Here is a 144,179-nt window from a genome sequence, read left to right on the forward strand (position 1 = left end):
GGGAGAAGTTATTTTAGTGGGAGATTTCAATGCTAGAACAACAAATCAACAAGCTAGTTTTTTTGTTGCAAAGAAGATCACAATCCTATCTGGCTCATTGAAGAGGAGAATCCCCAATGGCTGAGACGTTCAGAAGATGACAAAGTTAGCAATCATTTTGGAGAGGAGTTGCTCATGTTGTGTGGTGCTTTCAACTTAATCATCTGCAATGGTCTTGATAAATGGAAAAGGTCTGAGAAGTTCACTTGCAACACATACAATGGGGCAAGTGTTGTTGATTATGTTATTTGTTCACAAAGCTTGATAGAAAGGATAGATGAAGTTAAGATTGGAGAACATACACGGGACTTAAAATTAGACCATAACCCAATTTATATAAAGCTGTCTTGGTTAGAAGAGAGACAACATAGGAAGAAAATCCAATGTTCTCGGCAATCGATATCAAGGGGCAAAATTCTTCTAACACATGAAAACTGCACTATCTTCAAAACAATGTTAGAGAGATCAATTCAGAAGGGGAAGAGTGGTTCCCAAAGCCTCAATAGTCATGAGTTAACAAATATAATTTAGAGCGCACTTGAAAAGTGCAAAAGAGCAGGAAATAGGAAATTTGAATCAAATTGTTTTCCTGTAAATGCTTGGTTTGATGAGGAATGTAAAATGGCAAGAAAAACCTTGAAAAAGGGAGGCGAGGAGAAGATGAATGTAAAGTTATATAAGCATATTTTAAAAAAGAAAAAAGATGAGTTCATGCAGACAAGGCGAGAAGAGTTGATATATCTAGGCAAGAATCACCCAAAGCGTTTTTGGGAGGAACTTCAGCCAAGGAAGAAGCAAATTGAAAATAATATTACAACCAACCAATGGTTTGACTATGCAAGGGAACTCTATGAGAAAGAATCAAAGGAGGAGCCTCCTTCTAAGATTAACACAACTACAAAGCTTTTCACATTACAGGAAGTAGAGACAGGAATTAAGAAGTTGAAAATAAGAAAGGCAAAGGACTTGGTTGAACTCCAAGCAGAATATCTAAAGTAGGGAATTAACACTCTAGCACCTCACATCATGGAAATATTCAACAATGTCATTCGAGAAGGATTCCCAAGAGATTGAACAACTAGTATGGAAATACCCCTTTTTAAAAGTGCAGACATTAATAATCCTTCCAACTATAGAACCATTGTGATCAATTCTTTGTTTGCAAAGCTCTTCAGCAACATGGTGGAAAATAGAATCAGTAAGTGGGTGGAAGTAAAAAAAAAGAGGGCAAAAGGGCAAGCAGGTTTTAGGCCGAAGCATTCTACAGTAGATCATGGTATCACATTGAGACAGATTATTGAAAAGGTTTGGGAGGGAAAAGAAGAAGTATTTTGCTGCTTTGTTGACTTCAAAAAGGCATTTGACACGATCCCTAGAGATAAGTTGTGTAGTAGAATGGAAGAACTTGAAATTCCTTTGCATTATAGAGTTGTCATCCATATGCTTAATGAAGAGGTGAAAGTCAAAATTAGAACTTCAGCAGACATTTCATAAAGCTTTAGAAGTGACATCAAAGTCAAGTAAGGCTCCCCTTTATTCCCTACTCTTTTTGGTTTAGATATTGATAAATTGGAAGAATGGCTAAATCTGCAAGGTGGGGATGGTGTTCGGTTAGGCAAGTTTGTGATAAAGCTTCTTTTATATGTTGATGACCTTGTATTGATTGCTAAATTGGCCCAGGGATTGCAGATGCACCTTTATACCCTTGAACATTTTTGTAAAGCAGTGGGGATGCAAGTCAATATTAGCAAGACCAAAATAATGATTTTCTCAAATAAAAAGAAGCAAAGCCAACATACATTCTTCTTTGAAGGCAACATTCTTGAAGAAGTAAATGAATACAAGTACCTCGGGATTGATTTCAACAACAAGCTTAATTGGGAGCACTGTAGAAAGAAGAGAATTTTAGGAGGGTGGAAAGCATTATATGCTCTTCAAAACAGATGTAGAGAGACAGAGTTATGGGATTGGAAAATAATTAAAGTGCTTTTTGGGCTCCTAGTTTGTCCAGTGATATTATATGGGTGTGAATTGTGGGCTAGCAACATCCCTGTCTCAAAATGGAAGCAAATTGAGAAAATCCAAAAACGTTTGATCATGAGCAAGTTTAAAATAAAAAGTTCAGTGTCTTATGAGATAATGTTGAGTGAAACATATGAGCAACTTCTATCAAAGCAATTGCTATGGTGCGTCTCATAAGGTATCTTCAAAGAATTCAGCGAATGGGAGAAGGTGGATGACCTAAAGTTATCTTCAATGAAGGACTGAGTGAAAAAAAGGAATCATGGATGAGACAAAACAACAAATGGATGCAAAATGGAATATTCACCTCAATGCATGTCCCACACATAGCAAGGATTTAAAGAGTTATGTTATGGAGAAGTTTTGTAACCATATATGGGGAAAGAGTTGGGTAGAAAGAAGTACTATATTCAAGAATTCAACCCAATGTGTGATCTCCAACAAAAAGAGTACATTGGAGTTAGCATTCCATGGAAAGCAAAGATTCTTATTGCTCAATTAAGAACTAACTCGCATCAATTACGGTGCGAAACAGGTGGGTGGAAAATGCCTAAAAAAACGTGGGAAGAGTGGGTATGTATTTTTTGCACTTCTAGGTTAGTGGAATTGGAAAAATATTTCAGACAGTTACAACTGTATGTTAACAGCGGTTCCTTGGCATTGTCTTTTCAATGGAAGCACTGTTAGAAAGTTGGATCAGCTCATCATTAATTTGAATAATAAGAAGATTGAATTGCAAAAAGCAAACAACAAGAAAACTAGTGGTCTCATAGACTATATCTAATCGAGTGGACTTTAAAAATTTCGTTTATTCATTCATATCGCTCCCTTTCATGTTATTTTTTCTCTCAAACTTAACTAAAATCTGATGTAAAACAACAATTTCAATGCCTGCAAATTAAGTTCCTGGTTAAATCATGTAAAACTCCAATTACAATTTCAGCACCTGCAAATTACGTTCCTGGTATAATTCCCATAATTCCAGCCGAATACACGAAATCCGAATTTGAACATTGCAACATGGTATTTCTACATTTTTTTGTCAACTGGATTTGGGCGGATATGGGGCGATTTGAGCGCCAGGTATCAAATGACCGGCCATAGTCACAGCCCTGCCGACACAGTTCCACGTTATTTTGGTTTTGACAAATACAAACCGCAAGAGAATTTCAACGACCCTTCATAGGCTGACTGGACCGATTGACTTCCTGGAAGGTAAGCGTATGTCAGAACAGTATTATGTGCGAGTCAATATTTTCTCTAACGCGTAAAGTTCAAACAAAAAACGTTATTGCCACGCAATGAGGAGGAGGACGAGGACGAGAGTGAACTTTGGAAATTGGTAGGAAACAGCAATTCTTAGTGTAGTTTCGTACCATTATATCTCTCTTCAGAAGCTCTGATTTAAAAAATTTCAGCTTCAATTATCAGTGTAGTTTCGTACTATTATCGTCCTCAAAAGCTTGAATTTTATAAAATTTCAGGCTTCCTTGCATCACGTTATACTTTGCCACGTTATGGAATGTGGATCATGGTAAACATTTCAATTTGGGGGCGCTAACATATCTGGTACGAGTGTTCTCTCCCTGTTGTTTTTGCTTTTCTTAGATTGGCTGTGGAATTTTTAAATATGTTTTTCAATACTCCACTTCAATTGCTGCTCAAGTCGTGCATTCCACGTCAAGCCAATGGGATAGAAGGTGTCATGAAAGTTTCAGGATGTTTACAGCGCATGTTGCTTCCTGGATCCGTGGATTTTCATTTCTTTTGGAAGGGGAATTCAAAATCTAGGGTTATTCAGGAATATAGGAACTAGTGTTTGATGTGTAGAATTGTTTTGTACAGGTGATTCGGAGTCAGCAAAATTGGACTGTGCTTATGGAAGATTAGATTCAGTGGGTAGCTTTTAATTTGGGGTTTTGAGGGAGGGAGGATAAGGGCTTGTTTAGTCCAGCCTTAGATTAGATTAGGGTTTTGTAGCTCTAAGCTGATCTGAGATGAGCTTTCTGAAAACTTACTTCCATCTCAGCAAGAAAGAGGTAAAATCTTCGAAGGAGACTTCGGCGTCTAATTCTTTGTATGTGGCCCAAAATGGAAACCATGTTCTTATCTCCCCTAGGAATTTACATAATGGGGAGCATGCCAGTAAAGAATCTCATCACTTGCGTCATCGAGATCGAAGGCAGTCAGCGAAGAGCTCACCGCTTCCGATGGGGAATCCTGTAAAGAGTTCTGCTCTTTCGCAGGGGCAGCTCTCGCCGACCAGAATGGGACTGGTCGGGAGTGCAAAGGTTATTCAAACGTTAGGGGCAGATAATTTGGAGGAAGCCATGCAGATTATCAATATTATGCAGAGGCCGATGCCGTCGACTGCGACTGTCGAGTCGTTTCGATTTTCTCACTGCGCAGAAGAGGAAGATTCAACACGGCCATATGGGAAGAATGAATGTTTAAACTCTGAAGCATTGGCCTTGAGAACATCTTCCACTCCAGCCACTTGTGAGGTTTATTTACATGGCCATGCTCGAACTGAGCATGTCATTGCTCATGAAAGCTATCCGGAGTTGGAAATGGATCAGCCACGGTGTTCTTCAGATGGTTTTATTAATAATCACTACCCACGGACAAGGCAGGACGAGTCTGTTTTTAGCGAATTTGCAGAATTTAAAAATACTAGAAGTGGTCCAAGGAACAACCCCGTATCGTTGGACTGTAGCAATGGCTCTGGCCCAGGCTCCTCCGATCGCAGAAACAGCCATGACAGCCCTCAGTTAAGCCCACACAGGACAAGTCATCATCAAGCAGTCCCTCTTCCAACACCTCCAGCATCACCTTCAAAATCAGATAGAGCTAGATTTGATCACTTGGTGCCACAAAAATTGCCCTTGCCACCTATGGCAAATATGTTAGATAAGGAGCTTGAGATCAGTCAAAGATCTCAGCGAATTAATCCCTGGACGTACGCCATTTCTCAATCCCCAAGCTCTACCAGCACATCACCGGGTTCTCATTTATTTCCTGTTTCTTCACCAAAATGTCCAAGAAACTGGACCTTGGGCAAAATTTTAGGGAAGGGTTCTTTCGGAACTGTCTATGAAGGATTAAATATGTGAGTCACTGTACCTCTATACAAACTAATTCAAAAGATACTTCGTTTCTTGTTGTGTTGATTAGTGGATTCCAACAGTGGCAATGGATTTAAATTTCCTCAGTGTCAATTCACTTGTGCAAACACACAAAATGTAGTTTCTGAAGCTCGAGGTGCCATACCTAGCAGTTGGAAACATCCGCTGTTATCACAATGACTTGAGCTTAACGTGGTTACATTCTTTCTTATGATACTCCAGGGATGATGGCAGCTTTTTTGCTGTAAAGGTCAGTGACGAGCAGACTACTGGGCATGAGATACAGCAGGTAGATTGCAGGATCATCTCAATTAATTTACTTGATATGTTTTATTGGATACATAATCTACTATATGGCTGGTTATTGTCTCAATTTCAAAGAGAGACTTGGAAAGAGTTGCAGTGAAAATTTTTGTGACACCTTTGATTAAAGAAGCATGTTTGTGGTCTTTTACAATATTCTCTTTTAGGAGGTAGATGTTCTCAGGAGATTGAATCATCCAAACATTGTGCGTTACCTGGGTAGCTCTGTTGTAAGTAAATCCCTTGCTTTATTGTTCGAATTCATTGCTGTAGGTACATTGTGACCATCTTACACATCCTTGCAAGAAATGTGAGAAAATAATAGTGTACCGGTGTGTTGCAGAAGGATGGTCATTTGTGTATTTTTCTTGAGCTCGGGAAGGACTCATTGCGATCTGTACTGAACAAATACAAACGATTTGAAGAGAACATGATCCGAATTTACACACGTCAGATATTACAGGGCCTTGAATATCTGCACCAGCAAAATACTGTCCACAGGTTGTGAATCTAATTGCTACGTATATGCATGATGTTTCAATAATCATATTTTTGTTGTTAATTGAGATACAAGGCAGTTTTTTTTTCCTCCGTGAATTAAGATTTTACACTGTTCAATGGTCCAGTGGGCTTATCTTTATATTTAGATTGTTGTTAATCACCAATAAATTTCATGTTCAATTCCTGGTTTTTGTGTTTGGAATATTTTGCATTTTAGTCTCCATTCTAGTCCTATTTTCAGAAGCAGTTTTATAAAGATTTTAACACAGCAGAACACATAAAACTTCTGAGTTGCGAATTATTAGCATGATTACAGATTGGAACTCCCTTAGTAGCTTGAAGGATGCAGCATCAAGCTACTTAACAGGCCCCTTTGGCTGCTGTCAGGAATGAATGACAAAGGACCAATCACCGGGCAAGGAGAGAGATATGAAGTCCCTTGGCAGCCAGAAGGATGTATTAGCATCAAGCTATCTAAGAGGTCCTTCTGGTTGCTGTCAAGTGTGAACCACTGAAATACCAAACAGTGAGTGCTTGTCAATTGGGTTAGAGCCTCCCTGCGGTCATCTTTTTTGTTTAATATCCACTCCATCCTAAATAAATTTATATGCAAAACTACAGGCATATTGATCTCCTACACATCCTCTTGACCTTAGATCAGGAACTGAGCTTATTTTTTTAATTTTAAGGTAGGTAGTTTAGTTCTCAAATGACCATTTTTCACATGCTGTGATAAACTTCAGAAAATATAAATAACGTAGTTTACTCTCCTATGACCCATGTTTATAGAATGTTCTTTCAAATTAGATTTTATTAACATCTTAATACTTATTATATTAGTCAGTTTTTTATTATTACTAGATCTACGTCAACATTACAGGCCGGGAAGTGGCCTAACCAATTGTTGGAATCTAAATATCTAGCCTATGCTAATAATTTGGCTCTAAATCTATGGTTCAAAGGTCTTTCTAAACGATTCTAAGTAGTCCAAGTTGCAGTACCATAGGGGTCAATAAGCTCTATTTTAAGTTACCAGGGTGTGGATGTGGCTAGAGGTACATATACAGTTTGGATACAGATCAAAATATTAGAAAATTTTGGATATGGTACCTCTGGATATTGTATGTCTGTGTATAATGTCTGTATATATTAAGTACAGAGTATCAAATTATATACAATGCAATGTTGTAAATATGGTGTGGGTGAATGTATTGCAAAAGTTTCCAGAATATAACTTAATGGTAATATTGGGGAAAATTTTGGAAAATATTGGCCAATAAAAAAAAATAAAAAAAAAATTTATTGGTATATATCGGCAAAATATCATAATTTCATATATATATATATATATGAAAGCAATATTATTGCCGCCTGGAAATCATTGGTGATAATATTGAGATATTTGCAATACTGATGCAATGTGCAATATCATAGGGTATACTGTCTACGCTAGTATATTTACAATAGCTTTGATATATTACTGTTATATAGAATATGCACTATATTATGATATTGTATATATGTTAGTGTACACACACAAACACATATATATTATACACACAAAATTTTTCCAAGGTGGTTCAATTGCAAACCACAATAGCGGTTAGTAGCCTAGCAGGACTCAATTAGACTTGAACTTTAAAATTGAAGGACATGGGTGTGGGCTTTGGTCCAGGTATGTGTGCATGGTTGATCTGAATCAGATCTGGACAAAGACACTTGGCTATTGGCACAGGATCTACAATGATCGACACTAGCAAGGCTTAAAGCTATGGACGAGGAAGGTAATTGGATTGTTGGCATGAAGGACCTCGTGCCATCATGATCGGTGTGCATTCCTGTATTAATATCAAATCATGAGGCAAGTATATGAAACGTAAAGTGCAAGCAAAAGTTTGTGTGTGTGTGTATATATATATATATATAATTTATTTAAAAAATAAAAGCATGAGATTTTTCTTTAAATGTAATAAAAAAAGGGAGTAGAAATGAACTTGGGGAAGCTAAAGAGTAGGGATGGTTGAACTTTCAGCTAACCCTTAGTTGAGCCATCCTCCTATATATCATTTCCCCATAAAGGAAGAGGGGTTCTAACTTCCTTGACTGAGCGTGAAGTGAATGCTACCCAGATTTCCATGTGGAGAATGAAGATGAAACAAAGAGCTTGTAACCTGCACATTGCAGAATAATAAGAGAGTTTGGCTGAAGCGAATTAAATGTTGCTTTCCCATTTGGGTTTTTTAGGTTCAATAATACCTCCATGTGCATTGCTCTGTTTTTGTGTTGTTTATTTTGCCGTGTTAAGTTGCATTTGTGGTCTAATGAAGCTATTGTGTGTTTCCAGTGGCTGCTCTGAAGATTTAATAGTTGTGGTGCTTATTTATTGAGCTGAGATTTCATTCACAGCTGTAGTGTTGGAGGTTTTCTTCATATTTGCATTAGTTTATGAGTAATGGCGTAACATAAGAGCTTTCTATCCTCCGCTATTGGTTTATTTCTGAGATTGGAGATTTGTGGACACCATTATTTGGGTGTTGCAATCAATGTAGGGAGTTTCTAAATCTGTTGCCCTTGTGAATTTGATTGTTAGAAATGAGGGAAGACACCACTGTTTTTACTATGGTTGTCATGAGTTGCCTGTCAAGTTTTAGAGTTTTATTTGGTTACCTGTAGTTTACTGAGGGCCAGCATACACCCCAATAAACCTCAGGAAGCCATCCCACCGCTGGTTAATGCACTGCGCAACATCTACGGGCCATACAACCATCTTTCTCACTAATTGGGAGGCCGTATGGGGCTGTAGGAGCTGTACTCTTTGTGTGAAAATTTGGAAACCCAAATCCTATTGCAGCAATTGGAAATTATTCTCCTAATTGTTAATTAAATTTAACAATTTATTTACTGTTTCCTACAATAAACACTGAATAACTCACACTGTAACCTACACAAATAAAACTGTGGAAGAATAAACGCTGGAAGAAATACTAGCACACACAAATTTACGTAGTTATCTTTGGACCATTGTTCTCGGAAAAACCCAACTTGGGAAAACCAGTGCAGCAGTGAGGGTTTTATTTATTATGCAACAGTGAAATCTGAGTACATCTATGGATGCCCAACTGGCTATCCAAATAGCAAGAAAATTTGAGTAAAATACTGAAGGGAATTACCCTTCTCCCACAAGCAATCTCTCGCTGGACTTTCCCTATCAAAAACTCGGCCTCCTAGAGCACTGCGTCAGCCTCTGCGCTGCTCTGCGTAGCTGGCTGGACGGCTTGCTTCGGACTCGGCTCAAATGAAGTCGTTTTGCCTTTGGAAGCTGAGAAAATCGTCTCTCCTGCCCTTTGGGACTCTTTCCTGGCCTCTAGAAATGAGCACGGTTTTCCTTCTCTCCTAACTAAAGCTATTGCGCCGCCTCTCTGGGATAATTCAGTTCACTTGCTGCTGCCTCTCCGAATCTGGAAAATCTTTCCTCCGGATCACTGTCTTTGCCCCTCTCTCACTGGCTCTGTTTCTGGCAACTCACTGTTGCTACTCTGGAAATCATTCTGCTCATGAAATCGAAACTTTCAAGTGTGCTCTCCAAGTGCCCATCGACTTCTTCTTATAATCCTCTGTTGGGACTTCAACGACCAAGATTAGATCTTAACTGTGTTGCCAGGAAATGTGGGTTCGGGGACTGGTACGGGTGCGGGTACGGGGACGGGTACGTCATTTTTTGAAACAGGGTGCGTGGGTTCGTCGGGGGTATATTATAATTTTTATATATATATATATATATATATATATATATAATATAAATACTATATTTTATAAATTATAATATATATGAATTTGTATATTTTTCAACTTTAAACAAGAAAACTAAAATATTTATGACTTAAACTTTAAATATTTAAACATGCAAATCATTGAACATTCAACATTCACAATGATATTTGAAAATTTCTAGTGTGATGTCAAGTGAAAATTGGAGTTTACATATTAATAAGAATCATGATATATGTCCATTGTCATACTACATTCAAAATTTGTCTTAAGGCATCTCCAAACAAGAACTAGGAAATTTTAAAATACTAAAATAAAAATAGCTAATAGTGAACAATGGCTTCCTCAAGCCATGTCATCAGCATCACTCAGATCTTCAGTTAGCATGCTCTCCAGGTAGGAATCACTCTCATCTTGAGGCTCTTGCTCATCCATAGCAACTGGAGGTAGCTCAATAAGGCCATCTGGTTGTATCTCCTCGTCCACACACATAACATCGTTTGTGTATTGGTCCCATCTCTTGAAAGGACCCTCCTTGTATCCAGTGCCTTTTCGAGATATGATACAAAAGTGTGCTATGAACGTAAACTAAGTTCTCTGCCTTTTTTGAGCCCAACATATTTCTCTTTACTAAATGGATAAAGGCATAAGTACTCCAATTCCTCTCGCAAGATGAAGAACTAGCCACCTAGAATATTAGTGGAAGCCCATTAAATTAATTAAAATTTAAAATGAACTCCAAAGAACCCGATTTTGGGGTTCCAAGTACCCATCAACAGGGTTCTCTGTACGTGTCAATACAAAAGAACCCAATTTTTTTTAATGAAGAACCCAGTTCTTCATAAAAGAACCCGGTTCTTATGGGTTCTTCTCAGAAGCACCTGAACTCGAATCTGGTACTTGGGGACGAGAACCCAGGACAGGTTCGAGAACCCCACCCCTGGGTTCGGGAACCCATGCAACATAGGATCTTAATCAATGGCTAAGATTGACTTGAAGTCGATCCGTGTGAGTTTTTAGAACATTCACACCTTAACTTAACTAATTCTGATTAATTAGTCATATTCCCTAAGTTTAGGCTTGGGAACATTATCAACTAATGTTTATATTCTGTATGTTAATGTGTGGTGGTTGCAATAAATTAGAATCTGGGTTTCCAAGAGAGAACAAAGTGGAATCATAATTGGCCATTGAGCTGGGTTACTTTTGCATTCAAGCCTTGTGTTGCAGAACTATCCAAGAACAAACAACTAGATGTAGTTTACTATTATATCCTGCATCTCTGTCTTGAAATTACTTATAGGAATTGTTCCCAGGTCAGATTTAATCATAGTTTTAAAACTCCGACTCTGACTCCGACTCGACTGAGGATCGACTCCGACTCCGACTCCGAAACGGTAATGACTCAGCCGACTCGATTTCAATGACTCGGTCGTTGTAAAAAATACATTAAATATTTATTTTTTTATAAAAAAACATAATTTTAAAGATTTTAAACATAATTTTAAAGATTTTCATTCATGTTTCCAAACACACAACATTATAATATAGATGGAAGACAACATATGATCAAAGTAGGCTCGTGAACCAATCCATTATATCAAAATGGTACCCAATGGCAATACATAGTCAACTGTCATACATGATCAAAGACTCAAAACAAAAAACACATAATCAAGGAGGCTAGAAATGGCCTCTACAACAAAAGTAAACTGTGACCAGACTCAAGTACTAGTATTACAGCTATTGGCTAGTCGCTACTGCCAGAGGAGCCAAGATCATGTCGATCAATCTCTGGATCATCATCAGAGTCAGACAGGGGGCCCCATGGCTCCTCCTCCTCATCATCATCTCCAACTGCAGCTGTAGAAGTGGTACCACTAGCAGGCTGTGCAACTGCAGCAGATGCAAGCTAAGATAGAGTAGATATGCGGCTGCGCTTCTGTCGTGGCTGAGCAGAGGAAGCACCTACAACTGGAGTCCTTGCTGGCTGTGAGACTGAGGCTGGTGGATTGGGATCTGCATTCAACTGAACAACATGTTCAAGTTCAACTGATGTCTCGATATCTAAATCTAAATCAAGATCCTCATCAGGATCAAACTCTGCTGGACGACTCTTCACTACCCAATCTGATGTTGGATCAATGTCTTCCAACACAATGGGATCTGAATCAGGTCTTTTGTTCAGCAAATGGTTTCGTCTGAGCCAGAGGTTGTATTGGATATAAACTAGATCATTTAACCTCTTTTGATCCAAACGGTTTCTCTTCTTTGTGTTACTTGGGAGCAGGAGCGAAAACGGGAGCGGAGCGACATTTTTTAGAAGCTCCTGGTTTGGGAGCGAATCCCAGAGGAGTTCGACAACCAATGTCACTAACATCAAGGTACATAGAGGGATTGGTGCTCTTGATTAAATACGAGTTACATACCCTAATACATGACAAAATTCAATGGAAACATTCCAATCCTGAAATCCTGAAAAACTGATAAGTCTGCTGGATTTTGAATGAAATCTAAAATTCTGCTTTCTCCATATGAAATCCAATGAGGCCGAAACCACTCTCAAACATCCTGAGTCATTTCATGGTAATGTTAAAAATTTAAGTAAAAGGATGAAAATGAAGATCAAGGAGAATGTCACTTTTACTTTAAGAATTTAATATTACCATGAAATTTGAATAGCATATCAATAGTAGAGAGCATTTGAGTGTGTTAAATAGGGTTTGGGAGGGGGAAATGGACCCCAAATAACATTTAGCTAATTCATAAAACACCTTGAAGTCCAAACCAATCAGCAAACCCCTTAAAATTTCATTAAAATAATGTTAAATCGCTGTTTTAGTGGGTTACGGGCCGCTGTTTGTGACTCGGCCGAATCAGTACGGGAAACGGCCGAGTTGGCTGAGTAAGCCATGACTCAGCCAACCGAGCCGTTTTTTGTACCGAGTCACTCCGGAGGGCAATGGAACGGACCAACTCGGGCTCATGATTTGCCCAGTTGATAGAGATCTATTTTATAACAGAGCTATAACTAGGCCAAAGTCTAGTAAACTTAGCAATCAACCCTTTTTTCTTAAGAGAATTAATGTTCTTCTTCGCAGAGATAGCAAACCTGAAACCCAGAGAAGGAATTGTATACATCCTTTTTAAAAATCTACCACGGGGTAGAGAGCCATGACCATTCACACTAGGGTTGGAAAGACCACCCATTGTAATGTCAACAACGTGCTCTTTGTAATTTCTGGTACAATTTAAAATAAGACATTACAACTAAATAATACAATTTAAAATAAGACATTACAACTAAAATCTGATATAAATTCTGCTGTTTGTTGGGGCTTTCACACCAATGTTTTGGCCCAAATTTTTTATGGACATAAGGAACTGCAATAATAGCCAAATTCATATGTCTATAATAACAGAACTAGTATAGCCAGTTTCCGATGGAAGCAACAACACATTGGGCAAGTCGTTGTGCATCAGTATAATCAGCATTAAATTCAGCAACAGGAGAAGGATAACGGCACTTAAAAACTAGACAATGCTGCATGATAATCTTCAGATTGAACTTGAACTATAGTTTTAATATTTAGCAAGAGCATGACCATCATTGAATCTCAAATAGCTCTATAACATCACATGGGACAAAGAAAACTTCCTTGAGAAGGTATGGACAACCACCCTGGATGTCTTTAAGAATGGTATGGGTGTTGGACTTGACTGGATACAGCCTCAAATAAACTATCCATACAAAAGATTCATCAAGTATATCCTTCTTCAAGGCCTAAGAGCCTATTTATAGGCAATATTTCCACATGTGCTTCTTTATCTTTTACGTATGGGACAAATGATTTTACATCATAAGTTTATTCAAGTAAATTTTGCTTTACTATATTTAAGTTCTCTTCCTAAACTGCTTACGTACATTCTTTAGTGTCTCTAGCCCATATAATACAAAATTAGGTTTCCCTACCTTTCTATTCATTGTTGGCATTTCTTCTCTTTTGGAGATAGTACATTAACTTTATGCATCATGACATTCTTTTGTTTTCTAGATCTTTGTTCCATATTTGCTTGAGTATTTTTGGTTCTAGTATATAATTGGTTATTTTCAAAGAAATTTTGAACGATTATTTGAACATGAATATAGTTTATAACAGCCAATTTGTGTGTCATGAAATTATAGTTAAAAATGTTTTTTGTAAGAAAAGCAAGTTACAGGTTTCTTTATTGGGTGTATCATTGAAAGGGCTTTGGGTTGACATTGTAACTAGGTATAGTAATCAAACTTGCACCATATAAAATTACAAAGGTGACTCTAAATTCAAAGGTTTAGACTGTGCTCTCATGCTTTTTTGTTGTGTGTATATATTTTGAAACGTTGATTACACTTTTGGAGATTCTATCCATACATATTTATCTCGATAGAATGATATTGATTAATTTTTGTTTATTTTGTTGTGCAGAGATATTAAGTGTTCCAATATATTGGTTTATCCTAATGGGCAAGTTAAACTTGCTGACTTTGGTGTTGCTAAACAGGTTAGAGCTTTTTTCTAATAGATGGAATACTGCACTTATTTAATGGTTGCCTTTTTCTTGAATATCTTTTGCAACTTGCTATGAATTTATTTCGAATGCTTGCTTTAAAGTTATATTGTTTTATGTTTCTTGAAATTCGACATGTATGGTGATCCAAAAGTAGAGTCAAGTCATGGAACTATTAACACTCAAAATGGATATTTTCCAAAATCTATTCCTTTTGGTTTAGGGTTGACTGCTCATGGCCACATTATGGGCCAAACTCAACATTTTAGAGTTCACCATTTGGCATTGAAGGTTCATGAGTACTATAATCACACTTAGCACATGGGTTGAGGGTTGGACAGGGTCTAGGCAGGTGGTTCACGACAGGTACATCCAAAGGACATATCACACTCATGGGTTGAGGGTTGGACAGGGTCTAGGCAGGTGGTTCATGACAGGTAAATCCAAAGGACATATCACACTCATATTAGTACACATATGGATAGGTTTTTAGTGTTGCAAAAGGATCCCCATACTTATGTTTCTTGAATCTTGCAACAAATATAACAGGTATAGGATGTTGATGACTCCTAAACGTCATGGTCAGGATTTTAAGATTTTACTTTCTTAAAAAAATATCTTTCTTGAAATTTAATCTCTTATGTGAGGACCCTTTATGGAGATGTGTTTATGGTTTGAATCTAAGGCTAGTCTGTTGATGTGAGTAGCATTGGAAGGTCTTCTAGAATTGCTTGGTGTCTTAGCATGTGGAAGACATTATTTGCCTCTTCTAGTGATTTATGTCTTCTTTCCTAAGTTTAACTTAGGAAAAGTACAATAATTAAAGTCAATTAATTATTGTGGACTATTGGGTTATTTTCTAAGGATAAATAATTTAATTATTTAAGTGACTTAGAAATAATCTCAACTGTTGATCTTCAAGATGTTTCTAGAAGGAAGATTCAAGATGTTTCTAGAGGGGAGATTGGGGTTAGAGATTTGGACTCAATGAAGATTATAAATGGAGGCTAGCAATGGAGGTGAAGACACAACGAAGAGCACAAGTGTGTGAACGAGTCATCACGAGAGAGAGTGATTCTCTCTACAATGCGAGTGGCTCAGTGAGCATTGCTCAGAGGAGGAGGAGTGTGAGTGGGTTTGAGCAAATCTCCTTAAAACAATTTTGATTTGATCAAGTTTGAACACCCAAGTCGACCCCAAAGTGATTAGGTGATTCACGTTTCGTAGCCCTTTCGGCGCCTAATCGATTATAGTCAACTTGTTCAGGATGATTAATGGGTATTGTCACCCACCAAAAGTGGGTGACCCCATAAGAGAAAATTTTCTCCCATCATCTCTTCCAGTTGGCTTGCCAACAACCTCTGATAGCCACTACTAGTTGATGACGATGTGCCATTCATATCTTCTCTACCTGCATCAGTCATATGTTTCCTTGCCCATTCGGCAAGAGCACATGTTGGAAGGTGGGCTTTCCATCGAAATGTTTTATTCATTTTGCAATCTAGTGCTTATGTTTGTTTGTATTTGGGCATTTGACATGGATCATTGGGTAACCTAGAAGGAAGAGGAGTTTTGACCATGATCTTGTTTCCTTACCTTAAATAGGGGGGTTAATCTTTCATCCTAGTCTAGTGGGATCTCCCCTAATGGCCCAATGGGTATATGAGGGACACTACTTGGGAAAACCCAATTGAGATAGCGTAGTCCCATCTCTCCCTATTCCATACATACCACTTTCCATCTTACATTATAAGCCCTCTATTCCACCTCCCATCTTTGGGTTCCACTGACCATTGGTTCTTTGGGATTTGACACCATATATCCTCATACTCGGGTAGGGATCAAAACTTTGCACTAGGAAGTTGATGCAGCTAAAAGAATAAGAAAAAGCATATGATGGCCACAAGTAAAACAAAAGAAGATGAAAATGCAAAAGATGGCTGGGGCATACACATTAGCACATGGGCAAAAGCCTAACATGAGCTTTACCTCACTCATTATGGCCATCACCTAATTCCTGAGCAAATGTTACTTTTCATATTATGCGAAGGAACCCTTGCATGTCCCAATCCATGATGGGAAATGAGCTGCCTCATCGTTAAGGGGGTAATAATTGCTACACATCATACAAAGCAAGCTCTAACCCTTTGGGCTATGGGTAGTAATACAAAATAAAAAATCAAGAAAATGTAAAGGCGCACAAGGGGGGTAGAAAAACAAAGGCCAAGTTGGTATCTCATGCATCCACGATTTCTCCCTCTCCACATCTGTACACTCAAGATGAGGAGCCCATCATTGCTGGTTCCTTGACTATGGAACTTGGCCATGAAGTCTTTCCCCATTCGTCCCATCATTATTCACATGATACCTATCAATTGAAGGGTGGACCAAGGACATGTCACTTCCCCTAGGGGATGGAAACACCTAATAGGTGGTCTATTAACCATCCCTACCTAGGGAGGTAACACCATTGCAAGTGCAAAGCCTTAATTTTGGAAGGGAAGCCTTGTTTGAAGTGTCAAATTGCCCATTACTTTCAAGCTTGGTCCACTTAGACGCAAAAATGATTAATTGTACCTAATGATGTAGTTGATAGCACTAGATATTGAGTGTAATTGTCAGGTGGTTCCACAACCATGGCTTGGGCAACTTAACTGGGGCCCAAGTCTTCCAGAGGAGCATATTGACAGTCGCTGGTGGGGCATTGAGAGCCATGGGACTCCAAGCAGCAACAGAACATCATACATACTCATGGCCACTCCAACTCCCACAATGTTCCAACATTTTTTACCCTACATTGATGACTTTTATGTGAGGATGCACCTAGACCTAGCATGCCCTTAGTTGGCTTAGCACTATTAGAGGGATGGTAGTTGATCAAGGGTCCAAAGGAGGATGGTCTCATACTTTGAGACATGGGAGGGCTAGCACCACCTTGAAGGCCCCCAACATTGGGGCAAAGATAGGCATTTTGACCACCTGGAGACCCATGAGAGCACTTTTGTGGCCCAAAATGAAAATTGGGGTCCACAGAGGAGCATTGACAAAGACTTAAGGGCCAACCCTTAGGAGGTGATTTTAGAAGCCTTCTACTCACATCTTGTCACCAAGAAGCCTCAACAGTAGCCCTAGAAGAGCATACCAAGGTTACTTGGGAGCAGGAGCAAAAATGGGGAGCGGGAGCGACATTTTCAGAAACTCTCGGTTCAGGAGCGAATCGGGGAGCGAATTTTTATATAATATATATTTTTTTATATTTTGATGCATATATGTCAACAAAAGCATTTAGAATGATGAATTACATATAAAAAGCATAAAAACATAGATTGAACCATATAACATCAATCATCAAGAAGTTATAATCTTCATCAAACACGTCTACAAGTTAGTAACATACAACATACTGAGTCTCATGATTCATCAATCTTAAAGTTTCAAGCTTCAAAATTCAATATATAACATTTATCATCATTGATCACCAAAGTTGTACTTGTAAGCTAAGTGTAACCATTATAACAAAGAATATCTAACATGAAATGAAATGTTATAAAATGAAATGAAATGAAACAACTTTCAACTTTCACGAAGCATCATATTCATAATTCATTACCAATGAGTTATAATTGCCAACTTCAAACTTCAAACTTAAATTGTCATATATTGTTTACAAAAAATATCATAATAAATATGAAAGAGTCAACAGTTATAAAAACTACTAGAAACTAGAAAAGACAAGTAAATCTATTATCTTCAACTTCCTCTTACTGCCATGAGAAATGTCTAATTCCTGACTAGGTTGTGGTGGTCTTCTAGGAGTCTCCTCCCGCGTAGCCGCACGACCAGAAGGCACATGCCCTCCACGTGAGGATGTAGATGGAGGCGACGACAACAAAAGAACAATAGCTGGAACTCGAGCAATGACATTGCTACTGAATGGTGGGGGTGGCATGGTTGTTGTTGCTTCATCACCATCTCTCAAAAGTTCTTGCTTCCAATTCTTCTAGATGTATAGTGCCATCCTCCAAATTATCGTCCTTTGGATTGTTGTCCCAAATTTTTTATGTTGGATCCTCATAAGCCCGATCACAATAATGACTCAACAACCTCAAGTTGTAGTGCACATAAATCAAGCTTTTTGCCCGGTTTTCATTGAGTCTGTTTCTTCTCACATTATGTATGAAGCTGTAGGTGCTCCAACACCTCTTTGCAGAAGAAGTATTTACAACCCGTGAGAGAACTTCTTTTGTTAATTTTGGCAAAAGTCCCATGCCGCCATATGCTTCCCACCATGTGAGAGCATCAAATCTATCTCTATCTTCCATTGCATGCAAAGAACCAAACAAACCAGTGCAACTAAAGTATCTGCCTAATTCAAGACGCAGATTAGCACACTCTTTGTCAGGGACCAACTTGTTTACTGCTTCCATATATCGTTTAGATACCTTTGGATCTGTATGGGGTTTGATCCTAACCCCACCCTCAGGTGCAGGTTGGCCCAACCAATATGGAGAGTAGTATTTTGGCATAAGGATATACACCAAGGCATGTAGTGGAACATTAAGTTTATTCCAATGTGCACACACACAATTGTGAATCATTGTATACAAGTTGGGATCATTTTTCTGAACAATATCTTTTATTTGCCCCAACATGCTATCCATCTGCTCATGCACCTCCCCAATCATTGGTTTATTTGTATCTGCAAAACAAATGATGCTATAAATGGGCTTGGTAAATCACAATACTTCCCTCACACGTGCCCAAAACAGACCATCAACAACAGTCTCCTCCACCTGTTCAAAACCTTGCTTGTCAACTGCATTTGGAGCCCTGTCCTTTAATACCTGCCAGTGTTGAATTGCTACCATGCTAGCCAATGACTCTCTTACCTTCAAAAGGCGGTTGAAGGTGAGGTAATAGCTAGCAAATCTAGTCTTTGCAATCTTCAACAACTCCAATCTTGAGTGACTGCGGAAAAGATGGGTATTGCTATGATTTGTAATAAATTTTATCATTTTTTTGCCTCTCTTGTACAAATCACCAATCCATTTGTATTGATGGTTCTTAATAATATCATGCATCAAAAGGTTCATTGTGTGAACCAAACACCTAGACTAAAATATGTTAGGGTATTTATCCTCAATAATTGCTCCCCCTGCAAACAACTTGAGTGGGCCTTGTGAAAATTCTATCGCTGCAACATCTGCTTTACTTTTCCTACTTATTCTTCAATAAGTTATTTATGAAATTCCTTCAATAAACATTAAAATAAATTCTGCTGCAGATATCACATCGTAATACAGAAACAGACACATGTACAAGAATCAACACATTGACACAAATATTTTGGACAATAGTCCGCGGAAAAACCGGTGCAGCAAGGGAGGATTTTATTATTCAGCAATTCTTCAGTATAACAAGGTGCCAAATTGGCTTACCCACAGAGAGAAAGTTCTCCAGCGCTTCTCCTAGTCCCAATGTCAGCTTGGCTGACCTCTGCGTAGCTCCCAGTCACTCCGTATCAACCCCTGCTTGATTGCGTCAGCCCTGGGCCTCTCTGCGTCACCCACGCAGTCCCTCTAGTGATTGCGCAGCTCTTGTTGCCTTTGCGTCTACCTCTCCTGCCTCAACGCTGATCTCCAGTGGCTGATCCCTTCTCTCTGTTCCGTACTCGCTGCCTCCTGACTGCTCACCAGACCACTAGTTCGAATTTCTTAGCAAACCCCGCTCCAGAAATTGAACTGACTGATCTCCCTCAGTGTGTCCTCCAAGTGACCTTCAAGCCTCCTCTTATATTTTTCTCGTTGACAAATCAACGATCGAGATTAAGTCCCTAATTAATGGCTAAGATTAACTCTGGTTTGATCCATGACTTTTGGACCCTTCTAACACAGTTTTATATTAATTCACATTAATATTTTATTTTCCCTAACTTTAGACTTAGGGACTTCATTAAAAATATTAATTATTTTAATATCTCCTAAATTGTTTAGAATCTTCCAAAACAATGTTACTTGGGAGCGGGAGCGACATTTTCAGAAGCTCCCAGTTTGGGAGTGAAAGCGGGGAGTGGGAGCGAAAATGGGAGCGGGAGCGACATTTTCAGAAGCTCTCGATTTGGGAGCGAATCCCGGAGTGATTTTTAAAATATATATATATATATATATATATTTTAATTTTTGATACATATATGTCAACAAAAACATGTAGAATGATGAATTAGATATAAAAAACATAAAAAAACATAAATTGATCATTGAACCATATCACATCAATCATCTAGAAGTTATAATCTTCATTAACCATGTCCACAAGTTATTAAAATACATATTACAATTGCAACATGTTGAGTCTCGTGAATCATGATTCATCAAATTCAATCTTAAAGTTTCAACTTCAAGCTTTCAAAATTGAAAATTCAATATAGAACATTTATCATCATTGATCACCAAAGTTGTACTTGTAAGCTAAGTTTAACCATTACAAGAAATAATATCTTAGATATTTCTAAGTCCTAACTTCTAATTGTTAACATGAAATGAAATGTTATAAAATGAAACATGAATAATGAAATGAAATGAAACAACTTTAGTCTTTCACGAAGCATCATATTCATAATTCACAATCATTACCAATGAGTTATAATTGCCAACTTCAAACTTCAAATTTTCATTGTCACAGTCATATATTGTTTACAAAAAATATCATTATGATATGAAAGAGTCAAGAGTCAAGAGTCAAGGACTCAAGACTCAACAGTTATGAAAACTAATAGAAACTAGAAAAGACAAGTAAACTGTAAATCTACATGTGGCCCTTGCCACGAGAGTCTCCAGGAGTATAAGCAGGTCGTGGTGGTCTTCTAGGAGTCTCCCGCACAGATCGATGACCAAAACTAGAAGGCACATGCCCTCCACGTGAAGGTGTAGATGGAGGTGGCGACAGCAAAGGAACAAGACTTGGACCTTGAGCACTGCTACTGGATGGTGGAGGTGTAGGTGGCATGGTTGCTGCAGCTGCAACTGCTTCATCTTCATCCCTTATAAGTTCCTCTTCCAGTTCTTCAAAATGCACTATACCATCCTCCAAATTGTCATCCTCTGGATGATTGTCCCAAATTTTATATGTGGGATCCTCATAAGCCCGATCACAGTAATGACTCAACAACCTCAAGTTGTAGTGCACATAAACCAAGCTTTCTGCTCGGTTTTCATTGAGTCTGTTTCTTTTCACATTGTGTATGAAGCTGTAAGTGCTCCAACATCTCTCTGCAGAAGAAGTATTCACAACCTGTGATAGAACTTTTTTGCCAATTTTGGCAAAAGTCCATGGCCGCCATATGTTTCCCACCATGTGAGAGCATCAAATCTGTCTCTGTCTTCCATTGCATGGAAGGTACCAAACAAACTAGTGCCACTGAAGTATTTGCCTATTTCAAGGTGCACAGCTGCACATTCCTCCCTGTCAGGTATCAACTTTTCTAATGCTTCCAAATATCCACTAGTTACCTCTGCATCTAAATGGGGTTTGGTCCTAATCCCACCCCCTGGTGCAGGTTGGCCCAACCAAGATGTAGAGTAGTATTTTGGCGTAAGGATATACGCCAAGCAATGTAGTGGAAGATTAAGTCTATTCCACCGTTCACACACATAACCATGAATCAATTTGTACAAGTCGGGATCTCTGCTATGAACAATATCTTTTATTTTCCCCAACATGGTATCCATCTGCTCATACACCTCGCCAATCACTGGTTTGTCTGTATCTGCAAACTGAATCATGTGATAAATGGGCTTGGTGAAATCCAATACTTGCCTGACACTTGTCCAAAACTGACCATCAAGAGCGGCCTCCTTCACCAGTTCAAAACCTCGCCTGTCAGCTGCATTTGTAGCCCTTTCCTTTAATTCGTGCCAATGTGGACTTGATACCATGCTAGCCAATGACTCTCTTACCTTCAAAAGGCGCCTGAAGGTGAGGTAATAGCTACCAAATCTGGTCTTCGCAATCTTCAACAACTCCAATCTCGAGTGACTGCGGAAAAGGCCATGGGTATTGCTATGATTTGTAATAAATTTTATCATCTGTTTGCCTTTCTTGTGCAAATCACCAATCCATTTGTATTGTGCATTTTTGTTCTTGACAACGTCATGCATCAGAAGGTTCAATGTGTGAACCAAACATCTAGACCAAAATATGTTGGGGTATTTATCTTCAATAATTGCTCCCGCTGCCTTACAATTAGGAGCATTATCAGTGATGACTTGGATGACATTGTATGGCCCAATACGGTCAATTGTTTCAAGTAATGCTTCTGCAATGTTGATGGCGGTCCTGAACTTGTCTGAGTAATCATGTGCAGTTAGAAAGATGGCACCACTAATAGACACAACGAGAACACTTATCAATGGCTTGCCTGTTACATTTGTCCATCCATCAGATACAATGGACACCCCATGGTCAGTCCAAGAACTTGTCATTCTATTCAAAGAATGTGATATTTTTACTTTTTCATGATCAAGTCCAACGGTTCTTGCCTTGTCATACCCAAGGCTCTTGTATCCTTTAGGGGCATCATTTATGGCAGAAACCATTTCGTGCCAATAAGGTGAGCGAAGAACATTGAATGGTATCCCACATGCATAGGGAAACCTGTAAACCTTTGAATCCACGTCATTCCTACACCCCTCATCAAGGAAATCTGATATGGTTCTATGCCTTAAAGCTGATGATCCTGTGCCTCCATATCCACTGCCTTGGGAGGATGCTGAAGGAGTTCTTTGCAATGTTGTGAAAATCATGATCGGGATTAAATTGGCACGGGGAACAAATCGGAAAAAATCGGAATTATCGGGAAAAAATCGTTTGGTACAAAATATTCATTTTTTTTCAATTTTTTTTAATATTTAAACCATCTACAACATAAAATAAATACATTGACACATAAATATGTTAAAAAAACTAATATATAAGATGTTTAATATCATTTCTAGCGCTAAAATCACACATAACATTGAATCATGTCCTGAATAGTAAGTCCTGACTCTTGAGTCCCAACTCAGCCTCAAAATATTAACAAAAGATATGATAATGTATCTCATCATGCCATAATGTCATATACAATAAAATGAAAGTCTAATCCTATTGATTTCCTCTGCCCCTCTTGCGAGAAAATGCCACAGCTTTCCCTTTCCCTCTAGATGTAGATGCTGGTGCCTGTGCTGGTGGAGATGGCAGTGGAGTCTGATGTGCTTTAGAAGCTGAAGAACTAGAAGTAGGAGCTATAGGAGGTAGACCACGTCCTCTACTGGTGGCAGTGGTAGCCCGGGTAGGTGGTGTCACCTGGAAACATTACAATCTCCCAATCCTGAAATTCTGAAAAACTGATAATTCTGCTGGATTTTGAATGAAATCTAAAATTCTACTTTCTCCATATGAAATCCAATGAGGCTGGAACCACTCTCAAACATCCTAAGTCATTTCATGGTAATGTTAAAAATTTAAGTAAAAGGATGAAAATGAAGATTAAGGAGAATGTCACTTTTACTTTAAGAATTTAACATTACCATGAATAGCATATCCATACTAGGGCCTAGACTTGATCATTAAGCTGCCCCACTCAAAAATTATTTGTTTCTTTCAAAAAAAATTGCATGAAAAAACCCAAAAAAATGTTATAAAACTATGCTGTCGCGACCCCCGACGATTTTTAAAGTTTTTATTGCGATTTTTTCGTTTTTATCGCAATTTTTTCAATAAAAATCGGCAAAAAAAAAATCCGGCGTTTTTTTCGTTTAATTATTGCGATTTTATCGGCATTTTTTCATTTTATCGCGATTTTCACAACACTGATTCTTTGTGCTTGTGATTGTGAGCTTGGTTCAGAGAAACCCCTTGGTTTTTTTGATTTGTTCGGGCTTCCTCCTCTTCCCTTATGTATTTGGCTCTATCCGCTGCTGACACCGCTGGACAAGTTTTGATTCCTATTTGTTTATCTCCATCTCATGGCCTTTTCTCGCAGAGGTGTTTTCTGGCACGGCTGTATGAACCTGTGTAATCACTATTGCAATGGGGGCAATGAAATTTAGTGGTTCCACCCGCTCTCCCTGCTTCAGGCCTATTAACATATTTCCACAATGGGGTTTGGTCTTGTTTAGTTTTTTGAGTCATGTTCACCCTCCTCCAGCTCCTCCTCATCGGGGTTTTCATCAAATCCACTTTCTCCAGCTTCTTCATCCCCCTCTTCATTTTGGCCCCTCTGTTTCCTACTCTCCAGCACCATAATAACCATAAAAGGGACCAAGAAGAGGAAAATGCCAAGAAATATAGCCAGATCCATGATGTTTGATATTTGTAGGCTTTTGAATTTGCAAATTAATTTAGATTTATGATTTTTTTTACTAAATATAATTAATAAACTAAATAAACTAAATTAAACTAACTAAATTACTACCTAACTAAATTAAACTAACTAAACTAACTAAATTACTAAATTACTTACCTCTTTGCAGGCTCGCTCCTTGCTCCTCGGCACTTGCTCCTCGCTACTTTGCTCTTGCTCTCATTCAAGTGATAATGAATTTTTTTTAACCCATTGTGTTTTTAAAACATAATTTTTTTTTGAAATTTGATTTTTTTTGGCGTCCGCGAATTATTATTATTATTATTACTTTTTGTTTATTTTCTTTGTTCCTTCTGCCAGATCCGCTCCCATCGTCGGCCGAATCGCTCCCAGAGCGATCAGGAGCGATCGCTCCTTGATTGCTCCTGAATTGTAATTTTCGCTCCGGGAGCGACGCTCCCGATTTTGGCAGGGAGCAGAATTTTTTTTATCGGGAGCGCGCTCCCGACCCGCTCCTGCTCGGAGCGCGGATTGGGAGCGGGAGCGAGGGGGGGGAGCGCTCCCCCGCAACTCTGTTCCCAAACCATTTCTGGGTATTGGAAATCTCATGTGTTTTAGCCTCTCCACCAATTTTCGTGGCTAGAACACATCCGATGCTACCCCAAATCAACAGGCCTAATGGTTAAGAGCATGTGTTTCTTCCTAAGAGGTCACATGTTCAAAACCAGAGGGGGGTAGAGTATGTATGCCTTCGTAGACTTAGTTGTAGCTGCGTGGAGGTGGGTCCCTTGTCCCACAAACAAGGGGGTCTCATACACCAATTTGGTGTCTGGCTTGGTGACCTTAACATGGATAATAATAATAATAATAATAATAATAATGACTTACAATTAGTAGCATTATCAGTGATGACTTGGATGACATTGTATGGCCTAATACGTTCAATTGTTTCAAGTAATGGTTCTGCAATGTTGATGGCAGTCTTGAACTTGTCTGAGTAATCATACGCTGAAAGGAAGATGACACCACTGACAGACACAACAAGAACACTTATCAATGGCTTGCCTTTTACATTTGTCTATCCATCAGATAAAATGGACACCCCATGCTCATTCCAAGAATTTGTCATTTTACTCAAAGAATGTGCTATTTTTGCTTTTTTATGATCAATTCCAATGGTTCTAGCCTTGTCATACCCAGGGCTCTTGTATCCTTTGGGGCATCATTTATGGCAGAAACCATTTCATGCCAATAAGGTGAGTGAAGAACACTGAATGGTATCTCACATGCATAGAGAAACCGGTAAATTTTTGAATCCACATCATTCCTACACCCTTTGTTAAGGAAATTTGATATGGTTCTACGCCTTAAAGAGATGTTTGTTCTTGTGCCTCCATATCCACTGCCATAGGAGGATGCTGATGGAGTTCTTTGTGCATGTGATTGTGAGCTATGGTAAAAAAAACCCTTTGATTTTTTAGATCTGTATTGGGCTTCCTCCTCTTCCCTTATGTATTTGGCTCTTTGTGTTGCTGACACACTTACACAAGCTTCGATTCCTATTTGTTTATCTCCATCCCATGGCCTTTTCCCACAGAGGTGCCTTTTGGCACGGGTGTATGAACCTGTTTAAGTGTTTTTGCAATGGGGGCATGTAAATATAGTGGTTCTTCCCCCTTTCCCTGCTTCAGGCCTAGAAACATATTTCCACATTGGGGTTTGGTCTTGTTTAGTTTTTGTGACCTCATCATCTCCACCCTCTTCCTCCTCACCAAGGTATTCCTCTCTAGGGTTTTCATCAAATCTAGTATAACCCACTTTTTCATCCTCTTCAACATGATCAACCCTCCTCCTTCTACTCTCCAACACCATAATAACCAAAAAAGGAACCAACAACAAGAGAATGCCAAGCCATATAGATAGGATGTTTGAAGTTTTGAGTTTGCAAAAAAATGGAGGAATGGGAAATAGAGAAGAGAACTTTTTTATTTAGCAATGAACATATAACAAACAAAAATGCTAGATTAGAGTGCATATCCTACCTCTTTGGCCTTCAATCCCAAGCTCCAACCTTCCTTGCAAGCTCCTCAAGCTCCTTCAATCTCTGTCCTCAACTCAAGTTCCAAGCTCCTCTCTCTTGCTCTCTCCAAGCTCCAAACTCTCTCTTACTCTTTCCAACAAAGACAAATGGTAAATAATGGGAGGGGAGAGGGCCTTTTAACCTTTTCCCCCTCCCCTTCCCTCCCTTTCCTCCCTGTCTGCCACTCGTCCCTCTTTGTCCGCCGACTGATCGACCCGTACGTTGCGCGACCTTTTCGCCGATAGGAGTGAAAGGGAGCAGTCAAGGAGTTCCTAAATCGCTCCCTAAAAACCAGGGAGTGGAAATTTTTCTTAAAGGAGCACGCTCCCGAGGTCGCTCCCTATCCACTCTCGAGCAGAGCACGATTCGAGAGTGGGTTTGAGTGGGGGGGGGTGCTCCCCCGCAACCCTGGAGCCTACACATGGATGATGTCATAAAAAACAAGCCTACGACTCACGTGTGTGGGAAATATTTCATATTTTGCCTTGGCTACTAGGTTGGCTTGTGACCTAGCTTGTGGTTATAGCATTATTTTATTATTTTGAGGGGCATTAGGCTAAGTTAGGCATCTAGATTCCGAACTCCTCATATACGTAGAGGAGAGAGTTTCATTGTAGAAAATCATGATCACAACTTGTGTAATTTAGCCTCTTGATCTAATTCAACTTTCTGTTCTTGTGGAAAATTCAGATTTGTGAATGCATTTTGACAGCTGGAGCTGATTTGCTTATCTTTGTAGCTATTCTTTAGATCAAATGGATGGATTCTCTTTGCATATTATTTTGGAAGTGTACCTATTGTTGAATATCTATATTCTACATGTCTAATGTATGGAATATGTTGAATCTAAGGTGTGCTATTTGTGCCCTAATTTGTTGAAAATTTATTGAATGCTATCTAGAAGTCACTATTGCATGCATTATTCATGAATAACATGTGAATAAATATCCTAGTGGTGATCTTTTACTAGCTCTCCAATGAAAATTTCGTTATGCATTTTATACATAATTGTTTGAGTTTTGATGTTAGGGCATCAAGATTTCAACCTCCTTAGAAACTTTTTGGCTATCCTATCAAATCATAGACTCCATACTCCCAAGGAACAAGGGATTGTTCCATTTTGTTGGTGATCAAACACATCTCTTATCCATAAACTCTTCTCTCTTTATTTCAGCCGCTTCAAGGCCAATCTCACTAACTAGGGTTTGGTGCGAATCTGCAGGCAAGGAATATTTGTGGCACTAAAGAGCCTAAACCAAGGTTACTTGGCAGCGGGACCGAGGAGCGACATTTTCAAAAGCTCTCGGTTCGGGAGCGAATTTCTATATAATATATATTTTTATATATTTTGATGCATATATGTCAACAAAAAGCATGTAGAATGATGAATTAGATATAAAAAGCATAAAAAACATAAATTGAACCATCTAACATCAATCATCTAGAAGTTATAATCTTCATCAACCACATCCACAAGTTAGTAACATACAACATATTCAGTCTCATGATTCATCAATCTTAAAGTTTCAAGTTTTCAAAATTCAATACATGACATTTGTCATCATTGATCACCAAAATTATATAAAAATTCTAACATGAAATGAAATGCAATGCTATAAAATGAAATGAAATGAAACAACTTTCAACTTTCACGAAGCATCATATTCATAATTCATTACCAATGAGTTATAATTGCCAACTTCAAATTAAATTGTCATATATTGTTTACAAAAAATATCATAATAAATATGAAAGAGTCAACAATTATAAAAACTACTAGAAACCAGAAAAGACAAGTAAATCTATTATCTATTGCTAACGCTTGGGCCTCTTGCCGCCACGAGAAATGTATAATTTTTGAGTCTTGTTGGAAAATTAGGATCTTTGTCATTAATATCACCCTCTAAGCATTAATATCCAGAGGTATCTTTGTCATTACCTCTGGATCTGGATGGGGATCTTTGTTATTAATATCACCCTCTAAGCATTAACATAAGATAGAAAAAACATAGCATGTCAAGTCAAGATTTTGTTTGAGTGATGGGTACATTTTTAGTGGAGTCATGATAGGAGTTCGACAACCAATGTCACTAACATCAAGGTACATAGAGGGATTGGTGCTCTTGATTAAATACGAGTTCCATACCCTAATACATGACAAAATCCAATGGAAACATTGCAATCCCCCCAATCTTGAAATCTTGAAAAATTGATAAGTCTACTGGATTTTGAATGAGATCTAAAATTCTACATTCTCCATATGAAATCCAATGAGGTCAAAACCACTCTCAGACATCCTGAGTCATTTCATGGTAGTGTTAAAAAATTAAGTAAAAGGATGAAAATGAAGATTAAGGAGAATGTCACTTTTACTTTAAGAATTTAACATTATCATGAATCACATCTCAATACTAGGGCCATAGGCTTGATTATTAGGCTACACCACTAAAAAATTATTGTTTCTTTGAAAAAATTTGCATTTGGAATGTTTTTGCAAAAAAGGTTAGGGAGCGAAAATTTTGCTCACGGGGTTGCTCCCGATTAATTTATGGTATGTTCTATGCTTAGAGCAATTTACTTCAATTCTTCTTATTAGCCACTGTTTAGCAATCACATAAACATAAAGTAAAGTGCAGATAAAACATTAATAGATCGACAGAAAACAAGCCAAGATAAGAGACACCGGATGTGGCGGCTAGCCAGGGACAAACCCCAATGCGGGGAAACCCTTTGATCAATTCTTCTTTAATCTTCAATAGTTCAGCAGAGAGAGAAATCGTACAATAGTATAGATCCGTAATTTTTATGCCAACAGCAAAAGATGCCCTAACCAACACTTGTAAAGTGGATCAAATGATTCACAAATAGCCTAGAGTCAACCTTAGTCAACTCAGCCTTCAACAAAAATGAAGGACAACCCGAAACAACCCAAAGAATATGGTCAAAACTGGTCAACGTCTAGGTAGCCCTGTGGTCAGCCCTAACCAGTTAGCGCTGGTCACTTCGTGGGTCAAATCAGCTCCACAAACAACAGATCAGATTGCGACTTGCTTGAGGGAGACTCCCCACACTAGGTCGCAGTGAAATAGGCTCCTTCGCTGGTCAACGCAGTCCTCCTTTGCTTGCTGCACCCTAGGTCAACGCAGAACAAACCCGCGTCCTCCTCCTTGTTGTGTCCTTCTCCTTGCTGCGTCCTCCTCCTTGCCTTCTAGCTGCGTCCTTCTTCTCCTACGTTAGCTGCTCCTTTGTTAACCCAAACAAGAAAGGAGAGTGAGAGAGAAGAAGAAAGGATGAGATGAGATGCTATAATGACTCAACCTCTCTTCTATTTATATGAAACACTGGGCATGTGTGCCACACACTTAGCTGCTCGCCGACCTTGACAATTTGTCAAGTAAATAGAAATAAATTCATATCTCCATAAATAGTTGTCAGAATCGGATGATCTTTAGATCAATCCTACACCCCTTGACGAGAGGAATCAAGGAAAAATATCAGCTGCCATAAATAAGATGACCCACATGGAGTTTGTCCCTAGTTGCCAAATTTAACACTCCCGAAATTCGCTCCCTACGGGAGATATTTTAGGAGCGCGCTCCGGGAGCGGGTTCGGGGGGGGGGGGGGGGGGAGCTGCTCCTCCGCAACTTTGGCCTAAACATCAAGAGGAGGGTATTTGCCACAAAATCTCTTCTTTTGGTGGGCATCCACTTCAATCTTGTCCATACTTTTTCTGCCCTAGTTGTTTGCCCTAGGGTAAACCCTAGTCTAGTCTTGCTTCAACTTAGGGGCTTGTTTGAGGGTTTCATGTGCTTTGATCTTGTTCACATACATTGTTGGAAACCCTTTCTCCTTGCCTTGACCTTTCACCATCCAACACTCAACGTACCAATCAAGCACTAGGTCTTGTGCCTCATTTTATAGGTTTCTATAAAGAAAACGAAATTGCCTATTAGAGCCTTGAGCCTAAATTTTGACTTTCTTATAGAATCATTGTGTCACTTTGTACCCTAACCTTAGAATGTCCATTAGGTGACCTTCTCATATATAGAGACTCCTCCCATCGGTGAAAATCCGTAAATGACAGGGGGTTTTGGCTATGGTGACAATGTGCCATCACCCCATTGCTGTCACTTGGTCTAGTGTTAGCCTTGTAGGGTGCCCCTCTCCAAGGCCTACCAGATTTTGCGGCAACAGATCCTATTCAACTAGATGAACTATTTAGTGGAAAAGTGGACCTCTTAGTTGATCTATCAGTTGACATTAAAATGCTAGGTTTGATCACAAATTCCAACATCCCTATTTAAAAATTAACACAACTTCTTGGAGGATTAGGGGCTGACATTATCTCAATGCTGCAGTTTAATGACAACTTACTAGAAGCTTGAGCATAGATTGACATTTAACAATGTGTCTTTGTCAACGACTTCATAAAGATATCAACAATTTATCATTTGTCTTGCAATAAATAAGAGTTACCACATTCTCTTGCACCAAATCCTTGAGGTAGTGTGCATGAAGCTCAACATGCTTCATCTTGTTATGTGCAAATAGGGTTATGAGCTAGCCACTTGTATTACACTTTGATTGCCACAATACATTGTTGTCGATTCCATATGAGGAAACCCAAGTCCCACCATCAAGTTGTGAATTGAAACTGCCTTGCTGCCAACATTTACTGCTCCTTCATGTTCAAAATTTGTGGTTGATAAGGAAACAACTCATTGCTTTTTACATGACCAAACAAACATACCAGATGCTTGATGAAACACATTCAAATGTCAACTATTGATCATCCCCATCACTAGTGCAATAAGAGTTTGAATATTTGACCAATGGATTCAAATTTCTTCTACAATAATTAATGCCAAGCTGATATGTATATTTGATATTTTGAACAATCCTATTTGTGGTCTTCATATGGCTGCCCCTTGGATCTTGCATGAACTTGGAGACCAAACTAACAACATAGGCAATATCAGGTCTACTATTTGTCAAATAAAGAAGGATGGCAACAAGTTGCCTATACATTGTAGCATCCACATTTAGAGAATCACATTCCTTAGTTAGTTTAACTCTTTTTTGAAATGGAGTAGAACATGGCTTGCAATTTTCCATTTGAAATCTCTTCAAGAGATCTAAAGCATACTTCCTTTGAAATATCAAGATACCATCATCCAACTACTTAACTTGTATGCTAGGAAAGGAATGCAATGGACCTAAGTTAAAATTTATCCATCAATTTTGCTTGTAGATCATAAATTGAGGCACCACTATTCCCACCAAATATATTATTTAATAGATCTCCATCTTTCACATGCAAGACATAAATGTTGTGATTTGATTCACGATGCTTGAAACTAAGTTGAAGAAAGAAGCTATCAATCTTCTCATACCATGTCCTAAGTTCTTGTTTCAAGCCAAAAATGGCTTTCTTCACTTTACACACAAGATTTTCATCATTCACAAAACCTAGTTGTTGCTCCATATATATATATATATATATATATCTCATCGAAATCCCCATTTAAGAAGGCACTTCCCACATCCATCTATTGTAGCTCCTCATCAAAATTAGTAGTAAGAGCAAGAACGATTTAGGCAAATTCATCTTCGCTACAAGGGAAAATGTCTTTATGTATTTTATAACTTCATGTTGAGAAAAACCCTTTGTGATCAAGTCCTAGGTTTCGGGGTTTGGAGGAATGGGCACCACAAAAGTGCTTTGTGGGCTTTAGAACCCAAGGTGTGAGCTTTGCCCCCAATTTGGTGGGTGTGGAACCACAAGGAGTTTTGTTGATTTGACCTTTGGAGATTGTAGAGGACCCTAAAAGGAACTAGGGGCTGCAAAGAACACCAAAGGAGGAGCTCTAGAAATGAAGTTATTAATTTTTATATATTTCTGTTGGGCTGGCGGCACATAAGACAAGTTGGCCTGCTTAGATATGTGCCCTCAAGGGATGCGTTGGAGCCCATGTAGGAAGTGTATAAATAGGAGGAGTTTGGGAGCTCATTTCTCACATCCAAGAAGCATAAAATCATAAGATAAGACGTCTGAACTTGGCGCAGGTCTGGAGCATCTCAAGTGAAGGGAATAAGGACTAGTTTTGTCTCCTTTTGTGACTGTCTTGAGGGTCTCAGAGACTAGGTGCAGAGCCAAGTAGGTGGAGGACAATTCTGGGCTGCTGGTGCATGATTTTAGATGGGATCTCTCCCTGTTTTATAGGCTGAGCTCTGTTTGATTGATTGCAGAAGGGCCGAGCCCTGTACCTTGCCTTGGAAAGGTTGCTGTAAGGCCTAAACCAAGGCTGGAACCTCTCCTAGAAGGCAGCGTATGGGAGCAGAATAAAAGGTGAGGAGGCTGCAGATTTTGAGAGGAATATTGCAGCAAAAGGAGGGACAAACAGGTCTGTTGGATGCCCTAACAAGTTAGTGAAGCTACAACAGTGTGCACATGGTCCAGAGGTATGTATTTGATGTCTTGTAGTTGTTTGGATGTGTAATGTCCCTAATTAATAATTTTGCTAAGTGAAATTCTCAATTTTGCAATTTTGACGAATAATAAATATTTTTAGATAAATAAAATTAGGAGAAATAAGTTGTGGAGGTATTAAATAAATTTTGGAGAAAAAGAAATGGTTGGGAGTTAGGAAAAGAAGAAAAATTAAAGTGAACATAAGTTGTGGAGGTTACCAAAAAGGGAAATCGAACCATGGGAAGAATCAAACCATGGTATCAAAGCATAGTGTGAGAGAAATCGAACCATGGTATGATGAAGGGAAATCAACAATAAAAGGAAGGCTAGAGCCTCATTTTGATCATTCTATTTTGGCATTTCTTTTCAGAATTGAAGAGTTTGCTTGAGCTGCTTAGACAAGTCAACCAATGCTGTTTAGCACGAGGAATTTCCAAGCAGAATTCCACCCTCATTTCAGAGAACTTCGAGTGTCTCCCTAGTGAGAAAATTTGGGGACTCCAATTTAGGATTTCCGGAGAGCTTTATTGTAGGTATTCACTTAGTTTGCCACTCCTTGGGCATAGAGGCAGTTTGAGTTGCTCATTGGAGGATCAACTATTGTGGGTTTAATTTCCAGCTTTTTTGCAGGGGTTGAGCAGTAGTGTTTTACTAGGTATTGGAGCTGATTTTGGCCAAAAGTTTGAGGAAGGAATTTTACAAGGATTTGGAGGAATTTTCCTTTAGGGAAATTGTGCATTCTTGCAGCAGTTTGATTTATGTAGCTCACTGGTAGACTGTGAAGGGCTACATGCAGATTTTTGGGTTTCAGTGACTGGTGGATTCAGCCCAAGAATTTTCTGGGTTTTGTGAGAGGAGTTCATGGTTAAAATTTCAGAATTTTCCGGGCAATATTTGGGTCTGAAATTCTCATTCTTATAGCAGGGAAAATTTTTGGTTTAGCTGGGATTTTCGCACTATTTGAGCATTCCGAGTCAGCTGGAATTAGCTCAAAAGATTTCTGGGTTTTATTGGTTGGGGTGTGAGGAGTCTCTTTCTAATTTTTCAGAAATTTTGAAGCAGTTTTGAGGGTTCATTTTGCAGTTTTCCTCTAGCAGCAGCAGTAGCAGCGACAATATTATTTTTTTGGATAATTTGCACATTTTGGGGCTTTCCGGGTCAGCTGGAAATAGCCCAATATTTTTCTGGGTTTGGTAGATTTGGGTGAGAGAAGCTTCCAGTTAATTTTGTGGAATTTTTGGAGCAAATTTGATGGCATAAATCACAGTTCACCTCCAACAGTAGCAACAAAATTTTATGGGCGATATAGTGGGACAGATTGAGCCATTTCAGTTGGCGTTTGCTTAGATTTTCACTTGGGTATTGTATGCTTGCATTAGCAAGCCCAAGATCTATCATTCTACTCTATTGTAGTCAACTCCAGAGAAATCTTAATAAAATAGCTCACATTTGTTGCTACTATTCTATGGTTTATTGATCTATTTTTGCTTGTGTAAAAATTGTGCTTGAATGGTTGTATTTACTTGTAGTAGCATAGAGCATTATTTTGGTATTCATTGTATTTCCTAGTTTGGGATATTTCAATGGTATCAGAGCATGATCTTGGCCAACTGTGGGGAAGCTAGCGGAATCATGGAGGTGTAGGCATGCATGCACAGTGATTGGTGAAATTTATGGGCATTACAATGACACAAAATGGGAGGAGTAGACAAGAAATCATGGAGGAGATCCTTAAAAACAATGAATAGATGATAGAGATGTTAGCCCAATTGTGTATCAGCAAGGGAATAAAACCAAGCTATCCTCATCCTTATAATTGAGGCACTAGAGGTGCGCATGCCACGGGAATGAAGCCACTTACACCATGTGGGAAAAGTTAGCAGAATAAAGGCACCTGACCTCCTCAAGAGGTGTGGACAGGACGAGAGCAGTTAGATGATGGGATTAGGAGGAAATCTTACTTCCTATCATGGGGCCTAAGGCGCAGGTACACTGACAGCGAGCCTGAGGAGGAGGTTGAGCAGGAGATTGAGGGCACGCAGGATTGTGAGGAGCACGTGGATACACCCAGTGTGACACAAGAGCCACCCTTGTTGGAGTTTCCTTTGGTAGCCCCGATTGACACATTGGTGGAGACAGTTGAGCATACATCCATTGATGAGGTGCCAGGGGACACAGAGTTACCCACCATTGATGAGGTGCCAGGAGACATATCCCCAGTTGATGAGGTTCCAGGAGGCACATAGATACCCAGAGTTGTGACTGAGTTTACAGATGTTAGCTGCCCACAACAGTTTCATCATCTCTAGGTCGACCTTCTAGCATTGAAAAAGAAGGCCATGACAGTGTGAGAGACCATTCTGCAGCAGAACAAGGAGTTGGATGGCATGAGAGCAGTTTGTGTCGAGACAACGACCAAGTTGACTCGCGTTGGGGAACGGTTGGATTCCCTAATGGTACAGTTAGAGGAGTACACATTGGAGCGTCAGAGCAACCCTCTTCAGGCATACATAGGTAGGGATGATAACACTGTTAGGTTACCTCTGCACATTGGGGAGAGAGAGGCAGAGCTACCTAGATAGATCTCATGTGTTGACCATGATTGTGAGATGAGGCAACATGAGTTGCACAGGGTGCAACGTTCGCAAGTTGGATGGCGTGAGATTATGAGTTGGTACCCAGTGGAGTGGGCTAGATTTTAGGAGACGGTGGTAGTCGAGAGTAAAACTCAACAAGATCTTCCAGACATTGGGGACACTGGAGACCCAGGATGACATTGAGATACAAAAGGGGCTTCTTACCATATACTTGAGGCTTCCTACCATATCCTTGAGATGAAAAATGACGGTTATTGGGATCTAGGTGGGATTCCCCATCATATCATGGATGTCGCTGGTGAGGTCATTGGCGGTGTGACGGATCTAGTGACTGAGCATCCACACACTTTCGTATCTCCATCAACATTAGTGATGGGTTGGGTTGACAGGGGAGCAGGTAGACTCTGCATGTTGTTTAAGCATGTTGGTTGTGCATGGAGTCACAGGATGATCAACATACTGTGGCAGGAGTTTGTTAGAGGAGGTGGCATTGGCAAGCTGCCAGATAGTGCCTTGTATGGGGCCGAGGGTTCTCCCCAGTTATGTGGGGCACAGTGGTCATGGAGGAGCAACACAGTGGTGTCATTGCCACTAGTACATAGGGGGATTCACCTCTCGTGTCTCTCAGGGAGATTTTGGAGGCAAGGCCCATACATCAGAGGGTATGGTGATGCGACAACGACGGTGGCGATACCAGTAGGGTGTGAGTCAAGACATTATCTCAGCTTTAGATCATGGCATCTAGTGGCGTGTAGGAGCATGCAACATCGAGCAGTGGTTTGCAGGTGAGCACGTAGATGCATGGCGGTGTGTTGTGGTGCGTGGATTTGCACCATGGAGTGGGAGGAGCGACTTACACCACATCGAGTTTGCTAGTGGAGTGGCAGATGCATTGACACATATGGGATGCCATATGGTACAGGGTGGTATGACAGTGAGCGTTGGTATCCAGTGGTGCATGGAGTTGTGCCTCAAAGTTCAGTGCTATGCAAAGGAGTGTAGGGGTGTGTATTTATGTACAACAGAGCATGATGATGCACAACAGGTTGTTGGAGTGTTGCCACCAGAGAGATCTCCTGACAGGGATATCAGACACACCATTAGGTTTGGCACACCTAGATTTGGAGAGCAAGTTGATCACAAGGCTGATCGTGAGCTTCCATTTATCACTCTCCAACATTGCACACTGACACAGGGGACTTGGCTATTGTCTCTTGATGCTCTCATCATGAGAAATAAGACCCAGGAGGTTCATCTAAGACAGTTGGATAGGACACAATGCATCAGGAGAGAGGCTTTCCAGCCATGGCATATGGTTAGGGTGCGAGTTGGCAGGTGCAGGCTTGGGGATGGTCCGATCTACTACAGGGGTAGCACGTGCTCCACCCTTGAGCCCACATTTAGGGGGATGCATGACACATGTTGGGCGAGACATTCTAAGATGTCTCAGGAGCATATACAGTGGTTGGTGGACCCATCTTGCAGGTGGATGTTTAGACTCCAGGCAGTTTTGGGCAACACCTACAAGAGACAAGATAGCAGATCTCACAGTGTGGTATGGCAAGCACAAGGCAATCTTGCACACACTAGACTGATTCAAGATGTATGGAGTACATATACTGATTACATGTAGGGACCCGAGACGTGGTATGAGTTGGTGCCAACAGTTGTTAGGACTTTGTCGCAGCTGATATGGCTTATGGGATCCAGGGATTCGGTTGGATGATTGGTCACTCTATTTTGTGATGAGCGGGATTAGGGCAGAGAGTGACTCAACTCACTCTTGGTTTGACATATGGGGGAGCATCGAGGCCTTTGTCACATGGCAAGGTCGATTTTCCTTGTTACTGCTCCAGACCGAGATTGGCAGTAGATGGCTAGACATTGATATCATGGAGATGCTAGGGTAAGATGAGCTTGGCCTTCACAGATTTTTCGCCATCAGGTTCCAGGAGAGGAGGATACAGTCTGCGCACGATGGGAAGTATGTCATAGTCAGAGTGGTGCAACGTCAACATGGTGGCACCCTTCTGAGATTGGCATGGGATCCGGGCATCATAGGATTTCATGGTTCAGCTACCCTTAGGGGTGATTTGGTTCCTACAGGGGGAAATCATTTAGATCTTCCATTGGGTTTTAGTGGTTTGTTATTGGCGTGGGGGACTTCACCAACATGACAGGTTTGTCATCAAGAGGATACTAGGGGAAGATCATGCGAGAGATACTTCATCCCCACAGGGATTGTGTTGTGTCTTTAGGAGTTTACTCTTGGAGTGCATGAGGTTGACTACTTAGTAGGGCAACTTCATGGGAGGTTGACAAAGTCCTACATTATCATGTTGCTCTACTTATTGATAGTATGCAGAGGGCTTCTGTTACCTATATTTGGTTGGACAATGAGTAGAGCAAGGTGTGCTTCACATTGATTAGGATGGCTTGGGATCCTGGTATCGAGGGATTCCTTCATGTCGAGCCAATGCTGAGATTGGGGATGACTCAATGGTACATTTGGGACCTTGGTATTATTGGTGGTGATCAACTGTCAGGGAGGGCACTTATTCAGCATTGCTTAAGGACAAGCAATTTTTGGCGGGGAGGACTGTAATGTCCCCAATTAATAATTTTGCTAAGGGAAATTCTCAATTTTGCAATTTTGGCGAATAATAAATATTTTTAGATAAATAAAATTAGGAGAAATAAGTTGTGGAGGTATTAAATAAATTTTGGAGAAAAGGAAATGGTTGGGACTTAGGAAAAGAAGAAAAATTAAAGTGAACATAAGTTGTGGAGGTTACCAAAAGGGAAATCGAACCATGGGAAGAATCAAACCATGGTATTAAAGCAGAATGTGAGAGAAATCAAACCATGGTATGAGGAAGGGAAAGCAACAATAAAAGGAAGGCTAGAGCCTCATTTTGATCATTTTATTTTGGCATTTCATTTTAGAATTGGAGTTTGCTTCCGCTGCTTAGCCAAGTCAACCAATGCTATTTAGCACAAGGAATTTCCAAGCAGAATTCCACCCTCATTTCGGAGAATTTCGAGTGTCTCCCTAGTGAGGTTATATGGGGAGTCCAATTTAGGATTTCCTGAGAGCTTTATTGTAGATATTCACTTAGTTTGCCACTCCTTAGGCATAGAGGCAGTTCAAGTCGTTCATTGGAGGATCAACTATTGTGGGTTGAATTTCCAGCTTTTTTGTAGGGGTTGAGTAGTAGTGTTTTACTAGGTATTGGAGCTGATTTTGGCCAAACGTTTGAGGAAGGAATTTTAAATGGATTTGGAGTTTCCCTTTAGGGAAATTGTGCATTCTTGCAGCAATTTGATTTATGTAGGTCATTGGTAGACTGTGAAGGGCTATGTGCAGATTTTGGGGTTTCAGTGATTGGTGGATTCAACCCAAGAATTTCCGGGTTTTCTGGGTTTTTGAGAGGAGTTTATGGTTAAAATTTCAGAAATTTCCAGGCTAATATTTGGGTCTAAAATACTCATTCTTATAGCAGGGCGAATTGTTGGTTTTGCTGGGATTTTCGCACTATTTGAGCATTTCGAGTAAGCTGGAATTAGCTCAAAAGATTTCTGAGTTTTATTGGTTGGGATGTGAGGAGCCTCTTTCTATTTTTTCAGAAATTTTGAAGTAGTTTTGAGGGTTCATTTTGCAGTTTGCCTCTATGTAACAACAACAACATTATTTTTTGGATATTTTGCACATTTTGGGGCTTCTGGGTTAGCTGGAAATAGCCCAAGATTTCTCTGGGTTTGGTAGATTTGGGTGAGAGAAGCCTCCAATTAATTTTGCGGAAATTTTGGAGCTAATTTGATGGCATAAATCATAGTTCACCTTCGACAACAGCAACAAAATTTTTTGGGCAATATATTGGGACAGATTGAGCCATTTCAGTTGGAGTTTTGCTTAGATCTTCACTTGGGTATTGCATGCTTGCATTAGCAAGCCTAGGTTCTATCATTCTACTCTATTGTACTCAACTCTAGAGAAATTTTAATAAAATGGCTCAGATTTGTTGCTACTATTCTATGGTTTATTGATCTATTTTTGCTTGTGTAAAAATTGTGCTTGCATGGTTGTATTTTCTTGCTGTAGCTTAGTGCATGTTTTTGGTATTCATTGTATTTCCTAGTTTGGGATATTACATGATGCTAGAGGATAGAATGTTCAGGTTGGAAATATTGTGTTGGGTAATCTCAAGGTTGTTGGAGGGCAACAAGGAGGTGCTCAAAGGAGCCCTAAGTGCAGTATAGGGAAGGACACTTGGACTGCTAGGAGAGGTAGATTGTTGGACTCTCTAGTGACTGATCTTCGAAGGATGGAAGGAGGCCAAAGTGAGAAGTTGGATCAACCCAAGTTCATTGTTGGAGAAGGACATCTTGAAGTGATAGGTGGCAACCCTCCTGCCCGAAGTTTGTCTTCATTGGAGCAACGCAGGAAGACATTACAGGGAAGAAGTCCCAAAGGAGTTGAGGAGCAACAACGGGCAATTGAGAGTTGTTCACAAACGGAATTGTGAACAACTCGACAGGAGTCTCTATGTGTTGATGCGTTGAAGGTCTAACGATCAGCGAGAGAGTAGTTGGAGAAGCCGTGTTCTGTGACCTAAAGGAGCAAGACAATCGATAGAGGTAGGAGTTGCAAATTGGGAGTAGAAAGACTAGTATTTGTGTTCATGGTACGATCAAGGAAGTTGTGATTGAGCTCTACATTAGCTAGATGGTCAGTGTATCTTGTTCTTGTATTCTTGTATTAGTGGATGTATGAGGGTCATTATCCCTGGTACGAGAGCCCTAGACAGTTGTATTATAGTTTGTTAATATAATGAAGTTGGGTTTTTGAAAATTGTAAAAGAGGTTGTCTATATTTGTGCACATGTTGATTTTTTTCTCTATTTTGTTCCGTTGTGCAAAGTAGTTTGTTGTGATATTTAGATTGGTAGTGTCAATGATTCTAAGACCCTAACCTAGATTCCAGTATCCTGGAAAAACAACACCCCATGTTTCCCATGCTCTTTGGACAGGGGGATTCCTGGGGAATCGTTTCCCCACATTTTCCTTTCGGGGAAACTCGAGGAAATGCAGGGGGAAACGTTTTCCCAGTGTGGGAGATGCATTAATTTTTAACATTACAACTAATTATTTCAGGATATTTGAGAGTGGTTCCAACCTCATTGGATTTCATATTCAGAAAGTAGAATTTTAGATCCTGCTCAAAATCTATCTGACTTAAGAGTTTTTAGGATTTCATGATTAGGGGATTGCAAATGTTTCCATTGGATTTTATCATCTACGAGGGTATGGAACTAGCATTTAATCAATAACACCGAGCCCTCTGTATCTCGATGCTGGTGGCATTGATTATTGAACTCCTCAGTCGTGACCCTAGTAAAAATGTACCCATAATCTGAATAAAATCTTGATTTGACATGTTAAGCTTTTTCTATATTATTTTAATGCTAAGAGGGTGATATTGATGATGAGGATCCCATGTGGCATGATTTTTTTTGGGGACTATAACGACCATCTAGAGCCTTTTTGTTGATGTACTTTTGGCTTAAAGATGGATTGCACTTGGTGCTATTTTGGTTACATGCACCCTTGCTATATATATGAAAAACTTTGCATCTTTGTGTATAATGATTTGGATTGATGCACATGGATATTTACGTATATTTTTCAAAATTTGAATATTTATGTAATTTTTGGTCGACCGGTATTTTGGACCAATTTTTCCTAGTTTCTGGTTTTTGGGTCAACCGGTTTGATGACTGGTCTGGTTCTAATAACATTGATTGTCAGTACAAATTTGCAGGGTAGCAACTCCTTGCCCTCCTCTTCGATTGTTGATGGCTCCTTTCGGGCTTGAGCACATACTCCAAGCGCCTTGTGTAAAATTTCCTAAGCTTAGCGCAAGAGTTAGTTCCCAACAAATGTTATGCCCATAAATAAATTGCAACAACAATTAAGTTTTGATTTGTAAACTTAACCACAACTAAGCTTTTTACAAATAAAATGCACAACATAAACAACAAGAACAACAATCAAACAATTGACACAATTTTACCTTGGAAACCCACAAAGGGGAAAACCAACAACGAGTTTGTTCTTATTGGCTCAGGAAAATATGGAATTTTCTTACAAAAATTACAAAGCTCTACAGAAGAAATTCCCATAGCAAATATCCAGTCATACGGCCTCACCAAACACAACAGAAATCAAGCCCTATGCAGTGCCTGCATTACCATGTGCATGGCCTATGTCACCCAGCTTGTACGGCCTGCATCACATAGCTCGTGCGACCTGCGTCACTACTCGTGTGGCTTGCGTCACTCAACTAATGCGACCATGTTTCACTTGGCTTGGTTTCTGATGATTTTTACGTTAAATCCTTCCGTCTTCCACCAACAAGTTGCTCGCTCTCTCTCAGCAAATCGATCTGCTCTCTCAAGCACCGATTTGCCTTGTCTCAAATGATATGCCTTCACCTCATGGATATGACTTATATTAAACTCCCATGAGCCTCCTAATCAAAACCTAGCACTCCAAAGAGATGGAGGGCTGAGATCATCCTTTATCTCACCTCTTGAGATTAATGGCTCAAATTAGATCTTGGTGTTGATTTTTGGTAGCATCAGATGTGCTCCAAGTCTCAAATTTTGCAGGGAGGCTTAGGCACATGTATTCCAAACCCATAAAGTGTTTTGGAAATTCCACCCAGAAACAGTGGTATTAAAAATAATTAATTATTTTTAAAGGGACCCAAGTCTAAACTTGGGAAAATAAAATAATTAAAGGATATTAATATAAACTATGAGTGTAACTTCTAGAAGAAGACGAGGATCAAGCAGAAATGATCCTAGCCATTGATTAGCTTCTAATCTGGGCCGTTGAATGTCAACGAGGAGATTATTTAAGGAGGCTTGAGGGTCACTTGGAAACACACACATAGTGAGTTCAGAAGTTCGATTTTTTGAAGCAGAGCAACTACTGAGAGAATATCGATAATGAGCTTGTGCAGTGAGGGGCAGAGATAGTTGGGTTGGAGTATCTTCTCCAGAGCCCAGGATACGCAGCAGAGAGACACCAGAAGGAGGCAGCGCAGGACCCAGGAGGGGTTGACGCTGAGCTAGAAGGGCTCACCCAGAGGTTGACGCTAAGCCAGAAGGGCTCACACAGAAGCAACACAGATCTCCAAGCAGAAGTTTGAATTTGTTGAGGGCGTTGATATTTCTGAGCCGGGAGGGCTGTAAACTGCTATAGAAGGCAAATCGATCCCCTGTTGAGCTGACACAAAGCCTTTGAGGCTAACGCAGGGCCCACGCAAAAGTAGTTGAGGAACTTGCAGTTTAGCTCCCGGATCAGCTGGGATTTGCCAAGTAGAGTGAGGTAATCTCACAAATTTCTCCTGCCAGTTGTATTTCTCTGTAACTGGATTGCTGGGAGGGCATCCGGAGTTGTATTAAAAAATCTACTGCATAATAATAAAAACCCTCAGAGCTGCTGCACCGGTTTTCCCACAATGGGTTTTTCCGGGGACATTTGTCCAAAAAATTGTGTCACTGGTGTGTATTTTTCTCTATTGTTCTGTTCTTGTTTTGGGCATATTATTTAATTGGTGTAGGCTGTAGTGTATTAGCTTCGATATTTGCTGTAGGAAGTGTTGAATTTTCTAAGTCTATTCATTAGAAAATTAATTTGTATTCGGCTGGTTTATTTCTTCTACTTGTAAATTCTGAACAAGTTATTTAATACATTTAAAGACCGAAATAAACACACTACAATCACAACATCTACAAATCATCAACTGAAAGAAAACAAGCACACAAGTGACACTGTTGTTTTTGGACAAATGTCCCTGGAAAAACCCAATGCGGGAAAACCGATGCAACTATTCTGAGGGTCTATTATTATGCAGCATTTCCTTCAGTACAACTAGGTGCCTAACCGGCTCACCCGATAGAGAAAAATACACGACAACAATACCTCTATATTCAGAAACATGTATTCAAAAAACCTATCCCATGAAAACCTCTCCGACAACTCTGAAGCTCAGCGCTGGCCCTTCTAGCCTCTGCGTCAGCCTCCTGCTGACTTGTGTCAGTTCCAGGACCCTCTGCGTCAGCCCTTTGAGGCATTGCGCAACCTCTAGGACCCTCTGTGTCACTCTAGCAGCCTCTGTGTGGATGACGCAGTGCCTCTGCTGTCTCTGCTGGGCTCTGCGTGGTCTAAACTGGCTGCTGCTCTCGCTCTCTCTACTTTTGCGTTGGTCTCTCAGTACTGTCTTTGCCTCTCTGTCCGATACTCACTGCCCCTCGTTGTTGATCACTGGTCCACTTTTTCTTAGCAACCCCACTCTAGCAAAATGAATAACTGATCACTCTGGTGTGTCTTCCAACTCACTCTCAAGCCTCCTCTTATACTTTTCTCGTTGGTCCTTCAACGACCAAGATTAAATCTCTAATCAACGACTAAGATTAGATTTGGCTTGATCCATGACTTTTGGAACCTTCTAACCCATTTTTATATTAATTCCCATTAATATTTTATTTTTCCAAAGTTTAGACTTAGGAACTCCATTAAAAATATTAAATATTCTAATATCTCCCAAACTGGTTAGAATCTGCCCAAACCATTTCTTGGTCTTGGAGATCTCATGTGCTTTAGCCTCTCCACCAATTTTCATGGCTAGAGCACATCCGATGCTACCTCAAATCAACACTCCCTCTTAGCGAGGACTGTGCTCTAGTAATACTCTACACTGAGCATCGCTCTGATTATCCGGCACCGGTCCCTATGTTGATGCTAGGCCTCCCCGCCTAACATCCTCTACACTGCTGCATCCTGTACGGTTGCCCATGGCTCTACCACTGCCACTGCTGCATTCGTACGACAATTCCCTCAACATCCGTGCTGCTGCTGGTCCATCCTCCCAACACTGCATCTGCACTGCATCCCCTCTCATCATGCTGCATCGTGCTACTGCATACTGCTACTGCTACTGCACTGCAACTCAGTTACTGAGAAGTAAGTAACTGATCCACCCAACTTATGACATCCCTGTTAGGTTAGAAACACTCCCTATGCTGAAGCTCCCTCTGCCGCTAACAAGTGCTCCCTCTACTGACCTCTGCGCTGCTGCAACAACTCCCTGCATCTCGCACCGTTGCACACCTCTCTATGCCATCCTGCACTGGTGCAACACTCCCGTGCCTCTCGCACTGTTGCAGCCTGCTAGCCTCGCACTGCTCGGGGACTCCTGCATTGTAGCACTCTCTGTCGCTTCATCCGCATCCGTCTCTACCGACATCCGCCAGTCTTGCTACTCTTCTTCGGGGCTCCCGTAGCAAGGTATAATCCAAGAGGTTGGGTACCTCAAGGATCCTGCCCCTCATCACCTATAGTCATCTTGACTACAGCTCGATGTCTCCCCACTTCTTCTCAAGTGGCACATGAGCACTCATGGCACAATCGTCATCCTCCTCGACTTCTTTCTCCGCCTTCGTTGGCGCTGCCTTCGAGTTAGAAGCCTCTCCCTTACTCTTCTTCCTCGGGCACTGGTTCGCATAGTGACCCAGTTCCCCACAATGGAAGCACTTGACCTTGGAGAGGTCCTTATTCTTCCTCTTCTCTTGCATTCTCGCAAATGCCTGAGCCACATCCTCTTCCTCTTCCTTCTTGATCCTGACCCCTTTGCTGCTACTTCTTGTCTTGGTCAGCTGTTTGATCTCTTCTTGACAAAGAGTCGCCCACAGTTCTTCCCAATCTGGAAGACTCGCCCTGCCCAGTATGCTCTGGACAAATGTCTCCCGCTCCTCAGAGACTGCGTTAAGTGCGATCCTCACCATCAACTCCTGATCTGGCATGGCCTCTATGGAAGTTGGTCACAGATCTCCTTCAACCGACCAAGGAAGAGATCTATCTGCTCTCCCTTCTGCATCTGGTATGACCTTAGCTGATTCTCCAGGAGCATCTTCCTCTACATGGAAGTATGCTGGTACAATGTCTTCAAAGTGTCCCACATCTCCTTTGCTGTTTCCTTCTCGACAATATGTTGGATCACATGATCCTTGACCCCATCAAGGATGATGCACTTTGCCTTAGCCATTGCCTCCTCGTACCTTTCATTAGCTACCGGGTCAACTGGGATAGCCATTACTCTCAAGGCAAAGCCCTTGATACAATGTTTGTCTAGAATGGACAAGATCCTAGCCTTCCAGACCACAAAGTTGGACTCTCCGTCCAGCCTGTCCTGGTTTCTCAGCCCATTCACGACCATCTCTCTACTCTTTTCTGTCGACTCCTCTGAGTCTCTCTACTTCCCGCCTAGAAGTTCTCGGTTTGACTCTTGCTGAGTCTCTCTACTTCCCGTATGGAAGTTCTCGGTTCGACTCCTCCGAGTCTCTCTACTTACCGTCTGGAAGTTCTCTTTTGGACTCCCTCTAAGTCCCGATTTCCCTCCTAGAAATCCTTCAGCCAACTGTCAAGTTACCCCTCTCTGATTGTCTGTGCAACTGCAACATTGATCCAGATTCCTTGGCTAGAAATCTGCCTCGACAACAACTCCCTCTACCTTGGTCTTGCCTTGTTAGGTACTGTTCTGACCACAGTACCCCACCAGTTTCGCTCCCGCAAATTGCCCACAGCTTCCTTTGCCCCAGCGACTAAAGGACTAAGCCTCTAGGTTCTTTGCAATCCCGACTATAGCATAATAGCTCCCTCAGCCACTATGTCAACCCTCCTGGTCTCTGCGTGGCTCTGCATGAGCCTCTCTCTGCCCTCCTTAGCCTCTGCGCTGGCCTCTCTCTGGCTCGGATTGATACACAGTCCCTCTGCGTCAACCCTTCCTCTACTGTCGCTCGGGACAACTGATTCTGTTGCAAATGCTCTGCTTAGCTGATGCCTTCAACTCTCTTGTGATCTACAACCATGCTCTGATACCATGTTGAATTTTCTAAGTCTATTCGTTAGAAAATTAATCTGTATTCTACTGGTTTATTTCTTCTACTTGTAAATTTTGAACAAGTTATTTAATACATTTAAATACCGAAATAAACACAATACATTCACAACATCTACAGATCATCAACTGAAAGAAAACAAGCACACAAGTGACACCGTTGTTTTTGAACAAATGTCCTGGGGAAAACCCAATGCGGGAAAACCGGTGCAACTATTCTGAGGGTCTATTATTATGCAGTATTTCCTTGAGTACAATTGGATGCCTAACCAGCTCACTTGACAGAGAAAAATACACGACAAAAATACCTGTATATTCGGAAATAGGTATTCAGAAAACTTGTCCCACGAAACCCTCTCCAACGACTTTGAAGCTCAGCGCTGGCCCTTCTGGTCTTTGCGTCAGCCTCCTGCTGACCTACGTCATCCCCAAGACCCTCTGTGGCAACCCTCTGAGGCATTGCGTAGCCTCTGGGACCCTCTGCGTCACTCCAGCAGCCTCTGCGTGGATGACATAGTCCCTCTGGCCTCTACGCTATCTCTGTTGGGCTGTTCTCGCTCTCTCTGCTTTTGCGTTGGTCTCTCAGCACTGTCTTTGCCTCTCTGTCCAGTACTCACTGACCCTTGCTGCTGATCACTGATTCACTTTTGCTTAGCAACCCTGCTCTTGCAAAATGAATGACTGATCACTCTGGTGTGTTTTGCAACTGACCCTCAAGCCTCCTCTTATACTTTTCTCGTTGGTCCTTCAACGACCGAAATTAAATCTTTAATCAACGGCTAAGATTAGATTTGGCTTGATCCATGACTTTTGGAACCTTCTAACCCAATTTTATATTAATACCCATTAATATTTTATTTTTCCAAAGTTTAGACTTCGGAACTCCATTAAAAATATTAATTATTTTAATATCTCCCAAACTGGTTAGAATCTGCCCAAACCATTTTTGGGTTTTGGAGATCCCATGTGCTTTAGCCTCTCCACCAATTTTCATGGCTAGAGCACATTCGATGCTACCCCAAATCAACCGGAAGCAGTAAATAATTTGTTTCAATAATTAACAGATAGGAGAAGTTTAATCAGTTGCTGCAGTAGGGATTCTGGTTTACGGAATTTTCACACTTGGTCACTTAATTATTTACCTCCATAACCTTAGACATTGGCCCAATAAGCCAACAAAAGAATATAACACATCAAATGTACTTATCCTAAGTTGAAACTTAGGAAGGAGTTTAATAATCACTTGCTCCACTTAAGCAAGCATCCATAAGGACGATCAATTTTCTCCACAAGCTAAGGCACCAAGCTAGTGAAGAATACCTTCCAAGCTACCATAGCTCAACACTTTGAGTTAAGACATTTCTCTATGTTTCTTGAAAGGGACACTCTCTCTTCTTCGAGATTCCAAGCTTTGTATCTTCTTTTGTTTCTTTGACAATAGATTGGAAATTTTAGGTCTTTGATCTCAGAGAGTAGATATGTTTTTCTGGAGGAGTTGCACTCGCACTCCCCTATGTATTGTTTCTGACATACCTAGCAGTCTGTTGGACCTATCTATGGTCACTTGTGGGACACGCATAAAATTACCTTATCTTATCTTAGCTCACTCCTACCGATAAGAATTTTTTCATATGCGATTGTGGATTCGCACCACAATAAAGTGGAAGAGTGATCAATTCAACTTGACTGATTTACATTGCAACGTGTCTTTTACTGTCTCAATGACTGTGACTGTTCATTTAACAGTCTCAACATCTAATTATTGATTATGACTTAAATAATAATAAGTGATGATAACTTCATCACAAATTCCCTATTTTAAAGCTCCTGAATTATAAAATATGACCATTATTGAATATCTGCTTGACCACACTCCCTTAATGGGCATATTAGACATTACTGCTTGTCCCAAAACAGAAGCAACTTATTTGGACTAAGCAAGTTGTAGAAATTGTCTGCAGCCGAGCTCTGATTAGTGCAACTGATCAGAAATAGATTAAGGATTACAGCTTCTCATTCTTCGGTCTTCTCTCTGTATCGCACACCTCTATTTGATGCATATGAGGAAACCCTATAGCATTTATTGTGCCTTATTGGAGTTGAAGAGTGAATAGATGTGATATTTTAAATTATCAAGTTGCTGTTAATTTTGAATTTGTAAAAGCATATACTGTAAAATGCCTGCCATTGCCTTCATATTTGCATATTTACTCTGCTTGTTCTTTTCATATGTTTAAATGAATAGCTTTTGGTACAATTCTGGAGCAAAATCTGTTCTAAATTTTGCTTTGAACTTGTTGCAGATGAGCCAATCTCTGGCAAATTCATGCAAGGGTACCCTGCTGTACATGGCCCCTGAGGTGTGTTAGAATCCCATGTCCTGGCTTCTTGAATTCCTCCTTTTTAGGAACTTGGTGTATGTTTATTGAACTTTCATTAGATGGCCGGGCTTTTCTTCAATATTTCATGCAAATATAAGGTGCCTAGAAAGAAAGAAATAGAAACAAATGTAGATTGGGCACATACGATATAGCATGTCCATATATCTGGGTTTTTAATCAATTACTATGTTAAAAAAATTCCAAACATGCACTTTGAAATAGATGCTTTACTAAAAGAGAGTCGAAGTTAACTGCAATTTTTTGAATGGTATGAAGATTCTTTATATCAGGAATGAGGTTGCTGTTGCATAACATTTACTTTACATTTTTGCAATGGCCTCAAAATTTCTATTTATAAACCTGATAATGTTAATGAAAAAGGGAAGGGGCAGTGAAATGCGGAACAGCAAAATATGAAAGCAAAGGTTTAATTGGTGAGGGTGACTATCTGTAAGAGTTTATCAAAGATAATGGATCAAATCATTTAAAGGATGAGTGCTTCCCTGAATTTTAAACAAACGACTCCATTCTGAGTTTCTAACTTTTTATAACATTCTCCAGATTAAGTGTGGATGAGCAGAGAATATAAACACAAAATATCTCCTCCCTTTCTTGTAAGAAAGGAAAAATACAACAAAATTAATCCCATAAATGTCTGCAAAGAACGAAAAAGGATCAGAATATATATTAGATATAGCGTCTTATGGTATGCTTTTCAGATTTATGGTTAATTGAGATGGCAACTTCAAGGAATTTGTCTTCTGGAAAGTCTGATAGAAAATAAATGGTAAATGACTTGTATAGATAAGAAACTTGAACTTTTGTTTTTAAGTTTTCATTTCTTTGGACATGTTTTTAATAGGTTGGTTGAGAAAATGATCTATGAATGTAGTGGACATCCAAACTGTGACTTTCGGTGTGGAATTAATAAAAGATTATTTTAGATCCTAAGAACAACAGATGTCCACACACTTCCTTTCTACATCAAGATATCAATGTAAACATGGTCAAGTTTATGGTTGTGACCTTTGATACAAGCAAATTTAATTCTTAGTTGCTACTGCCATGTGAGATTAGCTGTACCACATCTAAGAACAACACAAGAAATGGTACACATAATTTGGAATCAATTTAAGAAACATTTAGAAAGATGTCTCAAGTTATAATTCTAGAAATAACATCCCAGAGTGAAAGCATAATTAGATGGCCTACATGTTATATCATAAAAAACTTAAAAGTAATTTTATTTTTTCAATATCTAACGGACACATTCACTTATTTGTGCTGTTTATTATCATTATTGATTAATAGGTTATTTGATAGTCAAATGTTAAACATTTTTACTAGAGTGGTTAAATAGTTGCTGCTAAAATGTACCAATATCAGAGATATGTTATATGGTTATGTTAGGGTTTTCCGAGCTTAATCTATTTTGAGTTTTGCAAGGTAAATGTGCATTTTGGATTATGCTTATAAAGCTTGAAACTTTTGTGGAGTTTGATTGTTACTACCCATTGGAATTAGTCCTTTTGAAAGGATCCACTTCAAAGCTGAGTTGCATGAAACTTTGAAATGGGTATGGGTTTCTGAAACGTGGACAGCATAGAAATATGACCCCAAAAAGGATTAAGGAATTGGACAATGGGCTAAAAAAATTAAATAATTACAAATACTATAAGCCCTTTCTGCTGCTGTAGGAACACTAGCTGTGGAAGTGTGAGGAGAGAAAGACAAGAGGGTTTTTATGGGAAAATAAGCTCAATTAGAGTTTCTTGAAGCTTCTCTTTCTTTTTCTTCTCAATAAAAAATATTTACTTTTGATTTTCTGTAGATGCAAAATGCATTCTTTTAGAATGCTTCCTTTTTCTGTTTTAGGGTTCTTTGTGGGACCCACATGGCCCCAAACAACCTTTATCTGCTGAGAAATGCAGAGGAACAAGCTTGAAATGTGTTGGAAATGTGCTGAAACATTTTAAGTGATGCTTCCAAATCATGAAATGTCCCATAGACATTTCGGATATTTATGATGGGTTTCAGACATGTTTTAGTACTTGAAACATTTTTGGATATTGAAACAGTGGAGGGTGGAGGGGGTGAGGTGGGTTTCCTTCAAAGGTTTTCAACTTGAATATGGTAGTTTTCATAGAATGTTGGTTTGTCTATTGAACTCCTTATGTCTTTTGTTGTGCAAATCACTAGATCTAATCTGTGTTGTTGGGGATTTGCCCTTGGCCCATGGGATAGGTCTCTGAGATGGGGATGCCTTTCCCATACCTTGGGAAGGTATGAAAACGTTCTTGGCTACAGTGGATGCCTCCTAGTTGTTCGGGGGACACCTAAATTAGGGGATGCCCCCTTCCCCTGAAAATAAACAAAAAAAAAAACCAACAAATTCTTTAAAAATATGTGGACCCCACCAACAAACCCTAGAGTGTCACCCTGATGCCCATTATTTATGCTCAAAGAACTATGATTTTTTTGCTATGCTCCTTACCCATATTAACTGTTGCCGCAAAATCTACTAGGCCCGATGTAAAGCCTCACTAGGCAATGCTAGACCTTATGGCAACAAGAGAAAGGGTTGCCACTGTCACCTCAACAACCTTTCTCCTGCTCTTTAGTGGATTTGAAACACAAGGGTGGCTTCCCTAAATCATCTAAAGGATATTCTAATGCTATGGCTCAAGGTGATGAATAAATGTTTATAATGTTGGATAGAGTATTGACAAGGCCTAAGATGACCTAGATTTTCAATGCTAGGGTTCAAAATTCAAATACTCTATCCTTAGACCAAGAGTGAGGCTGTGTGGTGATAAGGTATTCAATGTCATATAGCAGCCTAAGAAAAGATCTTTCAATGATTTTCAACAACAAAGGATCAAAGATCTTCCAATAGAGACTAGGATTTGGCTAGGAATTTCTATGGCTGTTAGGTATGCATAACAGAAAAAAGAAGGTGATATCAGCCCTAATTAGGAGGATACAACCATGCATTTTGTTATATTTTGCTTTTAAACAATTTATAGATGCAAATCCTAATTCATGAGCCACATTCATCCACACAAAATTCAATTTAATGCATAAATCAGCCCTAGAAACCCTAGTGGCTGCCCTAGACATCTATGAGAGAGAAGAAGGTGAAAATTAGAAAAGTTTATGGATGATCAACACCAATGATTAGTGCCTTATCCTACTAGAGTTTAATGGAGTCTTTAGGGTTAAACTTCAAGGGATAGACCTTGATGGAGTAAGGGGGGATGGCTACGACATCCTCTTTCAAAACCCTAACTATTCTTGTGAGGGGAGAAATTAAATATAGGGGCCACCCATTAAGAGTTTCCCTATAGGCTTTAGAGAGAGCAATTTTACATGCAATAATGTAGCAAGTTTTTAGCAATAATTAAGCATTTAGCCATGGCACGATAGAAACCCTATGGAATTAGCTTGTGCATACGAGTGGCTTTAGAACTGAAAAAGAGGATGAGTGCCGCTTGCAAAGGATATCAATCACTATCAATAAAACTCATCCAGAATATTATTCTTTTATATTCTTCCTTTTTCATTCCGACATGACATTATGCCTGTGTAGATGAACCCAGTAATTCAAATTGCACGGGGATCATTGGTGCTACGCAGATGTATGTTGCTTTTCCAATAGTATCCGGCACAGATGGAGTTATGCCACAGACTTATTATATAGTACCTTGTATTAACAAGTAGGTGTTATTTATTAGATAAAACCAAGTGGATAGTGCAATAGAACCTAGTCAATTTTAGGTATGTGAAATTACAAGTTACTCTTTGCAATAGGTATAATTTCCGTAATATCGGGCTCTACTCGCTCTAATAATTAATATTGAAAAAACCTAATCCGTCTAGAGGGTTGAATGATTGGATCAATAAGATCGAGAAATGAAAGGACAAACTGGATATTCATATTCTTTCTTACACCTAAACGTGAAATTCACAAAACTTTGGCTATGTCTGTGGAGAGTTTTCTTCCGCTCCAGTCTCTGGACCGATAGCTACTGGTAAAATGATAATGCCAGGTGATCCAATCGTACTGATTGAGAATTCATTCACCCTGTAAGAATATTACATTCGACAATTCGAACTTAGAATTTAAGTTCGAAATGATATCAAACTTCGAGTTTAAGATCTTTACAGTACTTTCAGAAAGGGATAAAAAACATTCAACATGAAAAATATCAATAATAAGACGTTAAAATTACAAAATTCTCTAGAAAAGTCACTTCTTTCAATCATATAATAATGTCTCCATTCAAAAATCACATCGACAAGAAAGTTGGACCAATAAAGATCACATCTTGTCCATAATAGCCAAAAAGACGAGCTCACAGTCTCTTAGAGAGGAAAAGAATAAAATGTTTGATGATGACAAAATGAAATGAGGGGAGTCTCTATTTATAGGAGACTCATCCCACTCATTTGTACAATAATACAAGTAAAGAATCCATAATTACAAGCTTACATTAAGTGCTCCTCAAGATAGAGATTACAAGCCGACCCCATAGCTCAAAACATAACAAAAGATGCCATAAATGTCCACATGTGTGGGAGAAAAAAAGACCTCCTCAAGCAAGACATTATCCTCCAAATGAGCTCTAAGCACCACAAATAAGTGTCATGCGGGCTATCGAATTCTCCATACTTCAAGTTGTACCATGGGCATGGAGCACTAGTGTGAAAATTCCTAAGCCAGAATCCCTACTGCAGCAAACTGATGTTACTTCTCCTACTTGATTAAATCATGCAAGTTATTTACTGTCTTCTACGGTAAATTTCGAAGCAAATACATTTGCAACCTTCACTTAATTTACATATATGCGGAAACAAAATACTGAGCAAGAAAAAAAATACAACACATAGGACACAGTTATTTTTGGACATTTAGTCCCTGGAAAAACCCAATGTGGGAAAACCAGTGCAACAACTTTGAGGGTTTATTATTATGCAGGAGAAAATTCTGATTACAATTCTAGGATGCTCGACTACCAATCTACTATAGAGAGGATACTGAACAAAAGACTGGTGAAATGATCTCACCCTGTCACTGAAGAATCAGTGACTGATCCTTTAGCTCTGGAGGCTCCTCGTCACCCTTTGCGCAGAACTGCGTCACCCTGGGCAACTTCTGTGTCACCCCTCCTGGGTATTATGCTGCCTCTCCTCTGTATCCTCTGTTGGCTGAGAAATCGACTTTTCTGACTCCCAGATTCACACCCTGGCTTCTGACAACTAAATTTCGACTTCCCTCAGCAAGAACTCGAATTCCCCTCATTGACTGCGCTGCCTCTGTGTCAGCACTGCGTAGGCCAGCGTCAACCTTCCTTTGGACGTCTTTCAGTTCTCTCTCTGCTTGGTACTCTTCGTAAATTCCTTCTCTCGGATTCTCATTGCCCCTCTGCTGCAAGATCTCCTTAATCGATTTTCCTCCTGAGAACTTCTCACTTGAGAAAATCGATTTTCTCAATCTCTCTGTGTTTTCCAAATGACCCTCAAGCCCCTTCTTATATCTTCCTGTTGGACAACCAACGACCTAGATTAAAAAATAATCAAAGGCTCAGATCATTTTGACTTGATCCATGGTTTTTTCTAGAAGTTTCACCCCTGATTAGATTAATACCCATTAATATTTTAATTTTCCTAAGTTTAGACTTAGGAACCCCATTAAAAATATTAATTATTTTAATAAAATCACTTTTGGTTGGAATTTCCTGAAACGCTTTCTGGGTTTTTTGGAATACATGTGCCCAAGCCTCTCTGCAAAATTTAAGGCTTAGAGCACATCCGATGCTACCCCAAATCAACACTCCCTCTTAGCGAGGAATGTGCTCTAGCAATACACTGCCTCTTTGCATACTGCTCTGACTCTGAAATATCGTCTCTGTGTTGTTGATGTTTGACGTACTGTCCACCAACCACTGCGCTGCTGCTGTCACTGTACTGCTACCTTTGACACTGCCATCGCCAATGCTACATCTGCACTGCAACTTTCTCTCAAATGCTGCATCTGCTATGCTACTAGCACTGCCACTGCTAACACTGCATCCGTACTGCAACTTAGTTGCTGAGAGAAGCAATTGAAAATACCCAAAACTGGACAAGTATCTAGTGGATACTTCTCGGTGATGACATCCTGACTGCTGTTAGTCCCACTCTACCTCTAAAGCCAATGTGTTGCTGAAGCTATGCACTGTGCCTCCTCGCAGTGTTGCCTCTCTGCTCTACACTACTCAGTCTCCGGCTCTCCTAGCCAATGCATCTATTGAATCAACACCCCATGGCACCAACTGAAACTCCACCATCCTGCTACTACTGATCATGGGCTCCCATAGCAAGGTGATGATCCAAGTGGTGGGCTCCTCAAGGATCCTGACCATCTGCAATCCTCCTGACTACAACTCCAAATCAGCGCATCTCCCTCCTGGAGGTATCTCGGCTGTCATGGCGAACTCCTCATCGATCTTCGCGGCTGCAACCTTAGGATCATGCTTCTCATTCTTATTCTTTTTCTTCAAAGGACACTGGGATGCATAGTGGCCCATCTCGCCACATCTGAAGCACTTCACTTTGGAGACGTCCTTCTTCCATCTTTGTTTCCATTGCTGTCCCTTCGATTCAAGGGCCGTGTTATCCTCTTCCTCTACTTTGGGCTTCGACCCACTGTTGCTGCTGCTCCTGTCAAGTTTGACCTTGAGCAGGTCTCTCCTCAGCTCTTCTTGTTTCAGAGCTACCCACATCTCATCCCAATTTGGCAATGCTGCCCTGCCTAGGATACTCTGGACAAAGATCTGCCAATCATCTGAGACAGAGTTTAGAGCCAATCTCACTAACTCCAAGTCTTGAGGTGTATGTCCTGTCGCTGACAGCTCATCAGGGGTCTCCTTTAGTTTCACGAGGAACGCATCCACTCGCTCCCCTTTTTGAATCTGAACAGACCTCAACTTCTGCTCTAAGTACATCTTTCGCTACTCGGAAGATCCCTGAGATAATGTGGCCAAGGCATCCCACATCTCCTTAGCGGTCCCTTTGCTAGCAACGTGGCACACCATGTGATCCTTGTCTCCATCTAGGATCATCCTCTTCGCCTTAGCCATCTCAGCCTTGTAATTTTTTAGCGGATCTGCATTCGCAGGTTAAACCACCACATTATCAACGTACATCTTGAGGGCATGCACATCTAGCAGGAAGGTCATCCTAGCCTTCCAGATAGCATAGTTGGAAGCCTCGTCCAACCTGTCCTATTCCCTCAAGCCACTGGTTGCCATCTCCTCCGAAAAACTGTCGAACTGCTCCCTCTTTCTCTCTACTGCGTAGCTCCTAGGTTGACTTACGCTCTCCTTGATGCAGTTGGTAAGATGTTGCTCCTTTGTTGCGTAACAATTGAGAAATGCTAATTTCCTCGGCAAGAAATCAATGAGGAAGTATTCCCTCACTATGCTCTGTTGCTTCTTTCTTCTGATGTCTTTCAGCTCGACAAAGCTGCCTACTGAAAATTTTGTGTCCACCAACTGCTCCTCACGCTGAGGCTCAATGCTGCTCCCTCGACCATGACAAAATTCGAACTGAAAGCTCTTTCTCTTCGTCAACTCATTCAGAGAGAGACTACCTCGAATTTTCGATCCTCCGGCTAGAACTGCGCAAACCCTTTGGGATTTCAACTTGTTGCCTCCTACAGCTTTTCGATTTCCCCTTCTGCTCAGCGCTGGGGTTTATGGTTCTACTCTTCTTGTCTTACCTGCACTAGCTCTGATACCATGTGAAAATTTCTAAGGCGAAATCCCTATTGCAACAAACTGATGTTACTTCTCCTACTTGATTAAATCATGCAAGTTATTTATTGTCTTCTATGGTAAATTTTGAAGCAAATACATTTGCAACCTTCACTTAATTTACATATATGCGGAAACAAAATACTGAGCAAGAAAGAAAAATACAACACATAGAATAGTTATTTTTGGACAATTAGTCCTCGGAAAAACCCGATGTGGGAAAACCGGCGCCACAACTCTGAGGGTTTATTATTATGCAAGAGAAAATTCTGAGTACAATTCTAGGATGCTTAACTGGCAATTTGTTACAGAGAGAACACTAAACAAAAGACTGGTGAAATGATCTCACCTTGTCACTGGAGAATCAGTGACTGATCCTTCAGCTCTGGAGGCTCTGTGTCACCCTCTGCGTGGCCTTTGCGCAAAATTGTGCACACTCTGCGTGGCCTTTGCGTAGAAATGCGTCACCCTCTGCGTGGCCTTTGCACAGAACTGCGTCACCCCTCCTGGTATTACGCTGCCTCTCCTCTGGATCTTCTGTTGGCTGATAAATCGACTTTTTTGCCACAGAAATCACACCCTGGTTTCCGACAACTGAACTTCGACTTCCCTCAGGAGGAACTCGACTTCCCCTCATTGATTGTGCTTCCTCTGCGCCAGCAATGCATAGGCCAGCGTCAGCCTTCGTCTGGACGTCTTTCTGTTCTCTCTATGCCTGGTACTCTCTGGAAATTCCTTCTCCCGGATTCTCACTGCCCCTCTGCTGCAAGATCTCCTCAATTGATTTTCCTCCTGAGAACTTCTCACTTCAGAAAATCGATTTTCTCAATCTCTCTGTGTGTTTTCCAAATGACCCTCAAGCCCCTTCTTATATCTTCATGTTGGACCACCAACGGCTTAGATTAAAACATAATCAAAGGCTCAGATCGTTTTGACTTGATCCATGGTCTTTTTAGAAGTTTCACCCCTGATTAGATTAATACCCATTAATATTTTAGTTTTCCTAAGTTTAGACTTAGGAACCCCATTAAAAATATTAATTATTTTAATAAAATCACTTATGGGTGAAATTTCCCTAAATGCTTTCTGGGTTCTTTCGAATACCTATGCCCAAGCCTCCCTGCAAAATTTGAGGCTTAGAGCACATCCGATGCTACCCCAAATCAACAACCAGATCATGGGCATGCCTCTAAAGTGCCTCCATGCCAAGATGTCATATCCATGGTGCCCAAATACCCTCCAAAGCACAAGAAGGGTAACGTGGCACTCTCTCACTCAAGCGTTGGGGCTCAAAAATGATGTGCAAGCCCTCCCTTTCATCAGAAGAATCACCATCATTATCCGGGCTCTGAAACAAGTAATTTGGGAGTATGGTGAACCATGTGAGGGTGATAATAGAACAAAGTTGAGTTGCAAGCTCCGTGGAATGGAAATGTTTGGTTGAATCACCCATTTGAAATACCACCTTGCCAAAATACCTGGGCATGAAGTGGTATTTGACTATTTTCCCTATATCTACCTCAGATATTGTCCTTGTTGTAAAGAACTCAATTCTTGATACTGCTAGAAAGAGAGATTAGAGGGAGGAACTAAGGAATTGCATGGGAACCACGAGCTTTTGAAGGACGAGGGAAACCTAATCCTTGGCCATATCTTCTTAGTGCATTATTTATTATTATTATTATCGGATTGTCATTATAGTATCTAGATGCCTCATGATGATCATCTCATGAGAAACATTTATTTTGCTTTAATGTGATTTGTATTATCTTGTTAGAACTTATGATTGAGGACAGATATCATATTTCAGTATCTACTACCAATGATCGATGTCCCACTTGACATCTTATACATTTTATATTGTAGTTTTATTTTCATATTTGTGTGACATTGTGTTTGTTTGATGTTGATATTTCTTTAAAAGAATAAAAATTTGAAAAAAATATTATTTTTGTATTTTTTTAAGTTTCCTGATAATTTCCGATATTTTCCCCAATATTGCCAATCATTTAAGTTTTGGACCCTGGCGATAAATTGTGAATAATGATAAATGTAATATTGATTCTGATATATTTCATGCTATAAAACAAAAATCATAATTAAATTTCTGTTCGTTCTGAAAGATGAAGTCAAACCATAAAGTCAAATATAAAATCAGTTTCAGGACAAGTTTTGTTCATATAACAGCTTGCAAATTGAAGTCTGGAGTCTGGGATCTCACTGTCCTGCAAGGAGAAGCTGTCCTAGTTGGAGCCACAATAGTAACACACCCACTTTTACCTGTCATTCTCTTTTCCACCCTTTTCTTTGAGTATAGTGCTGTCTCTCACTGAGAATCTCCTTCTTAATCTTCTGTAGTTTCCCTTTTTTCTTCAGCTAAGAGAGATGAAATCATACCTTGTAGAGTGTGTGAGGACATTTGACTGAGAGTAAAGATGGCATTGCTGTTTTTGGAAGGCAGACTGTTTAACAAAATGACTTTGGCATCCTCTCCCTCTATCATTAGCTTTAACTTCAGCTTGCTGTTTGATGAGAGATCTCAGATTATGTAGCTAGACATAGTAATTTCTGCAGACATCTAGGATTTGAATAACTGTAGCTTCAAAGAAAACTTTGCATTCACCGCTTTTGATCCAAATAGCTTATTCAGATTATCCCAGATTTCATTGGATGAATTTTCCAAATATACATAATACAACTTAGAGTTTGAGAGAGCAAGGTCAATAATAGCTTTGGCTTTATCATCTCTGCAGCTGCTGGTGGTTGTGCGATGGGCGCTGGATGTATGTGTTGAAAAGTGTAGCTAGGTTTGGTCTTCATAATGGTCCGTGTAATTGTGATTTTATGTAATTGATGTAAAGAAGAAAAATAAAATTATTATTGTAATGCTTGTCTCATGGTGTCTGTTAAAATTGGCAACTAGGGTCAAATTCCACCTTAGGACAGCTCATATGATGGAGATGATTATTGCATTGGATTCCGCTTTTCAAGAGGTCCAATTTTGATATAAAGATCATCTCATTCTGACAAGCAGAAGTGGAATTTTGAATTTATTCTCTCACATGCACAAATTGTCAAGGTCGGCCTCAGTCAAATAAAGCCCAAGAGATGTGTCTCCACACCCTCAACGATAGGAGTGACATGTGGTTCATACAGCTTGGAGGCAGCTTCTCTCTACTTCGCACGTGTGGTAGGAGGCTGAATTCTTCTGGGGCAGAACAACTCGAATTTCAGGAAAACAGACCAGCATTGACCAGGGCTCATTTGACCTCTGTTGACTTTGATTTTGAGGGCAGAATTTCGATCTTTGGAGGCTGCATTTATTGGCACAAATATCAAGGAGTTTGGGACAGTTTGACCAGGGTTGACTTCAGCGTTGACTTCAGATTTGACCGCAGAAATTACAGCAGTGTTTTCTCTCTCCTTTGACTGGGTTTGACTGAACTGTTTTGGGCTGACTTTGACTCTCTTGGAAGGCCAAATTGGACTGGCAGTGTTTTAAAAACCGGCCTGTTTGAACCGGTAACCGATCAAATTGGCTGGTTCATTAGACGATCGGGTCAAACTAGCAAAAAAACTGGGTTTAACCCACCTCTTGGCCAAAAAATAAGATAAACCAGTGCTAACCAGCCGGTTTATGGTCAAATTGGCCGGTTCCGTCCTAAACCGGCCGGTTCACTGCCAAGGCCGCAGAGGACCTACACAACGCAGTTTAGGAAGGTTCCGTGGTGTTTTGGAGGGAAAATAAGGGTTGTTTCCATTCAAACACACTCTCTCCAAGCCTTTAAAAGGAGCTCACCCCCCTCATTTGCCTCACACGTCTCATTTGGAGTTTTTGAGAGTTTGATTGGGAGCTTGGAGAGTGTTGAGTTTTTGCTGGGGTACTGGAACAACAGAGTTTGAGCTAAGTAGTAGTCATCATGCCTCCAAAAGCCAAGGATACTGCATGGGCTCATTGTGATATGATTGATGACAAAATGATCTGCAAATATTGCCAAAAATCTATTGGAGGGGGTATTAATAGGTTCAAGCAACACTTCGTTGGTATAGGAGGCCATGTAAAGCCATGTGGAGCACCAAATGAAGTAATAGGGCATATTAGGGCAGAATACCTTCAGAAGTTTGAGACTCAAGTCATTGAACCAATAGAGAAGTTTGTGACTCAAGTAGTTGCAAAGTTTGGGAGTCAAGACTCAACTGAGTTTGATCATGATGACTCATGAGAAGTTTCAAGTGATAATGTTGATCACTATTATCATATATGTAGACTTGTAGTAGGCCAGTGGCTCCATAGTTTGTAGGCTTTGTTTTTGCACTCTAAAGGCCATTTAGAGCCTCATTGATTATATATTTTGTTGTTGATATGTATTGCACTTGGTGCCATTTTGATATATTCACCTTTACATGGTATATATATGAGCAAACTTTGCATATTTTGTGTCTATTGGTTTGGAATCATGGTTTTAAATCTTAAAAATAGTTTTTTTCATTAAAAATTAATTATTTAATGTATTTTTTTAAAGACGAGTTCATTTAGACCTGACTAGTCCCGGTTTGAAACCCGGTTTATTAGGTGGACCGGTCCAGTCACCGGTTCCAGTTTTTAAAATTATGGTGATAGACCTCCTATAAAAGGAGGTTGTCTCCATTCATTTCTTCATCATCACTTGTGTGGATTTCGACCTTCTAAGAGAGAGCTCGAATTAGCATTTGCTACTGGCTACTTGTGGAGATGTGATCTTTTGTGGAACTATTGCTATTGGAGATTAGTTTATGTGTTGATGTATTGTTGGGATTGAAAGAAGGCAATTTCTTGGAATATTTGTGAGCATATTTGCTGATTCCTAATGGTTTTACATGTGATGAAATGTTGCTAAGGTTTTTCTACTATACCATGTCTAAATGCATATTTTTATTGGAAAATGTTGGTAAATTGTTTCATGTCAAATCTATTTGCCTTGAATTCCCTATAATACCTCCTAGAGAGCTTTCTTCTACTTAATTTTTGTTGAAAATTGTAACTAGGTTCGGTGTTCATAATATTCTATGTACTATTGATTTTATGTATTTGATGTAATAGAAAAAAAAATATTATTATTATTTTATAGCATGGGTTTCATGCTCTAGGTCAAGTTGTTTTAGGTCAAGGCACCCATTGTGTGCTTCTAGGGTTTTGTCATAAAGTCAGAGTCATTGTCATATGTAATAGACCCCATTGGGCATCTTGTAACAAGTCAAAAGAATTTATTTGAGTCAAAGTGTGTCAAAAGTCCCTCTAAGACCAAGTCGGCCTGCAAGAGATAAAGTTGGCCTCATAAAAGACAATTCGACCTCCTTAGAAGCCTATATATAAGAAGAAACTTGACCTCATTTGGGAGATCATCCAAGAAGTTCGATCATCATCAAGAAGTCTAAAAGCAAAAAAAAAATAAGGAAGGTCAAGCGAAGGGCTAATCTCAAGAAGGAGAAATGAAATTCTGAAATTTTGCTCACACGTGTGAAGAAAGATTAGGGTTTCTGCAACTACATAAGACAATTTCAGATCTTCAAGGAATGCCGAAATCTGTGATAAAAAAGGAGGACACATCATCCATTTGTCCAAGGAAGAAGAAGCAAGCAAAGTGAAGAAGAAAGGAGGCCTAAATTAGCCTCTCTATCCCACACGTGCGAAATTGTAGCTACTGTAGAAGGACCGAAAATCACAGACCTGTAGTGAAGGCTGAAAATTGTTTATGGGGGTTGAAGTTGTAGAAGGTTGCTGGGGTCGAAGAAGTTGCTAGAGGAATTGTTGAAGGGTTGAAATTTGTTGAATGTTGACTTGGCCTTGGAGGGGTCTTGGTCTTGGGTCTAAAGGTCTTGGAATTCATCATTTGAAGATTCTATAAGAAGAGAAGAATTTCTTGTGGGCTTTCCTCTCTAGGAGAGGTTTTGGCCCTGGCTAGAAGCGTATATCTTGTGTCCACTTTGTTCTATTGATCTTCATGTTTTGGTAGCTGTTTAGAAGAAGCAAATTGTAAATACTACAAATTGAAGTAAAGAACATCACAAGCAATTATCAAGTTAAGAGAAATCACCCCTAATCTAGCTACCCTAGATTTCCCAACAATTTCTCGCCTCATAAGGATAGTGTTTGATAGTGAAAACTAGGGTTTCCCCCTTACTCCATGCGTGAATTTGATATCTCTTAAATTTAACCCCTAATACTCCATCACCCTAGTAGGGAAAGGCACTGGGATCCTTGTGGTGGTCAATACTCATTGAAAATTTTACTTTTTCTTGCTTTTCTGTTTTCTTAGGCCCTTTAAGGCAAGCCTCTAGGGCTAGGGAAAGGGTTGACTTCAACTAGGGCTGGTTGAGGAAAGTCATTGAAGCTATTTTGGCTTTTCTTCACCTTGATTGACCTCTTGGACTCAAAATTTGGCCTCTTTCAAGTTTCATGGTGAAATTTGCCATACTAGGCTGATGTCATCAACCTTGGGCAATTTGTGCCCTAAAAACCTTAATCTTATACAAGGCTTCAACTTGGGGCTTATTTGAAGGTTTATCATCACCTTTTGCTGATATCATCATTAAGCAAACCTTTTCTTCCTGTTTGCTTGCCCAATTGCTTCTTTATTGAACTACACCTTGAAACCCTAGTTATCAAGTATCCTTTAAAGGGCTTTGTTTATGGTACACTATTCCAGTATTCCTTTTACATAGAGAATTGTGCCTTAGTCCATCTAAGAAGAACCTTGCTTAACATTTCTTTATATCACCTTTAGCCAATTGACTTGGAATATCCTTTAGGTGAGAAACTGGGAAGCCTCCCGTGTGGTGAAATTCCACTAAAGAGCAGGAGGTGGAGTGCTGAGGTGATAGTGGAAATACATCTGATTGTTGCATCTTGGTCTGGCTCTTGCCTTGTGAAGCCTCTCACAAGGCCTGCTAGATTTTGAGGCAACAATGACTAGACAATGGATGGTGGTTAACAATTGCTCTTTTAATTAGAAGAAAGGAAATTTGATCTTTAATCCTTTGGCAGCTAGCTTTGACTCTGTACGTTTGCTCATGTAAATCCTTGGCAGTTGCTACTTCAATTAAACCTAGGCTATGGGCTACATATTGTCATTGACAACTCCTTCAAATGGAAGTTTGATCTACCAACTACTTGTCACAAATTGACATGACCCCACAAATCTCAGTGCTCCAATCAAGCACACAATTTGGTTCTGATCATCTATAGAAGTGATTTGTCTTCTGATTCACGCAAATGCAGCTTCCACATTCTACGCTGCTCTGATAAGATATTATAAAATATACTAGACCTTGATAAAACCCTAGATCGAGTTGATATGTATATACGCACAATAACACTATTATATTACAAAAAATACTTGAGCGAGTTACAATGGGATTCACTTCTTAATATAAAGTTTGAGAAGAGATATATCTTTTTAAATGGTAACTGATAAATTATATCAAACAAAATCTGTGCATGGTGGCACAACAGAGTTACACAGAGATCAACTTAGTGCTGCTACATCAATCAATTTTAGGCAAAACATCATCCTGATCCAGATTCAGACCATCGGTTCTATAACTATACTTAACTATATCAAACCAAGGAAATGATACTGTATACACTTCGTATTTTGTAAAACACCCCCAAAATGAGACAAAATTTGACCTACATGAAGATTTAACTAGGGCAAAGGAAACCCCGTTCATCCTTGGTGCGCTGGAGTTGATGTTTGTGATCGATCAAAATTTCCAACGTGGCTGGTAACTGGGATGTCAGTTGGTCATCAAGAAATCGGTTGAAATTACATTCTCGAGTTGATTTGAGGGTTCCGGTGGGGTGCCCCGCTACTTGGGCAGCTAATTTGCCTCTTGCTGTGTTGTTGGAGTGGGGAACATGAAAATAACTTACCTCTAGGAGGGATTCCAATCTTGATTGTATACGCCATTGTATTGAGTGGAGTTGAGGGTCAAGGCGGGAAGTGCCATAATGCAGGTTCCTTATGGTGTTTTTCGAGCCCCCTATTATAATTAAATTGCCCATATGAAGCAAGATTGCTATAGAGATTCCTTGGAGCAAGGCATAGGCATCTGCTTGGCTGTTGAAGGCATGTCAAAGACTCAGAGAAGGTTGTGCCTATTATTCCCCCGGGGTGATAAATCACCACTCCCCCACCCCCACACCTGCCACCGTTAAAGCCTAATCATAACCAAGAACCCAAAAGTCACTAAGGTGACTTTGTTAGATCTGAAAGCCCTATATTCTAACATGTGGTCCCCCTGCTCTGATCATGACCTCTTTGATAAAAGATGTTTTTTCCCACATTCTCCAGCACCAAATTGTTGCAATGGGCATTGCATGGAATCTAGAACATTGTTGGGTGCCTTTACATTAGTAACTTGCTTACAACCACATAATTAATTGTTTTATCTATTACTAATTGCACAACATGCTGCACACTTATCTCTTGGGTAAACCTATCTAATAATTCACACAACATTGTTGCATTTTTAACATGCATTGATGCATCAGCAGATTTAATAAACATTGTACCCTTGGGACAATGTAACGAGAAATTAAGGAGGGAAGGGCTATTGAGTAAAGTTGTCATTGATGTCAAAGTGGAATTGAGGAGGTCTAATCCCTGTCAAATACTGATGCAAGTGAATGTGAATTATGTGCTACAAGTTCAAGAGGAAAACCATAAACAACAGCTGGGCCACCTGCACTATAATGACTGTGTTGTACCTGTTTGCATTAAGAAGCAATCATATGAAGACATGTGAGATCAAAGAGCTGGGTTTGATCACAAAGATTAAAACACTGTCACCAAATTATTTTTGAACATTAAAACACTACAAGTCGGCTTCAAGCTAAGATTGACAGGTCGGCTTCATCAAAAGTCACAGGTCAGCCTTGTTATAATTGTGGCCTTTCAAAGGTTCAAGTTGGCTCCAGTTAAGGGCACTCCCAATCACATATATATATAGACAGCTGTGGACTACAAATGGGTGAAAATTCATGGATTTGAGATTGGAAAACAGTCCGAGGTCTAAAAGAAGATATCCGAAGAAAGAAACTCGTCAAAGGAATAGAGAAAGAAGTGTAATGGTTCATGAAAAAAGAATTATTGGTGGATTATTTAAACCAATCTGGGAGCATCTCTTAGCCAATTTAAGGAGCAGAACTTGGATTCTTTTTGCCCTGATCACAGACCTTTTGAAGAGCAGAACTCGGCCATCTACTAGAAGAAATCTCGGCCTCCTCTACCAGAGCAATACTCAGCTCTGTGATAAATTACAGTTCTGTGGAGAAGTTTCGGCCCTGTAACTAGGTTATTCCTGTGGACAATTCAGACTGGTGAAAAATGAAATTTGGACCTCTTGTGCACATTTCAGATCTGTCTTTTGCCTCAGACCTCAGACTGTCTTCACATTTGTTTAATATATATTTTGAAGTATTCTTGAGAAGACTTGAAGGTTTTAAAGGAGGCCTAAACAAGATCTTTAAAGTGTCTTTGGTGCAAATCTTTGACCAATCTTGAAGCCGCTTTTTGAAGCAGTCTAAGAACAGATCTTGAAAAATACATGGACCAGCTCCCTGAATTGATCTTTGAGCAGGCCTTGAAGACGTCTTGAGAGCAGTTCTTGAAGATTATTGAAGTCACCTTGCAGTTGACAATGGAGACATCTTGAAAGCACTATGGAACAAGTCTTTTGAAGCAGATTTGGTGCAGACCTTAGAGCAGAATTGAAGCAGATTTTGAAAAACCTTTGGATCAGATCCTTGACCAGACTTTGCAGAGTGAAGAAATGTTTTTTTTGAGTAGATCCTATTGAAAATAGCAACAAGAAATGCTAAAAATAGCATTTCAGAATATTCCAATTTTAATTTGCTCTTGAATTAAAATTGAAAATTAAAATTCGAATTTAGTCTCACCAGCTGTTTGAAAAATATTTAATTAATTCATAATGAGTTAATTAGTTGGAGAAATTCAAACATGAAGTCTTTGTGAAGTCATGCAACAATTATCCCTTTGATTGAGGAAGTTATTCCTTAATTAAGGAGATAAGGATGAGTTGTATTTGAGTTGTAATTAGTTAGCATAGTTAACTGAGTTAAGTCCAGTTAAATTAGTTCCAAACTGTTTGAGGAACTAATTGTGAGTTCAGTCAGTTAATGCATGCATGCATGCAACTAGTGTACTTCAGATAACTGGATATTTTCTCATAAATAACTCATGCATGTCAATTCAGACAAAGACCTAGTTGAGATTAAAAGCAGGGACAGTGTACTATCAGTTGCAAGAATTTTCCTATGAGAAAATCTCTTTCATGCAGAAGGAATTCATTCCTTGAGGATTGCGCAATTTTACAGTGTAAGAGCAGTGTTTCACTTGGTTGAAGTAAAATCATCCCAGAGGAACAACGCAATGAAATAGGATGCTTGGAGGACAAAGGAGAAGGCATATGTGTTGTCTATTCTGTCTATGAGCAGCAGTGAAGGATTGTACTGAGAGCTGGATAGCTGCGAGAGCTAAAGCTTTGTGTAATCCTTAGATATTTCCACTTATATGATAATACAAATAGCGAGGTTTTTAGCTGAGGCTTTCCCTAGAGTATTCTTCTGTGTTTCATGTGTGATTGATTCTTCTTCTCTGTTATATGTGTTCTATTTGATCTTGCTGAAATCGACTAAGCTTCCGCAAGTTTGATTGTAGAAGTAGATTAAGTATTTTGCTTTAGTACATTGCATAATCAGATTAATCTACAGTGGGAATTCTACATGGTATTAGAGCAAAGGTGATCAGAGCTGTGAACAACATAACTGAGAAGGGAAAAGGGAAAAGTTTGAAGTTCTTGATTGTAGGTACAAAATCGAATTCTTATCACACCTCAAAGTTCACCAATGGCATTCAATCGCTTGAGACTCGAGAATGCCCTGGATGGCAACTCGAATTACATAGCATGGAAGGATCGCATGGAAGCGATATTAGAAGACAATGGTTTGAAGGATTTCATTGATCAAGAAATCCCCAAGTCAGTTGCAGCTAATGCACAAGAATTAGCGGAATGGAAGAAGTGTGTGGCGAAGGCGAGGAGGATTCTTCTGGAGGGAGTTCGAGACCATATTGTCTCGAGTCTCCATTGTAAGGAGACTCCGGTTTCAATGTGGAAGACATTGAAAGACCTATATTAGAACAGTAGCGACCAAAGCAAATTGGCGCTCAAGGACAAGCTTCGGAAAATCAAGTGTGAAAAGGGCGACACTATTTCTACATATTTGAACAAGCTCACCACTTGCAGAGATGAGCTTGGTAGTGTGGGAATAACGACAGCTGATGATGATATGGTGAGTCTTGCTCTCCTCGGTCTTCCTAAGAGCTGGCATAGCTACTAGGACTCAGTGAATGGAAGAGAGAAACTGCCGGATTAGGAATGACTATGGTCGGATCTAATGCAGGGGGAGATCAGGAGAAGCACCAGAGATGGTTCTTCATTTAAGCATGATGATGAAGAAAATCTAGCCTTAGCAAGGCAAGGAAAGGGAAAGGGAAGGCTTCCCATTCCAAATCGAGTTCTTCCCATGGTGGGAAGAAGATTGACAAATCTAAAGTGGGATGCTTTAATTGTCATGAGGTGGGCCATTATGCAACTAATTGTCCATTGAAGAAATCCAAGAAGGGATCCTCGAAAGGATCAGAAGGTGAGGCACTAGCCTCTCAGTTCGAATTGGATTTTATCCTCATCGCATGCATGGTTTCATCGATGGTGGGTTGTGTTTGGTATCTGGATAGTGGAGCCTCATTCCACATGACCAACGATAAGAGTTTATTCAGTACCTTAGTGGAGAAAGATCTCAAGATGCGCATAGAGATGGGTGATGATGGAAAGTACCGTGTTTCAGGTGAAGGTACGATTGTTTTTTAGAGGGAGCATGGAGCTCCTCTCACCCTGACTGATGTAAAGTATGTGCCTGGACTGAAGAAGAACTTGGTATCGGTCGCGATGTTGGAAGACAAAGGCTATGATGTAGTCTTCAATAAAGGAAAGGCGTTCCTGAGACACATAGCCACGGGTCAGACCAAGAGGATTGGGATTCGAGTGAAGAATCTCTACAAGCTGGAGGTAGATGACTGTGCTGCATTGAGTTCCAAAGCAGAATTGGTGCAAAGCCAAGATATTGGCGAGTTATGGCATAGGTGGTTGGGCCACTTGCATCATGGGGCCTTGAAGATAATGCAGTAGATTTCTACCAGACTTCCCAAAGGTAAACTTGAGCAAGTGGACACATGCAAAGGTTGCACCTTGGGAAAGTACGCCAAGTCTTCCTTTCATGATCGAGACAGTCGAGCTGAAGCAATCTTGGAGCGAGTTCATACAGATGTGTGTGGACCATTCTCGACAGCATCCACCGCGAAGCAAAGGTATTATGTGATTTTCATTGATGATTTTTCTCGTAAATGCTGGATCTATTTCATGTAGAAGAAGGATCAAACCTTCTCAAAGTTTTGTGAGTTCAAAGCTTTGGTTGAGAAAGAATCAGGGAAGAAGATTAGGGCCTTGAGAAGCGACAATGGTGGAGAGTATGTCTCTCAAGAGTTTAAGGACTTTTGTGCTGCAGAAGGAATTAAACGGGAATTGATGACACCTCATAACCCACAGCAGAATGGGGTGGCTGAGAGGAAGAACAGAACGATTGTGGGGGCAGCTTGGGCGATGCTGCATGACCAAGGCCTACCACTTCATTTGTGGGTTGAGGCATGCAATACAACGGTCTATTTGCAGAATAGAAGCTCGCATTGAATTCTTGGGATGAAGACACCAGAGGAAGCTTTCTCTGGGAAGAGACCAGATGTGGGTCACTTTAGGATCTTTGGCTCATCGGTATCTTACCATGTGACCAAGGATGCCTGGAAGAAATTTGAGCCGACAGCAGAGTTGGGATACTTGAGGCGTACATTGATACACCCCACAACTATCGGGTGTATTTTCCTACCAGTTGGAAGACAGTGGTTTGTAGAGATCTTAATTTTGATGAGCAGAAGGCCATGCGAGTTTCCCTTGAGAGGGAGCTCCAACTACAGGCTGTGGAGGAACTTTTGGTTCCTAAGGAGGAGGAGCCTTAGATTGATGCGGTGCAGCCACATACAGAGGTTCCAAGAGTGGAGACATCCACTCAAGTAGAGTCTTCCAGAGATGGGCGGAAGCGCACGAGAGAAGCTGACATATTGTTGTCGGATGCAAGAGAGAATGTGGGAGAACCATCTTCTCAGTGCAGACAGAGGAGGTCACTTGATAGGTACACTGGATACATGGCCCTTGTTGGGGAATGTGTTGAGACCGAGCCATCTTCCTTTGAGGAAGCAGTGCAACAGTCGATTTGGGTTGATGCTATGGTGGAGGAGTATGACTCCATAGTTCGGAACAGTGTTTGGGATGTTGTTCCAAGACCGGAGAACAAGTCAGTTGTGAGTTCCTGTTGGCTTTACAAGGTAAAGCAAGCTGCTGATGGTAGTGTGGAGAAACACAAGGCAAGATTTGTTGCCCGTGGTTTCTCACAGGTCAAGGGGATCGACTATGATGAGACTTTTGCTCCTGTAGCAAGGTACTCATCTATCAGATCGATGTTGGCACTATCAGCATAGATGGGTTGGAAGATCCATCAGATGGATGTGAAGACTGCATTCCTCAATGGCAAGATTGAGGAAGAGGTGTACATAGAGCAGCCAGAAGGATTTGAGACCTTTGATCGTGAGTCGCATGTGTGCCGACTCAAGAGAGCTTTGTATAGGCTGAAACAAGCACCTCGTGCTTGGTACACCAGGATTGACAACTACTTCACCGGGTTGGGCTTCACAAAGAGTGAAGCGGATGCGAACTTGTACCACATCATGGTGAAAGGTAAGCAGTTGATCATTGTTCTTTATGTTGATGATCTGATATTAATAGGTGATGATCAGTTGATCATGTCTTGCAAGGAGGACCTTGCAAGAGAGTTCGAGATGAAAGACATGGGTCTCATGCACTACTTTCTAGGCATGGAAGTGTGGCAGAAGGATGGGGAAGTGTTTGTGTCTCAAGGCAAGTATGCCAGTGAGATACTCAGGAGATTCCACATGGAGAAGTGCAAGCCCATGCAGACTCCTCTAGCAGGTAACTGGAAGAAGGAGGATGCTACTTTAGGAGAAGTAGTAGAAGCTATTGTGTATCGACAACTTGTGGGTTCATTGATGTACTTAGTGAACACACGACCAGATTTGTGCCATGCGGTGAACTAACTGAGTCAAGCTATGGTTCAACCTACCAAGCTATTTTGGAAGGCGGTGAAGCATGTTTTGAGATACCTCAGAGGCACATCTCAGTATGGATTATGGTACAGACGGACAGAGGGAGTGAAGCTATAGGGCTTCGCAGATGCAGATTGGGTAGGGAGTCCATCAGATCGGAAGAGCACATCAAGAGGAATTTTCAACCTTGGTTTAGTTGCAGTTTCTTGGTACAATAGGAAACAGAGGTTAGTTGCACTCAGCTCAACAAAGGCTGAATACATGGCTGCAAGTCAAGCAGCATGTGAGGCCATTTGGATGCGAAAAATTCTAGTTGGTTTGTTTGATCAGAGGATGGATCCAACTATGATCTATTGTGATAATCAGAGTTGTATCAAACTCTCTAAGAATCCAGTATTTCATGACAGGTCCAAGCATATCGACATTCAGTATCATCATCTCAAAGATTGTGTGGTGAGGAGGATCATGTTGTTGTTGTATATTTCGATCGAGGAGCAAGATGCTGACATTTTGACTAAGGCATTGTCAAAGTGTAAATTCGAGTTCCATAGAGACAGGATCGGGGTGGCAGATAATCCCTTTCTTGTTGAGAGGGAGTGTTGAAAATAACAACAAGAAATGCTAAAAATAGCATTTCAGAATATTCCAATTTTAATTTGTCCTTGAATTAAAATTCGAATTTAGTCTCACCAGCTGTTTGAAAAATAATTAATTAATTCATATTGAGTTAATTAGTTGGAGAAATTCAAACATGAAGTCTTTGTGAAGTCATGCAACAGTTATCCCTTTGATTGAGGAAGTTATCCCTTAATTAAGGAGATAAGGATGAGTTGTATTTGAGTTGTAATTAGTTAGCTCAGTTAACTGAGTTAAGTCCAGTTAAATTAGTTCCAAACAGTTTGAGGAACTAATTGTGAGTTCAGTCAGTTAATGCATGCATGCATGCAACTAGTGTATTTCAGATAATTGAATATTTTCTCATAAATAACTCATGCATGTCAGTTCAGGCAAAGACCAAGTTGAGATTAAAGGCAGGGATAGTGGACTACTAGTTGCAAGAATTTTCTTATGAGAAAATCTCTTGCATGCAGAAGGAATTCATTCCTTGAGGATTGCGCAGTTTTACAGTGTGTAAGAGCAGTGTTCCACTTGGTTGAAGGAAAATCATCCCAGAGGAACAACACAAGGAAATAGGAGGCTTGGAGGATAGAGGAGAAGGCATATTTTGTCTATGAGCAGCAGTGAAGGATTGTATTGAGAGCTGGGTAGCTGTGAGAGCTAAAGCTTTGTGTAATCCTGAGTTATTTCCACTTGTATGATAATACAGATAGCGGGGTTTTTAGCTGAGGCTTTCCCCAGGGTATTCTTCTGCGTCTCATGTGTGATTGATTCTTCTTCTCTGTTATATGTGTTCTGTTTGATCTTGCTCAAATTGATTAAGCTTCCGCAAGTTTGATTGTAGAAGTAGAATAAGTATTTTTCTTTAGTACATTGCATAATCAGATTAATCTACAATGAGAATTTCTACAGATCCTTGACCAGGCCTTGAAGTGTGAAGAAGTGTCTTTTGGAGCAAAACTTTTACTAGACCTTAAAGTGTAAAGAAGTGTCTTTGATAGCAGCTATTGAAGAGATCAGTGAATCACAACCCTTATAAGACCCTTCAAGACTCGTGGGTCTTGACGAGTCATATGCCGAAACGAGTTACTCTTATAGAACCCGCACATAAGACCCTTACCCGATCTGACTTACACAAGACTCGTGTTGACTCGCATACTACTTGTATCAAACTGATACAGACCCGTATAAAACTCGTCCTTGGCAACAAATTTCAATTTTTTTTATTTTTTTGATTAATTTTACTTTTTTTCCCTGTATTTTGCGGAGTCTTATATGGGTCGTTCCCGATTCTTATACAAGTCGCCGAGTCAATAGCCAGATGAGTCTTATACAAGTACAAGTCGTGCAACATTGGAAGAGATCTTGGAACACCTTTAAGATATGTTGAAGAAAGTACTTTGAAAAGGTTGGACCTTGAATTAGAAGATTGGAGTCCTCACACAAGGTTGGAGCCTTGTCAGAGACCAGGTTGGAACCTGGATTGATATTTGAGGATTGGAGTCCTCATACAAGGTTGGAACCTTGTGAGAGACCAAGTTGGAGCTTGGATTGATATTCGAGGATTGGAATCCTCATTCAAGGTTGGAGCCTTGAAGAAGTTGGAGATTTTGTTGTACAGGTTGAAGAGGATTGGAGTCCTTACTTTCTTTATTAATAATTTTTTTTTCTTTATTATTTCTGCGTTCTGGTATATTGTGCTTCTAATCAAAGAAAAATTTTAATTGGCTAATTAACGATTGAGGGAAACACTGATTCACCCCCCTCTCAGTATTTCCAACAAGGGCACCATCAAACCATCATACATCTCTTTGGGGTGATATATCATTTTGGGTTTTGAATCACTTTTTTTGGTGAATTTTTCACCTATGTCCAAAAGACCAATTCACCCCGACATAACAATAATAATGTAAGGGCACAATAATAACAATAGTGGGCTTCTATGGGGCACAATAATAACAATATGGGGACTACATGGGCACAACAATATAGTAGTATAGGGGCCTAACATTTTAGTATTTTACCATTTCATTTCTAGCAGTGAAGCGAGTAACAACCCGACAGTGAAGGGAGATAATAGTCCAGCAGTGAAGGGATTCCAGTGTTTTTTCTTGTTGAAATGCCATTTGGCAACTTTTTGAATGTAGCATGTCATATGTACTTGCCACTCGGTTCAACTTTTTAAGATTCGAGACCTATTGATGTCAAATTTCACTTTTCAAATGATAATGATCAAGTTGACTGTTTGGTGTTTCTCTAATCATTATATGATTGTTTAAAGCTTCAATGATTTAATGTTGAATGAAAATTCTGAATTTGATAAAATCATAATAGAATTAGACATCACAATTATGCGGTGCAGCAATGTGCATGTTTTTGTTGTTACTTTCTGAAAATGATATTATAATGTGCATGTTTTTATTTTTTTTTATAAATTTACACAAACAGACATGTATATGTATTATGTATGCATACAGTGTACTGCTGATATACCTAAGCCACCTGTTTCAAACTGCCATCCCTGTCCCAATCCTTGAACCCAAGTACTCTGCCAGCGTAGAAGTTCCGTTGCATCCTTGACATTGATCGCTGAAGGTTTGTATGACCAAAACTTCTGACTTGGGGCTTGTTTCTATACAAGAAATGCATTTGGTAGGAAAATGGTAAGGAAACTCTTGGGGAACTTGTGGGAAATGTTTCCTAGACGTTTTCCAATTTCTGTACTGTATAGGGAGTTCTTAAATTCTTTTTTAAATTTTCGTTTCCCCTTTTCCTGATATTGTGAGAAATAATCAAATTTCTGGAAGTTTACTTTTTTATTTTTATTTTTATTTTTGTTATTTTGTATTGTCATTAAAGTCAAACTAGTGTCTAAGAATCATTATCAAAGGTTTAGTAGCAAGTTTAGTTGTTTGGTTGGGTCTGAGGGGTCATTTACCTAGATGAAACATACGTTTTGGAGGCTGAATGTGAACCTTCGGAGGTGAAATGTGCCTGATGCACCACAGGGAATTTCCTGTTGTGTTTTGAAATTGTGAAACACTAGGTGAAATGTTTCACCAAGTTTCCAGTGCATTTGATGTGTGCTTGTGTGTTTCTTGGTGTTTCAGGGGGTTGAAATACTGGGGGGTCAGGGGTTTCCTGCAACAGAGTTTTAAAGCAACATTGCTATGTTGAGTAGTTGAGTTTGGGAGGGCCATACCAAAATTTAGCCAAGACACCTTATTATAAGGATGCTGCTTATGTAATTGTCAAGTTTGACTGCATCCCTGCCAATGGTCATTGAAGGTATAGATGTAACCAAAACTTCTCACCTGGGCTTGTTTCTGTACAGAAAATGTTTTTGATATGAAAATGGTAAGAAAACTCTTGGGAAACATGTGGGACATGTTTCCCAGATGTTTTCCTGTTTCCGTACTGTTAAAAGGGGTTTTCAATTTTTTTTTTTTTTAATTTCTGTGCCCCCATTTTCCAATACTTTGAAAGCGTTATTTCTGAAATCTACACCGTTTCTGAAACTTGAACCTGATTTCTGGTTTTCCTATCCAGATGGAATAGCTAAAGATGCACTGAAATAGGATGTAGTTAGTGGTTTTGAGCAGCATGCCAAGCTTTGGTTTGCTCCTTCCATCAACTCTGCTATAACTATAATGCATACTTTGGTGTTCTTGTATTGTTTCTTTGCTAGTATTGATTACATCTATCCTGTTTCTGACCCTTCCTCTTTTCGTGGTGTTCTTGTAATTGTTTCTTTGCTAGTATTGATTACATCTATCCTGTTTCTGACCCTTCCTCTTTTCGTGGTGTTCTTGTAATTGTTTCTTTGCTAGTATTGATTACATCTATCCTGTTTCTGACCCTTCCTCTTTTTGTACTGATGATTTGTTGTCCTTAACATCCGGTGTTTTTATGACAGATGATTGAGCCACCAGCAGACAGCCGAAGATATGGTCTAGCAGTTGATATATGGAGTTTAGGGTGTACTATAATTGAGATGGCTGATGGGAAGGGTCCATGGAGTCATTTGAAAGGGGTGAGCATGAAACATCTCCCAGTATTTCAATTCGTTTCTATGTTTCTTGGTATTTAAATGCCACACAAGCTATCTGTTTTTAATGTTCCTTAGAGAAAGTTGACAAATTGAGTAGTTTTAGTAAAAAAGGAACCCCAATGTTTGCTACTCTGAATTGTGCAACTCATTGTAGGGGCAACATATCACTTGCTTCTATGATTGTAAAATAATCACCTATATTCAAAATATCGAAGGGTTGAAGATCATTTGGGCAATTAGAATAATAGGTGGCAAAGTTAGTAAAACACAATATGATTTGTCACTATTTTGAGTAGAAAACAGCCAGCTCCAAGAGTTAAGTGTACTTCTGTATTATGTGATCATATTAGGACATAACATGTGACCAATATGTAACTATTAGTTGAGGTTAGTATTTGGTGGTTAAACCATCGTAACATATCTACAACACTATTAATAATGTTCGACGGAAAGGATGTATTTGAGAGGTGTATGTTAGCCTATCTTAGGGTAGCCGTATATATTATACTGCGGTTTAATATATTGAGTAGTATTCTCTTGACTCTCTTATATTTATCATGAATGTGTATACACTCGTTAAATGTAGACATAAATGCCAACAATGGTTAGAGCTTTCAGTCAATACTTATTGATGCATCTTTGCTATGTCTTTGGTGACTGTTAACTTCCAAAAGGATTAATAATGACATAGGTCTTGATGAAACATAATATCAATGCTATCAATGTAGGATCACTTTACGCTGCTTCCACATACACAGGCTTTAAGTTTTAACACATTGTTTTATTAGATCTAACAAATGGGTATTTGGATCTCTATCACCTCATCCATTATTTTTCTTACAAGAGTCTAGTGTCTCTAAATTGAGTCTTAAGTATTCCGGGTCTTAATCATTACTATGAAGATTTGCATGCTAATAATGCTTATTTTTTTTACAGTTCAGCTTTTTCTTCAAGGTGAGCCAAGGGGAGTTGCCTCCTATTCCTGACATTCTAAGTTCTGAAGCGAAGGACTTCATCAGAAGGTGCCTGAAATGGAAGCCGGAAGAGAGGGCAAATGTGTCAGAGTTGCTTCATCATCCATTTGTAACCAATGCTCCTGCATTTACACCACATTTTTTTCCATAGCATGTACTCTATGGCAACATGTTCAAGTGGGTCAGAATCCTGATAAAAGTTTATCGAAGGCAGGAATATCTTGTATGATTACTGAAATGAAGCTGTATCATAAATCCCAAGTTCTTTTGGAGTTACTGGTAGTCCGCTTCTGCATGGGAACATTTTCAAGTTATTATCCGATTCAAGTTCTCGCAGAATGTCAGCCAAAACCCCATGCGCTTGATTTTCATTGCGTTACACCTGTTTGCTATTGCTCGAGTAAAATTAAACACCAATATCCAGTTACAAAAGTCAATTAATAGAACCTTGTCTTAGTTATGAGGTACCCTGTCAGTTGTTCTCCTCCATGTCCTTTGTGCTCCTAGGGATATAAGGCTATTACCAACAACAGAAATAGGAACTGAAATTCTATTTGGAAAATTTCATTAGGGTGCAAAATGATCCAAAATTAATTGTAAAAGCTCTCTTTTATGTGATTAGGAATGTCTTCTTAAAAGATCATGCTATTTCCCCACTATGATGCAGTTGAATTTTGCTCCATCATGTGTCTGTTCTTCCTAGTTGAACCAAATATTTGATCAGAGCCTGAATTTCCAAAAGTCACTGACCATGTTTGCCCTAATTATTGTATGTTTACCTAGTATCCATATCTAAGTTGATTCTTCTATTCTGATTAGTGTATGACCTTGCCAAAATGTCTCGAGTATGCCTCTATCATTCTTTGCAGGTAACAATATGGATTTTTCTCAGGACGTTGCTGTATTGATAATAATGTATTACCCTAAAAATGTATTGATATTATCCAGGAAATGTATTATATTCTGACACGATTTTGCTAGAAAATATTTTACAGGTCAATGCAATCGTTGTTTATGCCTGTGAAATAGCTATATTCTATTTACAAGGAAAATCAGCCGGAGGCAAATGTTCTTTGTGACAATCAAACGTTCACATTATATTTCAAGGCAAATCTGTCAGAGAAACCTGTTTTATATAATAATTAAAATAGCAAGATTAGTTGCTTTAGGAGTAATAGGTTAAACTGAAACCATGGAGGTTTCCATATCAGCATAAAGTCATTTATCACCACATTTAGCATTTGTCCTGTATAAAGTGATCGGATTCGTGTACGAGAGGTGGGCCACAATGAAGAAGGGTCCCCTGTGGCATTAGTGGCTTGTTAAACAGTTTGCACGCAAATCATAGAGGCACAACTTATGCTGCCGGGGAATCCTTGCAAGGATGGTGGTTTGTTACTGGAAAGTTCAGAATTCTTTAACTTGTGAAAATTAGCTAGAAAATTTTCCTTTACCACCAAAAGGATCTACACAGCCAAGGAATCATATCTTATTTCTCAATAGGCATTGTTTGTTCATTATTGGATATTTCTTTTGATCTTTAAGGCTTTTGTGAATCAAATTAATATGGGTGCTGCCATTGCCTTGATGCAGAAAAATGGAAGAGGTCTGTTTCTTGTCCTGTTTAATATGCATTATCAGCGCATTTCAGATAGCCAATTTCTTGGAAGAATATTTTCTTTAGTGGTTGATTTCTGAGTATATAAGATTGGAATTCGTTTCATTTTTTATGATGTATCATGCAGTCTGAAGTTTTATAGGGGCTGTGTCCTTGTGACATGAAGATACTTTTCCGCTGGTTATATGAAGGGACATTCTGTCCAAGGAGATACCATGTGCTGTTGCAGAATTTATTGTTTCGCTGATTTCATAATATATGGGATTTGGAACTTGTTTTTGTTTTTTTATGATGTAACATGTAGTCTGAATTCTCATAGGGGTTATGTTCTTGTGTCATGAAGATACTTTTCCTGGTTATATCAAGGGGCATTCTGTCCAAGCAGATACCATGTGCTGTCGCGCAAGGCCAGATTGTCAATTGTTTACATTGTTTTCACATAATTCATCATTCTATTAGGGAAGTGTTTGCATTTTCTGGCTTATGAAGTCTTGTATGACAGTAGTTTTTGTGAGTAGTTGTCTGAGGCAAACTAAACTGTATGCCTTACAATAATGGATGGAATTGTATTAACATTATTTTGCAATACATTAGATAATAGTGGAAGTAGCTGTTATAACTTATGAAAGCCATGGACTTTCATCCCCCTTTAGCTGACTTTGAAAATTGCCCGTGAGTATTAAAGTCCGGACCACAACCGTGGGCACCACCATAACCATCGTAACCATGAGTGCTGCCATCACCGCTACAAGCACCACAAACCTGGTAACCTTGAGTGCCACCATCACCATGTTCACCAAAACCACGAGCACCACCACAAACACAACGATCATCACAAGGAACACTACCCCTGGCCCCAGTCCTCCACGAGTAGCACTAAGACCACTATTACCATTGTTACACTCTGATGACCTTGAGAATTGAAATTGGTTCAATTGGAGGGAGGGTCCAATAGTGTTTAGGGTATTGTATGTTTTCTCATCAACTCTTTTATACATACCCTTATTTTGCTTGAATGAGGTTAATATTTGGAACTTGCTGTCCAACAATGGAACACACGCACAGTTATGTTATGTAAAATTATTTGCAGTTTTAATGAAAATGGGAGTTTTCGACTAAAAGATAAGATTGTAACGGAGTTAAGACCGTTTCATTTCATATTATTTCCCATTTAAAAGGTGGTATTATATTATTATTATGATGATGATGTGCAGTTCAATTTTTTAGGAAGTGCTATTGCATTGAATTAAATGAACGGATGCGGATGGTTATTGACATCAAATTCGATTGATTAAACCATAATAAAACTGATAAGGAATTTTATGATTGAAAAGATTGGCGAGAAATTTCTCTTTAGATTTAATGAGTAAACAAATTAAAAACATGATTAATGTTATAAATATTTAAATGAAGCTTAATTTAAGAGAATTCAATTCATCTTTCTTTCTTTAAATCACAATTGTTACATATTCTTTATTCTTATTATGTTTCGGGTTTGATTAAAAAGATTGGAGAGAAATTTTTCTTTGCATTTAATCAGTTAACAAATTAAGAAGATGATTAATGTTATAAATATTTAAAGGAAGAAGAAAGAAAGAAAGAAATTATTTTAACGTCTACGAGGCTAAAGATAGCCTATGGGACAGATTGCTTTTTCATCTGCTTGATGTATTCGGCCCTTTTTTTGTGAAGCTTCACAATAAAAATTTAAGAGAATTCAATTCATTTTTTTTCCTTTGAATCATAATTGTTACATATTCTTTAAGTTCTCAATTTTGATAGTGTTTTATTAATGTTATTTTAATGTGTTTTATTATTTTATTAATGTTATTTTAATTAATTATGGAAAAATGTATTTTTAATATTTCATTTCAGAGTTAACAAGTGCTACATAGTAGCTTATCTCTTCGGCTAAGTAAAAATCATAGTGAAACTATCAATATATTAAAAAAATTAGTTACTATACTTTATAAATATAGTTGTAAAATGTATTTTTGGGGCTCAGGCTTGGCAATATAGATATACACCTATATTGCATTGGGTGAAAAGTAGATCATGGTAGTCAAAATTACACAACAACCAAATTGTTTTGAAATATGCCCATCTAAGATAGACAAATAACGTCATTTGTTATTTGAGTAATTTTATAATTATTGTGTCGAGAGGCGCTATATAAGCAGCGTAGAGTAGATGTGTAGGTGTAATGTAATTATGTAAACAATTCTAAATATCGGTTTAGTTAAATAATAATAATAATAAAAGTCAAAAGTATGAGGATGACTTCAAAAATTTAAATGTTAATAAAAAGTTAAAGTAATAAAAATAATAAAATTCAATCTGTTATATTTTGTTTTTGTTATTAACTTGTAAATAGGTTTTGTTACAATACCATGAGCCAATATCATGGCTTATCAATACCTCAAGCCCAAATGACAAGATTTTTAACCATGGATATTCACTCCCACTTTACAGTGGATATTATTAACTTGTAAAAATTTAGTGTTGTTATAATACCATGGGCCAATACCATGGCATATCAATACCACATGCCCAAAAAACATAACTTATTTTACAATCAAAATGTTTTATAACAATATGAAAATATTTTTAACTATGGATATTGATCACCACCTTACTATGGATATTATTGATTTGTGAATAGACTTTGTTAAAATACCATGGGCCAATACCATGGCTTATCAATACCACAAGCCCAAAAAACATAACTTATTTCACAATCAAAATATTTTATAACAATATGACAAGATTCTTAATCATGGATATTCACCCCGACTTTGTCATTGATATTATGAACTTGTGAATAGACTTTGTTACAATAGCATGGGCTAATACAATAGCTTATCAATACTACATGCCAAAAAATCATATCTTATTTCACAATCTAAATAATTTATAGCAATATGACAAGATTCTTAACCATCAATATTCACCACTACTTTACCATAGATATTATTAACTTGTAAATAGGCTTTGTTACATTAACATGGGCCAATAGGATGATTTATCAATACGATGTGCCCAAAAATCATAACTTATTTCACAATAAAAATATTTTAATTTAATTTAATTTTATGACATTTTTTTAATTGAAGCTAATAGGAAGAGGGTCATAATTAGTTTTGAGGTATATATAATATTTTAATTTAATTTAATTTTATAACATTTTTTTAATTGAGACTAATAGGAAGAGGGTTATAATTAGTTTTAAGATATATATAAACCCTCTTATTGTGAGGACTACTAAAAATATTCTCATATAAATTAAATTAAGGTTTTAATACAATTAAAAATGAGAATACTTTTATATTTAAAGATGTGAAATTTATATAATAGAAATATTAGTAAGAACCAACATGGATCTATATTAACTAAGGATCCAAGTGATGCTAGCAAGCAAAGTGAAGGGAAGAGAGGCGGCGGGAGAAAGAGGGGGGGAGCTAGTGACAAAGTTGGATGGTGGAGAGAGAGAGGGAGAGAGAGTGATGGTGGTAGACGGAGAGAGGGAGGTGGGAGAGAGAGGTAGGAAGAGAGAGTGGGGAGAGAGAGAAGAAGAGAGGGGGGGAGAGACAGATATGGAGTTGGAAGGGGACAAAGAGGGAGGAAAGAATAAAGACATAGGGATATAGAGGCAGAGAGAGAGAGGGAGTGACAAGGGATATATGGAGAGAGAGAGAGAGAGAGATGGGGGGAGACAGAGGGAGGTGGGAGAGAAAGGGAGAGAGAGGAATTGAGAGAGAGGAGAGAGAGATGAAGTTGGAGGGGGAGAGAGGGAAGGAAGAAGAAAGATACAGAGGGAGAAAGGTAGAGAGAGAGAGGGAGTGACAAGGGAGCCATGGAGAGAGAGTCAAGGAGAGAGGAGAGATAAAGAGGAATGAGAGAGGCAAAGAGGAAGAGGGAGGGAAAGAGAGATAGATACGAAGAGAGGGTGTCTATGTTTGGGGGGTGAGATAGAGAGAGGGAATACGAAAGATACAAATATATATATATATATATATTATATAGTATTATATAACTAGCTTAGATGCATCTTAACTCGGATCTATCAAGAACTGAGAGGGATCAAATCTTTCGAGGTTCAAATTTTTTCTCAAATTTTGCACTCAAAAAAGCGGTTTGCACATCGAGAGATTGGATCCCTCTCGACGCTTGATAGATCCAGGTTAAGATGGATCTAGGCTGGTGTTATGTAAATGTGAAAAAATAAACATGAATTTAGAAATGTGAAATTGTTAATGTTTGAAATTATACATCATGATTACTAATTTCAATTGCTTGTCGAGTTTTTAAATATGGGTTCAGTTGAAACGATTTTTAAACAGACCGAAACGTAGATTTAATACGAATTACACTCAATTAATTAAGTGTAGATTATAAACCTTGCATCAATACAATACCATCACTTGGTAGGTGGGGTTTTTATCAATTACTCCGAATTGTTAACTGAAGCTGAACTCGACTGGTTAAGACTCGTACATACCTCACCGAGCTATGTTAATTCAATAACCAGATCAATGTAATCTTTTACTTATATATATATTGAATTTAAGGTTAAAACTATCATTTGCACCAGATGTTCCAAAGGAAACGCCGTAAGGCATAAATTCGAGAAGCATTGTGACATCTAAAGAATCATTGAAGATGAAAATTAATAGGTGAAAGGTAAAGAGCTAGTACCCAATGCTCATTGCATTAAATAGGTCTTGTTTTTCAAAACTTTTTGGCTATGACATGTGGCCAAAAAAACTTCCCATTTTTAGCAAGATATGGAATGACTTCAACTAGAAGGAGACAATACTAGATACTATTGCAAGTATTGAGGAGGAGCAAAATGTTGTCCTCGTTAGTAAGATGAATAAGGGCAACAAGAAAAGAGGAACTAAGAAGGGTTAAAAAGGGTTATCTACAACCCTCCATTGTGGGCTTTTGTTGTAATCTTTTTGCTTCTCAATGTGTATGGTAAGTCTTCAACACTCTTCCCTGCTTCCAATGACTTCAATCTGCATATTCTTAAAAGGAGTTTCTGCTGCTGTTTAAGCTAACATTTTGTTTTTAGTTGGATTTATTTCTGTGAGAAGGGTGGTATTGATTCTTTTGGCTCTCTTAGTTCCCTTAGTTGTAAGTGCACAAAAATCTTGGACTAATATGACACTGAATTATTGATAATGGGAGTTAATAATCATGACAATTTTTTTTATTGAATTCTTTGGGTTTTATGTCATTTTATCTCCAAAATATACAGATAATTTTGTTGGTTGGAACAAACCTACAAGTGAAAATAATAGAGAAATTCAAGGGAGGCATGTTGTAATTAAAGTGTTATGAATATAATTCATAACAATTAGATAAATAAAATAAATATAAATATTAAATAACTGTTAAACTCACATGGGCAACAAGAGAAAATATGAAAGATAAAACATGCGAGTACATTTTTTGTTAACATGAGATATACATTTATAGTACATTGTTGTGACCATTGGGTTTCACATCCCAAGGTCTCTTGGACTCCTTTTGTCCATTTAGCTTCCACACTAACCCATTTAGGATTAGGTGTCCAACATTCCCCCCCTTAATCCGAAGGGTTATGTATGAGTCCAAGAAGAGAGCTGTAATACAAAATGTGCAAATATGCATGGCAGCACTAGGCTGAATGTGCTCTCTGAAATGTTGGTATAAAGGGCGGTGGTTTAAGGATGACCACCAACACTGGAGCGCTTAGTGCATTTCCCGGAACTCTTCCAAAACTGGCAAGAAGCTGAAGTCTTCTGCTAGAGGAAGTGCTCCTATTGTTTTGAAGAGGGAAAACTTCAACCAATAAAGGGAGGTCTCACCCCACATAAAAGGGAGAACTTCAACGTGAAAAGGGAAGTCTCAAACTGTGATGGTTTAAGGATGACCAACAACTCTGGAATGCTTAATGCAATTCCTGGAACTCTTCCAAAATTGGCAAGAAGCTGGAGTCTTCTGCTAGAGGAAGTGTTCTCAATTTTGTTCCCGGAATTCTTCCAAAACTGGCAAGAAGCTGAAGTCTTCTGCTAGAGGAAGTGTCCCAGATTACCAACTGAAGGCATGTTCACAGGCATCTTTGTTTCTGGCTACAACTCTGAAACTGGTGTGGTAGGTTGTGGCTCAAGCTCGCTTGATGTGGCTTTGAAGCTTGTAGATGACCATCATTTCCCCCCCTGTCACATACAAGGTGAGATGATGGAGAAAACTCAACTGCAAGACTTTTCAATACTCTGGAACAAGTTTTGACATGTGTTTGGAATATCTTCTTGGCTGTTGATGCCCATTGCCAAGAAGCGATCCATCCAAGATGAATCTTTTTTCTTGCAGGACGTTTGTTTCTGAAGCATCTATGTGAAGAATGATTGGTTTTATCACAGTGCTTACATGGATGAAGATCAAAACAATGATCTTTCAAATGGCCAACTCGGTCACGGTGTTGGCATTTCACGATCTGTTGTTGTTGTTGTTGTTGTGGAAGAGGGGCAGAATCTGGAACAGTTGGAGGTGAACTGTCATGAGGAGCAGGTGAACTGTCATGAATGAATTTAGCACTCTGAAACTGAATGGGCTTTGAGTAGTCTGGAATATGAAAGGGCAAGTCCTTGTCATATCCAAGACCAGTTCTGTGCTTGTTGTGGACAAGCTGTTCCCAAGGTCTGATGATAGGCTTGGGAAGTGCAGACTGAGTTTCTGCATCTGCATATACAACTGCTGCTTTATTTGAATGAACTGTAACATTATTGACTTGCTTCTGATGGGTTGCAGTCTCAATGTTCTGAACAGAAACATGTTTAGAATGATGACTCCTCTGTTTTAATTCTTCTTGCTGAAGCTGAGATTCAAGTTGTAAAAAGTCAATCTTTTCATGTACATCTTGTAAACAACTATGAATATCGGTGAGAAAATCCTTGCTGATTTTGACTGTATTATCCATAGTAGAGAGTATTAGATTGTCCACTAACTCTAATATTGCACCGATTGGAGCCATTTCTAACCTCAAAAAATAGTAAAACAATGAGGAAAAGATGGACACCAATTGCTCTTTTATATAAACTTATGGCAACAACTTCAAATCAATCAGCTTGCAATAGATTCAACATACAAAGAATGGTGATATCCGGAAAATAGACTCCTCATTCAAAAAATGAATTTTCTTCAATTCACCTGAGAATTTAACTTCCAACAAAGCTATAAGCAATTTAGGCCTCAAAAAAAATATTTTCCTAGTTGTGCACAGGACATAATCAATAATGGGAAAGAGAGCCTTAATGCCTTTTTTTTTTTTTGAAATAACAAAATTTACCATGCTCCACTCTTCAGCAGGATCCAACTACATTCACAAAATGCATCATCACTAGTTCCTGCCTCTCAAGTATTTTGTTACAAGGTATAGCTGCTCAAGGATAGACAGTCTAGCTGAATGTTTTAATTACATAATTACAAGATTCCCAACTGTACAATTACCACCGTAAATTTGAACTGAATGTTGTTCTTGCTTTCAAGTTCTCACAAAAATCACTCTCAAGAAATATCTATCCCTACACTACTCCCATTGCTCACAAACGAAATCCTGTGTACAAGAATACTCTCCAGTAAGTGTATGAAAGCCTCCTCATTGGCACATGAAAAAATCGGTCGCATTTGGCGAGCTTCCCTCCTCTCAAACCTAGAAAAAATACAAGTTGGTGCACTTGCGAGAACAAGCACTGCACTCAACACTCTTAGCACTATACAGAAACAAAAGTTTTGGAGCTGCCCCTCGAAAAGGGGGCAGAGGAATCAAGCACGAGCTGACACAATGCAGTGCTTTTCTGGGCTTGAACAAGAAAAGCCTTCCGCTCTGACCGACGGATTTGCTCCAAATGAACCTTCCCTGAGTGCTATTGTTGGTCCTCTAGATACTTTATGCCTCTTAAATTAGCAAATTCACCAGGAAAAATGCAGAATAATGGCATTAGAGTAGTAATAGTGAAAGGAGACCAAATCAACACATTTGCTTTCAATTTTTCTGCGTTGCATTGAAAACATGATTTCAAACACACGTTGCAGCATTAGTTTAATACAACACCAACAATCAACAATGGATGCAATCAACTGTTATAAACACAACAAATTATTCGTAGCTCCTTCTAGTTCAATGGCATTGGCTTAGAACTCCATGCAGTTAACACAAGATCCAAATTGAGCCTCTACAAGGTGATATACAACCTTCAAACAAAGATCAAACTCATTCCAACTTCACTGTAACTCAGCCCAAAAAATGTCCAGCACTAGTCCAGACTTGGCAGTGATAGGATTCGACCCTCTTCCTCCTTGAAATCATATCATAACAATGATAATCGACCAACTTTAATTCTGAAAAATCCTGTCATGTCTAATCTTCGTGGAATCGTTCGTCTATCTTCAGGAATGCTCGACCTCCATGGAAGGCTCCATTCTTAAATGCATTCCATGTCTTCTTCCAGGCTCATTAAAATTGTGTTGTATATTAACGAACATATAAAGAGCACAAACTAGGAGATTATTCAACACACATATCGGAACTTGACTTCAAGGCTTCATTGCAACGCACTGCCTTCAAAAACTCAATGTACACAGTGATGCTAGAGATTGTTCGAATGGCCATCAATGCAATTTAATACCATTCAAAAGTAGTTCAATACCAACTTGTATGTTGTTCGATACCAAAGCACAGTTCAAGAGCATTCAAATCCAGTAAATGCGTATTCAAATCCAGTCGATGAGCATTCAAAGCACAGTTCAACATCATTCAAATCTAGTCGATGAGCATTCAAAGCATAGTTCAATATCATTCAAATCCAGTCGATGAGCATTCAAAGCACAGTTCAATACCATTCAAAACTTGGACGGGCACAACGTTAATATCATATAAACGCACAACATTCAAAACCCACAATGTTCAAAACGCACAGGCATATAAACCCATTCAATAACGCACATGCATATGGAATGAACTCCTTTTGTCGGCACCGCGTTAATATTCAACAGACATTCAACAGTTATGGACAGCATTACCACTCAACTGCGTTAACCCATTCAATAAAACAAACATTACCATGACACGCATACCATTCAATAATACCACTACACAGCATTACGCATACCATTAGACAGCGTTACCATGTCATGTGAGATTCATGGAAATGGTGTGAAATCTGAAGCACGGGATAATATGAACTCAAACACTTTAAAATTCCTTTGATAGTTTGGCTCCGAATTGAATTGAGAAAGCAGTTTGTTAGGCGCAGATACCATGTCAGAAACGTTTATGATTCAATCAGAGAGCATTCAATATCGAACCATCACGCATTCAAACGGAGCGGACCTATTTCTGCAGTGGCACCATCAGGCCTCAGCGTTAAAACAGTGAATGATAGTGTTATAAGAAATTGAGAGTATGGACAGATGTACAGTGCTGGCAGAGGTAGGTTATTTCAGGTCTGAGGGAATAAGGTCAGGTAACGCAGAACTGACATATATATAGAGACCACAAAACAAGTGGCTCAAATTGGAGCAGGACCAGCAATCGCCTGCTCTGATACCATGTTAAACTCACATGGGCAACAAGAGAAAATATGAAAGATAAAACATGCGAGTACATTTTTTGTTAACATGAGATATACATTTATAGTACATTGTTGTGACCATTGGGTTTCACATCCCAAGGTCTCTTGGACTCCTTTTGTCCATTTAGCTTCCACACTAACCCATTTAGGATTAGGTGTCCAACAATAACTAAATATTATTTAGGTTAAATAGTCATTAAATTAAGTGAAAAGGCATGTCTAAAAGACATGCCCATTCACGAAAGGTCACCTGCCGAGGTACAAAAGCAGGGCCTCATTGTAACATTCAAATCATCTTATACATTTTATATGTATAAATAAATTATTATATTAAATACCTGTGTGTATTTTTATATTAAAGTCTAAAAGTTATCAGTCTTCGTGTTTCAGCATAGTTTTTATGCTACAATGGTATCAGAGCTATGGCACACGATATAATCGTGTGGGCCTTTGAACATAGTTCGCCGCACAATGTGCCAATACGTTCACATCTTGATTACGTTGAACAATTTAGTATTCAAGAAGCATTTCAGCGTTTAGAAAGATCAATTGCAGAAGTTCAAGCATGTCAAAAGGAAAGTGATAACAAGGGAAATGATCTAGATGATGAATCCAATGAAGCTTACACAGATTAAGATGAGGATTCAGATAAGGATGATCTTGATGTGAATGAGGATAATCTAGAACAAGATAATGATTATGATGAAACTAATCTTGATTTTAATGATAGTGTTGCAGAAGATTCTCGAGCCAAAAATTCAGAAGAATGCCCCATGTCTCTGCTGGAAGACAGGATTGTAAAGTTGCTAAGCGTGGCTAACGTAGAAAGTGAGAAGCATGACAACAGATTGCCAATTGGGATGGGTCTTGTTACTTGAAGACCCATCACGATTAAGAAGCGGGGCAAGAAGCCCAATACCGTTGCACATGAGAATAATGAGGAGAATACCGTTGTACAATTTTTAATATAATAACAAACATTTACATAGATCAGAACATTAATCCAGATTCAATTCCCAAATTACATTGAAAAGGGTATTTAATTAACAACAACACCTCCAAAACCATCAACTCAAAATGAGGTTAATGGAAAACCTTTACAAGTTAAATAAAATTAGATTTAGTTTCGTTCTGGCAAATAATTGAATTTTTTTAATGAGTAGTCATTTCATGTTGGATTGTAGACAAAAAAAAAAAATGCCATTGTTACTTTTTTTTTTTAAATGACGATTTTAACTTTTAAGAACATGCATTATGGTGGAAGCTCCTAGAATAAACTGATTTGAAAAAAATTTAAGTGCCTTAATAAAGAATAAGAAATATAGAATCTCAACCGTTGGGCACTTTGGCTTTTTCTTTACTCTCATCAATGGATTTTTGCTTTGTTTTATTTTTACAATAGACTTTACATGTCTGTTTGCTTAAATCCTAGGTGTATGAAAGTGCGGCTGTGATATTGACTTGGAATGAAAATCGCCAAGAAACAGAGAGCAGAGGAGAGTAGCCATAATACATATACATCTCTGGAGGGATATGTGGTTATAAACATTATTATATTATTATAGGTAGTAAATAAAAGTGTACATGCAATAGTTTTATTTGTGTTTAAATTTTTGGAGGCATCATGTCATTCATACGGTTTTAGTGTAGGAAAATATAAATAATAAAAAAAACAAGTCTCAATCTATGGAATGTTTTGGTGTTTGAAATGGATTTGCAAGAGTTCCATCCATATAAACATTTTCCATACAACATCTATGCAGTTACAGAGTATAAACTTACTGAGCTATAAATTTACTGCGCTGTCGCAAAAGGAAAAAAATTAAAATTACAAACCTTATTCAATGAAGTTCACCTTTACATAATACAGAATTTGGGGAGAGAAGATGAAATGGAGGGTTGTGAAGAATTTCTGGTTAGACACTACCCATTATGTCTACCCATTAACTTTTTGGGTAGACCTACCCATTATGTGTACCCATTACCCATCATCATCAGGGACCAGAAATAGCAAGTGTTTACAGTGGACTCCATTTTATTTGATTTGCTCAAGTTTGGCCACAAGTTCCTTCATATCTGGTCGGTCTTCTTTGTTCTCTGCAAGGCATCTTAAAGCCAATTCAGAAATTGCAATAACCATCACTTTTATGTCAGAGTTTGAGTCAATTTCCAGATCTGGGTCTATTAGCTCATGCAAAGATCCTGCTTTAATATTTTCTATTGCCATATTGGCTAGGACAATTTCCCTTTTATTATGACTTATGTCCACAACTAACTTGGTGGAGATGATTTCCATCAAAACAATGCCAAAATTGTAGACGGGTATCCCAATCTAGACCTTTATCCTTCTTCAGTTACTCGTGAAGATGATCTGACAAAGTACCATTTGGAACATATTCATAAACAAGAAGCAGACCTAGACTTTGTGGGAAACTACAACCATAGAAACGAACCAGGTTTGGATGATAGAAGGTCAAAAGAATCTGCATCTCGTTGATGAATGGTTTGAATCTTTTACAATTATCCTGATGCAGTCTCTTCACTGCCACGACACGACCATCCCGGAGTTTACCCAGATAAATTGAACCATATCCTCCATCTCCAACTTGATTCTTCTCGTGGAAATCATCGGTCCCATGTTTCAATACTTGGTAGGAGAAAATGGGTAGTGTCCCTATCTTACCTTGTGTAGCTGCTTCCATAGCTTTATCCTCATTGTCTGTAAAACTGCTAATAACAGAACTCTCGCGAAAATCAAGACTCTTCCTTCTGCACACAGTTATAGCCACTAATAAAGCAGCTACTATAAACATAGCCGCTCCAACGGATTCACCTGGAGTTGTTAAAATCAGTTAGTAATTAATAAACCCAACAATACCCGTCAACAAATAAGCGAAAATACCTGTACCTGCAAGAAAGATCTTTACCTATCAAAGAAGACGACGACATCTGCGTAAAGGGAAACAAAAAACCATATGTGTCGGTGCAATCAAATCAACAGAGTAGGACAATCCAATCATCTAATGATGGATCAAACGACGAAGAGTGATGACAAGTGTGCAGTGAGGGGAATTGGTTTCAGAGGGAAAGGCCTTACGACGTAATAAAAGAGGATTGATATTAGGAAGGGTAATTATATTTTAAAAAGAATTGTGTACCCATGATATGTACCATATGTAAAATTATCAAACTGATGTACATTCGCCTTAAAAAATAAGGCGACGACACTAGGGCCAAATCTAGAATTGGAGCGTGTAGCATAGATGATCCCTAATGCTGTCAAATTCTGGAAAGAGGGAGGATTTTACACTTGTGTGCAAGAACGTTAAAGCTCATCGATAGTTGTACTTGAAGCACTTTAATAAATGGGATGGTTGTGTTCCCAACAAGAAGTATCGAAACAAGGACGAGTGCCTCTGTTATAAAGATATGAAATCTATAGCTTGCAAGCCCAAGTGTCTTTGATCTCAACACTTTATATTGATTAATTATTAAAATAAACAAGTCATGATGACACCTTTGTACTTTTGGCTATTTAATCAATGAAATGAGAAATAACATGTTCAATATAATAGCCAATCAAAATAAACATAAATAAATAAAAATATTTTCAAAAAATACAAAATTTGAATGTGAAAAGTTAAAGAATGGAAATTTGTAATTTTTTTTGGTCAAATGCAATATCCATTGTGGCCGCAGGGAATTATATCTAAACTTAATACTTTTCTCATATTTTAATTAGAGAGTATTCTATTTAATTATAAATTTAAATACTATTATTTAAATATTTGGTTTATGCAAATAAAATATGTACCATATATACTCTACCCTCATTTTTATTTTGTTTTTCAATTAAAATTCGTTGCGTTGAGAGGCGCTATACAACCCAATATAGAGTAGATGTGTAGGTGTAATGTAAGTATGTAAACAATTCTAAATATCGGTTTAGTTAAATAATAATAAAAGTCAAAAGTATGGGGATTAATGCAAAAATCTAAATGTTGGCTTAATTAATAATACAAACTTAAAGTAATAAAAATAATAAAATTCAATTTGTTATAATTTGATTTTGTTACTAACTTGCGAATAGGTTTTGTTACAATACCATGAGCCAATATCATGGCTTGTCAATACCTCAAACCCAAAAACCATAACTTATTTCACAACTAAAATATTTTATAACAATATGACAAGATTTTTAACCATGGATATTCGCCCTCACTTTACAGTGGATATTATTAACTTGTAAAAATTTAGCTTTGTTATAATACCATGGGCCAATACCATGGCTTATCAATACCACATGCTCAAAAAACATAACTTATTTCACAATCAAAATGTTTTATAACAATATGAAAATATTTTTAACCATGGATATTCATCTCCACTTTACCATGGATATTATTGACTTGTAAATAGACATTGTTACAATACCATGGGCCAATACCATGACTTATCAATACCACAAGCTCAAAAAACATAACTTATTTAACAATCAAAATATTTTATAACAATATGATAAGATTCTTAATCATGAATATTCACCCTGACTTTGTCATTGATATTATGAACTTGTGAATAGACTTTGTTACAATAACATGGGCTAATACCACGGCTTATCAATACCACATGCCAAAAAATCATATCTTATTTCACAGTCTAAATAATTTATAACATGACAAGATTCTTAACCATCAATATTCACCACTACTTTACCATTGATATTAATAACTTGTAAATAGGCTTTGTTACAATAACATGGGCCAATACGATGACTTATCAATACGTTCCAAAAAACAATAACTTATTTCACAATAAAAATATTTAATTTTAATTTTATAACATTTTTTTAATTGAAGCTAATAGGAAAAGGGTTATAATTAGTTTTGATATATATATAAAACTCTATCGTGATGACTACTAAAAATATTCATATAAATTAAATTAAGGTTTTAATAAAATTAAAAACGAGAATACTTTTTTAAAGATGTGAAATTTATATAAAACAAATATTAGTAAGAACCAACATAGATCTATATTAACTAAGGATCCAAGTGATGTCAGCAAGCAAAGTGAAGGGACGAGAGGGGGAGGGACGAAGATAGTGACAAAGTTGGATGGTGGAGAGAGAGAGAGAGAGAGAGAGAGAGAGAGAGAAAGAGAGAGTGAGAGAGTGATGGGGGCAGACAGAGAGAGGGAGGTGGGAGAGAGAGATAGGAAGAGAGAGTGGGGAGAGAGAGAAGAAGAGAGGGGGGGAGAGAGAAGAAGAGAGGGGGGAGAGACAGATATGGAGTTGGAGGGGGACAAAGAGGGAGGAAAGAACAAAACCATAGGGAGATAGAGGTGGAGAGAGAGAGGAAGTGACAAGGGATAGATGGATAGAGAGAGAGGGAGAGAAGAGAGGAGGGAAGAGAGAGAATAAGTGGGGAGAAAGATAAGGAGAGAAGGGAAAGAGAGAGAGGGAGGCACAAAGATGCAGAGAGAGAGAGAGATTGGGGGGGAGACAGATGCAGGTGGGAGATAAAGGGAGAGAGAGGAATCAAGAGAGAGGAGAGAGAGATGAAGTTGGAGGGGGAGAGAGGGGGAAGGAAGAAGAAAGATATAGAGGAAGAAAGGTGGAGAGAGAGGGAGTGACAAGGGAGCCATGGAGAGAAAGGCAGGGAGAGAGGAGAGATAGAGAGGAGAGATAGAGAGGAAAGAGAGAGACAGAAAGGAAGAGGGAGGGAAAGAGAGATAGATATGGAGAGATGGCGTGTATGTTTGGGGGGTGAGATAGAGAGAGGGAATACGAAAGCGACACATAGATACAAATATAGATATTATATAACCATCCTAGATCCATCTTAACCCGGATCTATGAAGCACCTAGAGGGATCCAATCTCTCGATGTGAAAATCCCCTCTCGATGCTTGATAGATCCGGATTAAGATGGATCTAGGATGGTTATAACTAAATCAAAACATCAATTACATTAATTTTAAATTAAATATTTAATAATTTTATTTATCTATTAACTTCTATAACATTATAATTTCAACTTAATTAACAAAGACAAATAACATATTTGATCAGATGATCATGTCCTAAGTGGAAAAAATGCTCAAATTTTGAATTGCTCAGAATTGGTTGAAACTAGAACGACCAGATAGATCTCGTCTTCCTGATTCCGGTGCCATGAACGGTTCGAAAATCCGACATTGTATGTGAAAGTTATTCAAGTTTGAAGTTTACAAAAATCAGTTGACCAGGGTTGACTTTTGACTTTAGCAAATATTAAAAAAGAATATTCCTTAGAATATTTTGGGAATATTCCTTGGAATATTCCACAAAATATTCCTTGTGGGCCAACCAGATTTCGACACTTGGCAAGCTGTGATTGCACATGAGGTTGACTGTGTATGATGTGGACCAATCAATGGGCGACACGTGGCAAGCCCGGAGGCCGCCACATGGCCCCTGGTTGGAAGAATGGTGGTTATGTTAAAAATTATTGCAGCCCGCAGGAGTTGAACCCGGGTCTCCTCGCTGCCAGCCAAGCAGACTAAGCTCAAAACTTTTATTTAACCATCACTTGCCTAACCACAAGTGGTTTCGTCGCCGACGCATGTGACCACTCCTCAAACGTTTAATGCTAACCGTTAACGGTCTCGCCAAATCCGGAGCAACACACCAATTCTGGCGGAGTAGCCAAGTTTAGTGGAGTTAACTGCCAGTTATCCAAATTTGGTGGAGTTTTTTTAGGGCAGAGTGGAGAAAACTTCAGTTGGTCATAACTTTTGGAGGGGAGATCCTTTTTAGACGATTTTTTTTTTTGATTTTGGGTATTCTGAGCATTCTAGAGCCATTGGTATAGGTTGAAGAGCCAACAGAGGTGATCTTAAGGTACTTTTTCATCCGAGAAGTTTGGAGAGCCATAAGGGCCTAGAGAGGGTTGGAGCTGTATTGGGCTATGTTTAACCATTGGAGGTGAAACAAAAGCCAATCCTTACTATTTTCTGTGTTATGAACTCATTTCCACAGCTGGTTTTTCCTGTTTAGGCTTTCTTTTCACTGTATAACCAATTTGAGCATCTAATTCAAGCAAGGACATGCCCATTTGGGAGCCTTGGACCCGACATATGTAGCCCAAGAGGGGTGAACTGTCTCATCAGCTACTGTGTTATATATGGTGATCTTATCTTGCTGTGTTTTTCATATTTGATATTCTAAACAGTAAAATGAAATAACACTCCTTCACACAAAAGACTCTAAATTTATCAAAAAACACTTTGTTTCAATTGGAAGACATCGGTAACAATTTTCACATATAATTTAATAGAAATGAATACCTTGCACAACAAATACAAGTAGTTTCATTTTCAGATCAGTTGGTATCGGAGCTCAAGTTTTGAGTATTAGTTTTGTGCAAAGATATTTTTGACTGTTTTGCAAGTTTTAATGCTTACCAGGCTTAAGCTTCAAAGAGGGAAAGGACAATTGGTTAGAGCACAAGATAATCCTCAACCAAGGAGGGCCAAGGTGCCATTATCTCCACCTTCTGGTTCACCCTCAATAGCCTTAGAAGAGGCTTCAAGTATGTCTGAAAGGGGAGGAGAAGTTCTTGAAGACATGGATCCAAGAGAAGAAGAACGAGTATTCAGAAAAGCTTTTTTGGACATGACTAAGATGGTAAGAATATTATACCAGTAAAGGAATGATAAGTTGGTTGGAGAAGGGTCTAAACATCAGAAAGAAGGAGAGGGCTCTTCAGGAGGAATTAAAGGTGATGATAATTCAAAGAAAGGACATGGAGGAAATGGCGATCCACCATATCCATCATCATCCTCTTCCTCTACATCCTGATCCTCTACCTCGGTAAATCAACCTCATAAGCCTAAATCTTTTGGGAAAAGTCCATTTTTAAAGCTAGATGTTAAATTTGAATTACCCATGTTTAACGGTGAAGTCAATGTAGAGAAACTTGACAACTGGATAAGACAGTTGGAAGTTTATTTAAGGATTTAGAACTTACATGATGACGACACCAAGATTCAGTTAGCCTCATTAAGGATGGAAGGAGCAACATTGGTATGGTGGGAAGCCAAGAACAAGGATGAAATTTGAAAACATGGTAAGCTTACTTTATCATGGGCTGAATTTATTTCCGCAATTAAGAAGCAATTTTATCCTCTTGCTCATTTACAAAAGGCTATAATGAACTGGCAAAACTTTAGACAACTAAAGGGAAAAAATGTTCAAGACTACACCCAAGAGTTCAGGAGAAGAGCACTCTTATTAGGGGTAGACTTACAAAGTCAAGACACTTTGCTGAAATATATAGGTGGTTTGCATAGCTACCTTAAACATACTAACCTTATGTTCAATCCTACTAGAGGGAAAAACACTTTTGATGGAAATGAGGGTAGTGATTTTAAAGGCAAAGGAAGAAAAAGGATTGCAAACTCTAGAAAGGAAAAAGGGAAATTGTTTTGCAAGAACTGTTCAAAAACAAACCATGATGAAGATAGCTGTTGGAAGTTTCATCCGGAGCTGAAACCAAAGAAATATAAAACCAAAGACAAAACCAAAGAAATATAAAACCAAAGACAAAACCAAAGAAAAGGAAAAAACTGTAGCAACTGTTGAACAAGACTTAGGGTCTGAATCAGGTGATGAGACAAAAAGTATCACCATGGTATTAAAGAACATAAAGAGGAAAGAGGATGTACAAGAAACAAATCCCAATTCTAGCACATTAAACTGTCACAAAGAAACTCAAAATGAAAAGAGGAGGTTAGAGCTATTTCATTTGAGGATAATCTCAAACCACACAAAGATAGACACACTTTTTGATAGTGGGTCTCAAGCTAATCTCATCTTAGAAGACTTGGTCAAATAGCTGAAACTTGAGACAATTCCACATCCAAAGCCTTATCCACTTGGGTGGATATGCAAGGATGCAAACTTACAAGTCTCAAAGAAGTGCATCTTGCGCTTTTCCATAACAACTCATTATGTTGATTGGGTTGAAATGTATGTAGTACTGCTTGAAATTATAGGTGTTGTGTTGGGTAGTCCATATTTATTTGACAGAAAGGCAATCTTCAATCTCCATGAGAATAAGTATCACTTGTTCAAGGATGGAAAAGAGTACATTGTGAGAGCACATACGAAGAAGCTAGAATCTTCTTCAGTCCATGCAGAGCAATTGAAAAGGCTAGTCAATGCAAGTCAAAATCTGACTTTGTTGATGGTTAAACAACAAGATTTTGTACAATTTCCTTTTCATATTATTGCTGATATAAATGATGAGATGTTTCAGTATGATAACAGTTCATCTTTGAAAGAAGATGACAAAAGGTTGCACAAGATACCTTTGGTGTCGATCGGTGCAGAGAATGAAGTGTCGGTGCAAAGCGGTGCAAGATTCCATGAGAAGGAAAAGCATGCAAGCAAAGGGCACACAGTTCAGCATGGGTCAATGTTGGTTTCAGAATGGCAGATTGGTGTGGCGAGAAAACTTGGTTGGGATTTGGCACAAGTACAGGGCTCATTCAGCGAAAATTTGCCATGTGAACAGTTGGCAAGGTGAACTTTATTTTAAGTATTCTTTGAAGTTTGACCATTGTAGAAACAATATGATTTCTGCAAAATATAGTTGCTGTTCTGCTAATTTCAAGAATTGGCATCACGACTCAGTGAATTTTAGCAACGGTCGGTCAGTGAATTCAAGGGAAAATTGATCTTTTTATGAGAAGCTCAATTTGATGAAGTCGGGAAGATTTCAGTTATTCAAGGTTGGAAGAGTGGAGAATCAGTCTCCTCGTCTTCATTTTCGGTAATCAGAGAGATTTTGGGGTCCAAAAGCTTCCCATTTTGGAGGTGTGATCAGATGATCATGTCTTAAGTGGAAAAAAAGCTCAAATTTTGAATTGCTCAGAATTGGTTGAAACTAGAACGACCAGATAGATATCATCTTCCTGATTTCGGTGCCACAAACGGTTCTAAAATCCGACACTGTATGTGAAAGTTATTCAAGTTTGAAGTTTACAAAAATCAGTGGACTAGGGTTGACTTTTGACTTTAGCAAATATAAAAAAATATTCTGGGAATATTCCTCGAAATATTCTAAAAATATTCCTTAGAATATTCTACAAAATATTCCCTGCGGGCCAACCAGATTTCGACACTTGGCAAGTTGGATTGCACATGAGGTTAACTGTGTATGATGTGGACCAATCAATGGGCGACACGTGGCAAGCCCGGAGGCTGCCACGTAGCCCCTGGTTGGAAGAATGGTGGTTACGTTAAAAATTATTGCAGCCCGCAGGAGTTCAACCTAGGTCTCCTCGCTGCCAGCGAGGCGGACTAATCAGGCAGGGTATGTAGTGGTTCTTAAGCACTAAGCTCAAAACTTTTATTTAAACATCACTTGCCTAACCACAAGTGGTTCTGTCGCCGACACATGTGACCACTCCTCAAACGTTTGATTATAACCGTGAATGGTCCCACCAAATCCGGTGGAGCGCACCAATTCTGGCGGAGTAGCCAAATTTAATGGAGTTTTTTAGGGCAGAGTGGAGAAAACTTCAGTTGGTCATAACTTTTGGAGGGGAGATCCTTTTTGGTCAATTTTTTTTTTTTTTTGATTTTGGGTATTTTGAGTATTCCAGAGCCATTGGTATAGGTTTAAGAGCCAATAGAGGTGATCTTTAGGTACTTTTTCAGTCGAGAAGCTTGGAGAGCCATAAGGTCTTAGAGAGGGTTGGAGCTGTATTGGGCTATGTTTAACCATTGGAGGTCAAACAAAAGCCAATCCTTACTGTTTTCTGTGTTCTGAACTCAGTTCCACAGCTGGTTTTTCCTGTTTAGGCTTTCTTTTCACTGTATAACCAATTTGAGCATCTAATTCAAGCAAGGACATGCCCATTTGGGAGCCTTAGACCCGAAAGATGTAGCCCGAGAGGGGTGAACTGCCTCATCAGCTGCTGTGTTATATATGGTGATCTTATCTTGCTGTGTTTTCCAGATTTGATATGCTAAACAGTAAAATGAAATAACACTCCTTCACACAAAAGACTCAGAAATTTATCAAAAAACACTTTGTTTCAATTGCAAGATATCAGTAACAGTTTGCACATATAATTTAATGGACATGAATACCTTGCACAACAAATACAAGTAGTTTCATTTTCAGATCAATATTTGTATTAATAAGTGTGAACCTATATCATTTGTAATAAAACGAGTTTTTTAAAATGAAGTTTTTAAAATACGTGTTACCTATGCATTTAGTTATTTTAAATTAGTAAAAATTTACATTACTCTTTCCTATATTTAGTTATGTTAAATTAGTAAAAATATACATCACTCTTTATCATTTGTACTTATTTATTAAATAGTCTATACATCTCAATTTGTGTTTCAATATTATATATCTAATCGAGACAGTAACGATGCAAGAACAAAATTGCTCCAACATAAATTATACAGATTATACTGATTTTGGTCGCAATTTCTAGATGCACTGGGCAATGCAATCCCAAAGGAACCACTAGTTAACTTAAAAGCAATATAAAATGAATTACTATAGAATAATTAATATGAAGCACTTCAAACATATAATCTAAAATAAACAAGTCATGATGTGACCTTTTTAATTTTGGCTTTTTAATCAATGAAATTAGCAATAACATGTTCAATTTGATAGCCAAGTAGATGAACATAAATAAATAAAAATATTGTCAAAAAATACAAAATTTAAATGTGCAAAGTTAAACTATAGAAATTTCAATTAAATGAACATAAATAAATAAAAATATTGTCAAAAAATATAAAATTTGAATATGCAAAGTTAAACTTTAGAATCTTTGTGAATTTTTTTTGGTCAAACTCAAACTAATATAAATTTGACCAAAAACCCAATACAATATCTACCTGCTTGGCAACAAAAATAATGATATATTTAGTTCACCCTTTTAAATCCCAATTAACTTTCATCAAATATGAAAGGGATTTCGAATCAGTGATAATAAACTTCTTAACTTTTATATTTATTATTTTAGGGTGGTAAATCATTTACCTAATAATAGCCTTATTCCCAAGTGAAAAGTAAGTTCAAGGGGAGGGCTGGGCATGGAGTATTGTTTTTAATTATAAGATAATAGATTATAAAATATTTTGGGATTTCAAAATATTCTATAAATGCTATATCTCTTAAGTCCCAATTGGCTTTCATCAAATATGAAAGGGATTTCGAATCAATGATAATAAACTTCTTAATTTATTATTTTAGGGTAGTAAATCATTTACCTAATAATAGCCTTATTCCCAAGTGAAAAGCTAGGCTCTAAGGGGAGGGCTTGGCATGGAGTATTATTCCCAAGTGAAAAGCTAGGCTCCAAGGGGAGGGCTTGGCATGGAGTATTGTTTTTAATTATAAGATAATAGATTATAAAATATTTTGGGATTTCAAAATATTCTATAAATGCTATACCTCAAACATCACATTGTATTAGATTATTGAAATAACAAATATTTTAAAGCGGATTTAATTTTTTTTCAAAAAACCAAAAATAAGTTTTTCATCTTTTATAGAGGGGTGTATTATGGATGGAAAAATATTAAAAAAATGTAAATATAAATGTAATATAATTGTGTAAAAATGATTAATGTAAATATTTTTTCAGAAACATCATTTGAGAAATATTATAATTATTATTAACTATTTAGATCAGAAAAAAAGATAAATAAAAACTTGCATAAATTTCAAAAAACAAAAAATAGTTTTTTCATCTTTTATAGAGGGGTGTATTATGGATGGAAAAATGATTAAAAAAATGTAAATATAAATGTAATATAATTGTGTAAAAATGATAAATGTAAATATTTTTTGAGAAACATCAATTACGAAATATTATAATTTTTATTAAATATTTAGATTATAAAAAAAAAAGTAAAAACTTGCATAAAGGTTATTTAAAAATATTTTGAAAGAAAAATACATAATACTTTTTTTTCCTTTCTTTTAAATAATTTTTTTTTGTCAATGCATCTCTAATTAATTCCCAAAGAGGGTGTCATTAATGGCGTTTGTAATGATGGATATTAATCAATTAACATGCTAAGGGTGCAAGTGGAGAGTGGGTTGGCCTTCAAAACGTGTGCCATACCCTACACCCGCCTATTCCTTGTTGTCTCGTGTCATGAACACTGTTCCTAGGGTTGGGGTCACCAACTCATGCCTCCTCATGTTAAATGTTGGGAGGTCGTTGCAATTGGGAGGAGGCACGATGTAATTTTCAAATTGTTGCTTATCATTTTGCAGTTGATATGAACTAGGTATCTTAGGGAAAACCGACTCTTGCCTTGGGAGAAACTGATAAACGGTTATGTGAGATCATTGATGAGCGCATGAACTATGGGAGGAATGTGTGATTTAAAATGTGTGTCAGGCCTTACACATGTCCATTCCTGGACCTGGCGTATTCTGGTAAATGCTTTCAAGAATTGGGTCATAAAACATTGTCCTCCCATTATAAATGCACGAGTTTATTAGCACGGTGGTGACAATGCAACATTATCTGGGGTGGTGGATAAGGACTCTCTTCATCTTGTTGTTCTTGGTCCTTGTGGTATTCTCTATATGTGAGGGACGTTCTTTTCTTACCCTTGGTCAATTTCCCATTAGCTCATGTTCTGGTGTCAAGACAACATACATTCAATAATTTTACTTCAGTTTTGGGAGCATCGATGTGGGTCAATGTTTTTCATATTGTTTTTACATAACACAAATACTGTTTCGACCTTTGAATTGGTGGAAGTTTTACCCAGCTCGATGCTCCAAGGTACTATTTCGAAAGTATTTATTTGAACTATCCGGTCTTGGTTTGTGGTGTATGGAATCTGGGCAATTCTCTATATGGTTTTAAAGGCTGTAATTTCCCTTCCAGTTTGGTAAGGTGTTATGGGTTTTGGGTTTCCTTTGCCACTTGTATCTTACAATTCTGGGTTCTTTCTATGTTTGGAATTGGGGCGTATTAGGAATATGAGGTCATTCCTTATATCATATCCCTCGAAAGTTTCTAGGCATTGTGTATATGTTCTGTTTGACCTTCAATTGGGTGTTCCATTGTTTAAAGCCACTAGTATCAGTATATATAAAAGGGAGCCTATTTGTAGTTAGTTGGGCCAATCTTCAACGTTGCGGCTAACGTACTCCAATTGTATAGTTTCAGAGATGACGTTCATTTAGTTGGGACGATTTGCTGAGTATAGGGTTCATCTCCTTATTTATCCTGTTGCTTTTTGTGTCAATTTTTTGTGTGTGCTTTACTCATTCCCCTCTATAACTATGGCCCTTTGGAAAATAATTCCAAGTCGCAGAGGGGGTGTGAGTGGTTCATCATCTCATTTTCATTGGTTGTTTGGGTGGGAGTCGGTGGCTAATTATTTGGATTTTGTTCCTCCTGATGTTAGGAAGGAAATTCTCCACCTGAAATCAACGGAGTTTGGAAACCGGTCATACTTCTCTGATTCTAAGGTGGGAGGAGAGGGCCTCAAATGGATCCCTATTAATTTTTTCTTAGGGATATATTGTTCTTTCAACTAATAATTTCATTGCATCATTTTCATATTAAATTATCATATAATTTGGTTGTGGCACATACAATTCGCTTGCATTACAAACCTTTGCTTGTGGAGCATACAATTCACTCACATTTCAAACCTTTGTTCATATCTGTTACATCTCGGGTCAATATATGCCTTGGTGGTGTCTTGGCATCGTATATACATGAAACTGTTTTATATAATGCACAATATTTCATAGGGTCCTCGCACAAGGGAATTGCACAGTCATATTTATATGAGCATTGCTCAGTTCTTAGCATCCCATTTATATTACAGTCTCAACATTATCCCTTGAATAATTGCTTGGCATTCTTCACTTAGCAATTCAATTCGAATGACACTATATTGGCACATATCTTTCCTTCGTATGGCATTGTACTAGGTTTTATTATGTATGGACACACAACATATTATATGGTCACACACAATACATTATGTATAGTCACACACACCACATGATGTATACTCATACACAATAGATGATATATGGTTACACACACGATCCAAAATGGATCTTGGAAAAACCTCTTAAGTCTTCAATTGTATTTAAAATGGGAAAATATGTTTCGAAGTCCCTTAAAGAATTATCACATCGCAGCCTTTTATCGCACCGGAGAAATATATGTTTAAACCATGAAAAACAGAGTATAACAACAAAACCTTCATCGCATTCCATATATATATATTACAATGGAGCTTCATTATCGCATCGGGGAAAAACCAAAGCGAAGTGTTAAAAGATCGTGGCCTTGAGGAATTGCGACAGTGATCAGTGCGATTTAACGAGGACAGTTGATCGAGTGCGCAGATCAACGGTCCAGATCAACTATCAATATCACATCGCATGGAACCAAAGGGAAGTTAAAACGTGTGTATGTTAAATACCCACAGACCGCAGGATCGAGAGATCTCATCATCCAATGGATGTCAGGTGCTAAAGTAATCGGACTTTAATTAAGAAATTGGACCCGAACTTTAATATATTGGGAGTTTATAATTTCCATCGGGTTCGTAAAGCTGGTTAAGTGTCGGGCAAGTTGCTCACCCGAAATCGCTGTGGACCATCGGATCCACTAAGTGTAGATCAACGGTGAAGGACTATCGAGCAAGTTTTGTTTGATCGGGAAGACATCAGCCGTCGATCTGATGGCGGAAGACCAATGACGAATATTTATTCACATCGCAAACGTTAAATGGGGTTGTAATGAGACCCGAATGGATTATAAACATCGTTTCATAGGATATTTGAGTTTCAATAAAATGTTTTTGTCGGGGTTTTCAATGTATTTCTTTGTATTTCCGATAAAATGAAATAAGACCTAAATATGTATTATATCAGGGGATTTGTGCGGAGGAAGGCCAAACGATCGGTTTCACTGCGCCCGTCGATCCTTCCGTTTCTAAAAGAAACTATTCTTGTGCCTTAAGCGTTTCTAACAAAATGTGTCCACACCGAAAAGGGAGGTGAACAAACAGGGCCAAGAGGCTTAAAAACCACTCTATGGTAGACAAAAGAGGCAGAAGAGAGCGGAAGAGAAGAAGAAGACAAAGAGCAAGAGGGAGCAGCTGTGTACTCTTGTAGACTTGAGGATTTCGAGGGAATCCCTGTGTTTTGTCACTGTTGTGTTGAGACTCTATTTGAGCTCACACTTGTAATCATCTGCTCTTGAAGACATAATATAGAGGTCGACACTAAAAGCTTGGACCAGGAGACATAGCCAGGAAGTCTGGTGAACTCCTTGATTATTTATTGTGTTGATGTGTTGAATTGTTATGTTTTCCAATTGATAAATGTCTGTATTATTCACAATCTTTTCGATCCATTGCACTAAATGATATAGGCATTCCTGCACATGAGTCTGTAATACCTTAATATTAATTTAAGGTCTCATTTTCAGATCAAGTGGTATCAGAGCATTTGGTTTTGGTTTTGTTAAGGTTAGACAAGCTTGTGCTGGATTTTGAATGCTAACTAGATTAAATCTCAGACTAGGAGAAGGAGAACTTGTTGAGGCTAATCTAGAGATTGGAAGAGTCCATTATCAGAGGAGAATGGCAGAAGAAGCCCCATTGGGATCAGAATATCAATTTATAGAAAGTTTTAAGACACTCCAAGCCATGGTGGAAGAGATGTATCTGGAATTTAAGAAGGGTCGAGGTGAAAGCACTTCAACACCTAAACCAGACAAAGGAGGAGAGGAACCTTTTCTAGTTTCCCTTCAATGGGAGGCAAAGGGAAATGGGAAATGCCTCCTCCACCATCTCCTCCATCATCACCTTCATCATCCTAATCATCTTCTAGCTCTTCTAAGAAGAAGAGAACTTCCTTAATCAAATTAGATGTGAAGTTTGATTTGCCAATTTATGATGGAGAATTCAATGCAGAAAAGCTGGATAATTGGATAAGACAAATTGATGTATATTTCAGGGTACAGAACGTTGATTCAGAAACGAAGAAGATTCAGTTGGCTAGCCTTCGACTTGGAGGAACTGCACTAGTATGGTGGGAAGGCAAGACACAAGCTGATCTGCAAAAACATGGTAAAATCATTTCTACCTGGAATGAATTTGTTTCTGTTATCAAAAAGAAATTATATCCTTTAGCTTACATGCAACAGGAAATGATGAGTTGGCAAACTCTTCATCATTTGAAGGGTCAAAGTGCACAAAGTTATACTCAGGAATTCAGAAAGAGAGCTTTAACTCTAGGTATATCATTGGACTCACTTGAGACTTTATTGAAGTATATAGGTGGTCTTCATAACTATTTAAAGCATACTATTCTCATGTTTAATCCCACTAGCTTAGATGATGTATCAGTTCAAGCCACACATCTAGAAGCTAGAGGTAAGAATGTAAACCCAGAGGTTGGGGGATCATCTAAATATTCTGTAAGCAAGAGCAAGGAAAATAAGAAACTGAAATGGAAGGAGAGGAAATCAAACACTGTAAAGAAGGATAAACCTTCATGCACTCATTGCAAGAAAGAAGGACACGATGAGGCACACTGCTGGTTTTTGCATCCAGAACTGAAACCTAAGAAGTTCGGTGGTAAGAAGAAAAAAATGTTGTTGCTATTCAAAAGGACTTGGGATCAGATTTAGGCGATGAAACAATAGTTACAACCACAAGTATTAAAGGTAAAGATTCTGAAGCATCCACAAGTAATTCTGCACAATCTGTTGATAATGAAAATAATGAGAGGGAAAGAAATGAGCTTTTTCGTATTAGAGTAATTTCCAAGCACAATAAGATTGATACTTTATTTGATAGTGGATCACAAGTAAATTTGATTTCTGAAACAATTGTAAAGAAGTTGGGATTACAAACAAAACCTCATGAGAAGCCATATCCATTAGGTTGGGTGTGTGATAAAACAAAGCTACAAGTAACGAGACAATGTAAACTTAGGTTTGCTATTGGATCAACATTTGTAGATGAGGTTGAGTTAGATATAGTTCCATTGGATATATGTGGTATTGTTTTGGGAAGTCCATACTTGTATGATAGGAAATCTATTTTCTATAGAGTTGAGAATAAGTATCAACTCACTAAAAATGGAATAGAATACATTGTAAGTGCTCATAAACTCAAAGATAACTATTCTCTTATAAACTCAGGACATATGAAAAGAAATGTGAATTCAAGTAAGCAATTTTTTCTAATGGTTGTAAAGGCAAAGTATCCTGAAAAATCCAATGCATTTGAAGGCTGTGATTCTAAATAGAAATCTGATTTAGTTAAAGTTGTTTCAGAGTATGATGTTCTATTTCAAGAACCAAAAGGTCTGCCACCCAAGAGAGAAATAGTACATGATATTTGTTTGCAGCAAGATGCTCCATTACCTAACATTGGAATATACAGGTTGTCAGCTTTAGAGAATGCAGAGATAAAGAAGCACGTACAAGAGTTGCTCAATAAAGGGTTTATATGACCAAGCACATCACCATGTGGATCTCCAATTGTGTTGGTAAGAAAGAAAGATGGTTCATGGAGAATGTTCATTGATTATAGATCAATAAATAAAATAACGATCAAGAATCGTTATCCTCTTCCTCGTATTGATGATTTATTAGATCAATTGAAAGAAGCAGTTTACTTTTCTAAGTTAGACTTGCGAAGTGGTTATCATCAAGTCAGAGTTGCAGAACAGGATGCATGGAAGACTACTTTCAAGACAAAGCAAGGACTTTATGAATGGTTGGTTATGCCTTTTGGCTTAACTAATGCTCCTGCTACATTTATGAGAGTTATGAATGATGTACTCAGACCATTTATTGATGACTTTGTAATTTTTTATTTAGATGACATTCTTGTTTTTAGTAAGACATGGGAAGACCATATAAAGCATGTAAAGCAGAATTTAGATGTTTTAAAAAGAGAAAATCTCTATGTAAAACTGTCAAAATGTGAATTTGGCAGAACATATTTAAATGATTTGGGTCATATTGTAGGGGGTGGTGAATTGAAGATAGATCCTTCTAAGGTTGAAGTCATTGTGAACTGACCTAAACCCAAATCTGATACAGAGGTTAGGAGTTTCCTATGGGCAACACAATACTGGAGAAAGTTTATTGCTAATTTTTCTTTGATTGCAGATCCATTACATGCTTTAAAAAGATTGAAACAGGTGTTTAAGTGGGGAGGCAAAACAACAGAAAGCCTTCGACACCTTAAAAGAGAAAATCAATACAACACCAATACTAGCACTGCCAGATCTTCAACATCCATTTGAGATTGAGACAGATGCCAGTGACTATGCCATGGGAGCAGTGTTGATGCAACACGAAAAACCCATATGCTATCATTTTGAGACATTTACTTCTGCAGTAGTTAATTATCCCACATATGATAAAGAATTGTATGCATTAGTAAAAAGTGTGAAAAAGTGGAAACATTACCTAATGGGTAAAGAAACAATCATACATACAGATCACCAACCACTTCAATATTTGCACTCACAAACTAAATTGCAGCAATCAAGACGTTATAGGTGGATGGGTTTTCTACAAAAATTTCATCTTGTCATCAGATATAAGAAGGGCATACACAATAAGGTTGCAGACATGTTATCAAGACCAATCATAAATGCATCTAATATACTTAAGCATAACTCAGTAATGCATGAAAGCTACATTGAACAATATGCTCAAGATGTAGATTTTAAAGATCTATATGCAACTTTAAGTCATGGCAACAAAGTAGAAGAATTGGATTATTATGTAAAGGACAAACTCTTATATCATTTGGGAAAGTTATGCATTCCACAAATTGAAAGAGTTAACATAATTCGAGAAGCACATAATTCTCTTATATCAGGTCATTTTGGTGTAAGTAAAACAATTTCACAATTGCAAAGTTTCTGTTACTGGCCAAGAATGCATGAGATAGTTTCTAGATATATCAAAGGATGTACAATGTGTGCTACAAGCAAACCAAGTAATAAAAAATTAGGCTTGTACTCTCCACTTCCAATTCCTTCTCGTTCTTGGGAAAGTGTTTCCATGGATTTTATTGGGGGATTGCCAAAGTCTAGGAAAGGTCATGATTATTTGTATGTTGTTGTGGATAGGTTAAGTGAAATGTGTATTTTGATATCAAGTAACAAGTAGGTTATAGCTGAAAAAACATCAAAGTTGTTCTTTCAGAATGTATGGGTTCATTTTGGGTTACCCACTTCTATTGTATCTGATCGAGATTCTCGATTTGTTGGGAAGTTTTGGTCAAGTTTATGGGAGTTGATGGAAACTAGGTTGAAGAAGAGCACAACATTTCATCCACAAGCAGATGGTCAGACAGAAGTGGTCAATAGGACAGTGATCCAGTTGCTCAAAGGCTATTGCAACAAGCATCCCAAGCTTTGGGATGAGCATTTGTGTTATGTGCAACATGCTTACAATCGTGCCAAGCACTCTTCTACTTAGAGATATCCTTTTGAGACTTGTTTTGGTTTTATGCCAAATTCTCCCTTGGATTTTGTCTTTGGTAAAGACATAGCAGTTGATGGACATAGTGATGTTGACAAAGCAACCAAGTTCATTGAACAAATCCAAGAAATTCACCAGAAAATACAGGAACAACTGCAAAGAAGTCAAGCCAAGTACAAGGCAAGACATAACAAGCATCGAGTTGAGCATAGTTTTCAAGTTGGTGATCAAGTCTGGCTGTACTTCAGCAAAGACATAATGCAAGGTGAAGATAAGAAGCTAAAACCAATAAGGTATGGACCTTTCAAGATACTTGATAAAATTGGTGAAAATTCTTTTCGCCTTGATTTGCCAGCTTATATGTAGATCTATTCAGTCGTTAATGCAGAAAACTTGAGATTGTATGAACCTTCATTGATTGAAGATCCTAAAGAGCAAAGTCAGTTGCCTTCTATTGAGGATTTGTTGCCTGAGTATCTCAATGAGTTACAGGAGGACACAATTTTGGACAGGAAGGTAAGGACTACGCATCAAGGGGATGTTGAGTACCTGAGAGTGGGACTCAAAGGTTCAAATCCAAGCAGAGCTCGATGGATGGAAATTGGACAAGCGAGGACGCAGTATCCTCACTTGCTCGAATGCTAAAACTAACTTTTGGTGGTCCAAAATCTTTTTAGTGGGAAGGTGTGATCCAAAATGGATCTTGGAAAAACCTCTTAAGTCTTCAATTGTATTTAAAATGGGAAAATATATTTCAAAGTCCCTTAAAGAATTATCGCATCGCAACCTTTTATCACACCGGAGAAATATATGTTTAAACCGTGAAAAACAGAGTATAGCAGCAAAACCTTATATATATATATATATATATATATATATATATATATATATATATATATATATATATATATATATATATATATATATATATATATATTGCAATAGAGCTTCATTATCGCATCGGGGAAAAACCAAAGCGAAGTGTTAAAAGACCATGGCGTTGAGGAATTGCGACAACGATCAACACGATTTAATGAGGACCGTTGATCGAGTGTACAGATCAGCGGTCTAGATCAACCACCAATATCGCATCGCATGGAACCAAAGGGAAGTTAAAACATGTGTATGTTGAATACCTGCAGACCGCAGAATCGAGAGATCTCATCATCTAACAGATATCGGGTGCTAAAGTAATCATACTTTAAATAAGAAATTGGACCCGAACTTTAATAGATTCGGAGTTTATAATTTCCATTGGGTCCGTAAAGCTGGTTAAGTTTCGGGCAAGTTGCTCACCCGAAATTGCTGTGGACCGTCCGATCCACTAAGTGTAGATCAACGGCGAAGGGCTGTTGAGCAAGTTTTGTTTGATTAGGAAGACATCATCTATCGATCTGATGGCGAAAGACCAATGACAGAGATTTATTCGCATCGAAAACATTAAATGGGGTTGTAACGGGACCCGAATGGATTATAAACATTGTTTCATAGGATATTTGAGTTTCAATAAAATGTTTTTGTTGGGTTTTTCAATGTATTCTATGTATTTCTTTGTATTTTTGATAAAATGAAATAAGACCCAAATATGTATTATATCGGGGGATTTGTACAGAGGAAGGCCAAACGGTCAGTTTCACCGCGCTCGCCGATCCTTCCATTTCTAAAAGAATTGTTCTTGTGCATTAAAGCATTTTTAACAAAATGTGTCCACACCTAAAAGGCAGGTGAACAGACAGGGCCGAGAGGCTTAAAAACCACTCTATGGCAGACAAAAGTGGAGAAGAGAGCAGAAGAGAAAGCAGAAGACAGAGAGCAAGAGGGAGCAGCTGTGTACTCTTGTAGACTTGAGGATTTTGAGGGAATCACTGTGTTTTGTCACTGTTGTGTTGAGACACTATTCGAGCTCACACTTGTAATCATCTGCTCTTGAAGACATAATATAGAGGTTGACACTGAAAGCTTGGACCAGGAGACGTAGCCAGGAAATCTGGTGAACTCCTTGATTATTTACTGTGTTGATGTGTTGAATTGTTATGTTTTCCAATTGCTAAATGTCTGTATTATTCACAATCTTTTCGATCCATTGCACTAAATAATATAGGCATTGCTGCACATGAGTCTGTAATACCTTAATATTGATTTAAGATCTCATTTTCAGATCAACACAACTCAATATTATATGTAGGCTTCATTTTTTGCTTCATAATTCAGATTATACATTTGACATTATTCACTTCATAGTTCAGTGGAATTATTAGCTTTACAGTTCATTGCATCATGTATCCGTTTTGGTATGTCATAGTTTGAAAAGCATATGAAATTCTATTCAAGTATCGGTATGACCTCGATGCACAATATGGATGAGAAATATCATGAGACATATGCATAGACCTCAAGTGAAACCATAATGAAAATACAACCTGACAGTGATCTAATGACCTATCTTGGTTGATCGAATATCAATTCACAAACAAAGTTGTGAACTTACCTGGGTAGGCCCTAGATGGTCTATTGTAAAGATGTATTTCTCCATGGATTCACTTTGTATCTCAACTGAACAAATTGATGAAATTTAATAGAAGAATTGAATTCTGAGTTTTTCCCCTTGTGGGGTTTTGCTTTAGTCTTTGACCAAAATTATGGTGTCTCTATTCATGCATGCTTTTCTTTTGATGTTCCTTTTTACTATTCCTTTGCATCACTAATGGAGTTGTTCTTTCTACATAATTTCATATGTTGTAATAATGTTATAATGTTATGGGGTGAATTTAATATGAAAATGATGCAATTTAATTATCAAAGCAAAGAACAATATAGCCTTTAGAAAAAATTAACATGGTATCATAGCTAGGCTGGAAGAAAAGTCATGGATATCACCCTTATTGAAAGCCAATGAAGATGGTAGAGACCTAAAAGAATTCTAGGGTTTGAAGGAAACCCTAGGCACCTTTGTTATAGCAAGAAGAGTTAGGGTTTGATGAATATTTGAGGTTAGGGTTTGAATGAAACCATTGAAGTTTGTTTGAAAGGAAGGGACTACTTGAGTTTTTGAAACCCCAGTGTTGAAAACCTAATATAGTTTGAATTTGTGATCTAACAATTTTGTTTATACATGAAATGTGATAGACATATTGATGTATTTGATTAATGATTATTGAAGAGACTTCCCATTTAGAGGGAGAGGACCTTGATGAGATTCCGACACCTACTATTTATTTGTGATGGATAATTAAAAGTCTCATGATTACATAATGAAACAAGTCTTGGACATGAATTAATGAACATCTAATATTGTGCATGATATGTCTTTGCTTATTAATGAGATAACAATTATTTGATGACAGGACTTGATCCACCTCTAGTGTAGAAGTGTTTTTATGGCATGTTGGATTGCATTGGCGAATTATTGTAGCTAGATTTGGTGGATTTCATATCGGTCAGATGGGCCTTTGTATGCACTCTCAATCAGACAGAGTCTGGTAATAGCCAGGACAAAATCACCTTCATGGATTAAAATTATGCTACTATATGAGACAAGCTTAGGCTTGTGGTTTCTATCTCCCTACATAAGAGGGAGGAAATATGAATACGGTATTATTTTCCTTGTTACATATTGTATCTAACATTTTATGTCCTATATGAATAAGAAAATAGAGAATAACTGCTCTTGGTAATGTATGAGGTAGTATGATTGAACTCTTCAGTAAGTTGTTTGAGCCGGTACTAGATACAAGCACTCTGATATGTTTTTGATCTTCAAATAGTAACATGGATTGATGGATGTGACCCTACTAGGAAAGGGTTCCAAGATGATCGAGGACATTGAGCTAGCTCTTCCCCCTTGTATGAGCTCCCAAGGTGAGGAATTGAGCCATAGAGCTCCTAGAGTTGAGGGACCTTTGGATTTGACAAAGTATACCCCAGTTGGCATATGCCTTTCCCACCCATTTGGCCAATGGGTGCTGGCTGCTTAATTTAGGCATGATCCTTATCACTTATGGTAAGTGGCATCCCTCTCAAGCTAGAGATGTAGGTGTTCAACCACATGACTCTTTAAGGTCATTGCCAGGAAGATCAACATGCAATAGTATGGTTGTGATCCTTACCTCGTATAGTAAGTGGTATCTCACCCATTGATTGCATAACGGGATGGTTGTGATCCTTTCTTGGTAAGTGGTATCTCACCAATTTCTCAATATAAGGTGGTAGACAAATGCTCCCCTATATGAGATGAATTGGGGTGAGAGTGTCCCATAGGAAATTCCCCATTGTCACATACATGAGGTGAGAGTGTCCCATATGACCTTCCTCATTGTAATTGGAATCCAAGTGGTAGCATTGGCTCCCCATTGGAAGATATTCCAGGTTGAGCTGGGCTCCCCGATATCGTTCCAGATTGAGTAGAGTTGATGTTGTTCAGGATTGAGCTAATCTCTCTGATGTTGTTGTGGGTTGAGATGGGCTCCCCTACGACAATAGATCATTCTTATTCATATTTGAGATTGCTAAATAATTGGACATGGCAAAAAATGAGCCAGGACGAAATATGACTTGATGATGATAATGAATCTACTTAAGATGACCACACTAATTATTGGATATAGGATGGAACCTGGATGCTTCCTTATGATGATTCTTCTTCTTCTATTAGATCAAGATTATTCAGTTGATGATCAAAGGAATTGAGTTATGTTAAGATGAGATGAGATGGATGTTTTTTTAATATAGCTGGGAAGGAGGTCATGCGATTTGACCTGGAGTCTAGTAGGGTTTAGAGGATTGATCTCCCCTACAATTGGTTATGGATTTATTTTCTTTCATGAGTTGATATGAAATACATCTTTCCAGTGATACATTTTATTGTCTTATGATTGGGATTTTTTCACTAGAGATACATCATGACGCAACTATGATAACATATCCCATATTAGGCTTATGATGATGATGATATAAATTCCTCCCTAGTTGAGAGGGAGTATTGAAAATTGGCAGGATTAGGACAGATTTCCCCTAAAGGAATCCCTAAGTCCAAATGAAGCCCACAAATTTAATATTAGAATAAAATGCCACTATAAATTATTTAGGTAAAAATTATATTTAAATTAAATTAAATAAAATTTTTACCCAAATAGTTTATAATGACATTGTCTTCTAATATTCAATTTTTGGGCTTCTTTGGGGCTTAGGGTTTCCTTTAGGGGAAATTTGCCTTTGTTTTTGTGTAAATTTGTTGTGTGTTTTAATCATTCCCCTCTGTAACTATGACACCTCGGTAGAGAATGCCAAGTCATAGATGGGGTATGATTGGTTCATCATCTCATTGTTGTTGGTTGCTTGGGTGGGAGTCTATGGAAAATTATTTGGATTATGTTCCTACCAAAGTCAAGAAGGAAATTATCCACCTAAAATCAAAGGAGTTTAGAAACTGGTCATACTTATCTGATTCTGAGGTGGGAGGAGAGGGCCTCAAATGGATCCTTGACCTAGGTAAATTTAGAAAACGAAGATTTCACTTTCTTCATTCACTAGCAGTGCACCAATAGATGGATAACCTCTTCCACATGGTCCTTAGAGATAAGCAGGTAGATAATTATAAACTATTTGCAGGGAAAGAGGACATCAAAAGAATTCTTTGGAACATTCGTTTATGCTTGGATGACACTATGTCAAGATTAACTTGGGTGGAGAAGTATGTGGTCTTTGACTCAGTGTCTAAGACTAAGGAGCTCAATGAATCCCCCACAGTCATAAATGCTCCTCTTGTTATTGCATCTCCTCTTACTATTACCTCTCCACTCACTAATTTCTCACCTCTTAGGCTATTAAATCATAAGAAAGAGGAAAATGATTTTTTAACCAAGCAAAAACAATTTTAAATCATACTCCAAAATCTACTTCTAAATTTATTTTATAATAAATATATTTTTTTGTAATTCAATGGGTTTTTATTAAATCATGATATAAATACATATTTGGAGACTCCTAAAAGAAAAAATGACCTCACTCTGACCATATTTGTTGGCCTTTAAGTACATACAAAATATAACTAAAAGTAACTGAGTAAAATTGGTTCACTTTCTATCCATAGCCCACTAGGCACAAAATCTATCAAAAAACTGCAAAAATCCTACTTTCCTCATTACATATGTTTTGCATTGGGGTCATTAGCCTCATTATCTCTATCGAATGGACAATGGAATACATCATGTATGTGGGACTCCATATGAGCTATTCTGGCCTCAAATCCATCCATACGATCTTGTAGCGGCTGCTAGTTCCTGCAAAGGGATTCATGATGATCAAGAATGCACCCCTAGTTATGCAATGTGTCAACAAAGAAACTGACTAGGTCAGCATGGTCCACTTGTTGCATTTGATTAAGATGGTTTACCGAATACTGGAGAATACTAATTTGGGCCTTGATAGGGTCAAAGGGGATTGATAGATCCACACGTCCAGGTGAATCTTTGCTAGGGGCCACAGGATCGACTTCCTCCTCTTAGTTTCCTCTGCCCCGAGGGCCACCTCCATGCCGAGGGCAGTCCCATTGACGAAGCATCATAGGAATTCCATCAACCCAATACGATCCTTCAATTGATGCTCCCCACAAGGGAATACTATGGTTCTACGAACTCCTCACCTCGTCACTGCATAGACCTCCTCCCAAGTAGTTACAAAGAGAGGCTACTCTAGCCTCAAAGTCAAATTTCACCCTAGGTACGATAAGTATGAACAAATCCAAAGATGTGAAGTAATCCAGATATGGAATGACACTGGAGGCAGGCCTGCTCCCTATCCCCACTGTCCTAAACATTAGGAGAATTTTGAGGTCGAAAATGGGCCTCCTAAGGAAATTATAAATAATAGTGGAAATAATAAAATAATATTAGATTACATCATCAAATTTTAGAGGGAAAAAAGAAAAAAAAATTCAACTCATATTTTCAACTTATATCCATACGGGTTTACTCAAATTTCGAGCAGAAACAATCATTGGATGCAGAATTTGATTCCTCATCCAAGGAGTACACATGTTGCATACTTTTGATGGATCCTACTAGATTAAAAATGAGAAATACATGACAAATGTGAATGCAATCACATTTTTTAATGTATTTCTCATTTCTCTTGTAGCAGGGTCCATCAAAAGTATGCAACATGGGTACTCCTTGGATGAGAAATTACAATGAGTAGTCTCGCTTGAAATTTGAGTAAAAATTTAGGGAGATAAGTTGAAAATATGAGTTGAAAAAGTAGTTTTATTATTTTATTATTTTTTAATCTTTTTACATTTTTTACTCCAAAAATAGTGAATCGTCCCCCATGGTTGACATCATCATCTTGAATCCTATTGGTTCTTAAAAAATTTATTTTGGTTGTACATTTCTCTTAGGAGGCCCATTTTAGACCTTAAAATTCCCCTAATACAAACAAAATACCAAATTCACCATCGCTTCTTTCCTCCAGCAGCAGGGCATGGAAGTTGGGGTGATTGCTGAGCTTCCGAGAGAGGATTTGTCACAGTATATGCATACCTTAATTACCCAAGTAAACCATAGAATAGAGATATTGGATACCTCCAAGACAAGCTGAAAAGGTCTCGCGCCCCAAAAAAATACCCGAACCACACCACCAGCCAGGCCATGAAGGGGGGATGACAGTTTGAGAGCCTTCCAATTCTTCCAATTTCCATGAAAAATTTTCTCTAGGGTCCCAAATGATGGGCACATTGTGGACGCTTGGTGATTTTTTGGCTTCAATTTCCACTGTTTCAATGGGCCGAGTCTCCCCTCCACCAGAGAACCAGGAAATGGTTCCAAGGAGACTCTCCACAAAAAAATTAAATTACCCTTTGATTCCTATACTCATTTCCTGGATCACTAACTTTTCCATCATTCCCACTTCCCAGAAAAATATACCAAGCATTGCATCGAGAAGGTTCCCTGGACCTATTTCCAATGGCCACCTGCTATCCCTTAATCACACTATATCCACCGCGTGTGGGAAGAATAATACTCCCTATCCTTTGATCGTCCTTAGAACTTGCCCCCATCAGGTAGACCTTATCCTTATGAATAATATCTTCTAAATAATGCATTGTCTCGAGATCCAAGTTCTATGGCTAGCCTGATGCTAGATCTTGGGAGTCCTCCAAGGCGTCTCAATTAGCTATCCAATCCACTATTTTATTTCCCTCTCGTCTAGTGTGTACTGTTATCACATATGGGAAAGATAATATAGTTTATTTGATGCGGGAACTTTGAGCCTCCAGTCGCTAATTTAAAATTACTTTAAACATTGGTGCTCCATTGGGGATATTTTGGATCACTTTGATCACCATCTTCGAGTCCCCAGAAATCCAAATCTTGTGGATGTTCATTCTTTTGGCCATCTGCAACCCTTTTTCAAGGGTAGTTAGCTCCACCACATTATTTGTTGTATTTCCACAAGGCCTCATGTATATGCCCATTGGATGGCCCAAGCAACCCTAGGAATTTCTCCAAACCCGACAGGGCCTAAATTCTCGTTTGAGGCCATCAACGTTGATTTTTATAAATCCATTAGGGGGGGAATGAAAATAGGCAGGGAGGGGACTCAATTGTTAGGACGAGGGGGAATTTACGGGGGAAACATTGTTGGGGTAAGGTATAGAATTTCCAAAATTGAAGCCTCCTCTTCATTATATTTCTAGTGACTTCATTCAAGACTCAGATATGATAGTCTCCCTAATATTATCTTTGGAAGTATTCCAAATCTACTACATAGAGGTGTGTTGATCTTTGAAGATGGCTCTGTTTCGACCCTTCCATATGTTCCAAAGGAGGAAGCCTAGGGAGAGGACCCAAACCCTGTTCATGATTGGATTCTTGAAGGGAGACATCCACCATGATTATATTGTTTCAACAAGGCTATTCTTCTCTTCTTTTTGCTGGAAAAGTGGACATATAAAAGGTCCAATGAATCCATTTTTGAGCAATTAGTCCCAAGTGAGAAGACATTTTCTATAGAGCAACCATAGGAAATGAGTAACCTTAGGCCAAATCTTGTATGTCTAAAGCTTCCTCCACATGGGATCTCCGGGTGAAGATTGATGATCCACAAATAGATAATAGGCTTCCTTGATTGTAAACATCCCCATCAGTTTATACCCCCATAGAAGATTATCCTTCCTTTAGGAGAGTGATATTCGATGTTTCTTTAACATATCCTTGAAGGGCTTCCAATCCACCATGGCTTCTAAGCCCTGCTCATGTATGCCTATTTTCCATTGTCTCCACTTTTCTTTTGTGCTTGTGTTCTTCCAGTAATTCGTTACTCTGTTGGCGTTAAGAGACTGCAAGAAGGATTGGAATGGATCCATGTATGGATTTCTTGATAGCTTAGAGAATTGCTGCCACGAGTCATTCCAAAAGAGGGAAAATTTCCATCATATATTTCCCAAAAGAGGTGATCTTTGACCATACAACTATTCCTGTAGGCTAAATTCCATATTGGGGAACCTGGGGAAAGGTCTTATGATCGGAGAATCATTTCTTGGTTACGATCCCTCCCATATTTTTGGTTCCAGGTTTGTTTCCGCGGTTCGCAACCCCTTTGGATCCATTGCCACCAAAGTTTGGCACCCATTACCTGATTTATAATTTCTAGATCTCAAAGCCCCAAAACACCACAAATATTTGGCAGACATAATTTCTCCCATGGAACCAATGTCCATTTGTGTTGAGCATTGGTGCCCTACCAAATTTGTTTTCTAAAGATTGACACCATTTCCTGATAAACACACCTAGGGTTGGCAAAACTGAAATTTGGTAAATCGGGATGCTTGCAGAACTTCCTTTAGCAAGGTTGCTCTCCTTGGAAGATTAAGAGAGCAGAAGGTCCATGATGATTTGCTCTGATTCAATTTACTGCAAACTTCCTTCCAAAACACGATCCATAGAGGATTTGACACCAAAGGCACTCCTGGATACTTGGAGGGGAGGGATACAATCGAGAATCCCATGATCGGGCTAGATATCTTTGAATCTGAATAGAGGTGTTAAAGAAGTATGTGCTTGATCTTTATTTATTGAGAGAAATACATGTGGCTAGATCAAACTTTTCTAGAATGGCATGCAAGGCTTTGGATTTGTGAATTATTAGTTCTCCAAAGAGCAGATTATCGTCTACAAATTTCTATTGCGTCACTAAAATATCAGTGTCAGGGATATTTATTGCTTTTATTTGACCCATTCAGTTTTCCTCTTGGATCAGACAACCCAAGCCTTCCGCTACAATGATGGGCAAGGATGGGGATAGGGGATCGCCTTGCCTTAGGCCCTAGCTGGAATGGAAGGTCCTTGAGGGAGATCCATTGGGAAGAATAGAAAACAAATGGGGTTGTTACCATCAATCTGATCCATCAGATCCAATATTTAGACAATCCAAAAGATTACAACATATGAAAGAGGAATTTCCAATTTAAGTGATCATATGCTTTGGATAAGTCCAATTTCATCAACATACCTGGCCTTTGTCGAGATTTTATGGAGTGAATTATTTCATGTGTCGAGACTATACCATTAAGGATTTTTTGCCCCTCTACAAAACCCGTTCTCTCCGATTTAATGATGAATTTCTACAGGGGTTTTAGCTTGTGAACCATGATAGAGGAGATAAACTTGTATATGACATTGCATAATTCTATAGGTCTATAGGCACTTGTGTTGTCGGCCTCATGTGATTTTGGAATCAATGCTAGGAAGGTTGTGTTCAGCCCAAACTAGATCTGTTGCTTGCCACGTGCTTCCCCGACTAATGTCGAAATATCCGCACCCAAAAATGATGAATAGGCCTTGTAGAACTCTGCAGTATACACATCTGGTACTAGGGATTTATTATTCGAAATCTCCCTAATTATGGGCTATGTTTCCTCCATCATTACTAGTATAATTAGGGATTCATTTTTCTCTTCAAGTATTAGCTTTGGTATTACATTAATGATATGATTTATAACTTCTATACGGTCAGGATCCCCTTCAATCAAGATATTTGATAAATATGAGATCAGTTCCTCTTCTATGTCCGTCTGGTCTAGGTATCTCTCCCCAGATCTAGCGCTTAAGGAGAGGGTTCAGTTCCGACATCTATGATTGAGCATTGAGCGATGAAAGAACGTAGGGTTCCTTTCCCCCTCCTTCAACCATTGGATACACAACTTCTATCTCAAGAGTATCTCTTCCAGTTTACACATTTCTTCAAGGTCATAGACGATTCTTCCTTCCTCGATGGACATATCCTCTGATTTGCCTTCTCTTATGATTTGACTTTGCAAAATCCTCCATTTTTCCCTCTAGTTTCTTCTTTTCATTTAAGATATCACCGAATTCCTCTTTTTTCCTGTTGATGCCCTGAAAATTGTTGTATCAACATTGGGGGATAACCACCCGGTCCGGACCTTAATACATCTCCTTTTCCATTTGGAATGGTGGCTCCGATGGATATAATGGGACCAGTTTCCCAATAATGAATAAAAGGGGATGGATGAGTGATTGATTTCTAATAAATGATAATGAACGGATGACTTAATCTATCAACGAAAATATAAATAACTATTCTATCCCGGGAGGCTTCTATTCTTTGAAGTGCAACGTTTGATGATCTCTGTTCATCGATAGGCATATAGATGACTCTAAGCAATAAACATAGACATTCCTTTACTTAATGATTACTTTGTTCAAATAGTTGAACAAAGTGATTAACACATTGTTACACCTATCCTTTTATATTACCGATACATGTATGATTAAAAGGAAAGCATGCTGTAAACATCCAGTAGTGGAAAGTATAAAGAATGCTGTTAAAACACATGCATATATCTGATAATAGCAAGAGTGATCAAACAACAATTCACATAAAAGGAATGAACTCAGACATAGATAGTAGTACCATATGAGCTGCAAATCACTCCCAATATCAATCGCTATTTGGATTCCTTCTTCCGACGCAGAAACACTTTTAAACAAAGGCAGTAGTGCACATTCACATAAAAGCTTCGTTATCAAAATTGGAATAATTGGCCTAGTATTTATAAAAGAATATGCCTGAAGTACAGTGGTGCAACTTCAGGTTTAAGTCATATACAAAAACTTACGACCCTTCCTAAATACATGAAAGAGTATATAAATACTTGATTAAAACTAACTAACTATGAAACTAAAATCCTACTTAATTGGTACAACTTGATTCAGAATATCTTCGTCATGACAATCTGGCAGTCGGCATCATGATTCATCACTTAGGCTGTTTGCCTTTAGACCTGAGCTGGCATATTGCAAGCATTGGTTCCACTTCTGGTGGTTGGTTGAGACGAGAATTGAGTTGGGCAGCATAGGTGGCATCTTGTATATCGGGAATGATACACCCAATTGCATCTGTGAGGCACTTGAGGGCGGCTCTCTGGCTGTATGGTTTGACTAAGAACAACCAATAGGTGTCCCATGTCAAACTGTTAATTCCTGCGATTAATCTCCCATTTTTCTCCAGCTCTTGATAACATGACTGCTCCAATGTTTTAGCCGATAGCAATTTACCTGGGGTACATTGAGAGATCATGTTAGATAAGTAGAGAGTATCATTAATCAATTCAACCAAATTACTTGTGGTTAATTTGCATCTGGAAACTGCTCTCTCTGCTTTCATTAACTGGGACTGCCATTCCATAAATAATATCTCTTTATGCGATTCTAGGATTTTTGGCAAATTAGCTGCCTGTCCCTCATCAGTGTCTTGCCACTCAAGAAAATTAGTCAAGGTCTCATCGGCCTACTCCAAGTCTGTTCTAGCATCAGCCGATTTATCACTTATTGATGCTGTTAAGTCACATAAAGGTTCTGCTTGGGCGATTTGTTGACATAACAGCCTTATCTGTGTCACCAATGCCTTGTTTATCTGTAATTCCTCTGCTCTGAATTCAGCTGGCTGTGGAAGATTCTTGGTTTTCTCTATTTGGGCTGATAGTTGAGCAATTTTCTCATCTTTCGACTTCACCATTTGTTCATTCATTTCTTTTAGTTTTGCCAATGCTTCCGACAACTCTTTCTGCTTTTGAATTGCACTCGAATCAATTCTCTGTTTCTCTTCCTGCAATTGTTTATTCAATTGATTATTTATTTGTTGCTGTGTAAACAATTGCCATTTTGCTTGTTCTGCCTTCTACTGTGCCTCCGATAGTTGTGCTTGTAGTAAAGTGATTTCCTGGTCCTTTCCTTTTAATAGATTACTAACTTTTGATGCCTTGTCTATGGTGGCTGCCGAATAGGCTCCAGCATATTGGGACAGTTTCGTTAGGTCATCAGAAGGATCAAACTCCTCCTTCCAAACCACGTTGCCCGTCACTGTTTGTTCAGGGAATAGGGAAGGTTGATCAGTCCTTCTCCTTTTTCGCTGTCGTTTTACTACAGCCTTGTGCTTTGGGATGTAAAAGACATCCAATGGAGGAATTTCTTCTATTTGCAAAACAATCTGATCAGAGGGATCCTTAGAAATTATTTCTATTCCTGTAGAATTGGGTAGGCTACTGGTTCCACTTGGAACCTATTTAGATGTTGTCTCCTGTGTGTCAGCCACTTTTGATGTTTCGGCTTCCTTCGAGCTCTCAAGATTGCTTATGATTGAGTCGAATTGCTGCCATTCCTGGAGAAATTTTGGGTCAATCTGGGCATCTACATTCACCTCTGTGCTACTCTGTTCCTGCTCTTTTCCCTGGGTTTCCTCTTGCTCTTTTCTCTGCACTTCTTCCTGCTCTTTTGCATGCACTTCCTCCTACTCTTTTGATGTAGCAGGAGGTTCCTTAGTGAGTCATTACTCAAGCTCGCTTGATTCTGTCATTGGGGTCGTTGCTAACAGATCTAGAGGCAGAGTTTGCAACCTCTGTTCTCTAAGTCTGTTAAAGTCAACTAACCCGTCATCCTGATATTTCATTCTGGACAACGATTTAACTTGGAATATTGACTCGGCTGAGGAGAACATGTCATCAAACATATCTTCTTTATGATCAAATTTAGTTAATTTTGCATGTTCAAGTGCATTGTAGGCGACTTTGTTTGGATCAAATCGCCTATTAGGAAGAGTGGCTAGACTTAGTGCCTTGATTTTATCAGCTTCTTTCTCTGCATGTTTAAATTCATGCAGAGCGTAGACACCGCATCTTAGAGGAAAAGGAGGCCAAACCTGCTTCTTTTTTCTCTTTAGAGTCTGTGTAACTCCTTCGGATGTAATCTGATAGGCTACCTCCCTGGCTAACAGTTTATCAGGTATGTACAAAGGGAGGACATGAGGTTTGGCTTGGCTGCCGAAAACTCTTACATAGGTGAATTTTTCTTCTCCGAACCATCTTCCTACGGATGTCAAGTCAACCCCTGCTTGGTGGGAAATCTTAGGAGCAGGTTTATCAAAAATGGAATAGTGAATGGGTAACATAAAACCGTTGCAAACTTGATATAATTGTGCTTATAGTGAGCTTTCCATAACTTCTGATGGTATATATGAATGGGCATGGGGTCTTGTGGAGTCCATCTCCATCCAAGCACAGGAAATTCAGAATTAAAACACAGGGTGTCCAAGATAATGCACTATAGTAGAATGGGGGAATGACCCTTTTAGTAATGCAGGATTTGTTTCTAAATTCAAGGACTGCGGTTGCTAGCTTATTAGACAATATAGTTGCCCAATCCATTATTTCACTATTACATGCTACCTCCATCAAAGGAACCATTTCTATAGTGAAGTTTGCGGAATTATGTAACCCCCACAATCTACACATCATTATCCCGGCATAACAATATGGAGAACAAAAAGAATCGATAGAGTACTTACCCGAAGACTCATGCTTGTGTTTTGCTGGGTTTTGCCTCCAATCCCGAATGGGTTCAGATTCAATTTCGTTCTCATTTCTGAATTTCTCCAAGAAGGCCTTGTTGTACTTCTTTTCCTGTACAGGAAAATGGTACATTTTCCTCAAATCATCAGGTTGAAATGAACCGAAGACTCTCCCATCCATGGTACAAAATGTTCTGTTTGTGATTGGGATTTCTTCAATTGCCCACTTCACCACATCAGTATATGGGAGAATTTGTTCCCGGGCTGCTATCCGATGAAGGAAAGAGTCGGCTAAATCCTTTAGAGTAGCATCAGATTTCCGAGTCGTGTCTACTGTGGCTTGCACTGTTGTTATCTCAGGCTCTTTGGCCTCAATTAAATTATAGGTGCTTAGCCAAGTAGTTTTTCCGAGTCCTAGACATGTAGTGTCGGATATCAGTCCTTTTCTGTTTCTTCCTGGATCGGCAGTGGGTTGCCCTGTAGCGGGCGAAGCGGAAGGTGTTGCAGTCTTCTTAGATTTCTTCCCCATTTTGATTGAATTTACTGCTTCAGAAGAGCTCTGCACAGGAGTGAAAATGAATGTAATGTGGAGAATTGATAGCACAAACCAAAGAAGAACGAGATACATCAATCAATGAATAATGGAGGATTTAAATTAAGGTGGCCACGAATGCGATCTCCGAAGAGATTTTAGACTTACTGTTTCATTAAATGGCCGTTTAAACCTGTCAATCCTTTAAATGCTCATTATGTCGTTTATTGGCCAAATGATTCACTTAAGCGTGGCTCTGATGTTTTGGCAGTTGAGTGCAAGTGAATCGCTATCGGGAAAAGAAAGGCCATTAATACTAAATAACCATAAAATATCCCGGCTTTACCAATCCTTTTTGAAATCTGCGCTTTAGCTTTATCGCAATCGGCGATCGGGGGAAAGCTTAAGTTGTTATATTGGTTCCTTTCGGAATCCCCGATTGCCGATAGCGATATTGCCAAGTCACATCGGGAGTTTTAAATGAGGGCTTTGAAATGCATGCATGGTACATCCCCAATCACCAATAGCGATATCGCATCGCATCAGAGCGAAAAGGGACTTTTGTTATGATAGCTTGCCATTGCCGATATCTGATAACCATTCGTGTATTGTCGCATCGGGGAAAACTTAATGGGCCTTTTGTTATGTATCCTTTGTTATTGCGATATGCGATCTTGCGATCGCTTTATCGCAATAATAAGGGATTATTCATTTTTTATTATAAGACCGCTTATGTGATTTATCAAAAGGTTTATAATATTTTATTTATTTTCGGACCTTTTGAAAAATACTAAGTTGATACCAATTTAATTCTAAAAGGGACCCATTTCATATTATAGTTATGAAAATAAAATTTGTATGAAATGGGGGGTTGTTGTAGAGCACAACAATTGGAAATTCACTGGAAGGAACAGTTATCTCTGAAAAGTACTAAAATAATTAAACTTACTCTAAATAGGAATCTCATCAAAGAGGAAAATTCTAATATAATTAGGTATATATGCATTCCAAATAAAATAAAACTATCTTTGCTAATTTCCTCTCTTGTTTAAACTTATATACATTCTAAGTTTTGAATTGGCCTATATTGGTTGATAATGATAAAATAGAAAACCTTTCCAAATCAGCTTTTAGAATTGACTCGTCTGTCATAGGTAGAGCCTCTGCTGCCAGCAAACGTTCATAGTTTCGACAGGGATACCTTTTAACCACATTATTGTCCATTATCCCATCCACTTCAGAGTATGATTAACAGAATGAATTCAAAACATGCTTTCATATTTTGTATTTCTTTTACTTTTCTGTTATTTTGTAAGATAAAAAGTCATTGTCCTGGTTTGGTGGCCAGCTGAGTGACAATGCCATTCACTGGTAGTAATTTAACCGAACAAGTTGGCTCATGATGAGACCCCTTGTCTTATAATTTTAAGCCATTACCCTGTTTTGGTATGCAGTGTTGGTAATGTCGGTTAAACTATTTCCCGATGATCATGGTAAGCAGGCTTGTAATAAGACCCCTTATCTTTTATATCAAATATTTTAGAATTACACTCTGAGTAATTATAAACTTTAATGAATGGGATGGAAAATTTTCTCCTTAAGAGAGAATGGATGATAGGGTAAGAGTTGAAGATGCTGAAATTGGATTAGTTTTTGTTTTGATATTGATAATCTTTTTTGTGACCAATTTTAAAACATAAATGGTTTACAATACTTCTAAATCTTGAGAAGAGTTCACAAAAATTGAAATGCGGTTTCAGAATGCAATTATACCTAGTTTCCTAGATATTGTCCTTTTTGTCTAAGGCTTCTATTGTTTTAAAAGAAAATATCAACACTACTTCTTTGAGCAAATTTTACATACAGCAAGGTCAATGGGAGATACCTTACAACTTTATTTCCTAATGGTCCTATAAACTACAAATTTTACTAAACTAAAAAAGGAGAAGGGGTTACCTCCTCAATTGAAGAATTTCTTTAAGATAAGGCCATTAACAGGGAGAGAATCTCTCAAACCTGATAAATCTTGTAATATGAAGGTCGAATGGCCTATCTTCTCGCAGATCTGAAATGGCCCAACCCACATTTTCTGGAACTTGGTGTGTTTTCCTTTATCCTCATGGGCTTTGTCCCATTGCAGAACTAAATCACCGACTTGAAGCTGTTTTGAACTGGATGAAGTTGAACCAAAGGATGACTTGATAATTTGCTGATGTTTTGCATGAGTAACCTTGGCTTTTTCTCTTTCCTCTTCTAATTTTAGGATTTGATCATGTCTAAGTTGAATAGAAGAAGAAGGGCTTTCTTCAATGAACTGAACTAGGGCTAGAGAAGGAAGGACAAGATTTGTTGGTAGCACTGCTTCTTTTCCATACACAAGATTGAATGGAGAAGAACCTATGGAAGCTTTCTGTGTTATCCTATCAGCCCATAGTGCGAATATTAAAGTTTTATGCCAGTTTTTATGATTCTGTTCGATAATTCGCTTAATAATCTTGATTAGATTTTTATTGGTATATTCTGCTAAACCGTTACCTTGGGGATAGTAATTAGCAGAATATTTCAATTTAAATCATCTTTTAATAGGGAAATCAAACATAGCATTTCCTGAGAAATAAGATGCATTATAAAAAACAAGAGCATTTGGGACACCAAACTTGGTAATGCTGAATTGATCTATGAATTCTATAATTGCCTCAGAATTTGTTGTCTTTAACGGAATTGCTTCAACCCACTTAGCAAAATAATCCGTGGCAGTAAGGATATACTTATGCTATTTGGAAGGATGTGGAGTGATTTCTCCGATGATGTCCAATCCCCATTGCTCAAATGGTTGTTCAATGTTGACTGGTTGCAAAGGGAAAGCTGGCTTTCTTTGTCTTCCACTAGAAGTTTGACAACTTCGGCATTTCCTTACATATTCATGAGCATCTCTAAACAGGGTGGGCCAATAATATCCAACATGAATGATTTTGTGGGCTGTTGTGTCAGCTCCAAAATGTCCTCCTGCTGGTCCATCATGTAATTCCTGCAAAACCTTTTGTGCTTCAGGTTTTTCTAGGCATCTTAATAAGATTGAATCATAATTTTGCCTAAAAAGTACATCATCAACAATTGTGAAATTTCTTGCTTTCAATCTAATGGCTGTCTTGCTTTTATAAGACAGGTTAGGAGGTGCATATCCATTTTTCAAATAAAAGATCAAGTCTGCATATTGGGATTCAGAATCAGTAATACTTATCTGATTGATTTCTTTGATATGTTCTGTATCACCTGGTTGTTGAATGTCGGATGCTCCTGCCAATAACCTGCAAAAACCTTGGCCTCTAACAATCTTTGCTGGATTGATTTCCAAGTCATATTCTTGAAGTGCTGTAACCCAGTTTGCCCTTTTTTCACCTAATTCCCTTTGGATGAATATTTGCCTTACTGCGGAAAAAGGAACTATGGATTTTGTATGGGCTTTTAAAAGGAAGGGTCTGTAATGTTTGACAACTTTATATACAGCAAAGGCTTGTTTTTCTACTTCAGAGTAATTCAGTTTAGCACCCTGCAAGTTTGAACTATAAAATGAAATGGGTGCTTCCAAGTTGTGATCATTAATCTGAGTGAGTATTGCTGCATAAGACAAATCGGATGCGATAGTATACAATGTGAAATAATTAGAAAAATGAGGAGTATTTAAAGCGGGGGCATTAATTATTAATTGTTTGATTAAATCGAACGCTTCCTTTTCTGCTGATCCCCATTTAAACACTGAATTTTTCTTAATCATAGTATGTAGTGGCAAAATGATGTGAGAAAAGTCTGGAACAAATCTTTTGACAAAATTGATTTGGTCTAAAAATGACTGCACGGATTTTTTATTATGAGGAAAAGGGATTTTAGAGATCTCTTTGATCCTACTCGGATCAATATAAATGCCATCTTTGGACACAATAAAGCCCAAAAGCTTTCCTTGATCAAGAGCAAAGAAGGATTTTTTAGGATTGAGTGAAATACCGTACATTCTGCAACGTTGAAAGATTTGGTTTAAATCATGCAAATGATTGGCTCTCTTTTTAGAAAACATAGTAATATCGTCTAAGTAGACAACTACTATTTTATTGATCAATCCTTTGAAAGCTATGTCCATCGCTCTTCGAAACGTGGCTCCTGCATTAATCAGTCCGAAAGGCATTTTTTCATAGGCATAAGTTCCCCCTTTTGTTCTGAATGTAGTTTTAAGTCTGTCATCAGGATGGACCAAAACTTGGTTGTATCCTGAAAAACCATCTAAAAAGGACATCAATTCAGAGCTTGCTACTGAATGGAGTATCTGCTCCATAGTAGGTAATGGGAAATTGTCTTTTAGGCTTGCCTTATTCAGATTTTTGAAATCTATACAAATCCTGATATCGCCATTTTTCTTCCTAACAGGCACCATATTAGAGACCCAGTTTGAGTGTCGAACGGGAAAAATAATCTTGGCCTTTAAGAGTTTATTAAGTTCAGTTTTAATTTGACTCTCTAGGTTCAGATGTATTTTCCTGAGCTTTTGTTGAACTGGTTTTTGTTCTGCAAGCATTGGAATGGTATGCTGGATGATAGATGTATCATATGTCTTTAAATCATCATACTTCCAAGCGAAGACATGTTTATTCTTTCTTAATAGTCTAATGAATGCCGTTTTTTCTTCCAGAGAAAGTCCTAATCCTAGATTAATGTTTTTAGGATTTTGTTCAGTGCCAAGATTAATCAACTCAAACCTCAAGGTGGAAATGTGGAGCTTTGTATTGACCACAGGTTTAAATATGTCTTTAATATCATAAAGATCCTCCAACTTCACCACAGGCTTCGGTATTGAGTTTTCCTCATGCTTTTCTCTCATCTAAAGATCATGATCGCTCTCCTCTATAATCTGATCATCATAGGACTTTTCGGAAGTCAGAAATTGTAAAATGTCTTCATCGTGATTGAAAACTCTCCAATTAGTGACATTGTCAGGAATTGAAGGCCTAAAAAGCAATTCTACTGAAAATCTATCCGGGCTATAATCTTCGGAAGGTAGGAGTTTGGAAGCAACATTGGCTAGCAAGTCGGCTGCCGAATTTTGAGACCTGGTAATGGAAGAGATATCGAATGCTGAAAAGTGCGAGGTGAGTTCTTGCACCAACGATTGATAATGCTTGAGGTGATTTGAAAGACAATGAATCGTATTTCTCACCTGTTTGACAATAATTTCAGAATCGCCGAACACTTTCAAATATTGCACTTTAAGGCCAATTGCTTTGTACAGTCCTTGGACTAAGGCTTCATACTCGACTGTGTTGTTTGTGCATTCAAATTCTAACCTACATGACAACATTGTTTTTTCTCCTTGCGGGCTAACCAAGATACATCCTGCTCCCGAGCCTTCATTAGATTTAGAGCCATCAAAATATAAAGACCAAAATAAAGAATGATCAACAATTATATTTACAGTTTTCTCACTATCATTAAAACATCTTGACCTATTTGTTTGTGAATAATTTTCGATCTGAGATGTAAAATTGTTTACTGAGAAAGGAGATGGTTGCGCTGTGAAGTTGCCGAAGAATGATTCCGACGAATAATTCCCTAAGATATTGTTATTAAATGCTATGGGTTGATTTTCCTGTTCGAACTCTGTGACAGTGTGGGTCATGTGCTTTTCCTGATTGATTTTTATTTGATTTGGCTTTCCATTGTAGGGTAGCCACATGTGGGACCAATCGGTAGAAATATACCCATGGAGCTTCTCGGACCAATCCCTACTTAAGATTAAACCATAAAATTCAGGTATATCGGCGATTAGGATATCAATTCTTTGAACTACTCGCGGATCGGCCGATAACCTGATAGTTACAGAGTTAATTTCTCCTACAACCTGTACCTTGGTTCTATCTAGCTGTACAATGTGAATTGCAGATTTCTGGGGTTCAATGTTCAGTTTGGAACAAACCGAAGCTAGCATTATATTTGAGGATGCCATTGAATCTATCAAATAATTGCGCAGATTACGATTATAAATCTCATAGGTTAATAGGAAAGGAGGAGTATGGGAATTGGATCTGTCTCCGATCAGAATCATATCAGTAGCTTCAATCCTGCTAGAAGGTGGCTGTCCTGAACCATTTGCAACTTTAGCACTGGGAAGAGGTGAGGAAGGAACAACATTCAATTCTTTGAGAAGCAATTTCTGCTGATGTTTTAGATTACTAAGTTCAAACATAGTGATGTTTGCCTTAGTTTTCTTCATATCATCAACGATATGGTAATCCATTGAATCGGATACTACTAATGTTTTAGATGTTGAAGGTATATTTGAGGTTGAAGGTTGGTTTTGGGGAACCGTTGTAGCTGGCTTCCTTGTGGATACCTTTTCCTTTGTTGTTGTGGCACCTGCACTTCTTCTCTTTTAATTTTCCTGGATGGGTTCAGGGGCACCTTTACTCCTAGTGGTGACAGGAAAAGCTTCTTCTTCATTTTCTGTATCGGAGTTAGGCAGTATGAAATCCCACATTCCATGGCATTCAACAACTTCCTCTTCATCATCAGTTGGTGAGATTGTTTCCTCTTCTTCTTCTTCAGGGTCTGAATCTGCATTAGATATAACATTCGGTGGTTTTGATTCAGTTTTCTTGAAAGTTCTAAAGGGCCTTTTAGTTGAGGTTTCTGCTACTTGCTTTTTGATTTCAACCATTTCATTTGACAAAGTCTTAAGGACCTTTTGCAGACCTTCCATATCATAGGGATCTTTAGGTGTTTTCTTCTTTGAATCATCTTTAAAAGAAACTTTTTTGGCTTTTCTATCTTCCAGAGCAGCTTTCTTCTCTAGAGCATTAATACGTTTCTCCACAGCAAGTGCTTCTTTCATGTTTTTAGCTAAAGTTGGTTTTGCAGCCTTGTTACACAGTAATTTCTCACTGCCTTCCTGTCAGTCACCCTGCTGTGCCAATCACTAAGTTCATGCCTTCTGAACTAGCCCAAAAACCCATTTTTTCTAAAGTTTTATTCATCAGCGCGTCTGTTTGCAAAATACCCGCGATGACTGGCGCTCCATAGTGTATTCCGTGCGCTGCCAGCTCGGAAGGACATCACTTTTCCGCGCTGGTCGCCAACGCGCCTTTCCCGTGTTCTTCCGCGCTGACATGACTGTCCCAGTTATGTAGACGCGGCGACATCGCGTCAGTTGCCTCATAATCCGCGCTGATCCAGTTTGGGCGAATTTGTTCAAACAACCAGCCTTCCAGATAACTCCAGGCTTGGTTGTTAGCTTTGTGAATGTCGACTCCCTTCTATGGCATGTCTGTTCGACCCTTTGCAACCACTTCCCTTGAAGACAAGCTCATCCTTCCACCCTTTTAGGAGGTTCCTTCTCCTATATAAACTTCCACCATTACCATAAGCAACTAGTTAGACATAGCTTGGATTGTATAGAGCTTATAGTGCTCAGATTGATGCTACTATAGGTATTTGGTGTGCTAGGTGTGGAAGTGATTGATTGCTTAGGGAAGGTTGTTTTGTGTTGCTTGTGTGTGAGAGAGAGTTGTTTGTCTTGGGAGAATCATCCTCAAAGGTGAATGCTTGAGATACATGCTGACCGGCCCCTCCTGAGAAGGTTACCGACGTCAGAACATTTGGTTGTATTCTTCTCTGTTCTGATTAATAATAGATGACTGCTATTATTGTTCCATTCTCATTTGTCTATGCAATGGTTAAATGTGAATTACATCTTTTCTGACCGATGTATGGTTGCTTTTATTAGATTTCACGCTTGTGTTTGTTTCCCCTTCGTGTGTGCAGGTGTCTGTTCGCGGAGATCGCGAGGGATCGTGACCAGCTGAAGCGAAGGAGCGAAGGCAACATCTCTTCGTCAAACAATAGCGCTGGAATCCAAGTAGGTGCTCTTGACCTCTTGTTTAATGGTAATTAGGAACATGCATGGCAGCATTGATTGATTGTTGCTAGACCCCTGCTGGGCTAGTAGGGATCGCCTCTATCCGTAGAGGGGATTTACCTCTCCAACAATTTGGCGACTCCACTGGGGAGTTCAGCCTTTTGTCTCTTGTGTCCATTTTTGTGTTTGAATTTGATTGCTCTCTTTTTGAAATTTTGGGGATTAATTATCAGTCTTTTGCGTTTCCTGGGTTGATCTGGGAAATTCCCCTGTTTGATTGAAAGATTGGCCGTTTTGATTTGGGAGTTTTGATTTGCCTGTCACTATTTTTGAGCTCCATCGCGGATTTAATTTTAACAGTCGCGCTGACATCGCGCTCACCCTTTTGCAACATCCTGTTCATCGCGTAATTACGCCTAACAGTCGCGACGATCCTGGAAATCGGATCAGCGCGGAAAAGACGTGTATAGTCGCGACGTCAGCGCAACTTGCTAGCTTTTTACCCGCGCTGACCTTGGGTTGCTAGCTTAATTCCCGCGACGACTGTGTTTTTCTGAGATCAGCTCGGTTTTTTGGGCAAAAGTCGCGCTGACAGCGCGGGTGGTCTGTGTAAAAATTGCGCTGACATGGGTTTTTAGTGTAAAACTTGCGCTGATTCCTAAAAAGTTGTTTTTATAACTTTATCTCCTGAATTCATCAATCTTTCTTATCCCCTGTTGTTTCTTGTCCCTCATTATCTTGTTTTGATTACTTTTGGTTAGGGATGCTCTCTCTTTGATTTCATTCGAGTGAGTCTTGTGTTTTTAGACCATGTGACCTAGCCCTTTAGAAGTTTCATCAAGAAACCATTTGCTTGGGTTACTTGTCTATTCAAGGTTCATCCACAACCTTCTTATTGATTTGCTTGAGGCTTTTTCACTGCTTGTTGCTGGTTGATTTTTAGTGTCGATTATTGAACCACTGTTTTACATTGATTCGATTTCTTCACTACCAAGCATAGATTACGATTGTTTGGATCGATCAGTTCACACTTGCTTCCTTCTTGCTTGAATTCCTTTTTGCCTTGTTGGGCTTAGATCACATAGCTCGTACAAGCCTTTGTTTTTCCTTTGATTTGGAGAAACTGTTTTGGTGTCTTGGGAACTTTGTGTGCTTTCATTAAGTGATTTTATCTTTATTTGCTTGGTGTTCCTGTTCCTCCAAATTCATTTAGATGCTTTGTGCCATTGAAAGAAAATCAAACTAGTAGCTTTGCTTTTGAGAATTGAAAAGGGAAAGAACATTTCGTTGATTTGCATTTTTCAAAAGAAAAAGTTTCCTTTCCTCGCTTTTAGCTGCATTAGGTTGTTTGATTGCTCGTATTCGTTTTGTTTGATAAAAAATTCTTTACCTTCTCATAGCTAGAATTCATCGAACAAAATGGTATTCTTTGGCATGTAGTTTGCATCTAGGTAATTGTGAGAGAACATACGATAGGACCTGAAATCGAAACTTAATTTCAAGATCAACTATAAAATGAACTGAATTAATCTAAAAACACATTGGAACTAAACGAAAACATCTAGAGGTCTAGGTTAGAGACGTGTTCCGGCGTCTTTAAACATAGTCACTATTGTTTCACATTACGGTTGGGTGATTCCTCCTTCTGTGACTCGATAGTGGTCTAACATGGACTGCGCTCCCACGTACCATCGCGTATATAGGGAGACCCCACTAGGCTTTTATCCTTTATCCATAGGAAGCCGAGTCTGCCGCCTTGTGAACCGTAACGCACCGAACACAGCATTCGGGAAGATTGACTGCAGTACGGAAAGTCCTTGGCTCTCATACGATTGCTAAGGTGTATAAGCAGTTTTACGGGTCGCCTGGTAAACCCTATACCTAGAGTCTCCAGAGCAGTCACTTTTGATCCTTTTAGGACTCCCTAAATGAAAAGGTGCCAGTGAGCTTCTTGTCACTTCGTGCTCATTAAACATTCGAAGGAGACTAGAGTCATCTTTTCGTCCTTTTCTCGACTCTTGAAACATGAAAAGGTCAAGTTCAGTTCCTGTGTCTTAAAAATTTATTCGGCCACGATAAAATCACCTGATTAGATCTCGTGTGCGTTAGCTTGAGTAGGTTTCGTTTTCGTTTGCTATGGCAACTTTTCCGGGATTCACTAACCCAGGTTCCCCCTCCGATGGGAATCCAGGACAATTCCCTCCTCTTGGGAATGTTGGTGCTCCGTATATGGCGACATTGTCCCTACCAGGGTTAACTGTCAGGTTGCCTGTGTGGTTGTTTTCAACCTCTTTGGTCCCTACCGTATCGGCTGTTAGTCCGTCAGTCCCTCCACCTGAACAACATCATGTTGATCCTAAGGTGGATCTCTCCCCTTCGACGCCTACTTCTACGTCGTCCTCTTGTACTTCGCCTGGTGAAATTCTCGATGTGAGTAACCAGGTGGCTAAGAAGAAGAAGAGGAAGACCAAGAAGAAGAAGCCCCCTAAGGGAGAGCCTACACACACAATCCCCCCCTCAAGTCCAGCTATCCACTCCAGTATACCTGAAGTCGGGTCACCTTCTGCTCCCCCGCGGAAGGTCAAGTTTCCCTGTCGATTATGCAGGGAGGACCATCTGCTTCGTGATTGTCCTGGCATTCCCAGGGTATTAGAAGTTTGGTCTCACGATCCGGCCCGCCCTTCATCGTCCACTGATGATCATGGCGATGCTACCTCATCAATTGGGAATGGTAAAGACAAAGGGAAACTTCGAGTCCCTTGTAGACTTTGTGAAGGCAATCATCCCCTTCACCTTTGTCCACTCATGGATAAAGCCTCTGATGTGTTGGAAAGTCTTGCTGCTCCTCCGAATCCATTTCCCGCTGGTTATCAACGTCTTTCTACAGCTGTAGATCGTGCCCCTGTTGACAAAGAGATCGCTTCAGATTCCCCTTTTGTCCAGGCCCCTCTTCCCGAACCTGGTTGTTCCCAGCCTGTCCCAGACCCGTCGTTGGTCGGAAAGGGTGTTGATTCGAGTTCACCTCCTCTCGAGCACTCTGTTTCGGAAGAGCAAAATTCTCATGTTCTTCTCGTCTCCTCAGATTCTCCTGAGCTTGATAAAGGTTCTCCTGAAACCTCTCCGGAGAATTTAGATTCGGTTCTTTCCGAGCAGGGGGGCAACCATATGGTTCCCCCACCAAGTAGTTCGGTCATCTCCTTTGATTGGAGTCGTTTGACTGCCCCTCCCCTTCCGTCCCATGTGCCTTTCTGGGTCACCACCTATGCTTGCAATCAGGCGCTGCCCGGCACTGTGTTAGACGAAGGAGCATCGGTTAGTCTCATGCCCGTTACTACTTGGCGAGCTTTGGGTTCCCCATCGCTTGTACCTGTCGCACCGCATCTCACCGCTTTTGATGGAGGAACGAGTCAGCCATTAGGGATCCTTCCAAAGTTTCCTATTACTTTGGGGGGCAAGACTGTCTATATAGACATCTCAGTTACCCAAGGTTCTTTAGACTTCAGTCTTCTCCTTGGTCGTGATTATGTGTATGCCATGGGAGCCCTTGTTTCTTCACTTTTCCGTGTGGTTTGTTTTCCACACGATGGAAGAATCGTGACGTTCGATCAATTATCGTTCGTTCGTCTACAAGCCCCTCCGGCGCACTCGTCCTTCCCTCCTGGCTTTCATCCACAAGTTGCATCTGCCTCGCCGCAAATCAACTACGTGGCCACCTACCCCGTGCCCGTACCCAGTGATGACACCATCGTGCATAGTGCCCTGGGGGCATTAGGTCCTGATTTCCAAGATGTCGGCCTTCCCTCCGGAGCCACTTTCTTGGGGGCCTCCACTTCCCGTTCATTATGACGAAGTCTGGATGGAGCACAGTTCCTTGTCTTGTGTCAAGCTCATTAAAAAATGAAACACGGCGCCTCGAGGATAGTTTTGCTAATGTATCAACCTCGTTAAAATAATGAAACGATTTGGCTTCGAGCATAGTTCCTGATCTTGTGTCAAGCTCGTTAAAAAATGAAACAAGGGTTATGAGGATAGTTCTTTTACTGTGTCAACCTCATTAAAAAATGAAACACCTCCCTTTCCAACTCGAGTCTTTTGATTAAGATCTCGTAAAATACAAGTCGAGTCTTTCATCGATCTCGAGAGTGAACCTTCATTCCATCCACTTTGTGGAATGCAATGAAGCTTGGGTGGCATGTACCTCGATTTGCGCCATTATGCTGGGGGCATGCGAACTTATAACAAGCATAGTTTTTCGTTTCAAGCTTGTGTAAACATGAAACCGAATCCAAGCAGAGTTCTCCATGGTTCAAGCTTGTGTAAAAATGAACCCATACCCGGTTTACATCTCGTGATTGCTATCTTTATCTGCTAAATTTTGCTAAATGAGCCTTGGTTGTTTCATTCCATTGCTACCATCTCTTTGGCCGATCATATGCTCTCACTTGGTTGTTTATCCTTTCCTGAGGAACCGCAGCGATGAGTGGTTTTATTAGCTAGCCTCTTGACCATTACATGTTTTGAGTAGTTCCACCATTACCAGAACCAGTTGCTACCCTTTATACCACTCGTTCCTCTAGGACGAGTCTTCTTTAAGCTCTTTTCTGACTCGTAAAATGTGAAAAGATTGCCGAGTATTTTTCCCTTTTTGACTCGTTAAAGAGAATAAAAATGGAGGTCTTCTTTCAGCTCTTTTCTGACCGTTTAAAGATGAAAAGATTGCCGAGTCCCCCTCTCGACTCGTTAAAAAAATGAGAGGTGGTCGCCTTTAAAGCTCTTTTTTCGACCGTTTAAACTCAAAAAGATTGCCGGGTTTTTGTCGTTTCGAACTCGTTATTGGCTCCAAAACGACGTACTTCTGACTGCTTTTCTACTTTTTCGGGTCGAAGTCACTACTTACGAAAAGTACTCCTCGATCGTAATGGTCGGGCGGTTCTTTCGAGCATTGTTTTATACTTTTTCGGGCTCGAGAGACACAACTTTACGAAAAAGGACCCCCCTGGAGTCTCCTTTTCCGCTGTCTTTTCAGACTCTCTAAACAAGAAAAGACGCCGAGTTTTTCCTTTGTCAGGCTCGTTAAACACTTGATGACATCGGACATCGTCGAAATGACACTCTTCAAGCATATGCTATCCCCGTCAAGCTTGTCACCCAAAAATAATCGGGGTACCTGCCAGAAATGGTGGGGAAAATGGAACTGTAATAATTGTCGTGTCGGCAGTATGTCGCTCTTGAACATGGCACTAGTCTGCATTCGTGTCTGGGTGGGGATATCTCATCTCGTTTCACATTAGCCTCCGTGGGTTTGGGTTACCCTGTTTTGACCTCTCATCTGCTCATTGCCCTGTCACCATGACCTCTGCTCATTTGATGTCAAATACTGCCAAATCCACCGTCGTGCCACCAATATGTTCAAGAGAAGTTGACCTCTGCATTAGTACAACCTTCCTTTATATCTCACACAAATCATTTTACCTCTGTCTCGTGTCGATGATGTGGGAAACATTATGGCCCACCTTCGATCAAGGTCACTTCCTGTCGACTTTAGCTCATTATCCAGGAAGGTGACTTAGAGACTCCCTTCAGGTGCCTTAGAGCCTGCATGCCCTAATGGCAGGTTCTTCGTGTTCGACGTGAGGTTTATATCATTGACCTCCGATCGAATGATTCCGTGGGTGTTCGACACCAGCTCATTGATTCACATGCCACGGATTGTACCTATAGTACCTTGAGGGCCATTGTCATTATTGGTGGTTCCTCTCGCGTCTGTTAACAGTTTTCATCATTGACTGGTAATCAGACGATGTTCATGCGTGTTCGACTTCAACTCATATATTCACATGCTTGAACTTGTACTTTGTTCTGATCGGGGCGGAGCGCAAGACCCTGGATCCCTGTCTGTTATGGTCCAGGTTGCGATTTTGTGGATGATCATTACGTGACTCATTGACGGATGGCTGCGCCCATACCTGAGTCTTCATGGATGGCTGCGACCATACCTTGTCGTTATTATGGTCTCTTCAGCTGGGTGGCTGCGTCCATTCCACAGACCTTTTCGCATGTCTTTTTGGATGGCTGCGCCCATGCCTAGACTGCATGTACTTGATTGTCAGAGATTTTCGGTCCTTCCTGGTGGTGTTCCAGTTCGGCGTGTGTTGTAAAGAATTTTACCCCTCCCACTCTCTCGGTCTTCATGCTTTAGGGGGCATCTGTTACACAGTAATTTCTCACTGCCTTCCTGTCAGTCACCCTGCTGTGCCAATCACTAAGTTCATGCCTTCTGAACTGGCCCAAAAACCCATTTTTTCTAAAGTTTTATTCATCAGCGCGTCTGTTTGCAAAATACCCGCGATGACTGGCGCTCCATAGTGTATTCCGTGCGCTGCCAGCTCGGAAGGACATCACTTTTCCACGCTGGTCGCCAACGCGCCTTTCCCGTGTTCTTCCGCGCTGACATGACTGTCCCAGTTATGTAGACGCGGCGACATCGCGTCAGTTGCCTCATAATCCGCGCTGATCCAGTTTGGGCGAATTTGTTCAAACAACCAGCCTTCCAGATAACTCCAGGCTTGGTTGTTAGCTTTGTGAATGTCGACTCCCTTCTATGGCATGTCTGTTCGACCCTTTGCAACCACTTCCCTTGAAGACAAGCTCATCCTTCCACCCTTTTAGGAGGCTCCTTCTCCTATATAAACTTCCACCATTACCATAAGCAGCTAGTTAGACATAGCTTGGATTGTATAGAGCTTATAGTGCTCAGATTGCTGCTACTATAGGTATTTGGTGTGCTAGGTGTGGAAGTGATTGATTGCTTAGGGAAGGTTGTTTTGTGTTGCTTGTGTGTGAGAGAGAGTTGTTTGTCTTGGGAGAATCATCCTCAAAGGTGAATGCTTGAGATACATGTTGACCGGCCCCTCCTGAGAAGGTTATCGACGTCAGAACATTTGGTTGTACTCTTCTTTGTTCTGATTAATAATAGATGACTGCTATTATTGTTCCATTCTCATTTGTCTATGCAATGGTTAAATGTGAATTACATCTTTTCTGACCGATGTATGGTTGCTTTTATTAGATTTCACGCTTGTGTTTGTTTCCCCTTCGTGTGTGCAGGTGTCTGTTCGCGGAGATCGCGAGGGATCGTGACCAGCTGAAGCGAAGGAGCGAAGGCAGCATCTCTTCGTCAAACAATAGCGCTGGAATCCAAGTAGGTGCTCTTGACCTCTTGTTTAATGGTAATTAGGAACATGCATGGCAACATTGATTGATTGTTGCTAGACCCCTGCTGGGCTAGTAGGGATTGCCTCTATCCGTAGAGGGGATTTACCTCTCCAACAAGCCTTGTCTACAAAAAATAGCTATATTGGCAGGTAGGGCAGTTATATACCATTCGCTTATGATTTGTTCACTTGGTTTGGAGGCCGTTGGGATTTTATTCAAGAGTTTATTAAATCACACATTGAATTCTTTAATTGGTTCCCTATGCTCTATCCTAAGATTGGAGAGATCATTTATTAATGTGGCTAAAGATCTATCATCTCCATACTTAGTGAGAAACTGTTCTTGGCAAGTGGTCCAACTGGTAATGGAACCAGATGGTAAGGAAAAATACCAGGATCCTGCTGATCCTTGCAAAGTATAAGGGAAGAGCCTAACTACAACATCTTCCTCAGTTACTCCTTTGAGATTAACTGATAACATGAAGTTATTAATATGTTCCTCAGCTTGTGTTCCATCATTTGGGTTAAACTTGGGTATCCATTTTTCAGGAGCATCAGGTAATGCATGTAATAGTGCAGGCATATTGACCACACCAGGCCTGGTCCATGGATCTGCCATTGTAACACCAGTAGTGGATGATACTACTGTTGAAATTCCAGATGTTTGGGAAGGAGTTGATATTGAGGATTGCGCCGGTTGGGATGTTGAAGTTTCTAATCCCTGATGAACAACAATATGTAATGAAGGGGTGGATGGTTGACTTCGCACAGGGGAAGATGAGATGGAGGATGTGGATGAAAGCGCTTCACTGTCAGATCCTTCAGTGTTCTTCTAACTCAGTGGGTTCAATACCGAGCTTTCCGCTCTGAAGTCTGGTGAGGGGATGAGGTAAATTGAATTGCGAAGTATCACTGCTTTGAGATGCTTCAGATTTCTGTGGTGTTATCGAGAAGCCTTGAAGTTTCTGGATGATTAACTGAACTTCAGGGGACTCAGGACTTAATCGTTCTGGAGCACTGTGGGTGAGAGCAGTGGTAGTTGATTCCTCTTCTTCTTGCTTGGATACTGGAGAACCAACATGCAATTGGGAAGTACGAGGTGATGTGGAGGGAGATTTACTCTGAGAATGGTCTGTAGATTTGGGTTTGCTCGCCATTCATAGTTCATGCCCTCCTTCTAGCGCCAAAAATGTTGATGCCCCGAAAATCGTTGTATCAACATTGGGGGATAACCACCCGGTCCGGACCTTAATACAGCTCCTTTTCCGTTTGGAATGGTGGCTCCGACTGGATATAATGGGACCAGTTTCCCAATAATGAATAAAAGGGGATGGATGAGTGATTGATTTCTAATAAATGATAATGAACGGATGACTTAACCTATCAGCGAAAATATAAATAACTATTCTATCCCAGGAGGCTTCTATTCTTTGAAGTGCAACGTTTGAGGATCTCTGTTCATCGATAGGCATATAGATGACTCTAAGCAATAAACATAGACATTCCTTTACTTAATGATTACTTTGTTCAAATAGTTGAACAAAGTGATTAACACATTGTTACACCTATCCTTTTATATTAGCGATACTTGTATGATTAAAATGAAAGCATGCTGTAAACATCCAGTAGTGGAAAGTATAAAGAATGCTGTTAAAACACATGCATATATCTGATAATAACAAGAGCGATCAAACAACAATTCACATAAAAGGAATGAACTCAGACATAGATAGTAGTACCATATAAGCTGCAAATCACTCCCAATATCAATCGCTATTTGGATTCCTTCTTCCGACGCAGAAAAACTTTTAAACAAAGGCAGTAGTGCACATTCACATAAAAGCTTCGTTATCAAAATTGGAATAATTGGCCCAGTCTTTATAAAAGAAGATGCCTAAAGTACAGCAGTGCAAATTCCGGTTTAAGTCATATACAAAAACTTACGACCCTTTCTAAATACATGAAAGAGTCTATAAATACTTGATTAAAACTAACTAACTATGAAACTAAAATCCTACTTAATTGGTACAACTTGATTCAGAATATCTTCGTCACGGAAATCTGGCAATCAGCAGCATGATTCATCACTTAGGCTGTTTGCCTTTAGACCTGAGCTGGCATATTGCAAGCATTGGTTCCACTTCTGGTGGTCGGTTGAGACGAGAATTGAGTTGGGCAGCATACGTGGCATCTTGTATATCAGGAATGATACACCCGATTGCATCTGTGAGGCACTTGAGGGCGGATCTCTGGCTGTATGGTTTGACTAAGAACAACCAATAGGTGTCCCATGTCAAACTGCTAATTCCTGCGATTAATCTCCCATTTATCTTTAACTCTTGATAACATGACTGCTCCAATGTTTTAGCCGATAACAATTTACCTGGGGTACATTGAGAGATCATGTTAGATAAGTAGAGAGTATCATTAATCAATTCAACCAAATTACTTGTGGTTAATTTGCATCTGGAAACTGCTCTCTTTGTTTTCATTAACTGGGACTGCCATTCCATAAATATTATCTCTTTATGCGATTCTAGGATTTTTGGCAAATTAGCTGCCTGTCCTTCATTAGTGTCTTCCCACTCAAGAAAATTAGTCAAGGTCTCATCGACTTGCTCCAAGTCTGTTCTAGCATCAGACGATTTATCACTTATTGATGCTGTTAAGTCACATAAAGGTTTTGCTTGAGCGATTTGTTGACACAACAACCTTATCTGTGTCACCAATGCCTTGTTTATCTGTAATGCCTCTGCTCTGAATTCAGCTGGATATGGAAGATTCTTGGTTTTCTCTATTTGGGCTGATAGTTGAGCAATTTGCTCATCTTTCGACTTCACCGTTTGTTCTTTCATTGCTTTTAGTTTTGCCAATGCTTCTGACAGCTCTTTCTTCTTTTGAACTACACTCGAATCAATTCTCTGTTTCTCTTCCTGCAATTGTTTATTTATTTGTTGTTGTGTAAACAATTACCGTTCTGCTTGTTCTGCCTTCTGTTGTGCCTCCGATAGTTGTGCTTGTAGTAAAGTGATTTCCTGGTCCTTTCCTTTTAATAGATTACTAACTTCTGATGCCTTGTCTATGGTGGCTACTGAATAGGCTCCAGCATATCGGGACAGTTTCGTTAGGTCATCAGAAGGATCAAACTCCTCCTTCCTAACCACGTTTCCCATCACTGCTTGTTCAGGGAATAGGGAAGGTTGATAAGTCCTTCTCCTTTTCCGCTGTCGTTTTAATACAGCCTTGTGCTTTGGGCTGGAAAAGACATCCAATGGAGGAATTTCTTCTACTTGCAAAACAATCTGATTGGAGGGATCCTTAGTAATTATTTCTATTCCTGTAGAACTGGGTAGGCTGCTGGTTCCACTTGGAACCTGTTTAGATGTTGTCTCCTGTGTGTCAGCCGGTTTTGATGTTTCGGCTTCCTTCGAGCTCTCAAGATTGCTTATGATTGAGTCGAATTGCTGCCATTCCTGGAGCAATTTTGGGTCAATCTGGGCATCTACATTCACCTCTGTGCTACTCTGTTCCTGCTCTTTTCCCTGGGTTTCCTCTTGCTCTTTTCTCTGCACTTCTTCCTACTCTTTTGCATGCACTTCCTCCTGCTCTTTTGATGTAGCAGGAGGTTCCTTAGTGAGTCACTGCTCAGGCTCGCTTGATTCTGTCATTGGGGTCGTTGCTAACAGATCTAGAGGCAGAGTTTGCAACCTCTGTTCTCTAAGTCTGTTAAATTCAACTAACCTGTCATCCTGATATTTCATTCTGGCCAGCGATTTAACTTGGAATATTGACTCGGCTGAGGAGAACAGGTCATCAAACATATCTTCTTTATGATCAAATTTAGTTAATTTTTCCTGTTCAAGTGCATTGTAGGCGACTTTGTTTGGATCAAATCGCCTATTAGGAAGAGTGGCTAGACTTAGTGCCTTGATTTTATCAGCTTCTTTCTCTGCATGTTTAAAGTCATGCAGAGCGTAGACACCGCATCTTAGAGGAAAAGGAGGCCAAACCTGCTTCTTTTTGCTCTTTAGAGTCTGTGTAACTCCTTCGGATGTAATCTGATAGGCTACCTCCCTGGCTAACAGTTTATTAGGTATGTACAAAGGGAGGACATGAGGTTTGGCTTGGCTGCCGAAAACTCTTACATAGGTGAATTTTTCTTCTCCGAACCATCTTCCTACGGATGTCAAGTCAACCCCCGCTTGGTAGGAAATCTTAGGAGCAGGTTTATCAAAAATGGAATAGTGAATGGGTAACATAAAACCGTTGCAAACTTGATATAAATGGTGCTTATAGTGAGCTTTCCATAACTTCTGATGGTATATATGAATGGGCATGGGGTCTTGTGGAGTCCATCTCCATCCAAGCACAGGAAATTCAAAATTAAAACACAGGGTGTCTAAGATATAGGCACTATAGTAGAATGGGGGAATGACCCTTTCAGTAATGCGGGATTTGTTTCTAAATTCAAGGACTGCGGTTGCTAGCTTATCAGACAATATAGTTGCCCAATCCATTATTTCACTATTACATGCTGCCTCCATCAAAGGAACCATTTCTATAGTGAAGTTTGCGGAATTATGTAATCCCCACAATCTACACATCATTATCCCGGCATAAAAATAAGGAGAACAAAAAGAATCGACAGAGTACTTACCCGAAGACTCATGCTTGTGTTTTGCTGGGTTTTGCCTCCAATCCTGAATGGGTTTAGATTCAATTTCGTTCTCTTTTCTGAATTTCTCCAAGAAGGCCTTGTTGTACTTCTTTTCCGGTACAGGAAAATGGTACATTTTCCTCAAATCATCAGGTTGAAATGAATCGAAGACTCTCCCATCCATGGAACAAAATGTTCTGTTGTGATTGGGATTTCTTCAATTGCCCACTTCACCACATCAGTATATGGGAGAATTTGTTCCCGGGCTGCTATCCGATGAAGGAAAGAGTCGGCTAAATCCTTTAGAATAGCATCAGATTTCCGAGTCGTGTATGCTGTGGCCTGCACTGTTGTTACCTCAAGCTCTTCA

General features: G+C 39.0%; 1 protein-coding gene across 3 annotated transcripts; it reads left to right on the forward strand.

The window, feature by feature from the left end:
• The first annotated feature begins 3,114 nt into the window (after window positions 1-3,114).
• Window positions 3,115-78,764, forward strand: LOC149258808 (uncharacterized). 3 transcript variants are annotated; one of them, XM_089416352.1, is made up of 10 exons: window positions 3,115-3,276; window positions 3,546-3,630; window positions 3,907-5,170; window positions 5,409-5,475; window positions 5,657-5,719; window positions 5,833-5,990; window positions 14,225-14,300; window positions 49,068-49,124; window positions 75,767-75,883; window positions 76,838-78,764. In XM_089416352.1, exons 3-10 carry the CDS (start codon window positions 4,059-4,061, stop codon window positions 77,024-77,026), a joined length of 1,839 nt encoding a protein of 612 aa, XP_089272478.1. In that variant the 5' UTR covers window positions 3,115-3,276; window positions 3,546-3,630; window positions 3,907-4,058; the 3' UTR covers window positions 77,027-78,764. The 3 variants fall into 3 exon arrangements, with proteins under 3 accessions (XP_089272478.1, XP_089272468.1, XP_089272487.1); XM_089416342.1 differs by lacking the exon at window positions 3,115-3,276 and adding an exon at window positions 3,280-3,403; XM_089416361.1 differs by lacking the exons at window positions 3,115-3,276; window positions 5,657-5,719 and having other exon boundaries at window positions 3,410-3,630.
• The last annotated feature ends 65,415 nt before the right edge of the window (window positions 78,765-144,179 follow it).

Source organism: Pinus tabuliformis, chromosome 6 (genome assembly GCF_031772625.1).
Source record: "Pinus tabuliformis cultivar Carrire ecotype Pingquan chromosome 6, CPIR1, whole genome shotgun sequence".
Classification (NCBI taxonomy): Eukaryota; Viridiplantae; Streptophyta; class Pinopsida; order Pinales; family Pinaceae; genus Pinus; species Pinus tabuliformis.

What these genes read in the sequence shown, in the direction of transcription:
- LOC149258808 (XM_089416352.1), top strand. Translation starts at nt 4,059, where the DNA reads ATGAGCTTTCTGAAAACTTACTTCCATCTCAGCAAGAAAGAGGTAAAA. An exon ending in GTTACCTGGGTAGCTCTGTT is followed by an intron (nt 5,720 to 5,832) that starts GTAAGTAAATCC and finishes GGTGTGTTGCAG; the next exon opens with AAGGATGGTCATTTGTGTAT. An exon ending in TGCTGTACATGGCCCCTGAG is followed by an intron (nt 49,125 to 75,766) that starts GTGTGTTAGAAT and finishes TTTTTATGACAG; the next exon opens with ATGATTGAGCCACCAGCAGA.